This window comes from Rhinolophus hipposideros, assembly GCF_964194185.1.
Source record: "Rhinolophus hipposideros genome assembly, chromosome: 17".
Lineage (NCBI taxonomy): Eukaryota > Metazoa > Chordata > Mammalia > Chiroptera > Rhinolophidae > Rhinolophus > Rhinolophus hipposideros.
In genome coordinates this window covers 51,212,296-51,338,400 of record NC_138063.1, presented here as the reverse complement: position 1 = coordinate 51,338,400, position 126,105 = coordinate 51,212,296, and the positions used below count along the sequence as shown (strand labels likewise).

The 126,105-nt window shown below is 38.2% G+C and overlaps 1 protein-coding gene across 6 annotated transcripts; it reads right to left on the bottom strand.

Moving 5' to 3' along the window:
- Positions 1 to 5,651: 5,651 nt before the first annotated feature.
- On the bottom strand, positions 5,652 to 73,821 carry RALBP1 (ralA binding protein 1). Of its 6 annotated transcripts, none has more exons than XM_081079033.1 (11): positions 73,134 to 73,380; positions 50,625 to 50,762; positions 36,257 to 36,555; positions 33,844 to 34,302; positions 30,288 to 30,637; positions 28,702 to 28,863; positions 27,569 to 27,700; positions 23,414 to 23,521; positions 11,770 to 11,891; positions 11,407 to 11,530; positions 5,652 to 9,444 (listed from the first exon to the last, which is right to left on the bottom strand). In XM_081079033.1, exons 3-11 carry the CDS (start codon positions 36,498 to 36,500, stop codon positions 9,169 to 9,171), a joined length of 1,977 nt encoding a protein of 658 aa, XP_080935159.1. In that variant the 5' UTR covers positions 36,501 to 36,555; positions 50,625 to 50,762; positions 73,134 to 73,380; the 3' UTR covers positions 5,652 to 9,168. The 6 variants fall into 6 exon arrangements, with proteins under 6 accessions (XP_080935159.1, XP_080935160.1, XP_080935161.1 ...); XM_081079034.1 differs by lacking the exon at positions 73,134 to 73,380 and adding an exon at positions 61,060 to 61,151; XM_081079035.1 differs by lacking the exons at positions 50,625 to 50,762; positions 73,134 to 73,380 and adding an exon at positions 73,718 to 73,821.
- Positions 73,822 to 126,105: the final 52,284 nt, after the last annotated feature.

Here is a 126,105-nt window from a genome sequence, read left to right as displayed (position 1 = left end):
GTAGTTTCTGTTGTATTTTTTAATTTCTGCCTTAAGCCTTTATAAACTTATTATACTAGATGTAGAGTGTCTGGCACGGCCCCCTGGGAAGAGTTATCTCAGGAGGGAGGTCCAGTAGGAGGAAGGAGGATGGCTGGGCTCAGTACCCCCAACTACACCTTGCACTAGAACCCATGGGCAGATGGACTGGGGGGCAGATGGAGGGTAACCAGGCCCTTTGTGTTTTTTAAGTGACCCGAATAGGTCAGGGCCTACAGAGTTCGTACTATATCTCCTTCCCACTAGAAAACCAGATTGCCTTTTAGGTGAGGTGAGGAATGAGGCCCAGCTCTCAAATCGCTCCATAAGAAACTCCAAAACTGAAGTGATTTTTGTCATCCCTTGAATAGGAATGTTTTGACCCAGTGGAGGTTTTGGGTTTGAGAACTTCTTGACACACAGAAATGCCAACAGTGATTCATGTCTGATGAAGGAATTTTCTGTGGTGAACTCCTTTAAGCCAATTTAATTTCTGAGTCCATTTTCTATAGAGAATTTAAAAACTCATTTTACCTTTATCTTACAGAAATAATTTGTATAAGAATTCTTTGCCTAAAACTTGACAAATATTCCCATTCAGTCATCAGGTTTTAGTCCATGTGAGATTCTATAGCATGTTGTGGGTTAACTTCTACCAAGTCTTATTTATATTTTAAGTCAAATTTTGATGATTTAAATTTGGCAAAATTTGTTAGGTGGTGTTTTAGTAATTTTAGTATGTGAATCTTCTCACTGATCAGCTGTATTTATTTAATTTTTAATTAAGTTGTAGTAACATTGGTTAATAACAAATTTCAGTTGTAAAACTTTGTAGTATGTAGAATTGTTTATTGTGTGCTCACCACCCCAAGCTCAATCTTCCATCACTATGTATTTGATCCCCTTTACCCTCATCTTTACTCCCCCTCTGCCATTCTGTTGTATCTATGAGTTTTTGTTTGTTCAATTGTAGCTTTTTTATATTCCACATAATGAAATCATATGGTTCTTATCCTCTTCCATCTGACTTACGTCATTTAGCATGCTACTCTCGAGATCCATTCATGTCACAATGGGCAATATTTCATCTTTTTATATTCTGAGTAGTACTCCGTTGTATATGTGTACCACATCTTTTTATCCAGTCATCTGTCAGACACTTAGGTTATTTCCATGTCTTGGCTATTTTGAATAATGCTGCAGTGACCATAATGGTGCACACAAGTATATCTTTATAGATTGCCTATATTATATATTTTTATGAATAAGTGATTTTAAATTTTTTAGGTAGATACCCAGAATAGGGATTGCAGGTCATATGGTAGCCGCTAGTTTTTATTTTTTGAGGAAGCTCCATACTGTTTTCTATAGTGGCTAGATGACTTCACATTCCCACCAGCAGTGTGCAGGGTTTCCCTTTTCTCTACATCCTCTCCCAACCCTTATTTCTTTTTTTTTATTATTAGTTTCAGGTGTACAAAACTATGTAACATTTATATCCCTCACCAAGTGATAATCCCTCTCCCATTTACTACCCCTCTTACATTGTATGTAGCTGTTACGATTCCATTGACTCTATTCCCTATGCTGTTCTCCATATCCTGGGACTACCATAGGTCTTATATAAGACCCAGTCTTATTTTACTATGTAAGACCGGGTCTTACATTAATTTTTGCTCCAAAAGATGCATTAGAGCTGATTGTCCGGCTAGGTCTTATTTTCGGGGAAACACGGTGTGTGTGTGTGTGTGTGTGTGTGTGTGTGTGTGTGTGTGTGTGTGTATCAAGTTATAGTTGATATTCAATTCAATTCAGCTTCAGGTGTACAGTGCAGTGATCAGGCTTCTACATAATCCCTGAGGTGGTTTCCCTAATAAGACAAGTGCCCATCCGACACCCTACAAAATCTTTACAACATTATTGATTATATTCCCCAAACTGTCTTTCATATCCCCTGGCAGTATGTGGCTACCAATTTGTGCTTTCTAATCCCCTCCCATCTAGCAACCATCAGTTTTTTTCTCCATATCTGACAGTTTCTGTTTACTCATTTATTCTGTTCTTTAGATTCCACATATAAGTGAGATCATATGATATTTGTCTTTCTCCATCTCACATATTTCACTTAGCATAGTGTTCTTTAGGTCCATCCATATGGTTGCAAATGGTAAGATTTCATTCTTTTTCCAACCTTTATTTCTTGTTTAACAGGTGTGAAGTGGTAACTCATTGTGATTTTCATTTGCATTTCTTTGCTGATTAATGGTGCTGAGCATCTTTTCATGTGCCTGTTGACTACTTGTATGTCTTCTTGGAAAAAATGTTTATTCAGATCCTCTGCCCATTTTTAATTGTTTTTTTGTTGTTGTTGAATTGTATGAGTTCATATATTTTGGATATTAGCCCCTTATCCGATATATGTTAGTTTGATATATAGTCCCATTCATTTATTTTTGCTTTTACTTCCCTTGCCTTTGGAGTCAAGTTCACAAAAACCCCTCTGAGACCAAGGTCCATAAGTTTACTGCCTATGTTTCCTTTATGTATTTTGTTTCGGATCTTATATACAAGTTCTGACAATTAAGTTAGCAAACTCGCCACCATGTACACTTCCATTGGCAGCACTGGACAAACAGCTCAGTAAGGTTTCATAACCTTGGTATATCAGTGTCTCACAGCTGTGTACATGTCGACATGTGGTGGTGTCTTGCTGAGTGACATTCATTGTTGCATGTTTTTGTGTGCCGTCACGAGAATCTCTGAGCTTTAATTAGAGCAATGAACATTCAATTTCTTGTTAAACTTGGCAAGAGTGGAAGTGAAATCAGGGACATGTTAGTCCAAGTTTATGGGGATAATACCATGAAGAAAATGGCAGTGCACAAATGGATTAAATGTTTTTGAGGGGAGAGAACGCGTCACTGATGAAGAGAGGTCAGAGTGGCCAGTAATGAGCAGAACTGACGAAAACTGCAAATATTCATTGAATTGTGCGTCAAAATCGTCGGCTGATTGTGAGAAACATAGCAGACCAAGCAAATATCTACAGAGAAACAGGAAAATCTTAAGTGAAAATCTTGGCATGCGAAAGGTGTGTGCAAAAATGGTCTTGAAGGAGCTCACCAATGAACAAAAGCAAAGGAGAGTCGAAGTTTGCCAAGACCTTTTGGAGAGGCAAGACGATGTTTTGGGCCATGTTATCACTGGTGGTGAAATGTAGGTGTACCAATACAACCCTGAAACAAAGGGTCAAAGTGCACAATGGAAGTCAGCCAATTCTCCACGACCAAAAATGTTCCATCAGTCCAAATAAAGAGTCAAAACGATGTTGCTAACCTTTTTTGATATGAGAGGGATTATTCATTATGAATTTGTAGCAACTGGACAAATAGTTAACCAACTTTACTATTTGGAAGTGCTGAAAAGGTTGTATGAAAAAGTTAGATGAAAACAACCTGAACTTTTCACCAGCAATTCATGGCTCTTGCCTCACAACAGTGCACCAGCTCACACGGCACTGTCTGTGAGGGAGGTTTTAGCCAGTAAACAAATAACTGTATTGGAACACCCTCCCTACTCACCTGATCTGATCCCCAATGACTTCTTTCTTTACCCGAAGATAAAGACAGTATTGAAAGGAAGACATTTGGATGACATTCAAGACATCATGGGTAATATGATGACAGCTCTGATGGCCATTCCAGAAAGAGTTCCAAATTGCTTTGAAGGGTGGACTAGGCATTGGCATCGGTGCATAGCTTCCCAAGGGGAGTACTTCAAAAGTGACCATAGTGCTATTCAGCAATGAGGTATGTAGCACTTTTTCTGGGATGAGTTCACGAACTTAATTTCCAGACCTCTTGAGTGTCTTTAGTTGTGCTGTCGTAGCTGCCTCAATGTCCTGAATCGATTTAAACCATTTTCCCTTCATGGTTATTTCGACTTTGGGGAAGAGCCGGATCTGGTGAATAAGGTGGATGAGGACACACCGAAATGATTTTGACAGAAATTGCCGTAATCCAGAAGCGATGTGTGACACAGTGCATTGTCATGTTGGAGGATGAAGCAAAGACACTCCCAGAGGAATCCCAGAACTCCTAAAGAAACTGGCAAGCACAAAGGGAAAAGTGTGTTCGAAGCGAGGGGGAGTATTTTGAGGGAGACTAATGGGAATGTGTCTTTTACTATAATACATTTTTTAAAAACATTCGCCGTATCTTTTGACCTCATCTCGTATATCGGAATGCAGCAAAATTTTGTCCATTGATTTTATATCCTGCAACTTTGCTGTTTTTGTTTCTAACAGTCTTTGGGTGGTCATTTATTCTGAGATTTTCCTGGGTTTGTTTTGGCTTTTCAATATCTCTAGTAAAATATTGGTAATTCAGAATAGTGCCTCTCAAATATTAATGTGCATCTCAGTCACCTTGGATCTTGTTTAAATACAAATTATAATCCTGTGGGTCCAGGGTGGAGCCTGAGACCCAGCACTGCTAAGAAGAATCAAGGTGCTTTTTTTTTAATAACAAAGCTCTAGTAGAATCAGTTGCTGTGGGATCTTATCTTTTCCAGATCAACACTCTTCCCATAATTTTGATATCTGAACTCCAATAGCACACTAATCAAAAATATTAAACAATATTTGCATTTTATTTCCTTAGTTGCAAACGAGTGCTCTAAGATGCATTTGTTGTCGATGCCCACACGATTACTGGCCATTGTGACAGGTGGCCATGACAATGTCGGCTGTGATGGCAGCATCAAGCTGCTAAACCGGGTGCCAGCCTGAAGCCTAGGAATATCCAGGGGCAGCTTTCGTACAGGGGACCTAAAGGAGCAAGGGACAGCCAGGTCCAGGGTCATAGGACCAGTGTAGCTGCCGGCTCCAGCTGCCCAAACTGTTATGTTTAGGTTACCATCTTTTATTAGAGAGCTACTTCCTTTTGTGGGTGCACAGGTATCGGCATCAGAATATGTGCGTGTTGCTTACTGAGTGTCCCCACAATTTTACACCTGAGGCAAAGAGCCAAACCTGATCAATTCTAAATCCTTCCTTCTTCCCAGTTCTGCTTAATACTATCAGTATTAAGCTTTTTCATGCCTTTTGTCCTACAATCGATCCTCTTCTGTTTCTCTCAAGAAATGATAACTGAGTTCTCCAGTATTTAGGATCACTTTAACCTTTTGTAGTAGCCATTATCAGCCCCATTGCTAGTTGAGAATCTAGGGCAGGGTGGCCAGACTTAAAAATAACAATACAGGGGCCGGGCCGTGGCTCAGGCGGTTGGAGCTCCACGCTCCTAACTCCGAAAGCTGCTGGTTCAATTCCTACATAGGCCAGTGGGCTCTCAACCACAAGGTTGCCGCTTCGACTCCTCAAGCCCCACAAGGGCTGGTGGGCTGCGCCCCCTGCAACTAGAAAACAGCAACTGGACCTGGAGCTGAGCTGCGCCCTCCACAACTAAGATTGAAAGGACAACTTGAAGCTGAACGGCATCCTCCATAACTAAGATTGAAAGGACACCTTGAGTTGGAAAAAAGGCCTGGAAGTACACACTGTTCCCCAATAAATTCCTGTTCCCCTTCCCCAATAAAATCTTTAAAAAAAACAAAAATACAGAAAAAGAGAAAAGCCAGGAAATGGTATGTTATTAAGGTCACACTGCTTTAGGCAAAAGGGAAAAAAAACACCAAAAAACAATATTCAAATATGGATTGCATGGAACATCCTTGGACTCAAATATTAGTCACTGTGAATCTGAAGTTCAAATGTAAGTGTATTTCACATGGGAACACCCCCACGGTAAGGCCAACCTAAGTCAACAGATGGAACCCAGGTTGCTATGCAGGGCAGGTCCTTCTTAGGACTCTATTCCTTGAGGAGTTGCCCTCTGGTCACAGATGGGCATGGGTGGCCCCAGTGGGGCCAAGTTAATGTTTTATTCCAGACAACTTACCGTTCCTTCTCTACTACTACTTCCTGCTTGTGGAGGTTGCAGCCAGTTTCATTGGCAATCTTAACAGTAAATTCTATATATGTATCCCCATGTGAGAAACTCAAAAGTTAGTGGTGCAGCCTTTTCAGAATGACACAGACACCCTCCCAGAGACCGTGCCTGCTTTCTCTATAATTGTAGCTGGAATTTTCAGCAGTCTCTTGCCTTTTGTTGGAGCTGTGGCATTCTGCTTCAGATGAAGATCATCCTTGCTTACTCCTGCCCTATGTCTGCTTATTCTGAACCCGTCAGAACTTCCGGGCCCAGGGTGCCTACATAGACACCGTTTGATTCCCTGTCAGTCTTGGATATATGGTGACAGACAATAATCACCAAATCACCAACTGCGGGGCACACCACTGCTTTGAGTCTGTTTCCTGTTTGTTGTGAACAACAAGACAGTAGGCGCAAAATGGAGTTTGCTTATGCTAAGCCCCACATCACCAAAGTCTTCCATAAATTGAATCTTAAACCAACCACTTGGTGCAGGTAGGGCAGCTACCACTGACAAAACCACCTCCGCAGCCACTCTCCCTGCTTGGTCCCCCCAGCCCCCTGCCCCTCCTTCCCGCAGCACCGAGAGGCCATGGCCCTTCCTTGCATGAGGCAGAGCAAGATCAAAAGTGGTGTGTTGAAGTGATCGGGCCAAGAAAAAAATGGATGAAAAAGAAGCAAAGCAACAAAAAGATTGAAAAAATGAAAGCTAAAGAGGTGAAAATTACACCGTTAAAAAGCAGGCAGAGCTCCTGTGACAGTCCCACATGATGATCCCGGATTGCCAGTGCACGTGGGAAGCCACGCGTACTGATCTGCAGATATTAGAGAAAAAGAGGTGCAAGAAGCTGAGGAATATAAGGAAGCATGTTTAGTACTGGATCCAGTGAAGTTAGAAGCCTGACGTTTTCTGTACAGGGTGTTTTTTGTATTAATCCTGGAATTCACACCACAATTCATTATTTTTGACCACTGCTCAAATAGTAAGAAAATGTGATTCTTCTTATGCAGTTGCGTATCTTTTTATTTGCCTAATTTAATGTCAAATAAATGAACTTCATCTAAAAAAACAAATCAAAACAACTCACTCGGGAATCACCTGATCAGCACTAGTGAGGTAATCTGCCTGAAGACCCCTGCCGTCCCCTATAAGGAAAGCAACTTTGCAATAGCCAACACACTGTTTTGCCAGGTTGGGTCAGCTGACTTGTGCATCATGCTAGAAGGGCAAAACTCAACTTGCAGTTGGAAGCAGAAGCCACAGAGGAAGCTGCAGACGCAATCCCAGTAGCTCCTTCAGCAGCAAGCACTGCTGTGGGGAAGGACAGCTGTGCAAACCTTAGTAACCAGCGAGTGGGCATCAACTGCCTAGGTGAGGAACATAGAGTTAAACTGTGCTTTTCTCTCTTGGACCTTAAAGAAGTTGTAAGCCAACTCCTTGGCAGCCACAGGACACTCAATTATTTCAAAGGAAACGTACAAAAAATGAGAAGCATTTTTTTTTCTCAAATGGCTGTTGAATTTATTTGCTTGATCAATAATGGGTCCTGGCAAAAATTAGTTAGCCAACACTGAGACAATTGTAATGAAATACTAAATTTTAAAAATCCATGACACCTTGATAGAAATTAGAGTTTACACAAACAGAAAAGAAACCTCCAATATTGCCAGCAAATATAAAATGAATATAATATGACCGACAGAACAGCAAGAAGGCTTTTATACATTTATATTTGACACCTGACCATATTTTCAGTCACCATAATAACTTCTCTCCAGATTTAAAAAAATAGTATGCTGATTTCTATAACAAAGCTTTTTTTTCGTACAAAAATCAAATAATGGCCAACAAGTCACAACAGTGCAATAGGTAGAGGATAAAAAACCGCATCAAACAGGTGCTGAAAATAAATACTAACTAGGAGGAGGAGGAAGACAGAGCCCTCGGTGGGGGGGGGTTGTTTCCATCACCTTGACTGTGGTTTGTCTTCACAGCCATGAAAGCTGACCTACCTCATGGGTGCCATTAATTCGGACAGAGGATGACTGAACAAGGTGCCTGACAGCAGGGTCCCCAAGTGCCTCAGGTCACCAAAGAAGTGACTAAAGCAAGAAAACGGGCTGGGGATCACAGCTATCATTAAAAGGAAAAGTTACTTTTTCTATTGCTCAATCTTGTCAGTTGGGAGTCCATCAGCATGTTCACTGATGCAATACAGATAATTGAAACCTTTTGTTTAACAGTATACATATATGGCTTATTCAGGCAGAGACGTTTACCTTCTAGCCCAAGCAAGCAATCTAAGTCATTCTGTTTGTAATGGAAGCTCGGTCACATAGAAGCGTTCAGGTTCGAGACAGATCCTTTGTGTGGATTCCTGAGGTCAGGGTGGCTACTTTAACCAACCCACTGAAAAGCATGTGCTGATCACCAGCAGCAGAGCGGCAGGAGCCAGGATGAGGTGGCCCCTCCTGCACACGAGGCCACACTGCCCCAAGCTGGCAGGTGGGCTCCACGGCAGCTCTGTCTGCAACCAAGCAGGCCTTCCTGGTGACTCAGGCGCAAGGACTGGTTTAGGACGGTCAAAGGAGAGAGTGACATGGGTGCATAAAGGTAACCCCGGTAAGAGCCATTCTGGCCAGTCAGGAAATATGAGGCAGCTCCCCATGACATAATCTGCACCAAAAAGGTGTAAAAGGCACAAGCAAGAGTGACTAGGTAAGCAGTGACCCTGGAGGGTGAGACTGGGGCGAGCCACAAGGCAGGAACAGTATTTACCTTGTTTGCTTCCTCCCCTTGAACGAGAGAAAAAGATCCTGATTCTGCCATAATAAAAAAGCAAAGATGATTTTTGGTTTAAAAAGAAGCCACTCAAGGGTTAAAATAGTTATTTTAAGTTAACAAAGAAAATTAATCTTCAAAATAAGCTATCTGGAAAACTCATCTGTCCCCTACAAGCCTACAATGCGTCCACTGCTTTGTCCCCTGTAACCTGAGCCTGATGCGGAAAAGTCCTATGTGTGAAAGAAGGAAGAGTCTCTGAGAAGAAAAGACATCTTTACAGAATATACAGCAGGGAGCGTGCACTCTGACTCTCGGGACTACAGTAAGATGCACAGGTCTTGTTAGTTCTGGAGGATTCCATGGCCCACACGATGCTCAGATGGGCGTCTCCTTCCTGTCTCTGCTCGGCGACGGCTTAGCCTGCTCCTTGCCTGCCTTTGGCTGCTCTTTAGTTGCTTTTGTCTCTGGGGCGCCGTCTTTAGGCAGCTGGACGGCACCCGCTCGCTTCTCGGGCTTCTCGAGCTCGTCGTCCTCCTGTGCCGGTGGCTCAGGCTTGGCTCGCTGCAGCTGGAGCAGGCGGAGCTGCACGCGCAGTTCAATGATGGCCTCTCGCTCTTCATGAATTGCTTGATTCAAATGATTGTTCTTTATCTTGAGGAATGACAGAAAGAGCCATTGTCACTCAAGAAGGTGAAAATGACTGATTCAGGAGCAGAGTACAGTTAGCAAAGGTATCCTACGTAAGAATCTATTTTTGTCAATTTAGTTGCAACACAGAAGACATGAACACAAATGTGCAAGTGAGACACATAAACAACTTGACCCAGAATGGATATAATTCAAGATATAAAACTCTGCTTCTAAGTACAAGAGTAATAAGCACTCTGGAAAGCAAATATACCAACAGAAAATAATTATTTTACTAAATTAAGTTTTCGAATGTTTAAAATAGATTTATGTTTTTGAACTAGCTCCTCAGCAGTCCTTGAATGAGGGGAAGATAAAAGTGACTTTACTAGCAACCAGAGGGAGAATTTAGAGGCGGATAAAATCCTAGATTTGTCTCAAAAGTAAAACTTTTTTTGTCTTTTGTGAAAGGCATTATCTTATATCTGAACTGTGCTACTTAGTCAAACTACAGAAAACTATTAGTTCTAAATTATACTCAGCAAAGTTGAGGTAACGCAAACCAGTAGCTAACCTCAAACTCACACCAACCTCCCCTCCCTCCTCCAGGGACATTTCCGAGCAGCCTGTATTTCCCAGCCTCCCTTACTAGCTGTGGCCACATCACTGAGCCTTTGCTAATGGGGTACGAGCACAAGTGCTGAGTCCCACTTGTGCGTCTTGCCCTTGACAACTGGGAATTTCTTAATTCCTTTTCTCCTTTCTGCTGATAAGAGTGCACAAGACTTAGAGCATCCACTTTGGACCCCAAGTGGAAAAAAACCTGTATGAAGGATGGCTGACCTGAATGTCTGCTGGACGAGAGAGATAACTATCTTATTCAAACCACAAGGAAATGGGGACAACTGCACAGTGAAAAGAAAGCAGCAGATTTAAATGATAAGAATTTCCCTTACCCAAATAAAATATTGTTTCCAGATGTTTTACCTAACAGTTGAAAGAGAGAAGCCATTCTCTTACAAAGGAACCAAGAATAGTGGGATAGCTTTGTTTCCCTCATTCAGGTGCATTTAGCTGCTAGGACAAACCAGAGCTACCACCACATAGAGAATTAAAAAAACTCCACACAAAATCACCACCCACAAAATCCTCTCCATAGAACCTGTAGCCAGTTCAGAGAGGCTGCCCACAGAGGCTCAAGGAAAGACACTTGCCGTAGCCAGGGTTGTGCTGTGGGAGAAGCAGAGTAGTGGTTACAATCTAGGCCACCGGGAAGCTTCCATTCTTTAGAAAGGTCTTATGTTGGCACCTTATTTTGCTTTAACATTTTATAGATCGTATTAAAATCCTAAGTAGGAAAACTGTTCCAGAATTACAGTACTTGGGATGCAGGCTAAGCTGCTGTGACCAAGACAATACTCTCTTGGCTTGAACAAGATAGTTCCATCTCTCGTCCAGCAGACATTCAGGTCAGCCATCCTCCATACAGGTTTTTTCCACTTAGGGTCCAAAGTGGCTGCTCTAAGTCTTATGCACATTTACGTTTATTCTCACCTGCTGCTTTACAGGTGAAGGACTAAGGGAAAACTTTGTCCCTCATTTCTCCCAGGGGGAAATTCAGGAGGCTTTTCCTTCTTCCACTAGTATTTCTTTTTCTCTTCATCTTCTCTGGGAGCACAGTTAAGATCATTCAAAGGTGCTCAAACCAGCACAAGACAGACAAGTCTCTGTGGTACATACTACAGTGAGGAAAGCTCATCACACCTCAGAGACGCCCTGACGAGGCCACACCTGTGCCATTTGTCCAGCCAGCAGTCAGCTTGTGCCCTGCATGCTCTTTGGTGAGAAGTCCTCCTAAATTCCTCTCTTCTCAATCTCCCTAGTTGGTTACCAAGGAAAAGAAGAAAACTTCTAAGGGGAAACATGTAGTCGCTACCACTTTCTAGAAGTTAGTATGATTTTTGGTTATTTTCCCCCAAAACTCACCTCTAGTTCTTCATTCTGTCTCTGTAAATCTTCCAAGATGATCTGAAGCTCTTCTTCATCTTCACTCTCACTTTCACTTTCAGAGGAGTATTCCTCAGTTTCACTTCGGCCATGTTGCTGACGACTTTAAAGGTAAGAGATCAAGAAAAACTTTACAAGTAAATAAAGTAAATAAAGGTATGCTTCTTTTAGATTTACCAGGTTTTCATGAGTTTACTTACTATACTTAATATAATACCATTCTTAACACTTAAATAATAACTTACATGCCTAATTCTATCTGAAAGTCTGAGAGTTGAAACAATTGTGCTTACGTTTAAGTAAACATTCTGAGAAACTATAGAACCCTTGACTCTCCTTTACCTCTGAATTTCAGCAATCTCAGCTCTGAGGCGTTCAATCTCTTCTTTTTCTGAGGCAATCTGTCGGCGCAGAAACTGCTCCATGGCTAGAAGCTCCTCCTGTTCAGTCAGGATTTCATTCTCCTAAAATAATGATACTGGTGAACACTTTTCAGAATGTGAGTCTAAGGAAATGTCACTTTTTGGGTTCTCAAATGTTGCCCTAAATTCTTTAGTCCCGTACATAATTATACACAAATTCTGGCAAAGCTTGTTGTACTACACAAGCAAAAATCCTGTTTCCTTAATGTGGAGAAAAGGTAAATTAAGTTATTAGGGAGGAATGACGAGATTTTTCTCAAGACAAAAATGTCACTTAAGAGTCCCATGTCGATTACGTCATCAAAATGGCGGCGTGAGATGAGCCTCTGTAAAGCTACCCTGGAATTTACAACTAATGGAACAACAATAACTCCACAAATGACTCCCTGCACAGCAGACAGGCAAGACGAAGAGGCCGACTACTGAATTCACCTCCAGGTGGGCGAATCGCGTGAGCGGGGGAGGAGGGAGAGGAGAAGTGCGGAGACGGAGCCGCGCGGGCGCAGGACGCAGACCTAGCTCAGTGCTCCGAACTCGCTGCATCCCGGAACTACCGCAGCTGCGGGAGAGGGAAGAACTCGGACTGTTAGGGCTCCGCTCACGGCCCGCAGGGCTGAGGGGGCAGCATACAAAACCGCTGAACCCAACGCTCACGGCAGAGACCTCGGAGAAAAGACTGAGGAAAGGAGGCTGAAAACTGGTTTAAGCCCTCACTGCCGAGCGGAGAACGGAAGCCTTAGGCACGGAGACTAGCCGCCCCTCCCTACCCTCCCAGAGCTCACCCAGCCCCCACCTGCCCGGTGCTAGAAGCAGAACAGTAGCAGAGTCAGATCACAAGGACAGGATATTTGCTGTTCTGAGAACTGTGGACCACAGACACAGATTCGCAGCCCAACTAGTTCCGGCAAAGGGGAGGGAGCTGTGGAAGCAGGACTGGCTGTGGTGGTGGTCGCCGCCATTGCTCTGGGCCACCTCTCACAACTCACCCCACCCCCGGCCCCACTATCTGGGCGGATCCCTGCAGGAGTAAACAGAACTGCTAAAACCTACGGGCTCTGAATCTGGTGCAGAAAGAGCTTTGGCACTTCAAAAGCTCTCCGCATACCCACACGGACACTACACCCTGTGACCCAGGCGAACTATTAACAGAGGAGAAGCCCGTCTCCCAGGGAATACCCCCATTGTGTGAGAAGCTGGAATAGTGCAGAGAAAACATAGCACGACCATGTGAGAGAGAAAAAAAATACTGCAGTTGGAATGAAAATAAAACATTCTACCAACAAGAAATGGAAAACAAAAGAAAGACCTCTTCCTATCAACCTGTTGCTGAAGCCAATCCTGTAGATGTCTAGGAAGAGAAATAATAAATCAGTAATTGCCAGGAATAACCAAGGCAACAAGACAGCTCCGAAAGAAAGTGAAAAGTCTCCAGAAAAGAAACTTAAAGATACGGAAATATGTGACTTAAATGACAGAGAATTCAAGACTGCAGATCTGAAAAAACTCAACGAGATACAAGAAAACACAGAAAGTTTAATGAACTTAGAAACACAATCAAAGAACAACACGACCATTTTACGAAACACATTGAAATGTTAAAAAAGAACCAAATGGAATTTCTGGAGATTAAGAACTCAATGGAAGAAATTAAGAACGAAATAACCAGCTTAGGTAGTAGAGTTGACCAGATGGAGGAAAGAATCAGTGACATCGAAGATAGAAACCTGGAAATTGCACACATGGAGGAAGAAAGAGACTTGAGACTTAAAAGAAATGGAAGAACTCTACAAGAACTTTCTGACTCTATCAGAAAGAGCAATATAAGAATAATGGGCATACCAGAAGGAGAAGAAAGAGAGTAGGGAACAGAGAATATATTAAAACAATTTGTTGATGAGAACTTCCCAAACTTGTGGACAGAACTGGATCCTCGAATCCAAGAAGCAAATAGAACACCTAATTACCTCAATCCCAACAGGCTTTCTCCAAGGCACATTGTATTGAAGCTCTCTAAAATCAATGACAAAGAAAGAATCCTCAAGGCAGCCAGGGAAAAGAAGACGGTAACCTACAAAGGAAAGCCCATTAGATTTTTCAGCAGAAACTCTACAAGCCAGGAGGGAATGGAACCGAATATTCAAATTATTGAAAGAGAGAAATTATGAGCCAAGAATAATATATCCGGCCAAGACATCCTTTAGATATGAAGGAGGAATAAAGACCTTTCCAGACATACAGAAGCTGAGGGAATTTTCTAATGCACGACCTGCACTACAAGAAATACTAAAGGAGGCTATTCGACCACTATCAACAGGGACAATTTGTGGTAACCAAAACATAAAAAGAGGGAGAGTAAAGGCCTGAACCAGAAGATGGGAATGGAGAAAGTAAGCGTGCTGAAGAAAATGGAATACTCTAAACATCAAACTTTCTTTTACATAAACTTAAGGGTAACCACTCAAAAAAATCCAGAACTGAAATATATGCTGTAATAAAAGAAGAAACAGAGGGGAACATCATAGAATACCACCACACAGAAATAACAGACAACAACAAAAAGGCAAAGCAACAATGGAGACACAGCCTTACCAGAAAACTAAAGATAGAATGACAGGAAATCCTCACGTATCAATAATCACCCTAAATGTAAATGGACTGAACTCACCAATAAAAAGGCACAGAGTAGCAGACTGGATCAAAAAACTAAACCCAACCATATGCTGTCTCCAAGAGACACATCTCTGCTACAAGGACAAGCATAGACTCAAAGTGAAAGGGTGGAAATGGACACTCCAAGCAAATGGTACCCAGAGAAAATCAGGTGTAGCCATAATGATATCAGATGAAACAGACTTCAGGGTGAAAAAGATAACAAGAGACAAAGATGGACATTTCATAATGGTAAAGGGGACTATACAACAAGAAAACATAACAGTCATCAATATTTATGGCCCCAATCAGGGAGCACCAAAATATACCAAGCAACTACTGACAGAACTAAAGGGAGAAATTGACTAAAACACAATTATAGTAGGGGACTTAAATACATCATTGACAGCTATGGATAAATCATCCAAACAGAAGATAAATAACGAAATAGCAACCCTAAATGACACATTAGATGAAATGGACATAATTGACATATATAGAGCACTTCATCCTAAAACATCAGACGACACATTCTTTTCTAGTGTACATGGAACATTCTCAAGGATAGACCATATATTGGGACATAAAATCAGCCTCAGCAAATTAAAGAAGATTGAATATACCAACCATATTCTCTGATCACAAAGCTTTGAAATTGGATATCAACTACAAAAAGAAAGCGGGGAAAAACACAAAGACATGGAGATTAAACAACAAACTTTTAAAGAATGACTGGGTCAAAGAAGAAATTAGAGGAGAGATCAAAAGATACACAGAAACAAATGACAATGAAAATACATCCTACCAAAATTTTTGGGATGCAACAAAAGCAGTTTTAAGAGGGAAATTTATATAATTACAGGCTTATCTCAAGAAACAAAAAAAAATCCCAAATAAATAACCTCATGTTACACCTTAAAGAACTAGAAAAAGAAGAACAAGTGAAACCCAAGGTCAGCAGAAGAAGGGAAATATCAAAAATCAGAGCAGAACTAAATGAAATACAGAACAAAAAGACAACAGAAAAAATTAATGTGACAGAGCTGATTCTTTGAAAATATTAACAAAATTGACAAACCTATGGCTAGACTAAGATAAAAAGAGAGATGACACTAATTAACAAAATCAGAAATGAAAAAGGGGAAGTTATCACGAATACCACAGAAATATAAAGGATCATCCAAGAATACTATGAAGGACTACATGCCACCAAATTCAATAACCTAGAAGAAATGGACAAGTTCTTAGAAACACATTCAGAAACATATTCCAAGGCTGAACCATGAATAACTGGAAAATCTAAACAGACCGATCACCAGTAACGAAATTGAATCCATCATCCAAAACCTTCCCAAAAGCAAAAATCCGAGCACCAGATGGCTTCACTAGTGAATTCTACCAAACCTTTAAAGAGGATCTAATACCAATCCTGCTCAAACTCTTCCAAAAAATTGAAGAAGAGACAGTACTCCCTAACTCATTTTATGAAGCCAACATTACACTGATACAAAAACCTGGTAAGGACAACACAAAAAAAAAAAACTACAGACCAATGTATCTGATGAATATAGATGCAAAAATTCTAAACAAAATTCTAGCAAATCGAATACAACAATGCATTAAAAAGATTATTCATGACAACCAAGTGCGGTTCATCCCAGGGGCACAGGGATGGTACAACATCCACAAATCCATCAATGTGATACATCACATAAACAAAATAAAGGACAAAAATCGTCTGATGATATCAATTTATGCAGAGAAAGCATTTCACAAGATGCAACATCCATTTATGATTAAAACACTTAATAAAATAGGTATAGAAGGAAAATACCTTAACATAATAAAGGCCATATATGACAAGCCCTCAGCTAATCTCATAATTAATGGGGAAAAACTGAAGCCCTTTGCTCTACGTTCAGGAACACGACAGGGCTGTCCCCTATCACCTCTGCTTTTCAACATAGTGTTGGAAGTCCTTGCCAGAGCAATCAGGCAAGAGAAAGAAATAAAAGGCATCCAAATTGGGAATGAAGAAGTTAAATTATCACTCTTTGCAGATGACATGATGCTATATATAGAAAACCCTAAAGACTCCACCAAAAAGCTATTAGAAACAATCAGTGCCTCCAATAAGGGGCTAACATCCAAAATATACAAGGAACTCATAAAACTCAACAACAAAAAAACAAACAACCCAACTGAAAAATGGGCAGAGGACCTGAAGAGACATTTCTCCAAAGAGGACATACAAATGGCAAATAGACATATGAAAAAATGCTCAACATCACTAATCATCAGAGAAATGCAAATAAAAACCACAATGAGATATCACCTCACCCCAGTCAGAATGGCTATCATCAACAAGACAAATAGTAACAAGCGTTGGAGAGGCTGTGGAGAAAAAGGAACCCTTATTCACTGTTGGTGGGAATGCAGACTGGTGCAGCCGTTATGGAAGGCAGTGTGGAGATTTCTCAAAAAATTACGAATAGAATTACCATATGACCCAGCAATCCCTCTCCTGGGTATCTACCCCAAAAATTTGAAAACATTTATACATAAAGACACGTGTACTCCAATGTTCATTGCAGCTTTGTTTACAGTGGCCAAGACATGGAAACAACCAAAATGTCCTTCGATAGATGAATGGATAAAGAAGTTGTGGTATATATACACAATGGAATACTATTCAGCAGTAAGAAAAGATGAAATAGGACCATTTGTGACAACATGGATGGATCTTGAGAGTATAATGCTAAGCGAAATAAGTCAGACAGAAAAAGCAGAGAACCCTATGATTTCACTGATATGTGGTATATAAACCAAAAACAACAAAAGAACAAGACAAACAAATGAGAAACAAAAACTCATAGCACAGGCAATAGTTTAGTGGTTACCAGAGGGTAAGTGGGGTGAGGGGTGGGAGATGAGGGTAAGGGGGATCAAATATATGGTGATGGAAGGAGAACTGACTCTGGGTGGTGAACACACAATGGGATTTATAGATGATGTAATACATAATTGTACACCTGAAATCTGTGATTTTACTAACAATTGTCACCCCAATAAATTTAAAAAAAAAAAAAAGTCCCATGTCCTCGTTTTGCAAAAATTCCCTATGAGGCTAACATTGGGCACAAAGCCAAAGTTCAAGTTTTTGCTTCCCAGTGCTTTCCAAATGCCTTCCCACCTCTCAGTAAAGAGAGTGTCTATTTTAGGGCCAAAGTGGCCTCCAATAATGTCACCAAGAAAGAAAAAGACCCAGGAGATGAACAACTGGTGTTAGCATCACCTTAGAACAGATCTAGTGAAGGGAAGATGTTCACAGAAAGAAATCTTTTCTCTTCGCTACAAGCCATCATCCTCAACACATGTCTCCAGAGGAAATATTCTGCTTTAAAAGAATATGCATTTCTAAAAATGGATAGGATTATCAATTGATAGGGAGAAAATCCCTATGTGTCCAAGATTTAGCCTCTCCAACATAAAGAACCAATGCAGAGAAAAGTTATAGATGGTAACAGAGATGTAAGGCTATGGCAATTAGAAGTTGGAGGCAGACAAAGGTCTACAGCCTTTGTTTCCAAACTACCGTATTTTGCCGTGTATAATGCACACATTTTTGCCCACATTTGTGAGGGAAAAATAAGGATGCACATTATACATGGGTAGTACTAATTCCATATCTATATATATGTTTTTAATTCTTTTATTTATGCTTAAGAGTTAAAAGTCTGACTAGAAATCAGTAACAATACCCGTATGCAAAATAATAACCTGGAATTGGTTTTGTTGAACTTATGACAAACTTGCGATGAAGAAGAATTCTTGACCTTCTATGATGCGTAAATATCGTTAAATTTGTTACCGGTACAAAAAATTTCTTGTACCATAATATGTTAAAAAATAAATGCTAAAATTCCTTTATAATACAAAAAGCAAGTACCTAAATAAACAACTAAAAATTTGAATTAAAAAATTAAAACGAAAGACATTTTTCCCTGAAAATTTGGGCCAAAAACGTGGGCACTCATTATACACAGGAGTGCAGTAAAATATGGTAATAGGTGCCAAGAGTATAAGTACCTGTGATCAAACTAACTACTCAGAGCCCCCAATATGCATGAAGAATCTCTCAGAGACATAACTGTAATATTCCCCAGGCATTGCTAAATACAGACATGTTTATGTTCCAAGAAATACCAGATTGAAAAATTCTGAAGTAAAGGCATAATCTGGAACCTCATTCTCTCTTCAGGGGAAAAGAGTGATGTGTCCCTGCTAGGCAAAACAATATTTTTCAGAAGTGACAGAAAAGGACTTAAACTTGGTAGGCCTTTGGCATCCCACATACATGAGTTTCTGGAAGCACAGACAGACAATGTTGTCAAAGCCCAGACCTTCATTCTGGTTAAACTGGGAATTTCTAGAACAGAGCAAGGTTCACTTGAGAAACTCAGAAAGAAAGAAAAACTCATCTTCACCTCTATTCTTGGAATACAGTAGATACTCAAGAGCTATCTGTCAAACCAATGAGTGACAAATAAGACAACTGAACTCCAACAACTGACTTTCACCTGTGAAGAATAAAATCAAAGTATCTAAAAGGTGATATTAGCAACAACTACCCTGTTTCCCCAAAAATAAGACCTAGCCAGACAATCAGCTGTAATGCACCTTTTGGAACAAAAATGAATATAAGACCTGGTATTATATATATTATATTACATTATATTATATTGTATTACATTATATTTTATATTATATTAGACCAGGTCTGATAGTAAAATAATTCCAGGTCTTATATTAATTTTTGCTCCAAAAGACGCATTAGAGCTGATGGTCCAGCTAGGTCTTATTTTCATGAAAACATGGTATCAATTAAAATCTGTATCATTACATTTCAAGGATCCCAAACTTTGATGTCAGGAAGAACATGTTTTAAGTATTTATTAAAGTCCAATCTCACTAATATGGAACAAGTACCACTAATCTGTAACTTAGGGAAAATACCTATATCTCAGACCTCTGTGGATGAAATAAAATGTAAAGCATGCAGAACAGTGTCCAGTAAGAAGCCTTCATTCAGTAGAAGATAGTTTCTCCAGCTGAACATTTAAGCAAATACCATATAAAGGTAGGGCTGAACAGCAAGAAGTCCCTCTAAAACCTCAAAATCATCTTATAAGTTTGGTTAAAAGACTCACACCTCTGTAGATGACCTTCTCAAATTATAAGATGACCAAAAAGGATCTTGCAATATACTGCTGAACAACCAATGGGTCAAAGAAGAAATCAGTATCTTGAAACAAATTAAAAATGGAAATACAACATACCAAAACTTATCAGATGCAGCACAAGCAGTTCAAAAAGGGAAGTTTATAGTAATAAACGCCAACATTAAGAAAAACGAAGCTGGCTCAGGTGGTTGGAGCGTCGTGCTCCTAACGCCGAGGTCACTGATTCAATTCCCAATGGGCCAGTGAGCTGTGCCCTCTACAGCTAAGACTGTGAACAACGGCTCTCCCTGGAGCTGGGCTGCCGTGAGCAGCCGGAGGTTGGCATGAGCTGCCATAGGCTGCTGTGTGCTGCCAGGAGCGGCCGGCAGCCAGCGTGAGCAGCCATGGGCTACCGTGTGCTGCCATGAGCGGCCAGTAGCCAGCGTGAGCGGCCGGTAGCCAGCGTGAGCGGCCGGCAGCCAGCGAGAGCTGCCATGAGCTGCTGTGAGCAGCCGACCTACAACTGGCGACCGACTGCCTCAGCCCTAATACCAGCATGGGCCAGGGAGCTGTGTCCTACACACCTAGACTGAGAAACAGTGACTTGACCCAGAGTGGGGGTGGGGGAGGCGGAAGAAGGGGAAAGAGAAAGATCTCAAATAAACAACTTATCTTTATACCTCAATGAACTAGAAAAAGAACAAACTAAACTCAAAATTAGCAGAAGGAAGGCAATAAAGATCAGAGCAGAAACAGTTCAAATAGATTTGAAAAAAGATAAAAAAAGATCAATGAAACCAAGAGTTGGTTTTTTGAGAAAATAAAATTGACAAGCCTTTAGAGAGGATTCAAATAAAATTGTAAAAGAAAGAGGAAACATTACAATTGCTACCACAGAAATAGAGATTAAACCATTACAGAAAGGAGATTAAATCATTTGATCAAATCATTAATCAAATATCTCCAAACCAATAAAAGGCTTGGAAAAGATAGTTTCCCAAGTGAATTCTACCAAACGTTTAAAGAGGTAACATCAACCCTTCTCAAACTCTTCCAGAAAACTGAAAAGGAGGGAACATTCCCAAACTCATTTTACGAGGTCAGCATTATCCTTATACTAGAGCCAGACAAGGACCTTACAAGAAAATTACAAACCAATATCCCTGGTGAACATAGATACAAAAATCCTTAACACAACACTAGCAAACCAAATTCAACACATTAAAAAGATCATACACCATGATCAAGTGGGATTTATCTCTGGTATGCAAGGATGGTTCAACATACTCATATCAATAAACGTAACACATCACATTACAGAATGAAGGATAAAAATCATATGATCATCTTAATAGATGCAAAAAAGGATTTGACAAATTTCAACATCCTTTCATGTTAAAAAAAATCTCGCAACAAAGTGGGTATAGAAGGAACACTGTCAACATCATGAAGGCCATATATGTCAAGCCCACAGATAACATCATACTCAACAGTGAAAATGTAAAGGCGTTCACTCTAAGATCAGGAACAAGACACCGATGCCCACTCTCACCACTTCCACTCAATATACTGCTGGAAGTCCTAGCCAGAGTATTAGACAAGAAAAAGAAATAAAAGGTACCCAAATTGGAAAGAAGTAAAATTTTCTGTTTGCAGATGACATAATCCTATATATAGAAAACCTTAAAGACTCCACCAAATAACTGTTAGAACTAATAAACAAATTCAGTAAAGTGGCAGGATACAAAATCAACATTCAAAAATCAATTACATTTCTTATACACTAACAACAAACTATCTGAAAAAGCAATTAATAAAACAATTACATTTACAATAGCATCAAAAAAAAAAAACTTAGAAGAAATTTAACTAAAGAGGTGAAAGACCTATACACTGAAAACTATAAAATGCTGACGAAATTGAAGACACAGGTAAATGGAGAGAGGTCCCATGTTCATGGATCAGAAGATATAAAATGTGCATACTGCCCAAAGCAATCTACAGATTCAATGGAATCTCCATCAAAATTCCAATCGTGTTTTTCACAGAAAAAAACAATCCTAAATAAAGTTCATACAGAACCACAAAAAACTGATAATAGGCAAAGCAATCTTGAACAAAATGAACGACATTGGAGATATCACACTACCTGATTTCAATATATATACTACATAGCTATAATAATCAAAACATTATGGTACTGGCATATAAACAGACATATAGACTAATGGAGCAGAATAGATCGCCCAGAAATAAATCCACACATTTATGGTCAACTGATCTTTGACTAAGTTGCCAAGAACAGCAAATGGGAAAAGAGCAGTCTCTTCAATAAATGATGTTGGTAAACTGGTTTTCTGCATGCAAAAGAACAAAACTGGAACCTTATCTCACGCCACATAAATCAACTCAAGATGAATTAAAGATTTAAATGTAAAACCTGAAACCATAAAAACTGTCAAAAGAAAAGATAAAATTCCTTGACATTGGTCTGGGCAATAACTTTTTTAGATATGATCCCAACAATACAGGCAACAAAAGCAAAAATAACAATACAGGCAACAAAAGCAAAAGCAAAAAATTTTTTGTTTGCAGATGACATAATCCTTGATGCATTTAGCTTGATCAAGCTAAAAAGCTTCTGAACATCAAAGAAAACAACAGAGACAACCTACGGAATGGGAGAAGATATCTGCAAACCATATATCTGATAAAGGTTTAATACTCAAAATATGTAAAGAACTCAAACAACTCAATAGCAAGAAAACAAACAACCGAATTAAAAAATGGGCAAAGAAATAGACATTTCTCAAAAGACATACAAATGGCCGACAGACGTATGAAAAGATGTTCAATGTCACTAATCATCAGGGAAATGCAAATCAAAACCACAAGGAAATATCACTTCACACCTGTCAGAATGGCTATTATCAAAAAACAAAAGGTGTATTGGCAAGGATGTAGAGAAAAGGAACCCCTGTACACTCTTGGTGGGAATGTAAACTGATACAGCCATTATGGAAAACAGTTAAAAAGATTCCTCAAAAAATAAAAAATGTAACAGTAATAATCCAGCAATCTCATTTCTAAATATATATTCAAAGGAAATGAAAATGGGATATTGAATAAATATATGCACTCCCTGTTCACTGCAGCATTATTCATAAGACTCAAAATATGAAAATAACCCAATTACCAACAGATGATATGTGTGTACACACATACAATGGAATATTATTCAGCCATGAGAAATTCTCCTATTTATGATAACATCGATGAACATGGAAGACAATATGCTAAGTAAAAAAGCCAGACAGAGAAAGACAAACATGATCTCACTTATATGTGGAATCTTAAAAAAAAAGTCAAATGCATAGAAGCAGAGTAGAAAGATGCTGAGGGGTGGGGAAAGTGGGGAGATGATGTTCAAAAGATACAAAGTTGCAGTTATGTAGGATGAGTAAGTCTAGAGATCTAATGTACAGGCATGTTGACTACAGTCAATAATACTGTATGGAATACTGGAAATATACTACGATTTCAGCTTCTCTCATCACAAAAGAAAAAGGAAATAATGTCAATTAGTAATTATTTCACAATGTATAGTTATACCAAATCATCATGTATATAAATATATACAATTTTTGTTTTTTAAAAAAAGCTTGCAATATAGAGAAAAAGAATTTAGCTTACCTGAGCAAGGAGAATATTTATAACTTCTTCATTTTCATTCATTTCTTCTTTGGAAACATCCTCTTTTGAAAGACTGGCTATCTCTTGTGCAATCTTGGTTTCACATTCCTGTCAATTAAAACAAATGAAAGAGAACTGGTCAGCCTATATGCAACACATATTCAACAAATTCACACCATAACCATTCCAGAAGTTTCATTCTTTCCTAGATTTGAAAAAATAACACTAACAGTCAGATGAACCATCTGGATAGATGGGCATTTGTTACCTGGGTTTGGAAAATAACACATGGCTACACTGTGAAAAATGTGCAATCCTGTTGAACGTGCTCACCATTTCTGGAACCCTTCCACATAAATTACCTTCTGTGATACTTTTTTGGGGGTAGGGGGTCAATTTAAGCATACGATTCAAATAGTTTTGACAAATGTATACAATCAAGTAACCCCCATCTTGGTACAGAACATTTCCACCACACAAAATACCCTTGGGCTCTTCCACCATCTGCTGGCCCCCAGCAACCACTCACAAGCTTTCCATTGCTATACTTTTCCTTAAGTTTCATATAAATTGAATCTATTAGTAAGTAGTCTTTTTTCTTTGGCTTCTTTCACTCAACATAATGCTTTTACGATTCACCTGTTATTGTTTGTATCAGTAGTTTGCTGAGTAATATGCCATGATGTGAATGTACCCCAATTTGTTAATTCACTCACCAGCTGATAGATCCTTCCTAGTTTTGAGCTATTATAACTAGAATTATGAACATTTTGTTATGAACATTTTATGAACATTTTGTATACGCTGTATATGCTGTTATGAACATTTTCTATATGCTTTGTGTGGGTATATACTTTCTTAAATACATAAGTGTGGGATTGCTGAGTCATATGGTAATCATGTTTAACTTTACAAGAAACTGCCAAACTGTTTTCCAAAATTACTGTACTATTTCGCATTACCAAGAGTAGTATAAAAGTTATCAGTTGCTCTACATTCTTGTCAACACTTGGTATTTTTAATTTGGCCATTCTGGTGGGTGTGCAGTGGTATTTCATCGTGATTTTAATTTGTATTTCCTTAACGACTAATGATATTGCGCATCTTAGCACGTGCTCATTTATTTGTCATCTGCATATCATCTTTTGTAAATTGCCTGTCCACATTTTTGCCTTTTTAAAATTGAATTGTTACTGTAATAAATATACCACTTTGGTGAGGGATACTGATAACGGGAGAGGATTTACATGTGTTGTCAGGGAAGGAGGTATACAGGAACTCGGTACCTTCCTCTCAATTTTGCTCTGAACCTAAAAGTGCTCTAAGAAAATAAAGTCTAAAAAAATTGAATTGTTTTGTCTTCTTACTAAGTTGTAAGAGTTTTTATATACACAGGGTTGCCAAAAGAATGTATACAAGTGGACACTTTGGTCAACGTTGCTCAAGCAGTAGTTCGCCATTATCCGAAGTGTCTGGACACTGATGGTAACCACTTTGAGCACCTCTTGTAATTGCAGAAGTCAAACGTGACTTGTATTCATTTCTGCTATCGGTATATATTGAGTATATAATTTTAATAGTTTTCCTTTCTTAAAATGTATATACATTTTTAGGGGACCCTCTGTATATAGTCTAGTTCAAGTCCTCTATCAAATATGTGTTTTTTACAAGTATTTTGACACAGCTCTGGCTTGCATATTTTTTTTTAATAGTGTCTTTTGAAGAGCATGTTTTAAATATTTAATGAAATGTAATTTATCAAATGTTCCTTTTAACAGTCCTATTTAAGATACCACTGCCTAAACCAAAGTCAGTAAGATCTTTTGTGTTTTCTCCTGGAAGTTTTCTTTAGGTCTTGGTGTAAGATTCATTTTGAGTTAGTTTTAATATATGCTGTGTGGAGTCAAGGTATTTTACATATAGATATCCAATTGTTCCAGCACCATTTGTTGAAAAGAAAATCTCTCCCCACTGAATTGTCTTAGCATCTTTGTTGAAATTAATTGCATTTGTATGTGTGGGACTATTTCTGGATATTCTATTCTATATGTCTACCCATGAATACTGTAGCTTTACAGTCAGTCTTAAAATCAAATAGTATGAGTCCTCTAGCGTTGTTTGTTTTCAAAACTGTTCAGGCTCTTCTAGGTCATATGTAATTCCACATAAATTTCAGAAGAACTTGTTAATTTTTACAAAAATCACCAGTTTAGATTCTGATTGAAATTTAATCCACAGATCAATTTGAGAAAACCTAACATCTTCACAATTCTTCTTTTTTTAGGTTCAATATCCAATTGTTCATTGCTAATATATAGAAATGCAACAGACTTTTGCATACCTGATCTTATATCCTACAACCTTGCTAAATTCACTTATTCGTTTTATAGATTCCTTAGGATTTCATCTGTGGATAGACTTATTTCTGTCTAATCTGTATGCCTTTTGTTTCTTGCTTTATTGCACTGGCTAGAACAAATCTTCACTACAACGTTGAACAGAAATCCCTGCCTTGTACACCCAATCTCAGGAAAAGCATTCAGACTTTTACCATTAAGTATATTCATCGCAGATTTTTTTTTCCATGCAATCTTTACCATGCTGAGAAAGCTGTTTGATACGAACTTTTTTTAAATCATGATTAAGTGTTGAATTCTGCCAAATACTTTTCTGTATCTATTGATGTTATCTTGTGGTTTTTTTCATATTTTCAGTCTGTCAATATAATTTTTTACTTCTATCTTTAAAAGTAATTTATTCCTCTAAATTGAAAACAACTTGACAGAACATTTTGAATATTTTGTGAATTAATGAGCAGGCATGACAATACAACATCAATAAAATTGGTAAAGTAAAGGTAATCGTAATCCATCTCTTTCTGTTATTGGCTCCGGTTTGCTATGTCACAATTCCTTTATTCAAGAGAGATGTAGAAGCAAGAGAAATGAAAGCCAAGCCTACATTAACACTGTTCTAGGTCAGAGACCCTTCATTTAAAGACTGCTGGGCAGGGCAGCCAGTTAGCGCAGTTGGTTAGAGTGTGGCGCTCTTAACAAGGTTGCCGGTTAGATCCCCACATGGGCCACTGTGAGCTGCGCCCTCCGCAACTAGATCGAAACAATTACTTGACTTGGAGCTGATGGGTCCAGGAAAAACACACTTAAAAAATAAACGTTTAAAAAAAAAAAAAAAGACTACTGGGCAATGCTATATGGTTAACAATTACAACCAGGAGGTCTGGTTGGTTAGTCTAAAACCCAATTATAGGCTGGATCATTGAAGGGAATTAATAATAATTATAATAATAATAATGGGTATAGAAAGCAAAATAAAAAGATAATGTAAATAGGAGAAAAGAAGGAAGAAAAATACAGAGGGGTTCTGTTAATCTGCTAGTGCTGGAGTGCAAAATGTGAAAACATCTTATGTTTCCTTTCTGACAACACTATCTTCTATATAAATCTCTAACCTCAGAGCAACAAAAGCACACGGGTTGACTTTGTCTTTTAGCATAACCACAGTGGCTCTCCCAGTCTGATAAATGCTAACTAATGTTCCTTGAAAGTACTATTTGGGTTCTGCCATTGAATCTGCATGCGGGCTATAAGAGGGTACAGAGATTTGGGATCTCACCCTTGGTGTGGCTGGGAAACTCACAGTTGCAGAGCCAAGCAACATACACTAAACTAGAAGGGAGATCAAAAGTCTGACTCATGTAGCCCAAACTAAACAGGAGACACGTGCCACTCTTCCTATTACTAGGTAAAGAAAAACTCCGATCTTCAGTACCTCCACGTGTTCCCAAAAAGCTGACTCAAATTCCCCAGCAGTCTCTGAAATGAATCACTCTCCAGCTGCTTCTCATGCTTGGAAAGCTCTATTAATAGGTACAACCAGGAAATGACAAAACATCTTTTAGTAAAATAATTTGTTTAAACGAAACATTTGCCTGATACCAAGCTGAAGGATCAATAGTCCAGAATTGGGAACATTCAGAATTGAGAACATGAATGAATAAATTTCAGGGACCTTCACTTAAAGAGACATTTGTATGTTGTATTTTTTAAAGAAATAAAAGAATATATAAAAGATTCTAGCACTTTTTTTTTGTATTTTATTATAAACATGATGTACCAAAGTAATAAATTCACTCACTTGTCTTTTAGCTTCTCTCAGCTTTCTTTTGAGGGCTGTCAAAATTCTTTGTACTTCCCATAATCTTTCTTCTTTAGATAAATCCTTTACTCCGCCCTGCAGATCTCGATGTAAACAATTCAAAAGAAACTCCTAGAAAACAATACAGCACCCTCAGTAGCAGTCCACGCCGTATCATCTTAATAGCACAAATTATTTTTTAACAATATGACTAAAAAATCATTCTTTCTTGTTTTGCCTGGGCATTGGGTTCTCATTAATTTACATTAATTAGTTCAATAGTAGTTAATTTACACTTCTTCCTCCATCATCAGCTAATCAGAAATGGGAGCTCAGAGCACATAAAAGGGAAGAGAAACAGGGATTTGATAACAGGTATGCAAATAAAAGATGTAATAATCCAATGTAAGTAAATTTCTTATTTAGTCCTGACTTTCTTATTCAGCTTGTGAAACACACACACACACACACACACACACACACACACACACACACACACACACACACACACACAACCAAATAGCAGTTCTCTTCTATCACGCGGGCTGTAAGAGGAAAATGTATAGTGGAAAAGTACAGGATTTGGGGTCAAATCTGGTTTTGTAGCTTAGTAACCATGTGACACAGAGTAAGTTATTTAAAATTTTGGTGTTCTTATCTGTGAGATATGGCCAATAATAGCAATCATGTGGACAAGCTAACATTTTTGGACTGCCCTGAAACTATGCTGAGCATCTTTAATGCATGATCTCATTTATTGTAATCTTCACATCAAAACTATGAGAGAGCCCATTTTAAAATGGGCTCACTGAGGCTTAAGGAGGTTAAGTGATTAGCCTAAAATCAGTCAGTTAATTAGAAGCAGAGCAAGAAGTTGAAGCCAGGTCTTTTTATTTCCAACCCTGTGCTCCCTCCACCATCATATCCTACTTAACTGGCATGTAACAGTCAGTGCCAGATGAAAATTTCTGGCTTGAGTGTGCTGTGAAGAATTGCCTAACATAGCTCCAGAAACAATTTACAAAGTACTCAGTGAACAAGAGTTCTTCTTCATCATCATCATTATCAGTCTCCAAAAGGGTCAGAGCAAAGGTAGGTTCTTTAGGGTTAAAGCACAGGCTGAGCTCACAAACCTGTCTTCTGATTTCCTCCTTGATGTTCTCCTGGGTCTCTGGCAGTGTGGGCATAGTGGCCATGTTAGACCAGCGGAGAGGTTTTGTCACTTGCTTTAGTATCACATTTCCAAAGAGCTCTTGCACATGTGTGAAAAACACATATAGGACACGATTGCTAATCTAAGAAAAAATAAAAAGATTTGCAAGAAAACCATTAAAATTATTATTTTATTTCATTTCATTTGTCTACCGCATAGTACGTCCTTTAATCCTGGACCCGTGAATGAAAGTTTTCCTCAGTAGTGACCAGACATGTTTTGCTAAGTAGCAATTTAAAGAAGACAAGGGGAAAATATGAGTTAAGTCATGTACTCAAGCACTCCAAGAAACTAAAAAGAAAAGTATACAGAAGCTGGTGACCATCAATTTGTTCTTTCTCAGCACTAAAAAAATCTTGTTCTTTTTTCAAGTTATCTTGAGACCTTTTAACACACACAACTGGACCTACTGAAAAATGTGAAGTAAGAGTTACTTCAGCAGTTGTAAAGCTAGGCTGAGAGTTTGCTCTCCAGAAACAAATGCCTTCCAGGTGAATTTGCATAGGCAGTGTTTTAATACCATGTTCATATGCTATGTCAGGATACTAAGTTGGCTGAAACTAGTAAAAAAAATTGCTTTCTACTCTTACAACACACCTGAATCTTCTGTGATATTATCATCCCTATTATAATAATATCAAGTAACATTTTTTACCAAAATTGTTTAACAACATTTACCAAATCCTGACTAATGTGAATGATTACACTAAAATCTGAGAAAGATTTTGCTTCCAAAATATAATCAATGAGCAATGAAAGAATCTTTAGTAAAAGAAAACACATTCTTACAAAGTGTGTTACCAATGACTAATAATAACACAGTATGCTGGCCAAAAGGAAAGCTTAAAATAAAAAAATATAACCATCTCATTTTTTTTGCTTTTTGTGTTTGGCCTGAGTAAAGTATCAGTAACTCTAACTAAAAGAAAACACATGCTCCGTGCCAGCACCAAGTGAGCAGTAATAAATTAAGGCAAGTATTTTTGTTATAAAGAGATACCAATTAACACAATACCCAATTCCCTGAAATGCCTCCTCAGATTAAAAGTCTATAAAAGATTTCTCTAGGATCCATTTTTATGAATGAAATCCTCAGGTTAAATCCCAGACCAAACAAATGTTAGGTTCCTTTGTGCCTGAGTCTGATATGTGTGTGTGATATAATTAAGCAATAAGACTATTTGAAGAAATAATTGGAATCTTTAAAATTCTAATGATGAATTCTGTAACTGCAGCTTCCATGGGCTCCTCCTCCAGTAATGACAGACCACGGTCATTAAGAATGGGTTTATAAGCCCACACCAAATACTGTACAATATTCATATTACATAGTTCAAGCCAAAGGGCAAACAAGCTCATTATCCTATATGTCGACGCTGTCCATATTGTGAAAGAAAAAAACCAATATTCAGGCTAAATAAATCATTATCTACTTTCGCCATATGCAACTCAGTAATGAAAATGTTCCCCCGACTCCCCAGGGCCAGCATCAGAGGGCACATGTACCTGAACAGTTGGGCTGAGCACTATAGAAATGTTCTGTATATTCATTTTTGTTTCCAGTTCCTTCGCAATAACATGGTCCATGTGCACGATCAGCCAGGAAATCAGAAGATAGTTACATTCTGGCAGTTCTTTCAGTAAGCGCTGGAATTCCTGCACTTTCTCACTCTCTGTGCTCCTCCCACAAGCCTCTTCAAAGCGAGGCATAAGCTCTTTGGTAAGCAGATTTTCCGGAAGGTCTCGCAAATACTGCTTCAGCAAACTGGCTACAGTATTAGGCTCATATTCTTCCAAATTTGGAGTCTCCTCTCTGTCATAGGCTGCTTTCAGCTCATCCACCTTTGATTTAATTCCTTAAAACATTCAAATTCAGAGAGAAAAAAAATCAAACAGCTTTCTTCACCACTGCACCCACCTGTGGTGGGGGATCTGAGAAAAGCTAATCTGACAATAACGAATCTCTAGCTATGAAGTATTTATCTGCACAAGGTTCACACAATTCCTCTGTAAACAAGATAATATAAATGACTACACATACTTGAAGGGTCAATTTAACCATAAGCTAAATGATAATGGAAAAACTCAACATTCAGAATAGTCATAGCAACCACGAATATATTAAGCAAATATGCCAACTGACTCAGGAAAAAAAATGGTTTTAATTTAAAGATAAGTGAAAATTCAGGCAAAAACTACAACCTAAGCATAAGTTATGCTCTACACAGACGGCCAAACTGCTTTTTTTAACTAGTCACAAGACTGACAACATAAAACTAACTCTGTGTATATAAACATGTTTCAAAAAAGTTGTGGGTACTTTTTTTTAAGTAAAAATTGTATCACAAATGCAAAAGATAAGTTTGCTATCTAAACAAACTTCTTGCAAATCATTCTCCATTAAATAATTCACATCTAATTTCTATTTTTTAAATTTGAGTTCTTTACATGTTTTCTTAATCTGGACCAAAAAAATGTGAAATCTGTGTTTCTAAAATAAAATTGTTTTGCTTTTCTTACTGGACAGAAAGAAACACTGACACACAAAAACAAACGTTTTTCAAAATTATATAACTTTTTAAGTCTCTAGTCCAATCTGCATTTAAGTGACACAATTTAGTGACACTTACAAAGTAGTCACTAAATTACAAAGTAGCTTTCTGTTGTTTTCAATATTAAAAACTTTAGGCCAATTATTTGAAAAAAGCCACAACTTAAGGCTGAGAGACTATAACAGTAAATGTGAATACTCAAATGTCATTTAATCTGAACAGTATTTTAGAATCAATGGTACTTATATCTGGGCTTTGGCATTATTTTATGTGAAAACCTTTTAATGGCATTACAATAAATCTACAATTTATTTATCCAGCACTGACAAAAGAAATCAGTAACTCCAAATTTGAAAATAATAATATGAATCTTATTTTTGTATAATCTTTATTTTGAGGCAGAAAAGTTAGAAAATAATTTCCATTTTCTTATTATGAAAATATGAGTGAAAACACAGTGAGTGCTAACTTTAGTTGAAATTCTTGGCAAAGAATGTATACTTTATACATATCTAATTTGCCTCGCAACAGTGCCTACCCAGAAAAATCACACAAGTGAACAATTGGAATATATCTGGTTTGTCATTACTCTGAAACTTATCAAAATGGACCCTTCAAATAAAGCATCCCAGGTAGAGAAAGAGCGTATGCAAAATGATATATTAGCTTTAAACTGGAACTTACATATGAATAAGTGAGAACCAAAAATTTCCAGGAGAAAATATTATTAGCATTCAAAATGAAAAGTCATAGCCATAAACTGTAGCCACTGGTGCGCTGAACGCAGCACACTGCCAGAGCTTAAAATAAAAAAACTGATCCCAGCAGGAGTTCAACCTCCGGGAGTCAACAATCAGGGAACAGCTCAGTTTGAATGCTCTGACACACAAAGAAGAGCTCTGCAACTTTAATTCTCCAAAAGAATACAAACATCAAAAATATAATATTGTATGTCAACTGTAGATGAAAAAATTTTTTAATTCAAAAAAAATATCAAAGACAAAAGAAGTTTTTGAAAAAAGCTATAGAAACTCTTCATAAACTTTTACCTAAAACAAAATTTCTTCATCCCTATGAAAATCACGTGAGAGAAATAGCCTATGTTAGTACTGTCTAAATCTTTAAAAACCAATTCATCATAAATTCTCAAAAGCAAAATTTTCAAACTCATGTAATTATGTTTACTTTTGTTACTAAGGAGTTATAGATTCAAATTCAATTTCTAATTTATTTTCTATAAAATAGTAGCATTTTAGCCAAAATACTCTTTAAGTGATAACTTGCTATCTATGGGGTTATGTAAAGGTTTCCCCGAGTATCATAAATGCCTGCCCTTTCTCAACAAAACTTAAATATCAAATCTACCTTGCAGAAACGTGTATGAACCAATTAAACGAAAAAACTAAGTCTCATTTCTTTATATATTCTAAATGTGTATGAATACCTCATCATGAAAATAGGTGTGACCGACAATAAATTGTATAAAATAAATCTCTAGTACCAAGACACTGAATTATGGAAATGTAACGACTTGGAACACGTTGCCACAGGTCAGGACTTCCATCCTACATCAACACAAGTCATGCTGCTTTGTAAGAAATGAAATCTTATCAAATATATGGTGAAGGAAGGATAACTGACTCTGGGTGGTGAACACACAATGGGATTTATAGACGATGTAATACAGAATTGTACACCTGAAATCTATGTAAATTTACTAACAATTGTCACCCCAATAAATTTAATAAAAAAAAATAAAAATAAAAATAAATGAAATCTTTTTACTTTACATAGCATACATTTTGCTTGATTTCAGACACCCAATATGAATTACATTCTTGCCAAATATGAAATTTAAGTTTTCATATATGTGGAATGCAGAAAAATGGAAAATCAATTTCACTAATATATGTAATAGCTGCACACGTCTGACAGAAGCATTCAGATTTGGGGCCTAAAGAGTCAGCAAATAACATTTCATGCCCCTTAGCTAACTCAAAAAATACATCTTTGATTGTGTCAATAAATGTATCTCTTGGCCAAGAAGCATCTTTAACCCGGATTTCCTGCCGTTTCCTGCGGAGCTCCCTCACAACACTGAGCCCTGGCTCCGAGATGGAAGAAGGTGAGAAGGAAAAGCAGTCGTTTCTTCTCACTCCACGCTGCTGCAAGTTGTGATCAGCTCATGCGTAAGTCCTCGGAGTGAAAAGGAAGGAACACCGGAAAAATATCAAACTGTCTCTCTCTCTGTCTCTCTCTCTGTCTCTCTCTCTCTGTCTGTCTGTCTCTCTCTCTCTCTCTCTCTGTCTGTCTCTCTCTCTGTCTCTCTTTGTCTCTCCCTCTCTCTCTCTCTCTCTCTCTCGGATTTTTGTTCAACTGGAAGAATCAAGGAAATGACAAAGGCTTAGGACCCATGGCACAATTTTCCTCACAAGTTAATATTTTTCCTTCCTTTGAAAAATGGTAATGAATTTAATTTTTAAAAACCACCAAGACCATAGCCCCAATACCTGAAACTCTGTAGATGCCTTCACACTTCATGCCATACTTCTCTACATAATCTATACATTCACGGAAAACTGCCGGCAGTCGAATGCCATCATACGTCATGGTCCTCTCTGCTGCATCAGCCAAAGGAATTCCAAAAATGGGTCTGAGATTCAGAACATCAATCTGAGGCACCTCTGGCTCCTGAATTGGCTTCTTCTTTTTCTTCTTTTCCTTCCACTGTTTAACAACATCAGCGGCTGTCAAGTCTTTTGACTTCTTCTCTTTATGTTTTTCTTCTTTGTGCTTTTCTTCTTTATGTTTTTCCTCTTTAGGTTTCTCTTTTATTTTAAAATCCTTCTCTTTCTTTTTAGAAAAGCTGGGCTTCTTGAAAACATGGATTCCTTTGGATCTCTTCATTTTGGAAGGACTTTCAGCTTCATCTCCAGAGCTATCTTCCTGAAAGGCAGCATAGCCTTCAGCTGCCAAAGAAATGCAGGGAGGGTATGTTATATGTCTGTTTAACATAAAATTGTCCATATGCTTTTTAAAAACAGGACCGAAAAAAAAAAAAGTGCCACCTGGTAACAGCTAACTAGTTTTTCATTTATGGGCAACCCCCTCTGGGAACTCCCAGCAAAATGAGATGCTGACGTGAAATCTCCTCACCACAAGAGGGCGACATACAGAGAGCCAGTTACCCTTGCAATAGCAGGTGGTGAAAACTGGGTTTACTTTATATAGGTGCTTAAGTGGAATTTTGGCAAGCCAAGTATTATAAACATACAAGAAAGGCTCTTCACAGAATTGCTAATGGAAAGAATCCACCTATAAAATAGAGCACTCTTTCATCATCCAAATCATCTCCTCTAACTTTAGCTCAGATTTTTTCATATTTGGTCTCTTTAATTTTAGAGTCCGTTTCAAACCATGACAAACTGTACTGCTGTTTAGATGCTCCAGTCATTCCCGTATTACACTTCGCTCTCCTTCACTAACTTTTAAGTTCCTTCCGGAGACTGCAGCAGGAACTGAAAGCTCATTTGGGTGAAGGACAGAACCAGGAAATTCCTTAATCTCCAGAGGTGGCCGAACAGGGCAGCCCACTTCCCTGCCTCAGAAGCCCTGGTTTTCACACACTGACAATTGCTTTCTATCATATCAGAGTTATCCTAGTTTTGTTTTTTTAACATCTATAACGATTTTATTTAGGCAGCTACTTTACTAGCTATTTTATAACAAAGATTAAAGATATTTCCTACGTACCTCTCTGATCAAAATATCACAAAACCCACACTAACCAGGATGGCAGAAATCTTAATACTACCATGACGTATAGTAACTGCAGTTCTCAGACACTCTTGGTGGAAGTGTAAACTGATATAACTACCATGGGAAATTGTTGTAGAATCTACTAACGCTGAAATAAGCAGGGCCTATGAGCAAGCAATTCCACTGCCAGGCATATACACAACAGAATGCATAAACATGTACAACAATGTTCACAGAAGCTCTATTCATGACAGTCAAAAACTGAAAACAACCCAAATGACTAGTAACAGTAGAATGGATAAATAAATTCTAGTGTTTCTATGTATTAATGTAATGAAACAAAATCCAGCAATAAAAACAAACAAATTACTGCCACATAAAATAACATGGATTAAGCTAACAAACACAACATTGGGCAAAGGAAATTAGACACAGAAGAAAATCTGCTTCTATTTACATGAGGACAAAACAGGCAGGACCTGGCTGTGCTAAAAGAAGTTTACCTTTGCGAGCGGTAGGGGATTCCCTTTGCAGGGGCAATGAAAGGGAATTTCGAGGGTGCTCATAATGCTTCATTTCCAGATCCCTGTCGTAGTTACATAGGAGTATCCATTTTGTGGTAACTCATCAAGCTGTACACAATTTATGCAATTCTATCTGAATATTAGCTTCAAACTAAGTTAACTTACAAATACTGTGAAACTCAAAATAAAGCAATACTTAAATCACTCGATTTGCTTTTAACATACTAAAGACCTATGCTTAAACAATTCATCCTCCCTATTGAACAGAACTATAAATGAATGCATCACGGCATTTGCTTAAGACAAATGAATAATTACTTTTTTCACAGTTCCAATAAAGTGTACCCCAACTGGCCTATACAACCAATCTAAGAAAACAAGATTCAATAAGGGCAAAATGCCAATATCTCCTTTTTATGTTATTTTAAATGACAACTTTAAGAAACTTCCACCAGAAAACTATACCATTTCTGGAAATTCGGCATTTTTGTGAAAGACCCTAAAATATAACTCTAGTATGCAAAAATTGAGACCTTGAAAAATAAAGAACAAAAAATACCAAGCAGGCGTCTTTGGACATATTTCCAGAAGATGGCAGGTACATTAGTTTATCTAAAGCACAGAGAAAAATGACACTTACTCCTTTTTTCCTTTTTCTTAAATTTTCCTTTTTTCTTCCCATAGTCTTTCTCATCATCAGACACTACGTCAGGAGGCTCATGGAGGCTGTCATGGGGAGGCGAGGGCTCACCAGTGCGGTACAATCCAGGAAATTTCGTAGGGCTGATCTCCTCAGAGCTGGGGGTTCGGGTGAGACCACTGCCATGTTCCACCCTGCGGTGTTCACTGGGGCTGCTGGTGGGGGGCAGGAAGCACTCGGTCATTCTGCCTCCCTGATGAGACAGTGAAGAGGGCTTCTCTGTTACCTATCCATTACACCTAGACAGACAGACGGAAAAAAGATCATCCAAGTCATCTAACACCAACCAAAGCAGAAAACCACCACAAACACACAACACGGCAATTAATCTTGCCCTTTACAAAATAGGTTTTCATTATCCTCCTTTAAAAAGATGCTTTTATTATCTCAAGTTACATTCCATGCAACATATATTTTAGTTCTCAAAGAGTTAAAAGCCCTGGGATCTTCAAGTATTAGAAAAATAAACCAAATGAAAATCAGAGCAGAGTACTCAAAGTAGAATACAGAGCTCCTTTTAAAAAGAACTCAAGGTTGTAAAGGACTTCATGTTGATTGCTATCCAATATAAAATCTTGCTGTTTTTCTTTAAGCTATGACCAATCAATTATAAATAAATTACAAAGACTATTTATATACTATATATGAATAGTTTTATATAAAAATTAAAATTTACAATACAGTTAAAATGACATATTTAATGATTCACAAAACTACAAATCATTACTACAGGTCTATGTTGCAAGCAATTAGTTCATGTGTTGATAAACGTTTATTTTGTATTACAGTTACCTCATTTGCTCAATTTAAAACATAAAGAAAATAGATTTCACTAGAATGACACTACAAACATTAAGAATTCAAGGTCTGTTCGCATTTTTTTCTTCTTTAGTTGGAGGGTACCTAGTCAAAGTACTGTGTCCATAAATTGCCTAGATTACTTCTTTCGATAGTCAATTGAAATACTATTGGAATCATTTGCTTCTCTTTGTACTCATTTTTAAGTTTATTTTGCAATTTAAAATACCCATAAGCTTTAAATAACAAGACTAATAAATCTGACCATAACAAAGTCAAAAGACAAGCAAGTGTAAAAAAAAATTGCTAATTGTAACCAAGAGCTAATTTCTTTAAAAAGCAGAGTTCTTACAAATCAATCAAAATATAAACAAATCAAGAGACCTGCACAAAGCATGTGAACAAGTGAACAAACAGTTCATAGAAAAATGACTCATATCTGTACGACAACAATGTTCAACTACAATTATAATCTTTAAAACACGTTACTATTTTTCTAACATCAGACTAGCGAAGAACAAAAAAGGTGTGTAACAGCCTGTGTTGGTAAAGACATGAACAGGGATTCGTATCTACTAACAGGGCAAGTATAAATTAGCACAATCTTTTTTGAAAAGCAAGTTGGTAATATCTATCAAAATTTTGAACGTATTTTTAACCCAGGAATTCCTTTCAGAAACTTTCAGATATACTTTTACAAGAATTCAAAAATGCACACATGAAAATATTCACTTCAGCACTGTAAACGCAAAAACAAAATAATCTAAATGGCTATCAATAGAAGATCAGTTACGTTACAGTCTATCCAAATAGAATACATAGAATTTCTGACAACATGTAAGAAATAGTTAACCACTGTTACAACGGAAGTGGTAAAAGGAGAGGAAGAGATATTTTTCAATTTTCCATTTTATCCCTTCTATATAGTTTGAACCTTACCATGTCCATATGTTACTTTTTATTATCATTTTTAAAAATGAACAGGCCATCATTTTTTAACCTTATAAAATACAGCTTTAAAAATCATGATTTGGGCCGGCCCGGTGGCTCAGGCAGTTAGAGCTCCATGCTCCTAACTCCAAAGGCTGCTGGTTCGATTCCCACATGGGCCAGTGGGCTCTCAACCACAAGGTTGGTGGTTCAACTCCTCGAGTCCCACAAGGGATGGTGGGCAGCACCCCCTGCAACTAAGATTGAACACCCCACCTTGAGCTGAGCTGTCTCTGAGCTCCCCGATGGCTCAGTTGGCTGGAGCGTGTCCTCTCAACCAGAAGGTTGCCAGTTCAACTCCCACAAGGGATGGTGGGCTGTGCCCCTGCAACTAGCATCGGCAACTGGACCTGGAGCTGAGCTGCGCCCTCCACAACTAAGACTGAAAGGACAACAACTTGAAGCTGAACGGCGCCCTCCACAACTAAGCTTGAAAGGACAACAACTTGACTTGGAAAAAAGTCCTGGAAGTACAGTTTTCCAATAAAGTCCTGTTCCAATTCCCCAATAAAATCTGGGGGGAAAAAATCACATTTTTTATATTTAATAACGTGGGGGGAAATTTTTATTTACAGAACATCAATTTTTTAAATATATACATATGCAAAAATTGTAATAAAAGAACATTAACAATGATTACCTCTGAAATCTAAGATTATGTGATCCAATTTTTTTTACTTTTCTGCATTTTATAAATTTTCTACCCAGTATGCATTATTATTTGTATAATCACGAAAAGCATTAAAAATAGGAGGAAGTTCTATTAAAGGATCTATAAGCATCACTATAATTCTTGGTTTTCTTGATGGGCCCTGACTTTTGCCTATCATTAAAAAAAAAAAACACATTTTATTTTTATTTTACTTGGAGGCATTCTAATTTTTTTACAGTTATGAGATTTGAAAGTTTAGAGGGAGCTAGAGTCCAACCAGCATTAAAAGTTATATGGTATGTTACAGATGAGGAAAGTAGAGCTCCAAAGACCAAAGAAGCCAAAACACAGCTGCCGACAAGGAGCACAGCTTTACACGCCAGATATACAACAGTTTGTAAGCATCGCATCCACACTGATCCAGTTTTATGCTTCTCCCACTTGGCACTGCTGTCTTCACTCCCTGGAATCCAGTACTTCCTCCATGGCTAATTCATACTCATCTTTTAATATTAAGCCTGCAAATGGGCACAAAACATCTTTCTGGAATGATAGAAATGTTCTAGACTTGGATTGTGGTGAAGGTTATGTAAACCTGTAAACTTACGGAAAAATCATTGAATTGTACAATTAAAGTGGTTCAACCTTATGGTACGTAAATTACACCACAATAAAGCTGTTCAAAAAAAAAAAAAAACAAGTACCAGCAACACTTTCTCCGGGAATCCTCCCTCATGACCCTCTCTGTCCAGTCTAAGCTATAGATACTCCTTTTCTGTCCACCCAGAATCTCCTGGACATAATCTCTACAATCATGATGGATGGATGTGTTTTAATTACCTATGCACGTATCTATCGTGCCCAGTAATTTGTAAGCTCCAGCATTAAACATAACACAAGGCATACAGGAAGTACTCAAATGTTTACTTAATGTTTAAGTAAATGTTTACTTTTACTTAATGTTTACTTAATAAACTAATTATAGTCTCTTCTATGTTCTCAACATGTTTCGTGTGTACTGCTGATGAGACAAAAATTAGAAGAAATCAATCTCACCCTTAGCCTTAAATTTTAATTAAAGAAACAAATAAAGGGTATCCAAATTTTACTTGCGTTCCTGTGACTTCAAGAACTTTCATATACGTTAAGAACCTTAGCACATTCTGAGAGAAAAGTAGTATTTCTGCATGTTTACAAACGGGAACTAAGGCTCAGAGAACTAAAGTAACTTACCCTAAGTCACACATCAAGTAAGTGGTAAAACTGCGATCTGTTTGACTCGAAACACACATTCTTTCCACTAAACTGCGATTAGCTACACATATACAAAAAGGAGTAAGCATATTTATGCCAGGAGGAACAGCGTGGTTATACACAGCAGAAACATGGGGCTTATCATGAGAATGGCAAGCAGGCTGGTCTGACCCGAACAATTTCTGCAAAAGAACAATGGCAAAGGAGGTGAAAGACAAGGTAGGCTCTCAACTGAACGCTGAGATGAGGAGTTCAGACTTGATATGGGAGTCATTTCCAATTCCAAAGCCAGAAATGACAAAATTAGGGCTAAAAGTAGTTAAGTGCAAGAATACAAACAAAATTTTTTTAATTATTAATTTACCCTTTCTTCCTCCTCCCCACCCCACCCCGCCCTGCCCCGCCACGTTCAAGCTGTTGTTTCTCAGTCTAGTTGTGTAGGACACAGCTACCTGGCCCATTCCGGTATTACAGCCTTGCGCTCCCCACGGCTCAGGTCGAAAGTCGGCGGTGGGCTGCTCACAGCAGCTCAGGGCAGCTCATGCCCAGGTCCAGGAAGAGCTGTTGTTCACAATCTTAACTGCAGAGGGCGCAGCTCACTGGCCCATGTGGGAATAGAACCAGCAACCTCAGCGTTAGGAGCACAGTGCTCCAACCACCAGGGCCACCTGGCCGGCCCCACCAGATAGATTTTGATCATTCCCTTCTCCATGTTCCTACAGCATTTGCAAGTTCTATGTATGTGCACATGTCCTCCTAGTTCACAATTACCATTATTCAGTTTCCATACTAGACTGGCGAAGTTTTACACAGAAAGCGCTTACTAAATTATCTTGCAAAAACTACTCAAAAGAAATATTGACTTGATTCACCTATAATTGGGAATGAATGGAAGAAGGGCAAGCAGCTAAAAGCAGATAGGAAGGAGTGAGAGGCTGAATGTAGGATTTATTAAGGAACAACGTGTTTGCATTAGAACACACTGTTTATATAGCAAGTCTGAACTTCACTGAATAAAAGTGCAGAAGAGAGAGGCCTGTATGGTCCAGGGTAAATTTAAGTATAAATAGCCAAAGGTAAGAAAATAAAACAAACCAAAAAAATTATAAATTCCTACTTCTGGCAAGAGAACAGCTATAAATTTACCTACATCTCAAGAAATACTTATCCCTATTCCTCCTAGTAAACAGAACGAAAACTCCTGGATAACAGATTTTAAAAGAAAAAAACAACAAACTGACAGGTAGAAGAAGACAGACAGGATAAGGACCTCAGAATCCAAGAATAACACATTCGTGCGTTCCCTGAATTTCCTTTTTGCCTCTACATCGCAGACTTGGACCTCAAGAAGCCAGAAACCCAAAAACACTAATGGGCACAGATAAAACAACCACAACAAAAGCCTGCTCCCTCTAGCCAAAGGGCCAGGAAAGAGACTGCTTTGCAAGACAGAAAACTTTTAGATAGTAATGATCTACTCCAGTCAAACAGCACAGTAAGGTTAAAAGTAAATGAATGGAAAAAATATACCATACAAACACATACAAGAAAGGAGAAGTGACTATGATGTCAGGCAAAGCAGACTTCGAAACAAGAAGTATTGTCAGAAATAAAGAAGGTATTCCCACAGTCACAACAGATATAATTCTACACATGTACATGCCTAATAACAGAGCTTCAAATACATGAAACAAAAACTGACAGAACTAAAGAAACAGATGAATCTCCAATTATTATTACAGAATTACTCTCAGTAAATGACAGAACAAACAGACAAATAGACAAATATCTGAGCTAGGACACAAAAAGCACACATCATCAAAGCTCAAGTTGATAAATTAGATGTCATCCCAATTTAAAACTTCTACTCTTTGAAAGAAAATCAAATTAGGAAAGTTAAATGGCAAGCCACATACTCAATGAAAATATTTGTACTACGTATAGCTGCCAAAGAACTCATTTTTTCAGAAAAAATGAGTGTGTGTGCGTATACATACTATATATAACTTATTTACAAGATCTTATATATCTGTAAGAAACATATCTTATAAATCAGTAAGACAAGTAATTCAAAAAATAATGAGCAAAATTATATGAACGGACATTTCACCCAAGAAAATGCACAAATAGTCAAAAAGCACATGAAAACAATGCTCCATATCACTACTCATTAGGAAAGTGCAAATTCCAACCATAATAAAATACCTTATACACTCACTACAATCACTACAATCAAAAGCACTGACGATACTAAGTGTTGGTGTGAATGTGGAACAACTATTACTCTTATCTGTTGTTGGTGGGAATCTAAAATTGCATGACCACTTTAGAAAAGTGCTTACCAGTTTCTTATAAAATTCATACATACTTATATCACCTAACAATTCCTCTCTCAGGTATTTACTCAAGAGTAATGAAAATGTAAGTCTACACAAAGTCTTGTCAATGAAAGTTCATAGTACCTTTATTCACAGTAGACTGGAAATAACTCAAATATCTGTCAACAAGCAAACAATTAACACAAATTATAGTATATCCTTATAACAGAACATTACTCAGCAAAAAAAGGGAACAAATTGCCGATAGACACAACACAGATGAGTATCAAAAGCAATGAGCAAAAGAATCCAGACACACAAGAACACACATTGTATTAGTTCATGTATATGGAATTCCAGAACAGCAAAACTAATCTATAGTGACAGAAAGCCAATCAGTGGTGCTGTTGGGCCAGATGTGGCCAGCCAGGACGTGCATGCAAAGGGGCATGAGAGAATGTTTGGAGTGATAAAATGTACCATATCATGATTATAGTGGTGGTTTCACAGTTATCAAAACCCAAAGAACTGTACACTTTCAACTGGGTGAGTTTTACAGTATGTGAATTATACATCAGTAAGGTAGAAAAAAGCTTTTTGAAAGAAATTGATGACTGATTCTAAAATTTTTAGAAATGAAAAGAACTTAGAATAGTCATACCATCTAGAAAAAGAATAGTTACTAAAGCAAAAGTAATGAAGACAGTATGGCATTAGAGTAAGGACAGACAGATTAGTGGAACAAACCAGAAAATTCGGAAAGAGACCCACATGTATACAGTCAATTGATTTTCAACACTTCCTGGCTGGCCACATCTGGCCCAACAGCACCACTGGTTTTCTGTCACTACAGATTAGTTTTGCTTGTTCTGGAATTTCATATACTGGGACTTATAACAATGTGTATTCTTTTGTGTCTGGATTCTTTTGCTCATTGTTTTTGATACTCATCTGTGTTGCTGTGTCTATCTAATTTGTTTCAACAAAGGTTTCAATGGAATTCAGGAAAGTTCTCAACAAAAGGTGCTGGATGAACCATGTGGAAAACAAGAGAAGTTTAGCCCACCCCTCTATCACATCATACACAAAATGTAATTCATGATAAATCACAGGCCTAAAATGTTAAAGCTAAACACTGCAAAACTTCTAAAATAAAACATTTTTTTTGACACCTTGGGGTAAGAATTTCCCATACAGGACCAGAAAGCATTAATTACAAAATTAAAAACTGACAAATTGGACTTTATCGAAAGTAAAAACTTCTGCTCATCAAAAGACACTATTAAGAAAATGACTAGTCAAACAAAATGATTTTGTTCTCCAAAGGCCTGGAGGTCACATTACAAGACATACAGAAGGTGCCAAAAAAAACGTATACATAGTTTAAGAAAGGAAAACTGGATTAAAATTGTAATACTCACTGTATACCAATAACAAAAGATGAATACAAGTTTAACTTTTGCAATTACAAGAGGTGCTCAAAATGGTTACCATGAGCGTCCAGACACTTCTGATTACGGCGAACTACTGCTTGAGCAACACTCACCAAAATGTCCACTTGTGTACCTTTTTTTTTTACACCCCCGCTATATATATATCTGACAAAGGACTTATATCTGGAACATATGAAGAACTCCTATAATTCAATAATAAAAAAACTAACAATCAAAAACAAAAATGGGCAAAAGAGTGAACAATTAACAAAAGAATACATACAACTGGTCAGTAAGCCTATGAAAAAAGCTCCACATTACTAAACATTAAAGAAATTCAAATTAAAACCACAATGAGCTATCAATAGCCACCAACTAGAACGGCTAAAATTTAAACAGAAAGATAATTCCTAAAACCGATGAAGATGTGAGACATCAGGAAGTTTAATGTGTGTGATGTCAGTGGATTGGGGTTGTGGTTGTCACTGTGTGAGGGAAATAAATGATAAATGCCTAACTATTACATTGTTTTGTGCACCAGAAACTAAAAAATGTTATAAAAAACAAAAAAGAAAGAAAGATAAATGGATACCTATGAATCTCCATTAAGAAAAAAAAAATACATTGCTGGTGGGAAAGTAAAGCTTAACCACTTTGGAAAAGTGTTTGGCAGTATCTTTTAATTAAGCCCTGACACACATGACCTACAAATTCCACTCCTGAATATTTACCCGAGAGAAATAGAAACATATATTCACAAAAAGACAATGATCAGAGTAACTTTATTCATAACAGCTAAAAAGTAGAAACACCTACATGTCCTTCAACCAGAGACTCGATAAACAAGCTGAAATATATTCATACATTGTATTAGCATTTTTTTAAAGGAACAAACTACTGATACACACATCAAAATAAAAGAATTTCAAAAGACAACACACCCAGACACAATAGATTATACAACGTATGTTTCTATTTACGTGAAGTTCTAGACTAGGCAAACTCATCTATGAAAAAAAATTTTAACTGTGGTTGTGGGGGTGCGAGGAAGAGGCAGGGATTGAGTACAAAGTAGCAAGAGAGAACTTTCTGGTTGATAGCTATGTTCTATATCTTGACAGGCATGTGGGCTATATGTATGTAAACACTTGTTAAAACTTATTAAACTGTGCATTTCACTGAATATAAATTACATCTCAACAAAATTTCTCAGAGAAAATAAAACCTATGGGTGCCATATAGAGATGACCGATCATAAACCATTGAAAAAGCGACTTTCCCTTTCAAATGTTGCTACTCTCACTTTACCATCAACATCCCACCAACCCCCACACCCAAAATCAGTACAACAGGAATGTCTATTTCCAGTCCTTCCCAAATGAAAATCTAGGGTTAGTTCCTATGCTCAAGTTAACTTCTCTCCAGAAAGAAATGGAGGTAAAAAATATTACTTCTGCAACATCTAACAAAAAGTATTAAGTTAAAAGTATAGCAAAAAAACACACATCTAGAATTTTACTTTAGGACCAAAAACAAATTATAATTTTGAAATTGAGTAATATTTCAAGTCAAAAATAACAGTTATGACAGTCATAATTGAGGTAAAGCAAAAAAAAAATCATAAAACTAGACTCAAACAACTAAACAATGGTTTAAAAACATTCACTTCTCCAAAGAACTACAATATGCATTGTCCTTTATAGTCTTTTCTGCTCATGTACCACTATTAATCAGCACACATTAAGAATCACTTGGGGAAAAAAAAAAAAAAAGAATCACTTGCCCATGCAAGAGAACAAAGCAATATAAGTAGGGAAGAAAGATTGCTATATTAAAGTCTCCGAGATGAGCTTTGGAGAATAAGTCTAATGGTTTATTAAACTTGATTAGTATCTACACAGAAAAGGGCCTATTCCAGAAAACCAACAGCTTGCTTAACTAGCTTATAAGTTAAACAAATTCAATATTTTCTAAATGCTCTTTAATAAACACTCGGCTAAAATTCATTAGAAGCAGCTTTTCCTCATTTTTATGGTTTTTAAAATCCTCTGTAAATTAAAAGTCTCTAACATAAAACTACTAGGGAATCCAAATACTGGCTCATTAATACATTACATACTAAACAATAATATTAATCTACTATTTGGGAATGTCAAATTTTGTAAGCAGTATTTGCATGTACAGTACATTCTTGTGCTTCAAATGAAGTGGAAAGCAATGTTCTCATAATTAAAGGACAAGCGTGTCCAGATCATAAAGCACTAGGCACCCTGCACAGTAAATGAAGAGACCCACATCAAACATATCATGAGGTTTCCGAGGACAGGGAGATAGAAAGATGATATTGAAAAGATTCCTGCTAGGTAGGGGACAGGGTAAACAACTTATTTACAAAGGATCAGGACCAACTTGCCAACACTGGAAACTTAAATACAATAAAGGAGTATTTTCAAAACTTTGAAAGAAAATGAGTTTCAACAACCATTCAAATGCATAGGTGTAATAGAATAAAGACATTTTCAGACACACAGTGGCAAGGAATGTAGTTCCCACAAACTTTCTCAAGAATCCTGACGAATTGATATGCAACCCTGGAGAGCAACAAAGGAAGCCCCAGAAAAAGCAGGCTTATCACCAACATACGACAGAGTCCACAGCGATACCCAAGAAAGAAGAGCTCCCAAGGACAATGGGATTTACAGACACACCTGACCATATGGAAAAGAATAGTAAGATATGGTAAAAAGCCGCTAGAGGATTTGGAATAAATTTCTCGTAAGAACAGGAAAAAGAGCACATAAAAATGAGATAACCATTAAACTCAAAGAAAAGGGTAGATGAGAAAATGAAATTGTAGTCTACTGTCTGGCTCAACATTACACAGTATTGGTCCAATTATCACAATGAAAACAATGAATACTGATTTAATCAAACAATGCGAGCAACACAATTCTATCAGAAGACTGAGGCAGGGAACTAACTGGGGGATGGGTATGAGAGACCTAAATCCAAATTTACCAGAATCCCTGGTAACAGATAATGTCTAAAACAGTATCTTAAAAAATAGCAGCTTAAGTATATTATTTATAAATACAAAAATAAATACCCAAAGAAGTAGCTGAAAGAAAAAAACTAAGCTGCAATGGGTGCAAGAACGAGGCAGGGAATAGCACTTTCCATTGTGTGTCTTTTAGCACTGTGTTGGGGGTCCCCAAGACAACCCCCAGAATTGATTTTCTAGAAGGACTCAAATAACTCAGCATATAGTCATACTCATGGCTAAGATTTATTACAGTGAAAGGATACAAAGCAAAAAAACAAAAGAAAAGGTACAAGCTTCCAAGAGTGCTCTCACAGTGGAGTCACAGGGACAAGACGAATCTTTCCAATGACAGTAACAGAAGTGCTGTGTGTTGGGCAGCTGCTTAGACTCAGAGGCCAAAGTCTTTGTGGCACCTGATCGTGTAGGTACCACCCTCTGTTTAGCATGTACCAAAATTCCGGACTCCCAGAAAGAAAGCAGGTGTTCAGCATAAACCACCCTGTGGAACAGTTGAAGCACAGGGAGCCACTCACCATTTAGGAAGTTTGACATGATGTGAGGAACCTCAGGACCAAGTCCCCCGCTGCCAGCCCAGGGCCAACCTTACAAGCAGGCCTTTCTAAAGAGCAGTCTCAGGCCTACGGGGAGTAACTCTACACGAGTACTACTTGATTTGTTAAACTACGCTTATGAATTACTCTGATACAATTTTAAAAGATCATTGCAAATCTTATTTTAAATTCAAATAAGGGCAGCCGGTTGGCTCAGTTCATTAGAGCGCAGTGCTCGTAACACCCAGGTCGCCGGTTTGGTTCTCACGTGGGTCAGTGAGCTGCCCCACAACTAGACTGAAAGCAACCATGACTTGACTCGGAGCTGACGTCGCGTGTGGGGAAAAACACACTGTTCCCCAATTTTAAAAAAAAAGGAAAAAAGAATTGCTTCCCTTTCCCTTTCTCAGTTTGCAAAATGGAAGAAATGCAGAATAAAATAAAATTAAATGACCATATCTGCTTTAAATAAATAAAATCAACAAACCAAAAAAAATTCAAGTAAAAGAGAAAAACAGATTTTCTCTTAAAATATGAATATTACTATCCAAGAAAAAATTTTTTCAGTTGACAAACTGAAATGGGAGAGAAAAAATCCTTCAGAAGAAGCAGATTAGGTTTAAAGGACTTCGTATCATCAATAGTGATATTCTTCCCATGGTATTTCAGATTTATGACCTGTGTACACAGTAAATACAAACCAATATTCATTTATTAGTTTGACAATAATTTCTCATGCACATCCCCACAGACCAACTGTCATCCAATTTAACTGTTATATAAATAGTCCTTTCAAATCTACTAACACTGGTTTAGGGCTGTACTTTAATAGGGATTTTACTCTTCGGTTACTGTTTCTTTCTGTACCCTTCTTATATATCATCAGACTTAATCTTTATTTTAGCTTCTCCCCTGCCCCCAATGCTTATGCAAATGAACTTTTAATTAGAAGCCCATATACCACTCATAAACATGCACTAAATGACAGTGAATTAATATTTTCCACTCAGCTTCCCAACATTTTCAGTGTCACTGATTAAAATATGCCTGAGACGTGTGCAAAATCAATTGAAAGAATGTAAAATTCTAAAGTTCATTATAATGAATATGGATGCCTTTTTAATGCTGACAACTATTATACAACTAATAACAAAACAAAAAACATTAACAAATTATTTTGGTAGACTGACATGATGAATACGTAAAATCAACGTCTCGATGAGACTGAGATCTAAAGAGCACAGATTATGTCCATCATTTAAACTGAAAGTTCAAACGCTCAGGATTAGAATGTCAAATGTTGGAAAACAAGCAGCCTAACACACAGAGCACGGCAGACAGAAAGAATTCCAACGTCTGCCAACAAGGCGAAAGACTGGGAAGGACCCAAGTCAGTTCTACAAACAGCTGTTGGAATCAAAGAGTGTATATTTATGTGTATTAAGTATTGAAGAAAAACCCACACTGGACTCTTACCTATAAACACAATGAAAAGTACCATCACTAGCAGTAACTCTAATACAGAGGACAAAAAAGTTCTCTTATTAAAAATATCATAATTAATATCATTCAATACTTAACAGTGAAACAGAACATTTTAAAGGGATGGTATATATAGCCTTTTGTATGTGTGTGGGGGGGAGGACAGGCCTCTTTCCTGCCACATTTTATGATCACATGATCTATTCTCAAGTAAATCTTAAATTAGAACTCAACTGGTGGGGGTGGGGGGAACCAACAAACTTTATTTAGTAATACTTTTTTAAAAAACACACCACTGGCTACAATAGAAACTGGATAAAAGTATGTAGGCCATGGTTCCCAAACAACGCACTGAGACACCTGAGCTCCGTTAGCAACCTCACACGCAAGCCATGCAGCTATCCTAAATTTGGCCAAGACAGAGCAGTACAGCAGTGCTCCCCCTTATCCGCAGTTTTGCTTTCTGTGATTTCAGTTACCCACAGTCAGTGGTGGTCCAAAAATATTAAATGAAAAGTTCCAGAAATAAACAATTCATAAGTTTTAAATTGTGCACTGTTCTGAGTAGTGTGATGAGATCTCGTGCCACTCGGCTACATCCCATGCACAACATGAATCATCTCCACACTACACATGCCCCCCACCCATTAGTCATTCAGTAGCCTTCCCGGTTATCAGAGCAACTGTTGCAGTATCGCAATGCTTGTAAGTTCTGGTAACCCTCATTTTACTCAATAATGGCTCAAAGAGCACGAGTAGTGATGTTTGCAATCCGCATAGAGAAGCAGTAAAGTGTTTCCTTTAAGTGAAAAGGTAAAAGTTCTTGACTTAAAAGAAAAAGAAAAAAAAACATATGCTGAGGTTGCTAAGATCTACAGTAAGAAGGAATCTTCCATCCACGAAATTGTAAAGAAGGAAAAAGAAATTTGTGCCGGTTTTGCTATCACAACTCAAACTTTAAAAGCTACAGCCACAGTGAGTGATAAATGCTTAGTTAAGATGGAAAAGGCAGTGAATTTGTGGGTGGAAAACATGAACATAAAATGTGTTCTGGCTGACAGCAGCATGCTGTGCCAGAAAGCACTGAGCCTATACAGACTTCAGCAAGGAATCCTCTGAAATAAGTGACCACATTCACACGACTTTTATTACAATATATTGTTATAACTGTCCTATTTTATTATTAGTTATTCTTGTTAAACTCTTACTAATTTCTAAATTAAACTTTATCATAGGCACGTATGCAAAGGAAAAACAGTATATACATGGTTTGGTACTACAGGTGGTTTCAGGCATCCACTGGCGGTCTTGGAATGTATGCCCTGTGGATAAGGGAAGATTATCATACTCAACATCTGTCAGACACTGTACAAACTATTTGCTAAAAGTTCAGTTTCAACATTAGATTGCACTACATTCCTTTCGCTGACATACTTTATGAAACTGGTTTTTCTGTGGTAGCTAGGATAAAACAAAAAACAAACAAAAAAAGTACCATGCAAAAATCAACATGGAACAGGAAACAAGGGTGGTAATGTTCAATCTGACTGCAAAGCATTAGAAGTTGTGCAGTGTCCAGCAGGCACACACAAACCATTAATTTTAGTCATTTAAAAGTGAAATAAAACCATTATTATGTATATTGTTAATATGGTAATATACTAATATAACATTATACTAATAACTATGATTAGTATAATATTATATGATGAGTACAGTTGACCCTTCAGCAACACAAGTCTGAATTGCATGGGTCCACTTACATGCAGATTTTTTTCAATAAATACCTGTTCTATTTTCGATCCATGGTTGGGAGTCCGCAGATACAGAGGGCTGACTGTATACGCATTATCTATACTTTTTTATACTGGGGACTTGAGCATCTGCAGATTTTGGTATCTACTGGGAGTCCTGGAACAAATCGCCTGTGGATACCAAGAGACAATTTAAGTTTTGGGGAGTCAAAAGTTATATGCAGATTTTCGACTGTGTGGGGAGCTGGTGTCCATAACCGCTACACTGTTCAAGTTTCAACTGCATGATACATTAGAATATATGCGTATCTATTAAGATAATACATTATTAACATAAAAACATTATCTCTCTCAATTTACATGTATTAGTTTTTCAAATGGCTACTAAACTGTCAACATATAAATACATACTAAGTTTTGTGAACCTAACAAGATAAAATATGGAATTATTAGATATTTCCATTAGACTGATGCCAGGTCCAAAAGCAGGACATGTATAAGAGGAAGCTGAAATATCATGTCATAAATTAAAGTAAAAAGTTATGAAAGATGCCTGGAATAAAGTCAAAAGGACTCAGCAGTCAACTAGAAGACGCTCCCACTGACCAAAGATGGGACAGTATGAACGCCAATAATATTAATAACGGTCATAAACTAAATGTATCAAGTATGTTTAAATCTATAAGTTCATAAAGACACTCAAAAATAAAATTCGTTGGTCATTTTGGAGATTGTAAACAGAGACTATCACCACTTAATAAGCAATGTAAAAATGGAGACTGGCAATGATTATCTAGGCTGCTAATATCACATACAAAAAAAAAAGAGAAAATCACATCTTATTTGCTCTCTGATAGACGCACACACACCAGCCTTGCAAAAATAAAACAATCTGATTATGCTTCAAAATCTGTAAGACATACAATTTAGTTTCTGTAGTTAATACTCTGCAAGAAAAAGAGACAGGAAGGAGGGAGAGTGGGAAAAGGAACATAAAAATTAAAAGACTTAAGACCAGAAATGAGAAGATAAACTACAGACTGTGAAAAAATATTTGTAAAAGACTATTTGATAGAGAACTGTTATCCAAAATGTACAAAGAACTCTTAAGACTAAACAATTAAAAACAAACAAATTTAAAAACAGGCAGGGCCAGCCCGGTGGCTCAGGCGGTTGGAGCTCCGTGCTAACTCCGAAGGCTGCCGGTTCGATTCCCACATGGGCCAGTGGGCTCTCAACCACAAGGTTGCCAGTTCAATTCCTCGACTCCCACCAGGGATGGTGGGCAGCGCCCCCTGCAACTAAGATTGAACACGGCACCTTGAGCTGAGCAGCCGCTGAGCTCCCAATGGTTCAGTTGGTTGGAGCGCATCCTCTCAACCACAAGATTGCCGGTTCAATTCCCGCAAGGGATGGTGGGCTGTGCCCCCTGCAACTAACAAAGGCAACTGAACCTAGAGCTGAGCTGTGCCCTCCACAACTAAGACTGAAAGGACAACAACTTGACTTGGAAAAGAAATCCTGGAAGTACACGTTGTACCCCAATAAAATCCTGTTCCCCTTCCCCAATAAAATCTTTCCAAAAAAAATACTAAAAAAAAAAAAGGGCAAAAGGCCAGAACAGACACCACACTCCAAAAAGACACACAAAAGACAAATAAACACATAAAAAGGTGCTCCAGGGAGGTTCTGGTCAAGACAGCTGAGTAGGTAAACACTATGCTCAACTCCTCTAACAAACACATCAAAATTACAACTAAATTATAGAACAATCACCCTGGAAAACCAGCTAAAGACCAGCCGAGCAGAACTCCTGTAACTAAGTACACATATAAGAAGCCATGTGGAGACTGGCAGGTGGAGAGGAAACTTGAGATGGGCTGGTCCCACACCTATGTGTGGCAGCTTAAAATTGGGAGGGATACCTGCGCTACAGAGCTCCCCTCCCGAAGGGGTAAAGGGTCCCAGCCCCACACCAGGAAACACAGCCCAGAGCACCAGTGCCAGGAATAGGAGTCCCCACAACATTTGGCTGTGACAATCAGCAAGAAATCATCCAGGTGAGATGGAGGGTTGCTGGAAACCCAGGTGTCCCCTTAAAGGGCCAGCACACAGACTCACTCACACTCACACACCTTAAGCTCCAGCAAAGGGACAGCAGCTCTAAAGGCACCAAAAACATGTGGGGAAAAACTGAATTGTGTGGCTGCAGTGTGAGGACTGGAGGGAGCAGCCACCATTGCTCCTGGGTTATGCCCTCCTCCCACACAGCCTGCAGGTGCACACTATGTGAGTAGAGGGCTCCTGTATTGAGTGGAGGGCTCACACAGCATGCATATGCAGGCAGAATCCAAATGTGAATCTGCATTAACCTGGTAAACACTGCTCGCTCCCACCCTAGTGAATCCCTGAGACCCAGTACCACACAACTTATGCACAGCCCAAGCCACTTTTAAACGGTTGTATCTCACAGGCAGTTGGTGGCTGGCCTCGGCATGCCCTGTGACTCTTGCTAAGTGGCCCCAGGCCCTGCACTGGTGGCAGCAGGCCTTGGTTCAGTGTGTTCCCTCCCACGTCTCTGGAAAAGCACAGGCAGCTACCAACCCCAAATTGCTTTGTAGATCCTACTAGATGGCCCTGGGCTGGGTACAGGCAGCAGTTGACCTTGGCCTGCACTGGAGTCCTTCTCAAGAGGCCCCAGAACTGACACACCAAGTGGCCAGCTTCAGACCACAACAGCATCACCCCACTTGCTCCACAAACAGCACACTTAAAGGGTGATCTCGGCAGGCTCCAGAGCCCCACTGGGGCAAATCCTGCTCTGTGGGGTCAGCCCCCAAACAGCACACATCTGCTGTGTTCGTGGCCAGTCCTCACAGCCAGTCAGCCCGAGTGTCAATCCCACCCACTGACATGCCAACAGCAATCAAGGCTCAACGACAACAGCATGGGACACACCCACACAAGGGTCTCTGGAACACCTGGCTCAGGTGACCAGGAAGACTGCACCACTGGGACCCAAAGAACACCTACTACATAAAGCCACCATGCCAAGACAGGGAGATGTAGCAGAAACAAACATAGCGGGGCAACCAAAATGAGAAGACAAACATTTTCCAAATGAAAGAATAAAACAAAGCTCCAGAAAAAGAACTAAACAAAATGGAGACAAGCAATGTACCAGACAGAGAGTACAAAACACTGGTTGTAAGCATGCTCAATGAACTTAAGAATAAACTGAGTGAAAACTTCAACAAAGAGATAGTAAACATAAAAAAGGACACAAGAAACATAAAAAAGAACTACTAGTCAGAAATAAAGAACACATTAACTGACATAAATAAACTTGAAAGAATCAACAGCAGATTAGATGAAGCAGAGGATCGAATCAGCAATTTGGAAAACAAGTTAATACAAAACACCCAATAGGAACAGCAAAAAAGAAAAATAAATTTTAAAAAGTAAGGATAGTTCAAAGGACCCCTGGGACACATCAAGCATACCAATACCTGCATCATAGGGATACCAGAAGGAGAAGAGAGAGAAAGGAATTAAAACTTCATTTGAAGAAATGACTGAAAACTTCCCTAACCTGGCAAAGAAAATAGATACACAAGTCCAGAGAGCACAGTGTGTCAAAAAAGATGAACTCAAAGAGTCCCACACCAACACACATCATAATTAAAATGCCAAAGGTTAAAGACAAAGGGAATCTTAAAAGCAGCAAAAGAAAAGCAGTTATTACCTACAAGAGAGCTTCTGTAAGACTGTCAGCAGATTTCTCAACAGAAACTTTGCAGGCCAGAAGGAATTGGCAGGAAATAGTCAAAGTCATGACAAGCAAGGACCTACAACCAAGGCTATTCTACCCAGCAAAGCTATCATTTAGAATTGAAGAAGAGATAAAGAGCTTCCCAGATCAAAATAAAAAAGAAATGCTAAAGAAGTTCACCACCACCAAACCAGTATTACAAGAAATGTTAAAGGGACTTCTTTAAGAAGAAAAAACAAACATAAATAACTTATCAGATGACAATAACCACTTTAAATGTAAAATGGATTAAATCCTCCAATCAAAAGACATAGTGTGGGGGTGGTTAGAGCGCAGTGCTCTTAACGACAAGGTTGCCGGTTCAATCCCCGCATGGGCCACTGTGAGATGCGCCCTCCACAACTAGATTGAAACAATTACTTGACTTGGAGTTGACGGTCCTGGAAAAACACACTTAAAATAAATGAAAGTTAAAAAAAAAAAGACACAGGGTGGCTGAAGGGACAAAAAGAATGAATAGCAAGACCTATACATATGTTGTCTACTAGAGACCCATTTCAGACCAAAAGAGACTCAGAGACTGAAACTAAACGGATAGAAAAAGGTACTTCATGAGAACGGAAACAGAAAAAGAAAAAGAAAAAAGAGAGCCGGCTCTGTGGCTCTCTCTCTGGCTCAACCAGCTCTATAGGAGCACGGTTGGAGCGCCGTACTCCTACGGTCACCAGTTTGATTCCCACATGGGCCAGTGAGCTGATCCCTCTACAGCTAAGACTATGAACAACAGCTCTCCCTGGAGCTGGGCTGCCGTGAGCAGGTGGAGATTGGCGTGAGCTGCCACGAGCTACCGTGTGCCAACATGAGCAGCCGGCAGCCAGCATGGGCTGCCGTGGGCTGCTGTGGGCTACCGCATGCTGCCATGGGTGGCCGGTGGCCAGCGAGAGCTGCCATGAGCTGCTGTGAGCAGCCGACCGACAACTGGCGACTGACTGCCTCAGCTGGGGGGAGCGCAAGGCTCATAATACCAGCATGGGCCAGGGAGCTGTGTCCTACACAACTAGACTGAGAAACAAGGGCTTGAACCGGAGTGGGGAAGGGGAGAGGTGGAAGAAGGCAGGGAAAAAAAAGAGCTGGTGAAGCAATACTTACATCGGACAAAACAGACATTAAACCAACGTCCATAACACGAGACAAAGAAGTACATTACATAATGATAAAGGGATCAATTCAACAAGAGCTATAACTCTTATAAAAATTTACACACCCGATGTAGAAGCACCTAAATATATAAAGAAAATATTGACAAACATAAAGGGAGAGATCGACAGTAGTACAGTAATTGTAAGAGATTTTTAACTCCCCATTGACGTCAATGGATCCAGACAGAAAATCAACAAGGGATCAGCGGCCTTAATTGACACATTAGACCAGATGGATTTAATTGACATTATTTTAGAGCATTTCACCCCAAAGCAGCATAATATACATTCTTCTCAAGTGCATATGGAACACTTTCCAGGATGGACCACATGTTAGGCCACAAGGCAAGTCTCAATAAATTTAAGAAGACGGAAACCTTATCAAGCATCTTCTCTGACCACAAAGGTGTGAAACTAGAAATTAATTACAAGGAAAAAACTGAAAAATACAAGCACATGAAGGCTAAGTGGGTTAACAATGAGATCAAGGAATCAAAAATACCCTGAAACAAAAAAAATGAAAACACCATTCAAAATCTATCTGACACAGTGAAAGCAGTTCTAAGAGGGAAATTCATAGCAATACAGGCCTACTTCAAAAAACAAGTAAAATCTCAAATAAACAATCTAACCTCACACCTCAAGAAACTAGAAAAAAAAAAACAACAAACAATGCACCAAGGGAGAAGAAAGAAAATAATAAAGATCAGAGCAGAAATAAACGAAACAGAGGCTAAAAAAACACAATACAAAAGATCAATGAAACCAAAAACTGGTTCAGCTGCTTCTTTGAAAAAAAATAAACAAAACTGATAAACCTTTATCAAACTCATCAAGAAAAAAAGAGGACCCAAATAAATAAAATCAGAAATGAAAGAGAACACACCACAGAAATACACAAAATTTTAAGAAAATACTAAAAGCAATTATGTGACAGCAAATTGGACAATCTGGAAGAAATAGATAAATTTGTGGAAGCATACCATCTTTCAAGGCTGAATCAAGAAAAAACTGATTAGTACTAATGAAATCGAATCAATAATCAATAAGCTCCCAACAAACAAAAGTCCTGGACCAGACGGCTTCACAGGTGAATTTCAGCAAATATTCAAAGATTTGATGCCTATTCTTTTCAAACTATTCCCAAAAATCCAAGAGGAGGGAAGGCTCCCAAGCTCATTTTACAAGGCCCATTACCCTGAATCCAAAACCAGACAAAAACATTACCCCCCCAAAAAAAAAAATCTATTGGCTGATATTCCTGATGAACAGAGATGTAAAAACCTTCAAAAAATATTAGCAAACCAAATTCAGCAATAAATTAAAAAGATGATACACCATGATCAAGTGGGATTTATTCCTGGGATGCAGGTTGGTTCAATATCCTCAAACCAATTAACATGATACACCACATAAACAAACTGAGGGCTAAAAATCATATGATGATATCAATACAGAAAAAACATTTGAAAAAAATCTAGCATCCATTTCTGATAAAAACTTAGCAAAACAGGAATAGAGGGAACATACCTCAACAAAATAAAGGCCATATATGACAAATTCAGTTAGCATCACACTCAAAGGCAAAAACCTAAAAGTGTTTTCCTTAATATCAAGAACAAGACAAGAGTGTCTACTTTTACCACTTTTATTCAACACAGTATTGCAAGTTCTAGCCACAGCAATCACACAAGAAAAACAAATAAGAGGTATCCAAATTGGAAAAAGAAGTAAAACTGTCATTATTTACAGATAACATGATACTATATAGAGAGAGCCCTAAATAGTCTACCAAAAACTATCACAACTGATAAATGAATTCAGCAAAATAGCAAGGCACAAAATTAACCAGAAATTATTGTATTTTTATACACCAATAATGAACTACCATGTTTCCCCGCAAATAAGATCCAGCCAGACCATCAGCTCTAATGCATCTTTTGGAGCAAAAATTAACATAAGACCCAGTATATATATCATATCACATCATGTCATGTCATGTCATATCATATCATATCATATCATATCAGACCGGGTCTTATAATAAAATAAGACCCGGTTTTATATTAATTTTTGCTTCAAAAGACACATTAGAGCTGATTGTCCGGCTAGGTCTTATTTTCGGGGAAACACGGTATTAGAGAAATTAAGAAAACAATTCCACTTACAATTGCATCAAGAAAACTACTTAGGAACAAATTTAACCAAGGAGGTAAAAAAACCTGTATTTGGAAAATTATAAGTCATTGAAGGAAAAAATTGAAGAAAATACAAATAAATGGAAGCATAGACCATGCTCATGGATAGGAAGAATTAACAATGTTAAAATGTCCATACTACCCAAAGCAATCTAAAGATTCAATGCAATCCCTATCAAAATACCAATGGTATTTTTCACAGAGCTAGAATAATCCTAAAATTTACATGGAATCGTAAAAGACCACAAATTGCCACAGTGATCCTGAGAAAAAACAGTTGGAGGTATCACGCTACCTGATATCAAGCTACACTACAAGGGTATAGTAATCAAAACAGGATATTATTGGCATAAACCATGCCTATATAGTCAAATAATCTACGATAAATGAGGCAAAAATATACGATGGAATAAAATCAGTCTTTTCAATAAGCAGTATCAGGAAAACTGAGCAGATACATGCCAAAAGATGAAACTAGACCACTTTACTACACCACATGCAAGAAACTCAAAATGAGTTTATTAAAGACTTCAATGTAAGATCTGAATGGAGCCATAAAACTTCTAGAAGAAAAACACAGGCAATAAACTCTTTGACATTGCTCTTAGTAATATTTTTTACTGATGTATCTCCTCCAGGCAAGGGAAATAAAACAAAAATTAACAAATGGGACTACAGCACGTAAAAGTTTTGAACAGCACAAGCAACCATCGACAAAACAAAAATACAACCTACTTGATAGAAGAGGATATTCATCAATAACACCACTGATAAAGGGTTAATACCCAAAATATATGAAAAACTCATATAACTTAATACCAAAAAAACCCAAACAATTCAATTAAAAATGGGCAGAGGGCCTCAACAGACATTTCTCCAAAGAGAACATACACATGGCCAACAGACATATGAAAAGATGTTCAACATCACTAATCATCAGAGAAATGCAAATTAAAACCACAATGAGGTATCACCTCACACCTATCAGAATGGTCATCATCAATAATCAACAAACACGTGTTGGGGAAAATGTGAATAAAAGGAAACCATCCTGCTCTGTGGGTGGGATTGCAAATTGGTGCACCCATTATGGAAAACAGTATGGAGATTCCTCAAAAAATTAAAAGTAGAACTACCTTACGACCCACTAATGGCACTTCTGGATAGTTATCCAAAGAATTCCAAAACATTAATTCGAAAGATATGTGCATCCCTATGGCTCACTGCAGCATTATTTACAATAGCCAAGATATGGAAGCAACGTTTCTATCAATAGACAAATGGATAAAGATGTGGTACGTATATGCAATGAAACATTACTTGGCCATAAAAAGAATGAAATTTTACCATATTTGTGACAACATGGATGAACCTAGAGGTTTTTACGCTACATAAAATAAGTTAGACAGAGAAAGACAAATACCATAGGATGTCACTTGTATGTGGAATCTGAAAAAAAAAAAAGATAAATGAACAAACAAAACAGAAATAGATGAAGATACAGAGAACAAACTAATGGCTGCCAGATGGGATGTGGATTGGGGAGCTGGCTGAAAAAAGTGAAAAGATTAGGAAGTACAAATTGGCAGTTACAAAATAATCATAGTAAATACAGCATAGAGAATATAGCTAATAATATTGTAATAACTATGTATGGTGTCAGGTGGCGACTAGACTTATTGGAAGAATCACTCTGTAAATTATGTAAATGTCTAACCTCTATGTTGTACATCTAAAACTAATATTGAATGTCAAATGTAATTAAAAACTTAAAACATGGAATAAAATTAAAACGTTTTAAAAAATTATCCAAAGGAGGAAAAAAGATGCTCCACATTATGGAACTGCAAATTAAAACAATGAATGTGACAAAACAAATTTACATTTTTTTTAATTATTTTTCTTAAAAATAATTTTGTTACAATGTTTGGGTCACAGATATTAACTAGACTTACTATAGTGATTATTTCTCAATATATATAAATATCAAATCATTATATTGTACAGCCGAAACTGATATATGTCAATTATAGCTCCATTTTTTTAAATAGACCTAAAAAAACAAGCTACCATTACACATCTATTAGAAAGGCCAAAATCCAAAACACTAACAACATTAAACACTGGAGAGAACGTAGAGCAACAGGAACTCTCATTCAGTGCTGGTAGCAATGCAAAATGGTTGGAAGACAGTTTGGAGGTTTCTTGTAGAACTAAACATACACTTTCCACATGACCAGTTATCACACTCCTTGGTGTTTTGATATTTACCCAAATGAACTGAGAACTTATGTATAAACAAAAACCTGCACATGGAAGTCCACAGCAGCTAATTTACAGAATTATGTTTATTCATAATTGCCAAATCTTGGAAGCAACCAAGGTGTCCCCTGGTAGGTGAATATATACTGTGGTATTTCCAGACAATCGATTACTTAGCACTAAGTAGAAATGAGCTATCAAGTCATTAAAAGACATGGAGGAACTTTAAATGCATATTACTAAGTAAAGGAAATCGATCTAAAAAGCCTACATACTGTATGATTCCAGCTACATGACATTCTGGAAAAGGCAAAACTATGGAAACAGGTAAAAGATCAATGGTTCCTAGGGTTTGAGGGAAGAAGAAGGGATGAACAGGCAGAGAGCACAGAGGATCTCCAGGGCAGTGAAAACACTTTGTATGGTATCATAATGATGGATACATGTCATAATACATTTAACCAAACCCACAGAACGTACACCACCAAGAGTGAACTGTAATGTAAACTATGGTTTATACTTTGGGTGATAAGGACATGTCAATGTGGGTTCAATTGCAACAAATGTGGCGGAAGTAGATAATTGGGAAGCTATGCGTTGTGTGAGGACAGAGAGTAGTTGGGAATTCTCTGTACCTTCTGCTCAATTTTGCTGTGAAACTAAAAATGCTCTAAAAAATAATAAAGTCTTAATTTTTTTTAAAAAGTAATCTGAGAAAAACTTGAAAAAGCAAAATCTAGTATAATATGTTCATTTTCTTAAAATGCAAAACTTAGCTGAAAAACTTAGAACGTACCTGCTGCTTTCGATTGTTACCAGAACAGTTGAATAACTAAATGGACTTTAGTGAGCTTTTTCTTCAGTTTTATAGTCTTACTTTATTTTCCCATAATTTTCCTAAAGAGAACGTCAAAGTTCTTGATTCACTATCATTACTTTGGAAGTAACAACTAAATTGCTAACACCTTAAAATAAAGCTTCAATTTATGAATTTTCCTTAAAATGCTTTTTCCCAGTAAAGTGGGGGAAGCTCTTACCTCATCTTCCCCCTCCCTTTTTTCTCAAGAGAGCAGTTCGTTATCCAAATATATTTAATGGCACCTATCACTGACAGGTTGGTAAAAGATCTCGATCTATAAAAAGGAGAAAGTCCCAGTCACGCAAAAACATTGTTTTTATAACCGACAAACACACCCCATTTTTACACAATGGTGATGGTATAGTTTTATTCTCAACCAGTCACAATATCTGGCTCTCAAGTTTTACTGCTTTTGAATTCATTTAACCTTCAATTGATACACCATGCTTCATTCATTACATCATGAATGCAATTCCAAATGAGTTTTACTAGTAGTTTTGTTTTCAGAAACCTTTTATGCAAAAGCTTCATATTTAAGTATCTGTACAACCTTTCAAGGTGATCAATTTGAAAGACTTCACTCAAATATAAAGCAACAGGCCTACTAAAGTGCTCAACACATACTGGTTCCCTTACTGTTACATGACTGTTTACAATAGAATGTATACATGTTTACACATACATCTTTGCTCGTATGTATATAAAACATCTCTAGAATAGAAAATAGTTGTTAAACCTTCAGCAGTATCTTTAATGGCTAAGGAAAACACAATCACATTATTTCTGTCTAACCCAGGCCACCATCCCTCCGTAAGGAAACTCGGAAATATCCTGATGGAGAGACAATCTGGTAAACAAGAAGTATACAGGCTCGAGAGTGTGACAGATGGTCTGGGTTCCAATCATAGCTCTGTCTGTAACATAGCTGTAGGTTTTAACTAAGTGCCATCACCTTTCATCGAGTAGGTTTCCTAATCTGTAAAACAGAACATTGACATCTATGTGGCATTGCCAAGATTAAACAAAATGCTATTCCTGGCATACAGTAGATACTATGTCGTAATAATAATTATTAGTCAATATTTAACCATGCTATTAACTATACAATAACAAGACTATAAAAATATTTGGACAAAACTTGAGATTTTCTAAACTGTATCCCCCACCCCTTATAAGACTCCGGTTAAAGAAGTTTTACTGTTTTTTTTCCCTTGATTCTGCATTTGATAAAACTTTCAAAAGATCTTAAGTACATTTTTTAAAACACAATAAACGAAATTTTAAAATCAAGAAAAAAACTAGAAAAAAAATACCAGTACTAGACATGACAAATATTTTACCAATTAAAAAAAATGGTAGAGAATATGAACACAAAGTACACAAAGAAGACACTTTAAAAAATAAAAGAACAGATCATTAAAGATATGCTCTTTTTCACTCAATTTTCTAAAGATGAACAAGTTTGACAGCCAATATTGAGGAGGATGTGAAGAGACACCCTCATACACAACTGGTAAAAGTGTAAAGTCAGACATTTAAAGGGGCAAGTTAGCAATACCTATCAAATACTAATATTCTGACCTAACAATTATACTATTAAAACTTTATTCCCCATACCACTGCACTGTACACCTGAAACTAATATACAATAATACTGAATGGCAACTATAATTAAATATTTATATAGTCACGGAACGTAAAATACAGCACAGGGAATATAGTCAATGGTACTGTAATAGCCTGTACTATGTCAGACGGATAATAGACTTGGAGGGATTACCACTTTTTGAGGGGTGTGAATGTCTAATCATTATTATGTTGTTTTTGTACACCTGAAATTAATATAAATAATCAAAAATAAAAAGCTCCAAAAAAAAACAAAAAAAACTTTCTCCCCCAAATACACAAAACTGAGCAAAGATGTAAGTTAAAGGATGCTTATCGCAGCACTGTCTATAAGAGCCAACAAATGTTTATCCTATTCCATCTCTATAAGTACCTAAAGTCCCTTAGAAATAAAGCAAGGCACAGAGAAAGAGAAAATACTGACCCAGCTGTGTGCTGCCTACAAGAAATTCCCTAGAATTTTACTGATACATGTAGCCTAAAAATGAATGGAGTAATAAATAGGTAGATGAAGTGATGTTGGCAAAATGGTGGCATAAGGAACCACAAAAGTCCACCCCTCGATAAAAACAACTAAAAACTAAAAACAATCAACTTGTTTTTCAGAACACTGGAAACTACCCAAAAGCTTTCAGCAAGCCAGGAAGTACTTATTCAAGAAAATCACCTTAATCTTGGTAAGAACATAAGAGCTTTGTTTGTGACATTAAACTTTCTCCAGTGCAATCCCAGATCAGTCTTAAAAATAACACCCCCATTCCCAGTACTGGTACAGCAGAACAAACCTCAGATGCAAACAAATTAAAATTACTTGTTTCAGCCTGTCTAATGGCTCCCTAGAAGATCTGCTGAAAGCTTGCTTTATTGACCTTTGCTGCTAACTATCAACACCCCTAGAGCTAACGCTGCTAAGAACTCTGCCAGGGCTAAAGCCACTATGGGGCATGAAGAATGTTTGTCAAAAACATTTACAATGTTTTTTTCACTGCTGCCGCCTAAAGCAATAGCTAATAGTTGGGGAAAACACACTGACCAAAAATCTAGAGAGGAAAGGCTGAGCAATGAGATGTTTTTTGGGAATAAAGACTTTGAACAGCTTCAACAAATTCCCAGGAATCCAGGAGACAACGTTGAGTGCCCAGGTATGTGCTCAGGTATTTTGCCAGATAAAGAATTCTTGGTTGACAGTTTTTTCCTTTCAGTATTTTAACTTGTCATCCCACTGCCTTCTGGCCTCTAAGGTTTCTGATGAAGAAGTCATCTGTTAATGATACTGAGGATCCCTTGTATGCAATGAGCCTTTTCTCCCTTGCTTCTTTCACGATTTTCTATGTTTGTCTTTCAACTACAGTGGTACCTCAGTTTTCTAAGGTAATCCAGTCCAGAATACCATTCGAGGTCTGAAACATTCGAAAACCGAGGCACGGTTTCCCCACAGAAAGCAATGCAAAATAGATTAATCCATTCCAGACCTTTAAAATAAACCCCTAAAACTGCAAATTTAGCACGAATTTTACTATCTAATGATACCATGGATCCATAAAATTTACAGCGTTCGTAAACCGAAATGTTCGTCAACAGAGACGTTTGAAAACCAAGGTACCACTGTATTTGATTAAGATGTGCTTTGGTAGGGCCGGCTGGGTGGCTCAGGTGGTTGGAGTGCAGTGCTCCTAATGCCGAAGGTCACCAGTTCGATTCCCACATGGGCCAGTGAGCTGCGCCCTCTACAGCTAAGATTGTGAACAACGGCTCTCCCTGGGCTGCCGTGAGCAGCTGGAGGTTGGCATGAACTGCCGGTGAGCTGCTGTGTGCTGCTATGAACAGCTGGTGTCCAGCGTGAGTGGCCAGCAGCCAATGTGAGCTGCCGGCAGTCGGCGAGAGCTGCCATGAGCTGCCGACCGACGACTGGCAACCGACTGCCTCAGCCAAGGGGAGCGCAAGGCTCGTAACACCAGCACGGGCCAGGGAGCTGCGTCCTACACAACTAGACTGAGAAACAACAGCTTGAACCGGAGCGGGGGGGAAAAAGCTGGGGGGAGATGTGTTTTGGTGTGGATCCCACTGAGTTTATCTTACCCAAGAAGGCCCTACACACTCTCACCTCTGGATGATCTTGACCTCTGGACAAACAGGAAACGGAGCCAAGACAGACTTGTAAATTGGCTCAATACTGAAGGTAAACCCCAAAAGATGCACAGCACCACTCTGAAAATACTGGGAGATGTTTTTGGTACCAAATGTTTAAGAAAATCTCTGTCCAATCATTAGCTGACCAGTACAGAACAGAGACTTCAATAAGCACACGTGGTAAGAGTACATACTTTACAAAACTAGTTAAGAAAAGTCACCAAACAAACTAACAACAACAGCTACAACAAGAAGCAACGACACCACTAGGGACAGGGGAGAACTTGATTTCCAAAGGTGCCATATTATAATATTCGAAATGCCCAATTTCAACAACAAAAAGTTACATACATGCAAAGAAATAAGAAGGAACAGCCCATACACAGGAAAAAAACAATCACTATAAACTCTCCCTGAGGAATCCGGACATTAGAGAAGAAAGGGGAAGGAAGACTATTTGAAGAAATAATGGCCAATAACGTCTCAAATTTAATGAAAGAGACTATATATCCTAGAAGCTCAACAAAATCCAAGCAGAATAAACTCAGTGAGATCCACACCAAGGCACATCTTCATCAAACAGTTCAAAGACGGGGGCTGGCCCGGTGGCTCAGGCGGTTGGAGCTCCGTGCTCCTAACTCTGAAGGCTGCAGGTTCGATTCCCACATGGGCCAGTGGGCTCTCAACCACAAGGTTGCCGGCTCAATTCCTCGAGTCCCACAAGGGATGGTGGGCAGCGCCCCTGCAACTAAGATTGAACACCCCACCTTGAGCTGAGCTGCCGCTGAGCTCCCGGATGGCTCCATTGGTTGGAGCGCGTCCTCTCAACCACAAGGTTGCCCGTTCGACTCCCGCAAGGGATGGTGGGCTGCGCCCCTGCAACTAGCAACGGCAACTGGACCTGGAACTGAGCTGCACCCTCCATAACTAAGACTGGAAGGACAACAACTTGAAGCTGAACAGCACCCTCCACAACTAAGCTTGAAAGGACAACAACTTGACTTGGAAAAAAGTCCTGGAAGTACACACTGTTCCCCAATAAAGTCCTGTTCCCCTTCTCCCAATAAAATCTTTTTTAAAAAAACTATATTAAAAAGAAGTAGTTCAAAGACAAGAAGAACACCTTTAAAGAAGCAAGAGAGAAGTGGCTCATCACATACAAGGGATCCTCAATATCAATGGCTGACTTCTCAGCAGAAACCAGAGGCCAGAAGGCAATGGGATGACATAGCCAAGGTAATGAAAGGAAAACCGTCAACCAAGAATTCTTCATTTTGCAAAATTATCCCTCAAAAACGAAAGAGAATGTAATACATTCTCAGGTTAAGAAAAATCTAAGAGAATTCATTGTAGTAGATCTATCTTATGAGAAATGCTAAAGAGAGTCCTTTATGCTGAAATGAAAGGACACTAAACAGTAACCTGAATTCACATGAAGAAATAAAGAATACCAGTAAAAGTAACTACATAGGCAAATATAAAACACAGTATACATATATTTTTATTTGTATCTTTTCTTTCTCCTACCTGATTTAAACCACAATTGTATAAAGTGACAATTGTAAATCAGGCATACAATGTATATAGTTTGTAACAACAGCACCATAGAGGAGAATGAAGCTATATAGGAGTAGTTTTTGTACACTACTGAAATTAAATTGGTATTAATCTGTGGCAAATTAAAATGTTAATTGTAATCCCAGGGCAATCACTAAGAAATAACTCAAAAACATACAGTAAATGAAATTTCAGGGAATTAAAATGGTATGCTGGAAAGAAACCCAAAAGAAGGCAGTAACAGAGGAACTGAGGAACACAAAAAATGTAAGATATATAGAACATAAATAGCAACAGGGCAAAAGTAAGTTCTTCCTAATTAGTAATTATTTTAATATAAGTAGGTTAAATTCCCAAAATCGAAAGACAGACATTGGCAGAATGGATGGAACAATAACAAAAAAATAAGATCCAACTATATGCTGCCTACAAGAGTCACATTAGGTTCAAAGACAGAAGATAAAAGTAAAAAGATTAATATATACATATACATATACATTTATATTCTCCATGCAAACAGTAACTAAAAGAGAGAAGGGATGACTATCCTAAAATCAAACAAAATAAACTTTAAAACAAAAATTGTTAACAAGCATCTGTCAACGAGATATAACAATTATGAATATATAAGCACCTAATAACAAAACCCCAAAAGACATGGAACAAAAATTAAATTGAAAGGAGAAAAACAGTTCAACTTCAATAATGGATAGGCCAATAGACAGAATATCAATAAGGAAACAGCAGACTTGAACAACATTCTAAATCCACTAGACTTTACAGGCATCTACAGAACACTCCACCCAACAGCAGAATACATATTCATCTCATGTGCACTTGAAACATTCTCCCAGATAGATCACGTGTTAGGTCACAAAACAAATCTCAACAAATTTTGAAAGACTGAAAGCATGCAAAATACGTTTTCTGACCACAATGAAACGAAATTGGAAATCAGTAACAGAAAGCATTTTTTGAAAAGTTAAAAATATGTAAAAATTAAGAAACACTCAACAAAATTTCCACAAAGCATTTGACAAACTAGGAATAGAACTTCCTCAAACTGATAAAACGCAAAAATGAAAAACCCACAGTTGACATCATACTTAATGGTAAAAGACTGGAAGCTTTCCTCCTAAGATCAGGAAGAAGACAAGGAGGTTTGTTCTTGCCACTTCAATTCAACACTGTACTGGAAGTTCTAGCCAGGGCAATTAGGCAAGAAATAAATAAATGTTATTCATATTGGCAAGGAAGAAGTATAACAGGCTCTCTTCACAGATGACATGATCTTACCTATAAAACCTCAAAGAATACACAAGAAAACTACTGAAGCTAATAAATGATTTTAGCAAAGTTAGAGGATACAAGATGAAAACAGATTAAGATAGAAAGTAAGCTGTATAGCAGGTCCTTGCACAACGTAGTTTGAACTGCATGAGTCCACTTACACCCATGTTCAATGGTCAACTGTATATTCGATCCATGGTGGTCAGAGTCCCTAACTCCTGCGTTGTTCAAGGATCAACCGTGTATCTACATACCAGCAATGAGCATTCCAAAACTGAAATTTAAAAAAATTTCATTTGCAACGGTCAACTGTATATTCGATCCATGGTGGTCAGAGTCCCTAACTCCTGCGTTGTTCAAGGATCAACCGTGTATACCAGCAATGAGCATTCCAAAACTGAAATTTAAAAAAATTTCATTTGCAATAACGTCCAAAAGAATAAAATAAATAAAAGCAAAAAGGTGAAAGACTTATACTCTGATACCTCAAAACACTGCTGAGAGAAATTAAGGAGGACCTAATAAATGGGAAAACACCCTTTCTTTTTATTTTTTTATGAATAATATAGATTATTTAATGATATTAAAAAAAACACATCATGCTTCTGTGGCCAGCACTACTTTTAACCTTACAACAAGCCTTGAAAGATTATCCAACATTTATATATGAAGAGGTTTGAAACAAAGAATTTAACAAAGGTCACACAAGTAATGAAGCCAGGATTCAAAAGGCCAACTGAATCTTGAGCCCACGAGCCTTTCCACGCCCACACTGCCTTCTAGCCTTTGTGCAGAACGGGAGTAGATCTACCTTGTAGAGCTACTGTGAGAGTTAAATGAAATAATAAACAGAAAGTTCCTGGAATACAGTGGACATTCAATATTCGGAAGCTACTAAGTGACTCTCAAGGTCACCCAATCCGTGGTGAAACCAGGATTTAAACCGAGACTGGAACCTTGTATTCCCAGGAGAGCGAAGGCGGTCCAGAAGGTTTTCTTGGCTTCAACTCCTAACGCAGTCAGTATGGCCTTTCTCTCCGCCCCATAAAGCACATCTCAGAGGTCAGAGAACACATAACAGGTCTCTTCAGAAAGAAGGGAACGCTTTTGCAAGACTTCAGCTCTGTCAGCTTTTCTCACCTCCCAGCCTCCATACCTCCAAGGATGGTCTTCGCTCGCCACCCAATTTCTGGAGCGAAAGTGACGTCTCCATCAGGAAAACACCCTTTTTAATGGATGTAAGACTCAATATTGCTAAGACAGCAAAGTATTGCTGTAACTCAAAGTGATCTATAGATTCAATATAAACTGTATCAAAATATCAACAGCTTTTTTTCGAAGAAATGGGAAAAGCTGATCCTCCTGATGTTAAAGGATGTTTAGCGCTGGCCACCACGGAATGCAAATCAAACCCACAATGAGATACCAACTCACCCATTAGGATAGCTAAAATAAAAAAAATTAAAAATTAAGAAAAACCCAAAACAGAAAATAACAAGTGTTGGTGAGGATGTGGAGAAATGACAGTCCTTACACCAAAATTACAATCCTTACACCGAATTGTGAAATGGTTCAGCTCCTTTGGGAAACAGTTTGATAGTTCCTCAAAACATTAAACATAAGAGTTACTACATGATCCAGCAATTCCACTCCTAGGTATATATCCAAGGGCAATGAAAACATATATCCACACAAAAACTTGCAAATTTTCCTAACAGCCAAAACTTACATTATTCCTAACAGCCAAAAAGTAGAAACAACTTAAATGTTCTTCAACTGATGGGAAAATAAAATGTGGCATAATCAGACAACAGAATATTATTCAGCAATAAAAAGGAATTAAGTCCTGATATATGCTACAATATCGATGAACCTTGAAAACATGCTAAGTCAGTCAGTCACAAATGATCACATATGTGATTCCGTTTACATGTCCATAATAGGTAACTCCACAGAGACAGAAAGTAAATTAGTAGTTGTTAGTGGCTGAGAACAGGGGGGATGGTGACTGACTGATAATGAGTAAGAAGTTTCTCTTTTGGAGTAATGGAAATGTACTAAAATTGATTGTGGAAATGGCTGCTCAACTCTGAATATACTAAAAACCACTGAACTGTACACTTTAAAAGGGTAAACTTTGTTATATGAATTGCATCTCAATAAAGGTGTTTTAAGAAGAAAGCAGACTCCAGTCTTTGCCAGTTAAAAATCCCTCCCTTAACCTTTTATCCCCTCTGCTAACACCTCCTACTCTTCCTTTTATAGCTAAGACTTGTTTATTCTTGAAGTAATCTACATTTGCTTTCTCCTCTCTCTGACCACCAAATTACTTCTCAATTCAATGAAACCTAGCTTCTTTCCATTGTTAGCATTAAGTAGAATGCTACAAAGCTTCTCAGTTATCAAATTCATTATTCTTAATAATCCTTGCTTTACTCAAATTCTCAAAACATTTGAAGTATAGCTTCCTTTTTTTAATTTTTATTTTTTCTGGAGTCAGTTATGAAATATAGCTTCCTTTTCAAACAATCCCATTTGGGATTCTACAACATTTTCTCATGATTTCTCTACATCTCGAAACAGGAAATTTCCTTTTCCAGTTCTTCCTCTATCTGGCTTTCAATGTTATTCTCCATGTCCTATTTCCAGAACTACTGTCCATCAGTAAACTCTTCCTAGTTCGCGTAAATCAAAGGCTTCAGCTACCACCTGCAATAATATACAGCCTGAGGACTGTTATCAAGACCTCTCTCTCGTACTCCAAACCCACATACCCAACTCTGCAGATGTTACCACCTGGATGTTTCATATTAAAACTTCCACTCCGTATATCCAAAAGCTAAAATATTATTCCTCCCCAAATATGGACCTCTTCCAGAATTCCATCTCATTGTTTATTCCATTAGTATTGTTTATTCAATCACCCAAATTAAAATCCAAGTCATCTTTCCCTACTATTTCTCACTCCCCAAATCCAATTGTTACTGAATCCTATGAATTCTACCTTCTAAATATTTATGTTATTAACCTAATCCTCTGTATCTCCACTGACACTACCTTTGTTTAGGCCCTTATCTGTCACCTCAAGTATTACAAAAACTCCTAAGCAATCTTTCTGCATCCTGCCTTTATCGTTCCTCTATCTCTTCTGAAATTTATACAACAGCAGAATGACTTTTCTAAAATAAACCTTATTATGACTCTTTCTTGATTAAAATTCATATATTCTATTATTAACTACAGGAAAAAACGTCTAGCATCCTTAGAATAGCATGCAACACTTGAAGGACCTATCTGTGCAGCCTCATCTTCTGCTACTTACCAAAAACTCAGTATTTATAATTAACTCAATGCTATAGCTGTGGAGAACTTCCCATTCTTAAAAGTGTACCATGCACTCTCCAATTATGCCCCACTTTCCCTCTGCCTTAAGTTGCTTTCTCCCCATTTTCTTCCTCAGTCATGCCTAAGCTTTCCTTAAGTTAAAGGACACAAAGTATAAAGTACCTGATATAATACTTAACACATCAGGGAGTTAAAATGGATGGGACTGGCTTAGGCCTCTCTTGTTTATCCAGTCTCAGTGACTCCTATGTGCTTACAAGGTAAAGCTGAAATTACTTCTACTGTATACAAGACTATCCATAATTTGGTCTCTGCCTACCTCCCCAGTTGCATGTCTTGCCACCACCCTACACTCTTGCTAGTTATACTTGCAGATCCTACAACTCATTGTGTAAGTTTAGACTCCTGTGCTTTTGCTGGCACTGTTCCTTCTACGGAAATGGCCACCTTTCTATGCATATATACTGGTTGTTTTCATCCCCTCCTATATACACTGCGTCCTTACTACTGCCCCTTCCTCAGTCTCTCCTTCTCTTACTTAGAAACTGACCACTTCCTCATTTCTACACCCACCGTATCCGCATACTTTCTCCAATCAAAGCAATCTTAAAAACATATTTTACTTGTTGACATTTCAAGTAAGAGATAAAGTCTTACCACCCTGAAGGCAGGGCTACTTACTGCCTTATCCTTTTGTAAGTCCTCTTCTGGCACAGTACCTGCTACAAGTAATTCCTCTACACTAAATGATCTGCATATTTCCTTATTGTCTCCATGTAAACTAACGTAAGTTTCTATTGGAATTTTTCTTTCAAAAAAGAAAGAACATACTTTTGGGTTACGTTCGGGACCCAGCCTCTCCTGATCAAGCATACAACTGTGCAAATAGAAATTAAAGTTAATATGCGTTTTTTTTATATACCACTTCTGTTTTTCTAAATTAGGGGAGAAATGGTGCCTCAAATATCTAAAATGAGAAATACTATTTTGAAGAGATAGCATTTAAGTTATGTCACATTGCTTGAAGCTACTTTGTTTAAAGAATTCTCAACAGTTACTGTTAAACTGGCCTACCCTACTTCAATTTATGGGTCACTTATGAAAAGTGGGAACCACTCTACTTCCTTCCTACATCCAATACAGCTTATGGAATTTACTCATCTTCAACAAGATACTTAGAAAGTAATAATCAAATCACCATAACTCCAAAGGCTGAAAGTGAGGTTACCTTTCTCATCCACAGTCCCATTTAAAAGTGCTGCCTCGTGACCACCAAAGCAAAAGTGGGCCTGTTGCTTATCACCACTTAAATATTTTGTGACTAGCTGCCAAGCATGACGGAATGCTACTCCAAGTGCTCCAGCATCTGAACAGGACCACTCCACTAAACAAAAAATCCAGTGATAGCTTTTCTAATGAGGCTAGATGGTGTGTCAACTCAATGTCCAAACGACTGTACTTCTTTCACACCCACAAACTACCTCAAATTAACATTTTAATTATTATCTAGAACTCTTTTAGGCCCTACGGGAATCCTGATGCTTGCTCAAGAGGGAGGCTCTGTAGTAATGAATCCCCAAACTTGAAACAGCATAATCGCTTTAGATAAGACTGAGGTGTGAAATATTTTGCAAAACCTGTTTCACTCACACAACGATTGAAAAAAAAAAAAAAAACACCTGACCTCAATAACAGCATTTTGGTACCAGCACACTTGCAAGTGCGCTGTGAAAGGACTTCTCAACCCCAGACTGTCCGTCCGTTCCCACTGAAACCTGAACTAAGGACCGCAGCACCCAAAGGAGCCCCACTGCCTCCCTGCCAGCGGTGGGAAACATCAAAAGCCTGTTCCTAGTCCACCGGGCAAGCATTGGACTCGGGTCGACATCCCGGGTGCGATGAGAACTCACGGCGTGGTTACATAAAAGACAGCCAGTCCGCTCGCCTGCGTCCCGGAGTGCCCCAGAGCTGCCCGGAGGCCTGGAACCCCAAGGAGGAGGGGTTCTGCTCCTGACTCTCCTCCTCCAGACCCCAGGAGCACCACAGCACCAACGCGGCTGCCAGGAGGGAGGCCCGGCTGGCAAGTGGGAGGAACGCACAGCAAAGGGGGCGAGAACTGAGGAGAAGCCTGCGGGCGAAGAACCCGCAGTGGGGCAGCCACGCCCCCCACCCCCAACTCCAGCCCGGCGTGCGGCGCGCCCAGCCCAGCACGCTGCCACATACAGACGCGGCTGCGGAGAGGGCTCTCCGGACACGCGACGGGCAACGCTGCGACCCCGCACGCCACCGCTCACCGCTACGAACCTGAGCCCGCCGCCGCGCGACCGTCCGCCCCCGCCACAGCCACCTCCTCCTCGCGTTCACGCTGCCACCGCAGCCACCGTAGCCGCCTCCTGCGCTGCGCCCCACACCGGTCTTGGGAGCCCCATTCCCAACCCGCCCCAGCCTCCGCCTGTTTACAATGATTGGGACAGAACACGACGAGCCGGCCCAGCGCGCAAGCGCATTCCCTCCTCCCGCCGCAGCCGGCTTCCCGGGTCCTCTTCTCTGCGTTGACGGCTAAGGCCCACAAGGGTGAACGCCCTGTGCCGTCGCGCGGGGCACACTGGGAGGCGTAGTTCTCGAAAACCCAACCGCCCAACCTACGGGAGGGCACTTCGTCGAGGAAGTATACTACAACACCCAGGAAGATCCGCGCCTCCTTCGGCCCAGTAGCTCGCTGAGGAGACTGAGGGAGCGCGCGAGAGAACGCGCCGCGCTAGCGCTCGGCGGGAGCCTGCGCAGTTCCTGGTCTTGGGGGACTGGGTGGGACAGCCACCTACCCCAAGCAAATACTGTCCGCGTAGGTGGTTTGGGGGCACTACCTGTGATCTTGAAAAAGGAAATACCTTTCGTCTCCATGCGGTGGCCAGCCTGTTCCTCAGCTACTGAAGTTCAGACCTTTTGTGCCAGCGGGCTTCTGTTGTCCTAACCAGTTAAACCAGCCTAGGAGGCCGGCCCAGCCTGTGGCTGGGTGGGACATCTTCCCGGCCTTGGGCTGGGTGGGGCATCTTTTGCTTGGGGTGGGGACTCCTGCACTGGAGGAAGAGAGAGGTTGTTAAAGGAAGCGCTGTGGGTCTTTAAGGAGAGATTTACATAAAACTGTCCGGACCATCCTCAGAATTCCCAAAGTGGGTGCTAACAAGGAACAGTCCTTGGTTCTTGTGTAACAGCAGGACAGCTGTCTTCCACCGCCCTCTTTGGTTCACCATTTACAAAGGAACATCTGAATTAGCACTGCCCAGAGCGTGGTTAGCTTGCAAATAGAACTGAACCATGAGGAAGACTGGAAACCACTGGATTTCTGGAGGAAACCGTGCACAAAGGCTTGAAGAATTGTTCTATTAATGCACGGCTGGAAATCAGAGGTCTTTCGAAGTGTTCTTGTCTTATACAATTTAGCAGCTTATTAGGGGAAATACGATTGGGATCGTTGGTCCTTCCCAAGCCCTCCCATTCCTACCTGCAATCCTCTTTAGAACTTCATTCCATATTTAGATTGACCTGTAAGCCATCCTGCACTATACCTCCCAGATCAGCTACTCACAAAACTGACAGTAGCTCTCTCTCCGTTGTACTCTGCATGCCCTACCTCATAAAGTTCAGCCACTGAGCTTGACATTCAAGAGCCTCCCACAACTGGATACCAAGATGGTCTGTGGTAGCCACTGTTTTCTGATTGCTTGCTATGTGATATGGTCAACAATTCCTCTGCACCAAAACAAGTATAAAACTGGACAAAATTGTCAAAAACAACCATTTCAGGACACTAGACTATTAATAATAGACAACAATTTGAGAAACATCTGTTCTTGAAAAACTTCTAGAAATTCTAGTGGGAACAATAGATGTCTAGGACCTTCTGCCTGAGGCTGCTTTTTTACTGCCCTGCCGTCCGGAACTGTAGTTTTACCAGTGGGTAGGGCTAGCCAAGAAAACAAGCAGCTCTGCTGCCAGAGAAGACCGACTAGATTTGTGGTGGGAGGAAAAAAAACAAAACCATGGCTTTGCCAGCTGGCAGGAGTATAAAATGGTGCATCTGCTGTGAAAGACAGTAATGTTTTTCCTCAAAATATTAAATACAGAATTACTATTTGATCCAACAATTCCACTTCTGAGTATGTACCCAAAGTAATTGAAATCAGGGACCCAAAGAGATATTTGCATATCCACATTTGTAGTAGCATTATTTGCAATAACCAACAGGTAGAGGCAAACCTAGTGTCCACTGATGGGTACATAAAATGTGGTATACACGTTGTCGTGCCGGGTGTCAGGCGGGGTCTCTGCTCCCGCTCCCCACATAAGAACTCAGGACATGGTGAGGCCAAAAAGGAACACCCACGGAGCCATAAGTAGGGGAGTCATACCACTATATTCTCACCAGCAGCATCCGCCTCTCTGCAATCCATTCTTGCAGGCTGAGCCACCATTTTCTTACTAGCCCCCATTTTCTGCTAGCGTAGCCACAGCCGTTATATTAGTGGCCAATGGCTTACGGGTTACAGCTGACGGCCAACTAGCCACAGCTGCTGGCATCTGATCACAGTTGATGGCCATTTACTACCCGAGCCAGCACCTTTCTATGTGAGGCCGAGAGCCTGGAACCTGTTTTTGGGGGCTTTGTCCCCACACACATAGAGTGGAATATTATTTAGCCTTTAAAAGGAAAGAAGTTCTAACTCATGTAAAACAAAAGTCATGAGAACTGAAAGGAGAAATTGACAACTCAGTTATGGGTGGAGGTTTCAAATTCCTCTCTCAGTAAGTGATAGAATGAGACAGAAAATCACCAAGGATATTAAAAATCTATCAACCAACTTGAAGTATGTGTCATAAACAGAAAACTCCATCTAACAACAGCAGAATGCACATTCTTTTCAAATGCACATTCTTTTCAAATAAATATTGTCCAGGATAGATCATATGGTAGGCCACAAAACAAGTCTATAAATTTTAAAAGGATTGAAAACATGCAAAGTATGTTTTCCTTCCACAATGGCATTAAATTGGAAATCAACAACAGAAAGAAATCTGAGAAATTCCCCAAGTATTTGGATATTAAATAACCCACCGGCCAAAAAGAAAGCACAAGGAAAATTAGAAAATACCTGAAACCGAATGAAAACAAAAATACTGTAAGGATAAAACTGTGAAAATCAATAACATAGTTAGACTTAGCTAGTTTGCAGTTTGATCCACCCTGATATTCTGCTGTTTTCTCTTTTTGTTTCTCCCCCTCACTGCCCGATTCAATTGCTCTACTTTCCTAAGGCAACATGTATACCTTGTTAATCTAGCTCATCAGCAGAACACTAACTTGCCATAGACTGAGTCAGCCCTCAGCCTTCCAGACACTAGCAACCAGGGTTCAATTCTTGACTGTAATTCTCTGCCAGATGACAAATGAATCACCCATAAGACCGGGTTCGAGATAACCATCGCAAAACAAACTGGACCCCAGGAGATGTTCTACCAGAAGAGTCACATGACTAACTCTCCTTTCCTTTGTTCTACTTCTTCTTGTGTACCTATCAAACCTTCTGACCATTCTAGGAACAGGGAGATGTACTTTAGGCAGGAGTCCACCATCTCCCAGTATGCTGGCATTCTGAATAAGCCTGCTTTTCTTTCTACCAACCTTGTCTCTCGATTTTTAACTTTCTAAAGCGGCAGGCAACTGGACCTTAGCACGGTAACTATACAACTTATCAAATTTAAGAGAAGCAGCTAAAGCTATACTCAAAGGGAAATTAATTGTATCAAATGCTTATATTAGAAGGAAGACAATAAGCTTCCACCTCAAGAAGGTAGCAAAAGAGGAGTGAATCAAACCTGTTAAGATGAAGTAATGAAATAGTGAAGATCAGAATAAAAATCAATGAGTTAAAAACAAGAAGACAGAGAAAAGGACCCAAATGCTGGTTCTTTGAAAAGATAAAATTGATAAGCCTTTTGCTAGACTGAGTAAGAAAAAGAGAATATAAAAATTACCAAAATGAAAAGTGAAAAGAGAGACCCTATAAACCTAATAGATTTTTTCATTTGAAAAGGATATGAACATCACAATTCCAATAATTTTAAAAATAGATAAAAATGGAGCCACTCCTAGAGAGAAAAAAATCATGAAAACTAACTCAAGAAAAAAATAGAAAATCTGAATAGACATATATTGGGGTAAAAAACTTGAATAAGTAAATATAAATCTTCCCACAAAGAAAAGCCCAGGTCGTAATGTTTGCACTGGTGAATCCTACCAAATATTTTAATTTAAAAAAATACCAAACCTATTAATACCCTTTCAAAAAACAGAAGAGTAAGGAGCACTTCCCAATTCATTTTATGAGGCCAATACATATCATCCCAGTACCAAAATCAAGGACATAACAAGAAAAGAGAGGTATAGACTGACGTCCTTTATGAATTGTACACTTTAAAAGGGTTAATTTTTTGGTGTGTGAATTATATCTCAATAATGCTGTTATTTTTTTTTTAAAGAACATATGAGAGTTTGTAATGCAGGAGCTCAACTCCTGGCAGGTTCTTGGATTTGGTGAGGCCGAAAAAAGACAACGGAACAGTAGGTTACGGGTTGATACCACCGGTATATTCTCAAGGGCGGCCAGTTGAGACCAGGAACAGCAGCCTCAATGTCCGCTGGGGCAGCCCCGACAGTTAAATAGCATGCAGAACAAGGGTGGCTTGCAGCCAGCTGGTAACATAAGGGGGGGCATCCAGGTGGGCTGAGCAGGCATGGGAACAAGCCAGTGACCTTGTAAGCAGGGCCGAGAGCCTGGAAACTGCTCTCCTGGCCCTTTCCCTACAGAGGTGGATAAAATATTCTAAAGACAACCCCACTCTAGGATGAACAGAGTTGAAGAATCCAATGTCTGTTCCCTATATCCTTAAGAGTGGCACCTGAAGCTTGACCCCTAAACAATTCACTGGTTTATAGCACTATTACATAATTGAAACTTCCTATTTTTATATATTTAAAAGATAAGATATTTAGAATTTATTACAAAAACAAGTGTCAGAACTGTATGAGTTCACCTTTGCTTTTTGCAACTATTCACCCACAACTTAGTGGCTTTAAGCTATTTTGCTGCTCATGCAACTGTAGTCACTTGGTGGGTTGGTGGGAGTTTGGCTTACCTGGGGCGGTTGGGGTGGCTAAGCCTTTCTCTGCAATGGTCTTTCATCTTCCAAAGGCTAGCCTGCATTCTCAGAGCACAAGCACTTTTCAAGCATTTGAATGTCATTTACTAATGTCACATTGGCCATAGCCAATCACATGCCAAGCCCCAGGTTCAAGTGATGGAGAAATCTGCTCCACAGATGGGAGACACTGAAAAAATTTGTCGTTATTCATTTGCAATCTATGACAAGAACTCTTGAATCTCCTTGGCTCCATACAGATCTATGTCCTCCAAAGATCTGTAAATTGCTGTGAATTACACCTTTTGCTGAACCAGCTGTCTCTTAGGTAGTTAGCTACTAACACTGTGGAAATAAGTCCAAGAACAAAAATGGTAAGTGTATTCATCATTCTAACTCTGATGACTGATAGAATGCCTGGCACATAATAGATGCTTAATAAATTTTTGTGCAATAGGCTGTTAGAACTCTTTCAGTAGCAAGTGATGGAAATCCAATTCAATTTTGCTTAAATAAAAAAGGAGAATTTATTGGCACACATAACCAAAAAGTCCAAGATACTGACTTCAGGCACAGCTCATTCTTGGGCCTCAAATGCATCATCAGAACTTTTCCTTACCGTCTTTTGGTTCTTCTTTCTTTGTGTTTGGGATTATTTTCTGGTAGACTCTCTCTATGTGGTAACAAACGCACCACTAAGTTTATATTCTTGGATGGTGCACTCTGAAACTATACATGTCTTCTTCCTCTACTTGAAATAATAACACCTGCTATTTATGGACTGAATATTCTGTGTCAAGTACTGTATATTTAAGCTAAATATATATTTATTTTCAGTTAAATAAATATTTACATCACATAGTGGTTAAAATCATGGATTCTAGAACTAATCCACTTGGATTTAACCCTTTATTTATACAAATCCCAGATTTTATCAAATAATTTCTAGTTAATAATAGAATACAGTTAATACTTACATTTGAAATTAGGTAATGTTTGGATGTTCTTTGCATTCATTCAAATTAACAAGAAGCTACACTAAATGATGTGACTCAAAATTCAGTAGGGTGAGGGGGTGCTGGAAAATTATTTTGTGCTTCTATACTTCTGTCAGATTCTTCTTTTCTCTTTCTTGCTAAAGTTGAGATAGCATTATCTCTAAAAATATCCCCTTTCCTCCTGAGTTTTTGATATAGCTTGTCAAACCTCTTCCATAAAAGAAAGCATGGTAAGCCTTTTTGGTAGTTGTGTTCACTAAACTTGCAGACTTTTTTTCTAGCACCACCACTATAAACTAAATACAAAAGAAAAATAGAATGGATTATTATGCTGACTGATTTGTTGAAAGAAAATGAATACTGTCCTCCCTCCAGTCCACTCTAATCCTAAAGGTTTTCCCAGAAGTAAATAAACTACAAAGCTGATTCAGATTTTTTAAAAAAGTTACCTTACAAGCATCTATATGGTATAGCAAAGTGATTTCCATTTCTGTATGTTGTGAATACAATGCTTTGTTTAATCATTGCAGGGTGGCAGGGGAGATGGTAAAATTCATAAATTTAAGTAACATTTCTTTTTTAAAAGTTACTATTGATAACCATGAGATTATTTAGAATATTAATAATTTGGAACTTGAATTTACAGGTCAGTTTCAATGTTAGATAAGCCTCAACATCTGAAAATATGTGACTGTCTTCTATGACTTTTTTTAAAATTTCATCTTCACTCTTATCAGTTGTCCACATACATAGTTTAAAGAGTCATACAGTTCTTCAAGTCTTGTGATGAAAACACTAATCATCGCCTAACTCCCCTTCCTAATAATGCCACATGTCCACTCACCAGGAGTAACTAATTTCAACCTTTTTAACTAATTCTTTTGGTATTTACCTCTATATTGCTAATAGTCTCCTTATATTGTCATTCCTTGATGTTGGGAGATAATTCTGCATGAGTTTCCTGCATTTCTCATTGTGAATGTCTCACAAGTAGAGACACGGACAGTTTTTTCTGTTTTCCAGAGCTACTTTTCTCATGTCTGTCTATATAGCAAACATATGATATATTGGTTCCTGTATTTGTTTTCTCGGGCTGCCATAACAATGTACCACAGACTGAGTGGCTTTAGAAACAGAAATTAATTTTTTTCACAGTCCTGGAGGCTAAAAGTAGAGATCAAAGTAGTAGCAGGGTTGGTTTCTCCTGAGGCCTCTCTCCTTGGCTTATAGATGGTCATCTTCTCCCTGTGTCTTCACATGGCCGACCCTTTATGTGTGTCAGTATCTTAATCTCTTCTTATTATAAGGACACCAGTCATATTAGATTACAGCCCACCCATATGACCTCATTTTACTTTAATTATTAGGTTGGTGCAAAAGTAATTGTGGTTTAAAAGGTTAAAAATATTTGCAACAAATATAGTCATGTTCTGAAGTACTAGAGGTTAGGACTTCAACAGTAGATTTGGGGGAGGACACAATTCAGTACATAACAAATCCCTCTGTCCTGAACTATCTTACTCTTTCTTGGTTTATCTTTCACTTTGGCAGAGCACATCCTCTAGTAGCTTTCAAAGAATGGATGTGTAGAGATTCATTTTGTTTGAGACCTTGCGTATCTTAAAATATCTTTTTTCTATGCTGACAATTAGTTGACTTGGTTTGACGAGGTATAGATTAGAAATCATTCTACCGAGGGGTGGGTGATGAGGGTAAGGGGGATCAAATATATGGTGACGGAAGGAGAACTGACTCTGGGTGGTGAACACACAATGGGATTTATAGATGATGTAATACAGAATTGTACACCTGAAATCTATGTAAATTTACTAACAATTGTCACTCCAATAAATTTCGTAAAAAAAAAGAAATCATTCTACCTCAGAATATTGAAGACAGTTCCCTTGGCTTCTATTTGTTGCTGTGGAAAAACCAAATGCTATTCTGATTTTTAATGCTTTGTAAAAACAACAACAACAAAAAACAAACAATACTTGAATTTTTCCCTTTTTTAAGAAAAAAAAATTTTTTTTAATTCTCTATGTTGTCCCTGGTTTTATGAAATCTCATAATAATATGTCTTGAGCTGGGATTAATTTTATTCTTTGTGTGGGTTAGGCATTATATGAGCCCTTTCAATCTGGGGATTCCTATACTTCAGTTCTGGTGATATTTGCATGAATTATTTTATTAATGATTGTTCTCCCTTCTGCTTCTCTATTCCTGTAAGTCCTATCATTTGCTATTGAATCTTTGTACTGCTCCTCTATTGTCTTTTATCATCTATTTTATTTTTTTAATTAATTAATTATTTATTTATTTAAGTGTGTTTTTCCAGGACCCATAGCTCCAAGTCAAGTAGTTGTTTCAATCTAGTTATGGGGGGCACAGCTCACAGTGGCCCATGTGGGGATCGAACCAGCAACCTTGTTGCTAAGAGCACTGCGCTCTAACCAACTGAGCTAACTAGCTGCCCCTTATCATCTATTTTCTATCTCTGTCTTTTTACTTTAAATTTTGAAAAATTTCTTCAACTATATTTTCAACCTATTTATTGAGTTTTTTCATTTCTGGTTTCATACTTTTAATTTCCAAAGACTTCTTTTTGGATGCAATAACCTGTCTTTCTGAGGTTAGCAATTATATATTCATATATAATATATGTATATATTTTTTTTCTTGTTTTTTCTTCTCCTGGTATGATCGCTGATTCTTTTGAGGTTGTAGTTTTTATGTTTTTGTTTATGTTTTTGTGGTGTTTTTTTTTTAAGATTTTATTGAGGAAGGATAACAGGACTTTATTGGGGAACAGTGTGTATTTCCAGGACTTTACTGCAGAACAGTACTTTTTCCCAGGACCCATCAGCTCCAAGTCAAGTTGTTGTCCTTTCAGTCTTAGTTGTGGAGGGTGCAGCTCAGCTCCAGGTCCAGTTGCCATTGTTCAATCTTAGTTGCATGGGGCACAGCCCGCCATCCCTTGTGGGAGTGGACCAGGCACTCCCTGTGGTTGAGAGCATGTGCTCCAACCCACTGAGCCGTCTGGCTACCCAGGTGGGAGCTCAATGGCAGCTCAGGGAAGGGCACATGTGGCCCATGTGGGAATCGAACCGGCGACTAACCACTCACACCCTAACCAACTGAGTCACCCCATCCACCCTGCTTGTTGTTTGTGTTTGTTTTGGTCTCTTATTTTCATATTAGAGATTTCCCTCAAATGTTCGATGACCCTTGGCTGTCTAAATATATTTATGCATAAAAGTGAGGAATGTGTGGGTAAGGCTTGGGACTCGTGGACCTCATTTATTGCCAGGTGGTCTTCCTGGGCTGTTTTGCTGGGCATGTCAAACTGCTGGTTTCCTCTAAAAAATGTTTCCCCTGGAGGTGTTAATTAACCTTATTGTGGTAATCATTTTACCATATACACATGTATGAAATTATCACATTATACATCTTAAACTTACGTGTTCTATGTCAATAATGTCTCAATAAAATTGGAAATAAATTATTGTAAAAAACTGTTACCCCCTTCTTCCTTTGCCACATGAGGTCTGACAGCAAAAGAATGTACCTCTTAGCTATCTGACTATAGGGATCCTAAATGACTGATGGTCCCATATGCTCTGTTTCAAATGCATCACTACATTTTTTTCAAGGCCACATTTCCCACATTGGTTGCTTCTCAGTCAATGAGTAGGAGCAGCAGGAATATTAAAGCAAGCCCATTCGTATAAAACACAGGATTCCGCTCATGGGCCTCTTTGACTTGAAGACTCCTTATGGCCTTGCCAAAACTTTCTTAGAACTGCAATAACTGGGATTAAATCCCAGCATAACCTGGATGGGGACATGATGGATCTGAAAATGAAGAAAAGAGACTAGTGATAGGAGCCAAGAGAGTAACCTTAGGATTGGATTTTGAGGGGTCTTTTCAAGGGGGTCAGAATAAAAGACTAGATAAGCAATAAATTATTATGTTGGGATATTTTTTCAAGACATGAGATTTAACAACATGGCAAAACCCCCAAAGAATAGGGCAAACTTGATGCTTCAGTACCTCTTAAAAGAAAGTAATGATTAACACTCACTGAAGCTGAAATATCTGAGTTTCCCTGGCAGATGGTAAAGGAAAGAATAAAAAGGCTGAGGGAAGTGGGCATGTTGGTGTAATGATGAGCGGGGAAAGGAAGGAGGAGGAACACACGCTAGAGAGGGGAATTAATCAGTTTATTTAGCAATATCTAATCAATTAAGTTAGCACTATTCAATCAATCCAGTTAGCAGTATACAATAGTAAAAGTCAAAGGCAATCAAGGCAATCAAAGAATACAACCACAAGAATGTGCAATGACAGAAAGTAAAATGCAGTTAAAATTAAAGTGTACACACATTAATAACAATGTTATGCCAAAGAAGCTCACCGAACCATAGGAAATAACTCTGGAAAGATCAGGAACCAGCCAAACCTAACCAGGTCCGCAATTTGAGACTGGAGCGTCTCCCAATGCCGTTTTCAAGTTTCCAAGAAGGCCAGAATGATGATGAATTACCAAAGAATCTCTCTCTCCTATTGCAATCTCTCTTTTTCAACTGAAGTCTGTCTTATATAGCTTTTCAAATGTACCTTAGAGCCAAGCTCCTTGTCCCTGCCTCCTACTCCGGGATTAGCCAGTTCTGGGAGAGTTCGGCAGTTACTATGATAAAAATATTGCTTATTTGGCTGAAGGGCTCATTCATTCGGACAAGCAATATCTACTATTCCTGTTTGGGACCATCGACCCAAGGTCTTCCAAGCCTGGCAACATGTCTGTCCCATCATCCTGACATAACTTAGCTACTTCTTCACTTCATCTGCTGATGTGGGCGAAACAGACAGAAAGCAACATTATCCCATAACTCTTCTACTCGGGAGGATGAGACCACAGGGAGAATTTACTCAACCCCTAGTCAAAGCACAGACTTCTTTTAACCCTAAGTTAACCATCACCTCATGTGCAGTAACAGACAAAAGCTAATAGACAAAAGCTCACATCAACCAATGAAGGCAAATTTTCTTCAACATTTTCCCTACAATTGGATATATTATAGGTAGTTGGAAGACCCACCAGAGAATTACGTTTCATAGGAGGGTCCCAGGATGCACCATTCACTGAGGCCATCAGAAATGTGCTTGTTAGAGGGGTACCAAACAAGAGCTCAGTGGTCTCCTCTGCGTGTCAGGGATGAGGGTAGGAGAGCACAGAGCTGGACTTGTCAATACCCGTGGAGAAGATGGGGCCCCAAAGTAATAGAAACCTTGGGGCAGCACTTAACTTACAACATCCAGGAGACTCTAATTACTATAGTGAGCAGCCAGGGGGTTCAAGCAGCCAGGAGTGGTAGAGATGGTTAACAGAGCATGGTGTTCCTAAGAGAGAAATTAACAAGCGGCTAATAAGCTGCTGCTTGCAAAAGGGGAAAGAACGAACCAGCAGAGGCTGAAGGAAGTTGTCCCCAAAATGTCTCTTACTTAGTTCCCCCACCCAAGCCAATTGCATGGCTGACTGGTCAGGGACCTGGAAGGAAAAGACTGAAATATTGGAGACAAGAAAGTCTGGAGTGGAAGCATATGAATGAACATATAGAATGGGAGTAGAATGTGGAGTCTAACTCTTAAAAAGACTGTCAACCAATTCTCTTGGCTTTAGTTCCTGGGCCTTTAATTTCTGAGCTTTTGGGAAATTTGCAGTAAATTGGCTTGCTTTCTGGCTTTCCCATGGACAGCTTAGAATTCAACTTTCTTGGGTCTGCTAAGGCAGTTAATCTGTTTTCTATCTTCCAAATGTCATTATTTTTTAAATGTCTCTTCTCTTATTCTCTTTGCCCTGTGGGCTTATGGTTTTTATTCCTAAAACTCTCTTCATTGTCATTTTATTGGATTTTAGGAGAGATTAGAGGCTATTTCCTTTAATTGGAAGTTGACAAATTTCTTACCACATAGAATCCTATTCCCGCTTTCCCTGTCTTAATCTGTAACAAGAAAACTTGATTAAGTTATAGTGATTTTATGGGAAGGTTGAACTTGGCTAGCTTTTGACTGATAATCAAGAAAGAATTCCCTTCAGGATTTCTACCAGTCACTTAAGCAACCTCCCCTCAACTCCAAGAAACCACCAAAATAATGTATAGTTGTCCCTCCTTATCCATGGTTTCACTTTCCATGGTTTCAGTTACATGCAGTCAACTGTGGTCTGAAAATATTAAGTGCAAAATTCCAGAAATAAACAATTCATAAGTTTTAAATTGCATGTCATTCTGAGTAGTGTGATGAAATCTCGCTCCATCTCACCAAGGATGTGAATCATCCCTTCGTCTAGAGTATCCACACTGTATACACTACCTGCCTGTTAGTCACTTAATGGCCGTCTCAGTTATCAGATCAGCTATCATGGTATCACAGTGCTTGTGTTCAAGTAACCCTTATTTTATTTAGTAATGGCCACAAAGTCATTCACATAACTTATAGTATATTGTTATAATTGTTCTATTTTATTATCCATTTTTATTAATCTCTTACCGTGCCTAATTTATAAAGTTTACATAGGTATGTATGTATAGGAAAAAATATAGTACATATAAGGTTTGGTACCATCCCCAGTTTTAGGCATCCAGCTCTGGTCTTGGAATATCCCCTGCCAATAAGGAAGGACTACCATATATATAAAACCTACATGTGCCTGACGAGACAAGCTCAGTGGGGATAACTATGGGATGACCTTTGCCCAAAGATGTTAAATTAACATGTAATTGTATTATCATGCAGGCCACAGTACTATACCATGTGCAAAAGGAGAAGAGAAATGCTGTCAAACCCTTGGCAAAAATATGTATACATAATAACCAAGTATAATTAGACTAGGTAATGGGGCACAAATTATTTGGAATTTGACAGAACTGAGTTTGAATGTTGGCTCTAATTCCTACTGTATGTCAGCGTCAACAAACTTTTTATTAAAAGGCCTCAGAGTAAGTTTGTTAGGTTTTTTGGGGCCATATGGTCTTTGCTAAAACTACTTAAGTTTGCTGTTATAATACAAAAGCAGCCATAGACAACATGTAAACAAATGACTGTGGGTATGTCTCTAAAATATCTTATTTGGAAAACAAGTTAAGGTACTTTGCTGACCTCTGTTCTACAAAAATATTCTCTTTCTTTTTTTTTCTTTAAATTGAAGTTTATTGGGGTGACAATTGTTAGTAAGATTACATAGATTTCAGGTGTACAATTCTGTAATACATTATCTATATCTCACACTGTGTGTTCATCATCCAGAATCAGTTCTCTTTCCATCCCCACATATTAGACCCTGTTTACCCTCTTCTACAGCCCCGCGACCCTTGCCCCCTTACCCTCTGGTAACCCCTAAACTATTGTCTATGTCTATGAGTTTTTGTTCCTTCATTTGTTTGTCTTGTTCTTCTGTTGTTTTTGGTTTATACACCACATATCAGTGAAATCATATGGTTCTCTACTTTTACTGTCTGACTTATTTTGCTTAGCATTATACTCTCTAGATCCATCCATGTTATCATAAATGGTCCTATTTCATCTTTCCTTACTGCCGAATACTATTTCATTGTGTATATATACCACAACTTCTTTATCCATTCATCTTATCAAAGGGCATTTTGGTTGTTTCCATGTCTTGGCCACCGTAAACAAAGCTGCAATGAACATTGGAGCACACGTGTCTTTATGGATAAATGTTTTCAGATTTTTTGGGTAGATACCCAGCAGAGGGATTGCTGGGTCATATGGTAATTCTATTCGTAATTTTTTAAGGAACCTCCACACTGCATTCCATAACGGCTGCACCAGTCTGCATTCCCACCAACAGTGTATAAGGGTTCCTTTTTCTCCACAGCCTCTCCAACACTTGTTACTATTTGTCTTGTTGATGATAGCCATTCTGAATGGTGTGAGGTGATATCTCATTGTGGTTTTTATTTGCATTTCTCTGATGATTAGTGATGTTGAGCATTTTTTCATATGTCTATTTGTCATTTGTATGTCCTCTTGGAGAAATGTCTCTTCAGGTCCTCTGCCCATTTTTCAGTTGGGTTGTTTGTTCTTTTGTTGTTGAGTTTCATGAGTTCCTTATATATTCTGGACATTAGCCCCTTATCGGAGGCACTGTTTGCAAAAATCTTCTCCCATTCAGTTGGTTTCCTCTTTGTTTGTTGATGGTTTCTTTTGCTGTGCAGAAGCTTTTAAGTTTCATATAGTCCCATTCATTTCTTTTAGCTTTTACTTCCCTTGCTTTTGGAGTCAAATTCATTAAATGCTCTTTGAAGCCAAGATCCATAAGTTTAGTACCTATGTTTTCTTCAATGCAGTTTATTGTGTCAGGTCTTATGCTTAAGGTTTTGATCCATTTTCAATTAATTATGGTACATGGTGACAGATAGCAGACCAGTTTCATTCTTTTGCCCGTGGCTTTCCAATTCTGTTAGCATCATTTGTTGAAGAGGCTGTGTTTTCTCCATTGTATGTTTTTTTCTTCTTTGTCAAAAATCATCTGTCCATATTTATGTGGTTTTATTTCTGGGTTCTCAATTCTATTCCATTGGCCTGTGTGTCTGTTTTTCTGCCAATACCATGCTGTTTTGATTATTGTAGCCCTGTAGTACAAGCTAAAGTCAGGGAGTGCGATACCTCCAGCATTGTTCTTTTTTCTTAAGATGGCTTTGGCTATTCGGGGTCTTCTGTGATTCCAAACAAGTCTGATGACTTTTTGTTCTATTTCTTTAAAACATGTCATTGGGATTTTCATGGGGATCGCATTAAATCTGTATACCGCTTTGGGTAATATGGCCATTTTAACTATGTTGATTCTTCTAATCCATTGAACATGGAAAGACTTTCCATTCCTTTGTGTCTGCTTCAATTTCTTTTAAAAATGTCTTATAGTTTTCACTACATAAGTCTTTCACATCCTTGGTTAAGTTTATTTCCAGGTATTTTATTCTTTTTGTTGCAATTGCAAAAGGACTTGTTTTTTTAATGTCTTTTACTGAGATTTTATTGTTATTATATAGGAATGCAATGGACTTTTGTACGTTGATTTTGTAGCCAGCAACTTTACTGTATACATTGATTGTTTCTAATAGCTTTTTGGTGGAGTCTTCAGGGTTTTCTATATATAGCATCACGTCACCTGCAAAGAGTGCCAGTTTAACTTCTTCATTCCCAATTTGAATGCATTTTATTTCTTTCTCTTGCCTGATTGCTCTGGCGAGGACTTCCAACACTGTGTTGAAAACCAGAGGAGATAGGGGACAGCCCTGTTGTGTTCCTGAACATAGAGCAAAGGGCTTCAGTTTTTCACCATTAATTATGATATTAGTTGAGGGTTTGTCATATATGGACTTTATTATGTTGAGGTATTTTCCTTCTATACCTGTTTTACTAAGTGTTTTAATCGTAAATGGATGTTGTATCTTGTCAAATGCTTTTTCTGCATCAATTGATATAATCATATGATTTTTGTCCTTTCTTTTGTTTATGTGATGTATCACATTGATGGATTTGTGGATGTTGAACCATCCTTGTGCCCCTGAGATGAACCCCACTTGGTCGTGATGAATAATCTTTTTAATGTATTGTTGCATTCGATTTGCTAGAATTTTGTTTAGGATTTTTGCACCTGTATTCATCAGAAATATTGGTCTGTTGTTTTCTTTTTTTGTGTGTTATCAAGTTTTGGTATCAGGGTAATGTTGGCCTCATAAAATGAATTAGGGAATATTGTCTCTTCTTCAGTTTTTTGGAAGAGTTTGGGTAGGACCGGTATTAGACCCTCTTTGAAGGTTTGGTAGAATTCACTAGTGAAGCCACCTGGTCCCGGACTTTTGCTTTTGGGAAGGTTTTGAATGACTGATTCAATTTCCTTACTGGTAATCGGTCTATTTAGATTTTCCAGTTCTTCATGATTCAGCCTAGGAAGGCTATATGTTTCTAAGAACTTGTCCATTTCTTCTAGGTTATTGTATTTGGTGGGATATAGTCCTTCATAGTATTCTTGGATGATCTTTTGTATTTCTGTGGTGTTCGTGATAACTTCTCCTCTTTCATTTCTGATTTTGTTTATTAGTGTCTTCTCTCTTTTTATCTTAGTGAGTTTAGCCAAGGGTTTGTCAATTATATTAACCTTTTCAAAGAACCAGCTCTTTGTCACATTAATTTTTTCTATTGTTTTTTTGTTCTCTGTTTCATTTAGTTCTGCTCTGATTTTTATTATTTCCTTTCTTCTTCTGACCTTGGGTTTCACTTTTTCTTCTTTTTCTAGTTCTTTAAGGTGTGACATGAGTTGATTTATCTGGCGTTTTTCTTCTTTCTTGAGATAGCCTATAATGATACAAATTTCCCTCTTAAAACTGTTTTTGCTGCATCCCCAAAATTTTGGTAGGATGTGTTTTCGTTGTCATTTGTTTCTATGTATCTTTTGATCTCTCCTCTTATTTCTTCTTTGACCTGGTCATTCTTTAAAAGTATGTTGTTTAATCTCCACGTATTTGTGTTTTTTTCCTGCTTTCTTGTTTGCAGTTGATATCCAATTTCAAAGCCTTGCGATGAGAGTATGCTTGGTATGATTTCAGTTTTCTTAAATTTGTTAAGGCTAGTTTATGTCCCAATATATGGTCTATCCTCGAGAATGTTCCATGTACACTAGAAAAAAATGAATAGTCTGATGTTTTAGGTTGAAATGCTCTTTAAATATCATTTAAGGCTGATATTTCTTTATTTAGTTTCTGTTTGGATGATCTATCCATAGCTGTCAATGATGTATTTAGGTCCCCTAATATAATTGTGTTTGGGTCAATTTCTCCCTTTAATTGAGTTAGTAGTTGCTTGGTATATTTTGGTGCTCCCTGATTGGAGGCATAAATATTGATGACTGTTATGTCTTCTTGTTGTATAGAGCCCTTTATCATTATGAAATGTCCATCTTTGTCTCTTGTTACCTTTTTTATCCTGAAGTCTGTTTCATCAAAAGTATTTTCTTACTCAGTTAGGTCCCTTGCAAAAATGGTCCTAATGCTAGCTACTTTATAAAGTTGTCCTGGCACTTATGTAAAATAATAGGATGGATTTTAAAAGTTCTCATCACAAGAAAAAAAATTGTATCCTGACAGTAAGAGCCCTAATTTTGGCTTTTGTTGCAAAGACTGAGATCTGCCATCCAGAGCACCCACCAGCACTTCCTCTAATGACACTTTGTCAGCTCCCCCATGCTGCCTCCTTCCACACTTAACTATGTAACCTGCCCACCAAAACAGATCCCATCACCCCTTAATTTTCTGCAGAGACTCTCCTCCCCAACCTTCTCCCTAGCCCAGAGATGTCACCAGCCTCCTGGTCTGGGTCTGGAACAGGCTTGTCTGAGAGAAGTCACTAACACTTGGTGAAGCACTCAGAGCAGGGGAGAGGGGGCTTCCTCCTCACCTCACACCATCTCTTGTGGGTCTCTGAGCCCTTTTTTCTTTGTCCCTTCGTTCCTTACCCTGGCATCAGATGACAACAGTGGGGCTGCTTCTAAATGCGAGGGCTACCCTTTCCATGTCTTGTTAGTAGAATGAGAACTCTTTAAAACTACACGTGATTTTTGTAAGGTGGAACCTAAAAGGGATTACTTAGAGATAAAATTCCAAACTATCTGTAGCTTTTCCATGGAAATCTATCTAGGTAGATAAAAACCATCAAGTTCACTAATTTTTGTTTTCTTTTTCAATCGTTGTACTTTTGTGAACATTTTAATACATTTTTTTTCAATTACCGGAAAAAACTGTAACTATGAGTCATGATGAATGTTAACTAGACTTATTGTGGTGATCATTTTGCAATATATACAAATACCAAATTATGCTATATACCTGAAACTAATATAATATTATATGTCAAGCATATCTCCATAAAAATAAAGTAAAACAAAACTCCTATTTTAAACTGGAAAAAATATGAACCAAGGCAGTGAAATAGGTCTCAAAGTCAGATAGATTTTGGGCTGAGTCTGGGATTTGTCACTAATTATTCACAGGTGACCTTAGGCAAATTTCTAATCCTCTCTAAACTCTAAGGTCTAGCTGGATTAGACAACACCTGAAATAGTTTAATTTGCACAGGCTTATTTAATGGAGCATTAGAATTTTTGGTTCACTAATCTATCTATGGTTCTGGCTCTGGTTGTAGCTATGCTTGTGGAGACATGCCTTTAATGACTGAAAATTTAGTTCTCAAGAAAAGGGATCAGATATTTCATCTTTTTACTGAAATTGAAACAAAAAGAAAAGAGCCTTAACCAAAACAAGGCTTTGAAGTTTGCCATCAAAAGGATTTCCTTATAGTGGCTGTTGAAAGCTTTTAAAACTAGATAGGCTTTAAAAAATATGGTGAGTTACCATCTCCCTGGGATGTTTATGTATGGGTCTAATTACAACAAAGGAGTATCAATTGTAATAACCTTTACAGAGTCTTTAATTGAAATGGCTGGGAGTCTTTCTGGTAAATAAAGGATGAGAAATCTCCCTCTAGTGAATATTTAAGAGTTCCTTTATTAAATACTTCACACGATAGGAACTGCAGGTTTTTAGAAGTTGAGGTAGTAGCTAAAAAACTTTTACACTATTGGTGAAACTATAAATTGCTACAACCTTCCAAGAGAGAAATTTAGGATATCTAACAAAATTTAAAGTATACATAAACTGTAATCCAAACCTTATTCCAAGATTTTATACTAGGACAAGTGTGGCACACACAAGAATATTTATAATGTTATTTATTTTTTATTTTATTTTATTGGGGAATATTGGGGAACAGTGTGTTTCTCCAGGGCCCATCAGCTCCAAGTCATTGTCCTTCAATCTAGTTGTGGAGAGCACAGCTCAGCTCCAAGTCCAGTTGCCGTTTTCAATCTTTAGTTGCAGGGGCACAGCCCACCATCCTATGAGGGAATTGGACTTGCAACCCTGTTGTTAAGAGCTTGTGCTCTAACCAACTGAGCCATCCAGCTGCCCCTAAAATGTTATTTTTAATAATGAAAACATTGGGACCTAATGTTCCATCAACAAGGATTGATTAAATCAATTATGTATGATACATCCATTTCAGTAGAATATATACCTTGTACTATGTATTTTTATGTTTTGGCATGAAATATGTCCCTTATATACAACAAACAGCAAACTTAGTTATCTGGACAAAACACGTATGAAAAAGTGTTCAGTATCTCTGTATTGTGTAAATTATTTACTAAAATGATGTATTTTGAAGGAGGAAAATAACGATGCTTTCTATTTGGAAAAAAACAGCTGTAATTTGTATTTTCACTGTTAGGAGACAAAGCAAAGAGCAGAATATTGGGATGAAGAGATCGATCTCCAATTTAGTTTCTTCACACAGGATATAGATAGTAGATGTAGGGAGATGTAGGGTATAGATAGTAAGACACTTGAAGAAGCTCATCTGACATAATTCTTTACTTAAAAATACAAGCGTAGGGGTGGACGGGTGGCTCATTTGGTTAGAGCGCGAGCTCTGGGCAACAGGGCTGCCTGTGATTCCTACATGGGCCAGAGAGCTGAGCCAGCTCTCAAACACAAAATTGCCCGTTGGACTCCCTCAAGGGATGGTGGCTTGCCCACCCTGCAACTAACAATGGCGACTGGACCTAGAGCTGAGCTGTGATTGAAAGGACAACTAAGATTGAAAGGACAACAACTTGACTTGGATGGAGCTGATGAAACTCCTGGGAAAAACACACCACTGTTCCCCAATAACGTCCTGTCCCCCTTCTCCAATAGAATCTTTTAAAAAGGAAAAAAAAAACAACAAGTGTATTGTCTCTGGATACCCCTGTTCATTTGCAATGTGAAAGGATTCACAAGGCTCAGGATAGTGAGAAAACAAGGAGAGATTTTATTAAAGTCAGAAGAAAGGAACCAAGGGGCATTGGCTAGGGAAGATGGCTGCCCTATATTCTAGGCTAGCTTTTTCTTATTTAGAAAAGGGTAGGTAAATTTTCTTACAGCAGGAGATGCAGGGTCCCTCTGAGGTCATTTGACTGACATATGCAGGTTATATAACTAATTTCTTTCTGTGCATGTTCTTACCCATAATGCATACAGAAAACCCACCGTGGGGGGCAAGCTTTAATGTTAATTTTATTCTAATTGCATTGTAATGAGGCTTACTGTTTAGACTGCAGTCAGGATTCAGCAATCTGAGCAGGTGTCAGGAACTAGCTAAATCAAGTTGAGGTCTTAGCTCCCCTTTTTAGTAGTGTTTAACAGCTTAATTTATATCTAGGGGATGAGCCTAGGCAGTTCCTGTGGAGGGGATGCAGGTGTGGGCAGTCTCCCTTGGGCCCCACTGACATTAACCCTTTTTCTGCCTCATCAAAAAGTAGTAACTCTTTTTTTTTTGAAAATGTGTTACACAAAGTAAATTATATTTTTTCCAAAGGAAATAATATAATAATTTATTTCAACATTAAAAGCATTACAGATATGATCAAAAGTATGTCATAAATTCAAAAAGATATGAATAAAACATATAAAAATATAATACAACAGTCATAAATTTGACTCTGTTGTATTATAAATTTGTCATAAATTTATCTAAACTTGCCCAATTATAACATATAATAAATGTCAATTATTTAATAAGATTTTGATTCACTTATTAGAATTTTTATGGACTTAGGGGATGATGGGTATGGATCATGTTACTAATAAACTTGTGCATAATCATTTTAAAAGATACCTTCTTTATTAGTAAAGTGTTATGTAGCTAACGGACACATTTTAAAAATTGTATTAATGCTGAGCTAGAAACCTTCCCAACATCTTTCATTTCTCTGTGTCTCTCTTGTCTGAGAGACATTCTGGGTTTATAACTTATATGTAAGAACTGAAAAGACCAACATATCTGGCTTTGAGTAATATTTCCCAACATTATTTTCATTAACAAACTCTTTTCACAGTAAAATATAGAATCTCTAACCCCATTAGAATTTTAAGTGTATTTCCCCATTATTTTTAATGAAAAATATTGTGCATATAGAAAAGTTGGAAAAAAAAAGTTGAAAGAATTGTATAGTGATATACCCAACTATTAGATTCTACAATTACTAATATGTTGCTTTGATTGTTTTATCACATATCTACCAGTTCTCCATCCATATATCTATCCACCCATCAATCCATCTTATTTTTGTATGCATTTCAAAATAAGTTGCAGACATGAATACTCTTTATCCCTAAACATTTCAACTTGCATATACTTAACTAGATCTTAATATTTGTTCTGCAGTTTTCTTTTTATTTTAAGGTAAAATTTATATACAGTGAAATAGACAAATATCAAGTGTACCATTCTATCCATTTAGAAAAATGCAACACTCAACCCAACACCTATCTAGATAGAGAAATTTTCATCACCCAACAAAGTTCCTTTATGTCCTTTCCTAGTCAGTCTCCACCTTTACCCTCACCAAGAAACAACCGCTGTCCTCATTTTTTACACCATAGATTAATTGTGCCTATTCTAGAACTTCTGCTAAGTGCAATCAGACAGTTAGTACCATTTTGTGTAAGATTTCTTTCACTCAACCTGTTTTTAGTCATTCATGTTATGGGTTTCAGTAGTTCGTTCCTTTTTATTACAGACTGGTATTCCCTCATTAAGTATATCACAATTCATTTCATCCATTCTCCCAGTGATGGACATTGTGTTATTTCCACTTTGGGGAAATTAGGGGGGAACAGCTTCTATGAACAAGTTGAGAACTGTGCCGGGTCTAAAGTTTTACCCCACATTCAGGATAGCAAACTAGCCAAGCACAGTTTCATGGATGCTGGCAGAAGACACCAGACACTTAAGTCAGACACAGGGTTTTATTGCTCATAGCAATTATGGTAGCCAGAGTATCAATATTTGCACCAGTTCCCAAAGCCTCATTTCCACAGGGTGAAGTAACAGAGCCAAGTGACACCTGGTACACAAATTATGTCACAGGAGACCAACCCTGAGCTTAGGGAACTGAATCATTTGTGACTGCTCTGAAGAAAGACACATCTTGATTTTCCAAGGCTGTTCTCTATACAGACAGATAGCTCAGAACAAAGGCACCCAGTGCTTCTCCTCACAAGACATGCAAAAATGAGACCCATGAAGAATTGTCTCCAAATAAAACCTTGCACAAGTCTTTTTGTGAACATGTTTTTAATTACTATTAGGTAAAATCCTGAGTAGAAATGCTGACTCATAAGGTAGATGTTTGTCTAATATTAGATTTTTTTCCCAAAATGATGCACCATTTTACACACCCACCAACAATGTATGAGAGTTCTTGTTATTTCAGCTCTCACAATGGTAGTGTTGTCAGTGTTCTTAATTACAGCCATGCTGGTTGGTTGTAACTTAATTGTAGTTTAATTTGCATTTTCCTGATAACTAATGAATGATTTTTAACATTTTTTTCACTTGCGTATTGGCCCTTAGTACATTTTCCTTTGTAGGTATCTGCTAAAATCTTTTGTCTTTTTAAAAATAGGTTTTTTGTCTTTCTATGATGGAGTTGTAAGAGTTCTCTATATATTCTAAATACTCATCCTTTATTAAATGTATAATTTGCAAATATTTTCTTCTTGCTTGCTTATTTATTTTAGCAGTGCTTATCAAGGTATAGAATTTTTAAATTTCTGTTGAAATCTAATTTATCAACTTACTATTTTATGATAACTACTTTCTGGGTCCTGTCTAAGAAATCCTTGCTTACCTCACGGTCATAAAATTTGTTTTTAAGTTTTCTTCTTGAAGCTTTATATTTTTAGCTTTTAAATCTAGGTCTATGATACATTTTGAATCATTTATCAGGTAAGGATGAGGTACATGTGGAAATTCATTTATTTCCATATGAATATCCAGTTGTTCCAGAACCATTTATTGAAGAGCCTTTCTTTTTCTGCATGAATTGCTCTGGTCAAAAATTAAATGACTGTGTAAGTGTGGGTCTTTTTCTAGGCTCTCTATTCAGTTTCATTGATGTGTCTATCATTACATGAGTACCACACTGATTACTGTAGCTTAATAGTAATCTTAAAGTCAGATAGTGTAAATTCTTCAATTTTACTCTTTTTCAAGATACTTTGGATAATCCAGGTCACTTGCATTTTCATGTATGTTCTAAAATCAATCCTTGGAATATTAAGATAGATGATAGACAGATAGATAGATGATAGATAGATAGATAGATAGATAGATAGATAGATAGATAGATAGATATTTAGTTTTGTGAGGAACATAATAGGGAAATTATTTTAAGGGTAACAATAAGAAAAATATTTTAATAACTGTATTATAATTTTTATAATTATTTCCTATTTCTAAATCCATTATACAGAAAGCCAAATTGGATTTTGAAATTTAACAAGTGATATATGCCATGTAATTTGGTTAACATTAATTGGGTAAGAAAGACCTAACAATGTGACATGTTTGTTATGTTTTAATTCTTTAGAACAGAATATTCTGATTAGACTAATTAGATTAGCCTGATTACTCATTCTCCAGAATGAGTGAGTCAGTATGTTGTTGATGCTCATCTAATTATAATACGTATTTGAATCTCTTACCTAACGTCACATTTCTAATTAAATAATTTGTTCATTAGTAAACAAAAATAAAAAAGTAAAATTATGGAAATACTCTGAAGAATTATTAGGAGTTAAACATGTCCTTTTGAAAGTTTAACAATTGAAATATCTGAAAATGATGAGAGATTTAACTGGTTAATATTAGAAATCTACAATAAATATCAAGTATACAGACAATTAAGTTGATGTATCAAGAAGCTGATCTAGATACAAAAATTAGGATCTATAATGCCAATATAAAAAATTTCAATCATTTCATGCTGTTAATATTTGTTATTTTACTTAAGTTGCTTAACATACATTTTCTTCTTATCACTTCAAATTTCTATCATGAAAACAATAATTCATTTGCCTAATGTTTTGAAATAGCAGGCTTTTCAGTTATTATAATTATCTTCTTATTGAATAAAATTTATATCTTCATGAAATACTTTTCATTATCTTAAAAGTTTCTGGGGACTTGGATGCATTGACAATTTTATCATTTTTACTACCTACAGAACATTGTGACATGCATAGGTAAGAAGTTGTGACCTTTTAACTGCAAAACTTCCAGTACATTCGGTTTAGGTCTATCTTTTCTGTCAGAAAACCTTATTAATGAAACATTGACTTGACTATCCAAAAGTCTCTGCTGCTATCTTTTAGTCCATGGCAACCCTTCATGAAATCATGAACAGTAGTTTGCCAGAGACTAAAATAAGAAGTAAAAATCCACCCCCCCAAAAAAAGAAGTAAAAATCCCTAGATATATAAGAAAATAAGCACAAAAAAGAAAATGCCAAAGTAAACAAACTTATTTTGAAGCAAAAAGTGGTAAATCAAGGTATCCTGATTTATTAATTTAAAATAATTTTTAATTTAAAATGCCATATACAGTCAATCTGTCACCAATTAAATGAGAAAGCAAAATAAAGTTATTTGCACACGTACAAGAATTTTTTATATGTATCTCCCACATATTCTTTTTCAGGAAGTTTCAGTGAGATGAGTAGAAAGCCAAGAAAAAGGAAGACATGTAATACGAGAAAGACTGAAACTGACCCAGAAGCATATTAAGAAGAAAGCTTGTTTCTTTTTTCTTTTTTTTTTTGGCAAAAGAAAGGCACTTAGAAACTCCAGGAAAAACAGAAAGTTGTACAGGATAGTCATGGTTCAAATAGGAAGCAATCTAGAAGATAGCATGATTTTGAGCAATTGGTAGAGTATTAGAAAAAGAGAAACTTTTTTGCTTATGATTCTAGGAACGTTTCTTTCACGTGACACTGGAGTGCTGACATTGACCACGTATGGAAGTAAATAGAATCCTAGCATTTAAAAACAAATTTTAGAGTTAAAAATACTTGTAAAAATAGTGATAATATATATGCTGTTTAATGGCTTTCAATTTTGAAAAATAATCTACAGACAATCCACAGAAGATTTAGTTAAAAAAAAACCCTAAGTTTATAGGTGAAATTTGGAGAAATCTAACCTTACATCCTGGAGAGGCAAGGAATATTGTATAAAATTAATTAGACAAGCAATAGAGGTCTAAGTGTATTATTTCAAGTTGCAAAGGTTAAAAAAAGAATAACTACAAAATAACTACCAAAATAAAATAACTCAAAAACTGAAAAGAGAAGGGCAATAGCATGGGTTAAAACCCTCATCTTTTGAACAGATATGATAGTTTTCTCCACAAACCCTGTTGTACTCTGTGATTATTTTTTTTTGGAGAAGGGGAACAGACTTTATTGGGGAACAATGTGTTTTTCCCGAGAACCATCAGCTCCAATTCAAGTTGTTGTCCTTTCAATCTTAGTCGTGAAAGGCATAGCTCAGCTCCAAGTCCAGTCTCCTATTCTCCTATTTTAGTTGTGGGGGGGGGCACAGCCCACCATCCCTTGGTGGGGGGGAAGAGGGGAAGGGGGGAAAGGGGGAGTTGAACCAGCAACCTTGTTGTTGAGAGCATGCGCTCTTAACCAACTGAGCCATCCGGTTGCCTGAGAGCTCAGCGGCAGCTCATTGTCTTCACTCTAGTTGTAGAGGGAGCAGCTCACTGGCCCAGTTGGGAATCAAACTGGCGACTTTGGCATTAGGAGCATGGCACTCCAACCACCTGAGCCACCGGGCAGGCTCGATAAAATTTTAAATAAAAAAGAAATTTAGATTGAAATGTTCTGCATTATAACATCAAAAATATACCAAAGCAGCTGTCTTACATGCTTATAGTTTTTGGTTAGAAAACATCAATTGGCTTATTATTATAATTTTGCTGTTTAGTTTCTAAATGAGGAGATAGAGAAGATTTCAAACTGGTAATTTTTATTATTTGTTCATAAATCATGCATTGTGAATAGTAGACTTTTTTTCTCCACAAGTGAAAAGCCAAGCTGGATTTTTTTTTTAAACTATATTTTCTCGTTTAACATTGATTTTTGAAGAACCAAAAATAGTTTGATGTGCTATGTAAGAACTGTGCTCAAATAAATACACTTTATAGGTCTAGTGGAAAATATCTGAATATCTTCTTTGGAGAAATGTCTATTCAAGAACTTTGTCCACTTTAATTGGGTTGTTTATTTTTGTTATTGAGTTCTAGGAGTGATTTATAAATTCTGGATATTAATTGCTTATCAGATACAAAATTTACAAATATTTTTTCCCATTCAGTGTGTTTCCTTTTTACTCTGCATCCCCGCTTTGATCAGTAGTTTTATCCAGACTAGATTAAATGATACAGAATTAAGGATAAAATAATGAAAGCTACATAATGGTCCACCCCACCCAATGAGCCAACTGTGTCCACTGAGTAATATCAGTCCCCCAGTGAACTGATATATAAGCTGGTTTATCTGATCAGTTCATTGGATAGGCATTTTGGTGGCTCTCAAAATTTGTTTTAAGACTGAAAATTTTTAAAAGTAATTACAGCATTATTTGTAAAAATTGAAATGAAAACAATGACCATTCTATCTTCTAACAAAGTGAATTCCTTTAACCCATAGTTGGGAAATGTTGCCCTGCTACAATAAATCTGATTTATGAAGTCACTGCTTTGAGATCATCCAAGACTCATCAGAGGCCTCCCTGCTCCAGAATTTTCAGGCCTCTCATTTCCCCCTATCAGTTCCTCCTTCAGACTCTATGGGATGAGCCTTTGACACGAGTCATCTCTTACACCCATCCCGGTGAGAATTTGGAAATACAGTTTTACACCTTAAAATCAGCATTTTCGCCAAGAGAATTACTCTTTGTGAAATCCCCTCTGCACGAATTTGAGAAAAATTCAAGTCTCAGCTTTCAATCTCTGGCTCATAGGGTCTTTCCTGACTTCTCAGCAGTTGTTAAAACCAGTAAATTCTGAAGCCAGGAAAGCAGTACTGCCCTGGAGAGGATCCACGCCTGGAGGTGGGACCACAAAAGTCACATCTGCTTGGCTCCCAGCACTGATCCTGCCTCAGCCTTCACAGTGTTGTCCCATTTCATCAACTTACGCAAGCTATCTACTAAGCAGATTCAGTGCCATTCATATGAAAAACAAATCACCAGTTAACATTAAATTTGATGTTGTTTGAACATTCTGTGAAACAAAAGCCCACCAGTGATCTTGGGACAATTAATTTTAAGAAACATGATTTTCAAAGATGATAATTATATTTCAAGAATATTGCTGACCACGGACATTTGAAATAAGCTTTTCTTTTCCTTTCACAAAGATGATTTTAACGTTTGCTTCTGGGAATTTCTTTCTCCTTAACACATACAAAAGCTTAAAACCGGATGAAGTTGATGTTCTGAACATTTGAAGTTTTTCTTTAATTCTTTCAAAACAGAAGAAAAGAAATAAAGGGAAGGGAAGGCCATTTAATATCATTAAAATGTCTCTGAAGATTTGATAGGCTTGGGCTATAGGAATCTAAGATGAAATGGCAATACTTTCAAAAGGTTGGAATTTGGGGATTTTCTCCAACTTTCCCCACCCTCCCTTTGCAGAGCTGTCGAGACTGAGGCTCAGTAATATTCAGTGCTTCCCATCCCCACCTCCACCCCATCCCCTCAGGACATCGCCTGGCTAATAGCAAGTTTTCATCAGGACAAGTCACCACATGTCCAGGTAGCTGCTCTCATCTGATTCTCTCCAGCCCTCTCCAGGTCATTCTCTAATTGGCCTGCCTCCTAATCCTAAATCAACAACAACAAAACAAAAAAAAGCACAAACAAACAACCAGCTTTTAATTTAAAAAAATAAGCAGTATGTGTTCAAAAGAAAGATGCTCTATATACACTGACATGGAATACTGCAGCATAAGTGGAAAAAGCAGGTGACAAAAATTCAATGTGATTCCATTCATGTTTTTTAAAAAAATGTATGTGTGTGTGTGTATATATGATTAAAAAAATGTGGAATCTCTCTTTCACGCGCACACACATACACACACACTTAGGGCTTACATGGTGTGTGTGTGTGTGTGTCTGTGTGTGTGTGTGTGATTCCTCCCACCCCAAAGGAGAGCTGAGCTGCCCACACTATCCTCTGAGCGTGTCCTGTTTGAGAATGCTCTCAGATTTTCATGGTTCTCCTTGTGCTCCCAGGGAGCTTGCCATGGGGCTGCCTCCTGAAGCCTACTAGAGGACCCAGTGAGAGAGGGTTACCTTGGGTTCCCCAAACCTACCAACCAAGGTAGTGTAGGATGGATTCAGTTACCAAAGGAAATTGAAGCATGGAAGAGTTCAAGTTCGTCCTAACTTTTACTTTTTCCTGAATTTGAAAGGTTGATCATAAGAGGAGGCTGTTCCCTGGGAGGGTGTGATCCATGGATGTCCCCACCTTTCTCTAAGCAGACTCCCCTCAGATTCTCATCACCTGCCCAAAAGAGGGTGAACTCTTCTAGTTCCTCCATGAGAACCTCCTTCACCACACACCTTCTCTGCACAGCAGTGTTTAGGATTTTCCCCTTTTCTTCCTGAAATATCTACTAAACCTTTTACTTTGCAAAATCACACAATTTTTCTTTCTGACAGCTCATTATTAGTGTATAAAAATGCAACCAATTTCTGAATATTAATTTTGTATCCTGCTACTTTACTGAATTCATTTAGCAATTCTGATAGTTTTCTTGATGGAATCTTTTGTATACAGTATCATGTTATCTGCAAAAAATGACACTTTTACTTCTTCCTTCCCAATTTGGATGACTTTTGTTTATTTTTGTTGTCTGATTGCTGTAGTTAGAACTTTAAATAATATATTGAACAAAAGTGGTGCTAGTGGACATCCTTGTCTTCAGATCAGGACATCCTGATCTTAAGGAGAATGTTTTTAGCTTTTCCCTATTAAGTATGTTGTTAGCTGTAAATTTGTCATATATGACCTTTACTCTGTTGAGATATGTTCCCTCTATTCCCACTTTGCTGAGAGTTTTTATCATAAGTGGATGCTGGATTTTACCAAATGTTTTTTCTGCATCTATTGATATAATGACATGATTTTTATTTTTTATTTTGTTTATGTGTAGTATAACATTAATTGATTTGCAGATATTGAACCAACCGTGCATCCCAGAAATACATCCCACTCGATTGCCGTGTATGATCTTTTTAATATATTGCTGAACTTGGTTTACTAAATTTTTTTGAGGGTTTTTGTAACTATGTTCATCAGGGATATTGTCTTATAATTTTCTTTTTTTTGTAATATCTTTGTCTGGTTTTGAAATCAAGGGTAATCATGGCCTCATAAAATGAACTTGGGAGACTTCACTCCTGTTGGATTTTCTGGAATCTTTTCTTTCTTTGAAAAGAATAGGTGTTAATTCTTCTTTGAATGTTTGGTAAAATTCACCTGTGAAGACTTTTGGTCCAGGGCTTTTGTTTGTTGGGAGCTTATTGATTATTGATTTTATTTCATTAGTCGTAATCAGTATGGTCAGATTTTTTGTTTCTTCTTGATTCAGCCTTGAAAGATTGTATGCTTCTAGAAATTTATCCATTTCTTCCAAATTGTCCAATTTGTTGGCATATAATTACTTGTAGTATTTTCTTTAAATTTTATATGTTTCTCTGGTGTCCATTCTCACTTCTCTTTCATTTTTGATTTTATTTATTTGGGTCCCCTCTCTTTTTTTCTTGATGAGTCTGACAAAGTTTTATCAGTTTTGTTTATTTTTTCAAAGAACCAGCTGAACCAACTCTTGGTTTCATTGAACTTTTGTATTGTTTCTTTTAGCATTTATTTTGTTTATTGCCACTCTGATTTTTATTATTTCTTATCTTGCATTCACTTTGGGCTTTCTTTGTTGTTCTTTATTCAGTTCCTGTAAGTGTAAAGTTAGATTGTTTAGTTGACATTTTTCTTCCTTCTTGAAGTAGGCCTACATTGCTATGAATTTTCCTCTGAGGACTGCTTTCACTGTGCCCCATAGATTTTGGATCATTGTGTTTTCATTTTTGTTTGTCTCCTATATCTTTTGATTTCTTCCTTGATCTCATTGTTAACCCATTCATTGTTTAGACCATGTTGTTTAACTTCCATGTGTTTGTGTGTTTTGTAGGGATTTTTGTTTTTGTTTTTAATGACTGATTTCTGGTTTCATATCACTATGGTCTGGGAGGACACTTGTTATTATTTCAATCTTATTGAATTTATTGAAACTTGTTTTGTGGCCTAATATGTGGTCTATCTTAGAAAATATTCCATGTGCACTTGAAAAGAATATATATTCTGCTACTCTGGGGTGAAGTGCTCTAAAATTATCAGTTAAATTTATCTGCTCTGGTGTTATTTAAGACTGCCATTACCTTGTTAATAATATTTTCTTGAAGATCTATCCATTGGTTTCAATAAAGTGTTAAAGTCCTCTATTATGATTGTATTACTATCAATCTCTCACTTTATGCCCATCAATATTTGTTTTATATGTTTAAGTGCTCTTATGTTCGGTGCACAGATGTTTACTAGGGTTATCTCTTCTTCTTGGATTGGTCCCTTTATGATTATGCAATGTTCTTCTTTGTCTCTTAGTGTAGTCTTTGTTTTAAAGTCTATTTTGTCTGATATAAGTATTGCTACCCCAACTGTTTTTTCATTTTTATTTTCATGAAATATCTTTTTTCATCCCTTACTTTCAATTTGTCTCTACCTTTCTTTCTTTTTTCTTTAAATTTATTGGGGTGAAAATTGTTAGTAAAATTACATAGACTTCAGGTGTACAATTCTGTATTACATTATCTATAAATCCCATTGTGTGTTCACCACCCAGAGTCAGTTCTCCTTCCATCACCATATATTTGATCCCCCTTACCTTCATCTCCCACCCTCCACCCCCCTTACTCTCTGGTAACCACTAAACTGTTGTCTGTGTCTATGAGATTTTGTTTCTCATTTGTTAGTCTTGTTCTTATGTTGTTTTTGGTTTATATACCACATATCAGTGAAATCATATGATTTTCTGCTTTTTCTGTCTGACTTCTTTCACTTAGCATTATACTCTCAAAATCCATCCATGTTGTCACAAATGTTCCTATATCATCTTTTCTTACAGCCAAATAGTATTCCATTGTGTATATATACCACAACTTCTTTATCCATTCATCTATCGAAGGACATTTTGGTTGTTTCCATGTCTTGGCCACCGTAAACAAAGCTGCAATGAACATTGGAGCACACGTGTCTTTATGGATAAATGGTTTCAGATTTTTTGGGTAGATACCCAGGAGAGGGATTGCTGGGTCATATGGTAATTCTATTCATAATTTTTTGAGGAATCTGCACACTGCATTCCATAACGACTGCACCAGTCTGCATTCCCACCAACAGTGTATGAGTGTTCCTTTTTCTCCACAGCCTCTCCAACACTCGTTACTATTTGTCTTATTGATGATAGCCATTCTGACTGGGGTGAGGTGATATCTCATTGTGGTTTTTATTTGCATTTCTCTGATGATTAGTGATGTTGCGCATTTTTTCATATGTCTATTTGTCATTTGTATGTCCTCTGGAGAAATGTCTCTTCAGGTCCTCTGCTCATTTTTCAATTGGGTTGTTTGTTTTTTTGTTGTTGAGTTTCATGAGTTCCTTGTATATTTTGGATATTAGCCCGTTATCGGAGGTACTGTTTGCAAAAACCTTCTCCCATTCAGATGGTTGCCTCTTTATTTTGTCAACGGTTTCTTTTGCTGTGCAGAAGCTTTTAAGTTTCACATAGTCCCATTCGTTTATTTTAGCTTTTATCTCCATTGCCTTTGGAGTCAAATTCATAAAATGCTCTTTGAACCCAAGGTCCATAAGTTTAGTACCTATGTTTTCTTCTATGCAGTTTATTGTGTCAGGTCTTATGCTTAAGTCTTTGATCTATTTTGAATTAATTTTGGTACATGGTGACAGATAGCAGTCCAGTTTCATTCTTCTACACGTGGCTATCCAACTCTCCCAGCACCATTTATTGAAGAGACTGTCTTTCCTCCATTTTACGTTTTTAGTGTCTTTGTCAAAAATTAACTGTCCATATGTACATGGTTTTATTTCTGGGTTCTCAATTCTATTCCATTGGTCTATGTGTCTGTTTTTCTGCCAATACCATGCTGTTTTGATTATTGTAGCCCTGTAGTACAAGCTAAAGTCAGGGAGTATGATACCTCCAGTATTGTTCTTTTTTCTTAAGATTGCTTTGGCTATTCGGGGTCTTTTGTGGTTCCAAACAAATCTGATGATGTTTTTCTTCTATTTCTTTAAAAAATGCCATTGGGATATTGATGGGGATTGCATTAAATCTGTATATTACTTTGATTAATATGGCTATTTTAACTATGTTGATTCTTCCAATCCATGAGCACAGAATGTCTTTCCATTTCTTTGTGTCTTCTTCAATATCTTTCAAAAATGTCTTATAGTTTTCAGCATATATGTCCTTCACATCCTTGGTTAAGTTTATTCCTAGGTATTTTATTCTTTTTGCTGCAATTGCAAAAGGCATTGCTTTTTGTATTTCTTTTTCTAAGATTTCATTGTTAGTATACAGGAATGCAATGGACTTTTCTACATTGATTTTGTAGCCAGCAACTTGACTGTATTCGTTGATTGTTTCTAATAGCTTTTTGGTGGAGTCTTTAGGGTTTTCTATATACAGTATCATGTCATCTGCAAAGAGTGATAATTTAACTTCTTCATTCCCAATTTGCATGCCTTTTATTTCTTTCTCTTGCCTGATGGCTCTGACAAGGACTTCCAACACTATGTTGAAAAGCAGAGGTGATAGGGGACAGCCCTGTCGTGTTCCTGAACGTAGAGCAAAGGGCTTCAGTTTTTCCCCATTAATTATGAGATTAGCTGAGGGCTTGTCATATATGGCCTTTATTATGTTAAGGTATGTTCCTTCTATACCTATTTTATTAAGTGTTTTAATCATAAATGGATGTTGTATCTTGTCAAAAAAAATCATTTGCTTTTTCTACATCAATTGATATAATCATATGATTTTTGTCCTTTCTTTTGTTTATGTAATGTATCACATTGATGGATTTGCAGATGTTGAACCATCCTTGTGCCCCGGAGATGAACCCCACTTGGTCGTGGTGAATAATCTTTTTAATGCATTGTTGTATTCGATTTGCTAGAATTTTGTTTAGGATTTTTGCATCCGTATTCATCAGAGATATTGTCTGTAGTTTTCTTTTTTTGTGTTGTCTTTACAAGGTTTTGGTATCAGGATAGTGTTGGCCTCATAAAATGAGTTAGGGAGTATTGTCTCTTCTTCAATTTTTTGGAAGAGCTTGAGCAGGATTGGTATTAGATCCTCTTTGAAGGTTTGGTAGAATTCACTACTGAAGCCATCTGGTCCCGGACTTTTGCGTTTGGGAAGGTTTTGGATGATTGATTCAATTTCGTTACTGGTGATCGGTCTGTTTAGATTTTCTAGTTCTTCATGGTTCAGGCTTGGAAGGCTATATGTTTCTAAGAACTTGTCCATTTCTTCTAGATTATTGAATTTGGTGGCACATAGTCCTTCATAGTATTCTTGGATGATCCTTTGTATTTCTGTGGTGTCCGTGATAACTTCCCCTATTTCATTTCTGATTTTTTAAATTAGTGTCTTCTCTCTTCTTATCTTAGTGAGTCTTATCTTAGTGAGTCTAGCCGAGGGTTTGTCAATTTTGTTCATTTTTTCAAAGAACCACCTCTTTGTCACATTAATTTTTTCTATTGTGTTTTTGTTCTCTATTTCATTTAGTTCTGCTCTGATTTTTGTTATTTCCTTTCTTCTGCTGACCTTGGGTTTCACTTGTTCTTCTTTTTCTAGTTCTTTAAGCCATAACATGAGGTTATTTACTTGGGATTTTTCTTGTTTCTTGAGATAGGGCTGTAATAATATAAATTTCCCTCTTAAAACTGTTTTTGCTGCATCCCCAAAATTTTGTTAGGGTGTGTTTTCATTGTCATTTGTTTCTATGTATCTTTTGATCTCTCCTCTAATTTCTTCTTTGACCAAGTAGTTCTTTAAAAGTATGTTGTTTAATCTCCATGTATTTGTGCTCCTTCCCACTTTCTTTTTGCAGTTGATATCCAATTTCAAAGCCTTGTGATCAGAGAATATGCTTGGTATGATTTCAATCTTTTTAAATTTGCTGAGGCTAGTTTTATGTCCCAATATATGGTCTATCCTTGAGAATGTTCCATGTACACTCAAAAAGAATGTATAGTCTGATGTTTTAGAATGAAGTGCTCTATATATGTCAATTGTGTCCACTTCATCTAATGTGTCATTTAGGGCTGCTATTTCGTTATTTATTTTCTGTTTGGATGATCTATCCATAGCTGTCAATGATGTATTTAAGTTCCCTAATATAATTGTGTTTTGGTCAATTTCTCCCTTTAGTTCTATTAGTAGTTTCTCGGTATATTTTGGTGCTCCCTGATTGGGGGCATAAATATTGATGACTGTTATATCTTCTTGTTGTATAGTCCCCTTTACCATTATGAAATGTCCATCTTTGTCCCTTGTTATCTTTTTCACCCTGAAGTCTGTTTCATCTGATATCATTATGGCTGCACCTGATTTTCTCTGGGTACCATTTGCTTGGAGTGTCCATTTCTACCCTTTCACTTTGAGTCTATGCTTGTCCTTGTAGCTGAGATGTGTCTCTTAGAGACAGCATATGGTTGGGTTTAGTTTTTTGATCCAATCTGCTACTCTGTACATTTTTATTGGTGAGTTCAGTCCATTTACATTTAGGGTGATTATTGATATGTGAGGATTTCCTGTCATTCTATCTTTAGTTTTCTGGTAAGGCTGTGACTCCATTGTTTCTTTGCCTTTTTGTTGTTGTCTAATATTTCTGTGTGGTGGTATTCTATGATGTTTCCCTCTGTTTCTTCTTTTATTACATTATATATTTCAGTTCTGGATTTTTTTTTTTTGAGTGGTTACCCTTAAGTTTATGTAAAAGAAAGTGTGATATTTAAAGTAGTCCATTTTCTTCAGCACGTTTCCATTTTCCATTCCCATATTCCGGTTCAGGCCTTTACTCTCCCCCTTTTTGTGTTTTGGTTGCCACAAGTTGTCCCTGTTTTGGTCGAATAGCCTCCTTTAGTATTTCTTGTAGTGCAGGTCGTGTATTAGAAAATTCCCCCAGCTTCTGTATGTCTGGAAAGGTCTTTATTCCTCCTTCATATCTAAAGGATATCTTTGCTGGATATATTATTCTTGGCTCATAATTTCTCTCTTTCAATAGTTTGAATATTTGGTTCCACTCCCTCCTGGCTTGTAGAGTTTCTGCTGAAAAATCTGATGATAATTTAATGGGCTTTCCTTTGTAGGTTGCTGTCTTCTTTTCCCTGGCTGCCTTTAGGATTCTTTTTTTGGGGTTGATTTTAGACAGCTTCAATACAATGTACCTTGGAGAAGGCTTGTTGGGATTGAGGTAATTAGGTATTCTATTTGCTTCTTGGATTCGAGGATCCAGTTCTGTCCACAAGTTTGGGAAGTTCTCATCAACGATTTGTTTGAATATATTCTCTGTTCCCTTCTCTCTTTCTTCTCCTTCTTGTTGCCCATTGTTCTTATATTGCTCTTTCTGATGGAATCAGAAAGTTCTTGTAGAGTTCTTTCATTTCTTTTAAGTCTCAAGTCTCTTTCTTCTTCCATCTGTGTAATTTCCAGGTTTCTATCTTCGATGTCACTGATTCTTTCCTCCATCTGGTCAACTCTACTACCCAAGCTGGTTATTTCATTCTTAATTTCTTCTATTGAATTCTTAATCTCCAGAAATTCTATTTGGTTGGTTCTTTTTTTAATTTCAATCTCTTTCGTAAAATGCTCATGTTGTTCTTTGATTGTTGTTTCTGAGTTCATTAAACTGCCTTTCTGTGTTTTCTTGCATCTCATTCAGTTTTTTCAGAACTGCAATCTTGAATTCTCTGTCATTTAAGTCATAAGGATATTTCCATATCTTTAAGTTCCTTTTCTGGGGACTTTTCACTTTCTTTCTGAGCTGCCTGGTTGCCTTGGTTATTCATGGCAATTACTGATTTATTATTTCTCTTGGTAGACATCTGCAGGAGTGGCTTCAGCAACAGGTTGATAGGACAAAACCTGGAAAACAGGTTTTGTTTTCCAGTACTTGTTGGTAGAATGTTTTATTTTCTCTCCGACTGCAGCCTTTTTTCTCTCTCTCACACAGTAGTGCTACGTTTTCTCTGCACTATTCCAGCTTCTCACACAATGGGGGGATTCCCTGGAAGACAGGCTTCTCCTCTATTAATAGTTTGACTGGGTCACAGGGCGCAGTGTCCGTGTGGGTATGTAGAGAGCTTTTGAAGTTCCAAAGCTCTTCCTGCACCAGATTCAGAGCCCATATGTTTCAGCAGTCTGTTTACTCCTGCAGGGATCCGTCCAGATAGGTGGGGCAAGGGGCGGGGTGAGTTGTGAGAGGTGGCCCAGAGCAATGGCAGTGACAACCACCACAGCCGGTCCTGCTTCCTCCCCTTTGCCGGAACTAGTTGGGCTCCGAATCTGTGTCTGCGGTTTACAGTTCTCAGAAGAGCAAATATTCTGTTCTTTGATCTGACACTGCTACTGTTCCGCTTCTAGCACCAGGCAGGTGGGGGCGGGGCAAGCTCTGGGAGGGTAGGGAGGCGGCGGCTAGTCTCAGTGCCTAAGGCTTCCATTGTCTGCTGGGCAGTGAGGGCTTAAACCACCGTTTTCAGCCTTCTTCCCTCAGTCTTTTCTCCGAGGTCTCTGCCGTGAGCGTTGGGTTCAGCCGTGTTATATGCTGCCCCCTCAGCCCTGTGGGCCGTAAGCGGAGCCCTAGCAGTCCGAGTTCTTCCCTCTCCCGCAGCTGCAGTAGTTCCGCCATGCAGCGAGCTCGGAGCGCTGAGCTAGGTCTGTGCTCCGTGCCCGCGTGGCTCCGTCTCTGCACTTCTCCCTTCCTTCCTCCCCTGCTCCTGTGATTCTCCCACCTTTAGGTGAATTGAGTAGCGGACCTCTTCGTCTTGCTTGTCTGCTGTGCAGGGAGTCCTTTGTGGAGTTATTGTTGTTCGATTAGTTGTAAATTCCAGGGTAGCTTTAGAGAGGCTCACCTCACGCTGCCATTTTGATGACGTCTCCCTGTCTTTCTTTCAATGTGAAATGGGTCTGTTGTAGACATCATATGTATGGGTCTTATTTTCTTATCTATTCAGCTACCTTATGTCTTTTGGTTGGAGCATTTAATCCATTTACATTTAAAGTGATTATCCAATAGCTACATAGTTTGACATTTTATTATTCATAGTTTTTATTTGTTTGTTTGTTTTTCCCCTTCTTAAAGAAGTCCCTTTAACATTTCTTGTAACACTGGGTTGGTAGTAACAAATTCCTTTAGCTTTTTCTTGTCTTGGAAGCTCTTTATTTTTCCTTCCATTTTAAATGATAGTCTTGCTGGGTACAGTAGTCTTGGTTGTATGTCCTTGCTTTTCATCACTTTGAATATTTCCTGCCAATCCCTTCTGGCCTGCAAATTTCTGTTAAGTAATCAGCTAACAATCTTATGGGAGCTTTCTTGCGATTAGCTAGTTGCCTTCCTCTTGCTGCTTTTAGGATTCTCTCTTTGTCTTTAACCTTTGCCATTTTCCTTATGACATGTCTTGTTGTGGGCCTGTTTGGGTTCATCTTGTTTGGGACACTTTGCATTTGCTAGCGTTGTATGCCTATCTCCTTCGCTTGGTTAAAGATGTTTTCAGTCATTCTTTCTTCGGATATGTTCTTGATCCCATGCTCCCTCTCTTCTCCTTCTGATAGTCTATAAAGTGAATGTTGTTATGCTTGATGTTGTCCCAGTGGTCTCTTAAACTTTCTTATTGTTTTTTTTTAATTCTTTTTATCTTTTTGTTGTTCTGATTAGGTGTTTTCTGCTGCTTTGTCTTGCAAATCACTGTTTCCCAACCTCAGCTTCACCTAATCTGCTGTTGATTCCTTCTAGGGTATTCTGCATTTCAGTTATTGTACTCTTTATTTTGACTGTTTTTTCCCCAATGGTTTCTATGCCCTTCTTTCTGTTTATTATCTTTCTGTCAAAGTTCTCATTAAGTTCCTTAAGCATTTTTATAACCAGTGATTTGAACTCTATCTCTGGTAGGCTGGTTGACTCCATTTCATTTAGTTCTTTATCTGGAGTTTTCTTCTGCTTTTATTTGGAACATGTTTTGTTGCTTCCTCATTTTGTTTGCCTGTCTGCCTGCTTCTACATATTAGGTAGAACTCTTATATCTTTCAGTTTTCACTAGGTGGCCTTATGTAGTAGGTGTCCTGTGTGGTCCAATGGTGTCATCTTCTTGATCATCTGTTCTGTGTGTTCCAGGTATGTCCCTTGTCTTTGTTGTTGTCTGCTCTTCTGTTGTAGTAGAGCCTTAATTGTTTTTGGTGTGTCAGTGGGTGGAATTGACTCTCAAGCTGACTGGCTGTGAGGATTGGCTACGCCCACAGTGTATGAGCTACTCATGCTGGCTGGCCCCTAGAAAGGGATTCGGCCTAAAGACTCTTGTGCCAATTGAGACTACCCTTTGGGTGTGTCCTTTGCAGGGCTAATCAGGTAGTGTTCTGTTTTGGTCTAAAACTGGTCTCTGAATGATGTGTTGTATCTGGTGTCTCTTGGGAGGGTCTCCAGTGCAAACAAGTTTCAGCCTTGCCTGTCACCAGCTAAGGACTATGTGGTAGGAGCTACAAAGCTCTATGTGGTTGGTTGCTGTCTGTGCTGGACCTGGAAGCATGTGAAGGTGGCCTTGCTGTGAACCGAGGCCAACTGCCTGGGGCAGCTTAGCAAAAGGTCCAGGGCACCTCTAGGCCTGTTGCCATCTGCTGCTGTCCATGAGGCTCAGCAACTGGAAGAGCCTCCTTAGGTGCATGGGCTGGGCTAGTTGACCCGGTGTTGACAATGCCCCTGGAGATGCCACCTGAGTTGGGCAGAGCAGAGTCTCAGGGAATAAAAGGGTTGAGGGATGGTGGTTTTCACAATGTTAAAGCAGATTCAGTTCTTGTGCCAGTGCTGAACCTGTGGCCACTCTGCAAAACACCCAGAGAACACCATGTCCAGCTGCTGCTCACCTTGGGCCCTGAGAGCCATCCAAAAAAGGCTGCAGCATGAGCTGGGGCTGACCATCCACCACTGAGTTTCCCAAGCCATTGTGGGCCTCCTGCTGCTGTGAAATCCTCCTACTGCTTACAGGGTGGGGCTGGCTGCACAGGAGCTGAGAGTGCCCTGACAATGCCTCAGTAACTGGATGGGGTGGGGTCACAGGGAGTCACCAGGGTGGGGTGTGCACAAAGTTTACCAGGCCAATGCAGTCTGAGATTTGGCCCTGTGGGAGAGGTCTCAACACAGGAATGATGGCATCCACCTGTAGGTACATCTAAGGTGGGCTCCACTCAAGGATAATGGTGGCTATTCCTCTAGCCCTCACCCTGAAACCTCATAACTCAGTCTTTCCCTGTATGTCTCTGGTGCCTCTTGAGTTGCTGATCCTCCACCAGAGCCCAGGGTGTGTGCTTGCAAGTGATTGAGTCTGTGCATGGGCTTTTTAAGAGGACATCTATGTTTCCAGCTGCCATCTCTTTCACCAGGATAGACATAGTTCTTGCTGATTTTCATAGCTAGATGTTGTGGTGACTCCCCTTCCTGGTACAGGACCTGTGGGCTGGAGATCGTGGTGTGGGGCTGGACCCCTTCATTCTTCAGAGGGGACCTCCACCATTGAGGAGTACCTTCTGATGCTCAACCACTACCTGTGGGTTGGGGGTCAGCCTGTTTCACGTCTCTATGCCTCCTACCAGTCTCGACTGGTCTCTTCTTTATATCCTTAGTTACAGGGGTTCTGTTCAGCTAGTCTTCAGATGATTCTTGAGGTTATTCTGTAATGCAGTTTTAATGTTAATGTGGTCATGGGAGGTGGCAAGCACAGAAGTTACATATTCCACCATCTTGACTCTCCTCAATAAAATCAATTTATGGGGGGGAGAAAGACTGAAGCAGTGATTTGCAACGTGGTCACTTTTAATATTGTCCTAAATTGTATCAAACATTGCACAAAAACGTGACCGTTTATATGTTACTTATGCAAAGTACGGAAAGTATGTTACGCATGGAAAGTTAAGACAAATGAGGCCTGACACAAAATGCCATTTTAAGGATGTACTTGATGGCTCAGCTTCACACCCTGGCATGAGGGACTTCTGTTTCTAACAGTGGTCCATGGGAGGCTATAATATGGACAGCCAAATTCCCTGGGTTAGAAATGCAAAACGCACACAGTGAATTTAGAGGTTGAAGCATCTAAAAAAAGAAAGATTTGCTTTCTTGGAGTTGTTCACCATCTTGCCATTGGTCTCATTTGCTCTAATTACCCATGTTGTGAGGCATTCTTCGGTTTTCATTAAGTTCCAGGGACTGGCCTTGTTTAGAGCAATATTCCAGTGTTTGTCATGCAAATGTGGTTTTGCTTTGAACATGAGTTCCTGTGTTTGTTGCTTCACAGATGCTTTATTCATCATGCAAACCTAGTTTTGGGAACCTCATGAATTTTGAAATGGGTCATGCTGTTAAACAAGGGAGCTTGTCAAAACCTTTTTGTAGTTCTACTTCCAACATATTTGTTTCCCTGCAATTTGCCAGTATCCATGTTTTCAGTAATTTTCCAGCTGTTGAATGGCATTTCTTTCTCTTGATCCACATATTTGCAACCTGGAAGGATTTTTGACCCAATAGCTTCTCAAGCTTCCATGGTTTGAGACTGGCATAGAATGACAATTCGCTCCCCTCCCCATATTTTGGTACTAGGTCTTGGACATCTTTGGCTACCTATGATAACCAGAGTCATTGTTCTATGCGTGTCTTTCATTTGGCACACAAAATGATACAGGTCCTGCTCAGAGACATGTGGAGTCTCTTGAGTGAGTAAAATATTCCAAAGTGATAACAGTCAGAAGTTTACTAAAGTTAAACAAAGCCATAACATTCCAAGCCATGCAACAATGTGTGGCCAAGAAAAGCCCCGTGTGTGGACAGGCAAATTTAGTCTTAACTACCTACCTAAATGGAAACAGCTTACCCCTGCTCAATTCTCTGGTGCAAATAGTTCATTAAGGCACAGAGTTCTCTGGCCTTCACAACCCACTGGTGCTAGTCATGTTGGATTAAAAAATAAAAGTAGACAATAAATGCACCCAGGCAATCATGCACTGTGGGAAGTGGTCCATATTGGCTGAGGCTTGTTGGATTTATGTGATTTATGCTGATTTATGTGATTTATGCTATCGCAGTATGAGCTGCATTTTTACACGTTTATCTTTTTAAAAAATCGGACAGATCTCATTCCAAAATGAGAGTCACACTCCCCCGGATGAGGATCACTGTTTTAGAGAACAGCAAAGGAAATCTACAAACATCTGGAGAGGAGAGGGAAAGGAAGGAGGAGGAGGCCGGGAATGTGGATTTCCTTTCTTATCTGACTCAAATCCTGAAGGACATGGTCTTCCAAAGAAAAATCTGGTATTAGATTCAAACCTATTGTTTTCAAATAAGTATTACAAGTTACTTTTTCATGAATGCCTGTAAACATGTAATCTTTTGTCCCATTAGAATCCTCTTGGCTTAGTCAGCTTGGTTGGTCTGCTATCAAAATACCACAGACTGGTGGCTTAAACAACAAACATTTATCTCTCACAGTTCTGTATGCTGGACGTCCAAGGTCAAGGTGCCTGCAGGTTCTACGTCTGGTGAGTGTCCTCTTCCTGTCTTGTGGATGGCCACCGTCTTGCTGTATCTTCACATGGCCTAGAGAAAGAGCTCTGGTCTCTTCCTATTTTTATAAGGACACTATTTCCATTATAGAGACTCCACCCTCATGACCTCATCCAAATCTAATCACCTCCCAAAATGCCCACCTTCTAACACCAGTACATCAGGCGTTAGGATTTCAACACACGCATTTTGGGAAGACACAAACGCTCCATTTATAGCAAGCAGGTGCCAACCTCTGACTCCATTCTCCTTTCCTCTTGGAATTTCCTCTTGGAATAATTTCACTGATTCATCTTAGGGAAATTTATTTTTGTTTTTATTACAGTAACAAAATTTTCAAGAAAAAGGTGAAATAAAGCAAAATTTTGCAATATGTGGCTTTATTTTGTGTGTGCTTTTTAACAAATTGAAGTGTTTATTGTTTAAAATTTTTGTCATTATGGAACATTTCAAAAATATCCCACAGTAGAGAGAATAGTGTAAGGAACCCTCATGTAGCCATCACCCAGCTTCAACAATTGTCAGTACATGGCTCATCCTATTTCATCCCCTCCAACCACACTGGAATATTTGAAAGTGAGTTCCAAGACCATACCACTTTATCAGTAAATACTTAAGTGATTATTTTAAAGAATAGCTAATATAAACAAAAGCACAAAATTCTGAGGTAGAAAAGTTAAGAAGTTAGTCATGATCTTCCCTTGTTCCCCTCTAGTGAAGCCCAGCTCCCCACAGGCAATGATTATAACTAGTTTCTAACAAAAGTAGCCACCCCCCCACCCCTTACCTACAGGGAATACATTCTAAGATCACCAGCGGATGCCTGAAACTGAAGACGGTACTGAACCCTTTACCATATTTTTCCATGTATAATGTGCACCCACGTTTTTGGCCCAAATTTGCCGGAAAAAAAATCTTTTGTTTTAATTTTTTAATTCAAATTTTTATTTGTTTACATTTAGGTACTTGTTTTGTATTATACGGAATTTTAGCATTTATTTTTTAACATATTGTGGTACAAGAAATTTTATGTAACAAATAATTACAAAACACAAGAACAGATACAAGGTGCAAGAAATTTTAGGTACTGGTAACAAATTTAGAATATTTCATATCATAGAAGGCCAAGAATTCCTCATTGTTGCAAGTTTATTGTAACTTCGACAAAACCGATTATCGTATTTCCAGGGTATTATCTTGCATATGGATATTGTTATTTCTAGAGTTACACTTTTAACTCATATGCATAAATAAAATAATTAAAAACACTTGTATAGGTATGGAATTAGTACTACCCATGTATAATGTGTATCCTTATTTTTTCCCTCACAAATTTGAGCAAAACAGTGGGTATCATACATGACAAAATAGAGTATATAGTATGTTTATTCCTACACATACATACCTATGATAAAGTTTAATTTATGAATTAGGAACAGTAAGAGATTGAAAATAATAAAAAAGAATAATTATAACAATATACTGTAATAAAAGTTATGTGAATGTGGTCTCTCTCTCGCTCTCAAAATATACTTTTTTCCCCCCTTTCTTCTGCCTCCCTCCCCCTACTCTTTCAAGCCTTTGTTTCTCTGTCTAGTTGTGTAGGACAAACCTCTCTGGCCCATCCTGGTATTATGAGCCTTGCGCTCCCCCCCACCCCCACCCGCACCGCTACCCCCCCAAGCCCCCCCAACCCCCCCCACCCCCGGGCTGAGGCAGTTGGTCACCAGTCGTTAGTAGGCTGCTCACAGCAGCCCACAGCAGCTCCCGCCAACCTCTGGCTGCTCAGGTGAGCCCAGCTCCAGGGAGAGCTGTTGTTCACAATCTTCGCTGTAGAGGCGCAGCTCACTGATCCAGGTGGGAATCGGGCCAGCGAGCACTGGGCTCCAACCACCCGAGCCACCAGGCCGGCCCCTCAAAATATCTTATGGTCCTGTACTCACCCTCTTTTAGTAATGATGTGCACTGAAACGATGACTACATGATGAGATGAAGTGAGGTGAATGACGTAGGAATTGTGTGGTAGCATTAGGCTACTATTGACCTTTTGATGGTAGCAGGCACTTTATGGCTTCTCTTTGGCACATTTGAATCGCCAGCATAACTACTCTCATGCTTTGGGGCCATTATTAAGTAAAGTAAGGGTTACTTGAACACAAGCACTGCTATACCTCGATAGTCGATCTGATAACTGAGATGACTACCAAGTGACTAACAGGTAGGTGTGCTGTGTGGACACACTGGCTAAAGGGATGATTCATGTTCTGGGCAACAAGGAGCAGGACTTTCAAGATTTCACCACATTACTCAGAACAACGTGAAATTTACAACATATGAATTGTTTATTTCTGGAACTTTCCATTTAATATTTTTGGGCCATGGTTGATCATAGGTAACTGAAACCATGGAAAGTGAAACCTGGAGTAAGTGTGGGACGGGGACTACGGTAATTCTTTTAAACGGAGGCACCACTTAGTCCCACAAAAAGGAGATTTCTTCTAAGAAGTCAGCATCCAAATCGACTGAGCTATGACTCATGTTTCATTGATGACACCTCTACTGAGAATAGTCAGATTGGACTATCTACTGAGCTCATTGTAGATCAATATTTGTGGCTTGATTGATCCTGGAGCTACCTAAAGATGTAGGTTACTCATAATTCAGTTTTTTAGGGTACCCATTTTGCACCACTCTTTCTTGGCCATGCATAGAATGTAAGAACTAGCACTAATTTAGTCAAGCCCTGGGAGATGAGAGAACTGAGACAGGGAGGTCAGGCTGGTGATGGAAAACGAATTAGAATGTGGTTCTCCTGCATCCAGCAATCTGTCCACTGTGTCTCCTAAATTCCCCCCCCCACCCGCTCTCCCAGCCTGTCTGTGTTGGAGCACACCATGCCCATGTTAGAGGCATCAGCATTACCCATAATTGAGGGCAGAAGCTGCGTCTCTTAAACGTGGCCTTGGAGAAAGAATCCTTATGGTGTTTGATGGAGCAACCAACAGTGTGTTTTACATGCCAGGAACTGGCCATAGAAAGTTCTTCCCAGGGTTCAAGACATTCTCGAACAAAACTCATCCAGCAAAACATTGCCAAGTTCCCACAATGGACTCTAGTCCTCTCTGCTCACTACATGCAATTGCCTTAAGCTCAGAATGCATTTGTGTAGCACGGAAGAGTACATAACGCTCCCTTACATCAACAGTTTCTGTGCTCCTCCTCCTTTAAGGTGACTATTTGTACCCCTGGCTTTACATAAAACAACATGAGATTCATAATCCTCAGTGACCAGCCCACGCACATGATGAACTAGTGCTCCATATTCAAATCACCGCTGGCTCAAATACAAAACTGGAGATATATCCCTATTTAATGAGAATATGTAAAACTTGACCACTGTTTTGGAAACCCATAAACGCAGTATATTTGCCGTGGCATCAAATTTAATTTAGTAATTTTGGAAAGGGCATTTCCAGCAGGAGGAAAACTGGGTGTGTGGGGAATTATAAGCAGTTTATATTTCTGGAGCATAAAATGGGAATCAGGCAGTGGTGATAGCATAAGCTGGAGACGTGGGCAGTAGCCAACTCATGGAGGACAGCTTTGTGTATCCATGAAGAACTTGGATTTTTACCCCGTAACTAGCAGATGAGAAGTGGAGGAGATTTTAAGCAAGGAATAATATGGAAATATTTACATTTTACAAAGGTCATTTGAGGGGCCAAGAGGATGATGGATTGAAGGTGCCAGAACGAGAGGCAGAAGGCCCAGTTGGCAGGCTGCACATCAGCAAATGAGAGATGGTGAGAAGCAGGGGTGTGAGGGAAGGAATACATGGCCCCAAGGTCCAAGGCAGAGAGCCCAGGGGAAAGCCTAATTTATTTGCACCTTCTTCTAATGTTATAATGTAGGATGTGGCACTGTTCTCTGGTTTAATTTTTATTGAGAACAGTTAAGACATAACGAAATACAACCAAATGCATAAGTATTAATTGTTCAGCCAAATGAGTTCTGACAAACCTCTGTGACCACCAGGTGCGGACACTGTGAGAAGTGAGCAACTTTTTTACTTGCCATGCAAACTAAGATACGTTGCCATGGAAGAATGCAAACATCAGTCTTCTGATTTCTTTATTTTCTCCAGTCTTCTGGATGACCCAAGATAAATTACAAAGGAAGAAGGGACAGGAAAAAGCACTGGTTGGGCACCAGTGTAAACTGCATGCTGGGTGGTGACAAGTATCATGGCATTTAAGTCTCCCAGTGACACAGCCTCACAACCAAACGGTGAAACAGGAATCATGGAGAAGTTGTCCTTGAAGGCTGTGTGTGTTCTTAGACAAAGCAAAAGAAAGAGGCTTCTGAGGAACCCAGAGTGATCAGCTCGAGGTCAAGTACAACAGACGTTTCTTAGAAACTTCCAGTTCACAGTGCTCACGCATTAGCGCTCCTAGGTGCAATGCTCGTTACATCCCTTTAGCACAGAGATCAGGATGGAGCTTTGCCCAAGTCAGGTCAACAGTGGCCAGAGGAAGAGGCCACCAAGCGGCTTGTGCAAGGAACACCACTGGCGAGGAGGACTCAAGAGACAGATGTTTCTTCCATGAGACCCGAAAGGACATGGGGCTCCCTGCATAGGGTCCTTCTGTCGAAGGCTGCAGTGACTCTAATGCACCTCCTGGCTGCCGCTGCCATCAAAAATGCTTCAAGAGCAGATGCTTAAAGCCCTAGGAGCATGAAAGTTGTAGGCAGAAGCTGACTAAATGTTGTCTGAAAGGCTCATTTCTCTTGACAGCCGTATGAAATGGTTCAGTTGCGGGATCATCTTCACTTGAGTTATATCAGAGCGCTCAGAGTTTCCGTTTCAGTGTTTTATCTTGATGACAGATTTGCTATTTTTAAAATGTCACAGAACAAATAGTTATGCTTCATGCTTTTTTTTTTTGGCTCATTTTGTGTGTTTTTTTTTTTTTTTTTTTTTACAATTCCAATATGTTTCTGCTATTAAAAATTGGTTTAGGACTGAGAAAGTAAGATCTGTTGCTAGAACTCTCTGGAGACCTACTGGATAAGGCAATAAATACCCAAGGCTAGAGCTGGAAGAACTCCAAGGAAGGCAAACCTGGGAAGAATGTCACTCAACTTTGAAGTTGGTTTCCATGGCAGATGATTTTTTTTTTTTTTTTTTTTTTAGTAGGATGGTAGCAAATTCATCCTTGCTTTGTGATGACAGCTATCCAGAAGTTTAGGTAACTTGCAAGGAAATTCTGTAAAGTGTTAGTGATATTTAGGAGATTTGTCATAATACATTGTTTTAAATTGTAGTTCAGTCTGATCCAGTTTTGTAAGAAAAAGTACATAGATTTGCACAGAGGAAAAAAAACTGGTGGAACACTGTATTTTTGGGGGCTGTAAAAAATGGAGATTCATTGAAATTTCTCAAGAAAAAGAGAGGTTCATTGCAAGGAGACACCTACACATGGATTCGGGGAAATCTGGGAACCATCAAGATTGAGGATTATTCTGGAATCAAGGCAGTTGGAGGAATCTGTGCTACTGAGGGTTTGGGCTGCCATTTTTACTGGCCACCTTCCTCACAACCGCTTTTGCACCTTCTCTCTTTCTCACAGATTCTACTTAGATTTTCTGTCCCCTCACAGTTTCGGTTTGCAGAGGACCAATCACGGCTGCACTGGTCCTCCTAGTGTCCTTGTTTCAGCTGAGTCCCCACTGCTAGCCTCCATTTTCTCAGCAGCTCTGACATAGTTCTAGTACCCAGGAGAGAGTGTCCATGGCCCACCTTGTTTGTGCCCCGTCTCATTATGGGCCCAGCTGAGGGAAATCAGGCTGCTGTGGGATAACTGTGCTCCCTGGTCCAGTTAGCAAGGTGACATGGGTTACTGTCACTTAGCCCTTAGTGCCGTGGGCAATGGGACAACTTAAGAGGTACTCTACCTGAGTAATACAGAAATATGTACAACATGCTAACATAACTGAAATGGGAATGACAGAAAGGGATGAGGTTCCACACTGGTGACGTGGACCAACTTGGAGCGCATTCTTCAGGCTCTAGATCCTGGATGAGCCCTCGGGCATGCACATCTGGCAGAATCTGCAATGACACCACTTCCCACGTGTCCTGCTCCACATTAGTTTGGGCTTGAAATATGCAGAGAAGAGCCCCTACCCTGGCCTGCCAGGGCTGTCTGCTCAGTGTTCCTGTTTCCCAACAGACATATCTGAATTTGAAAATGATTGGATTATGGGTTGTTGCTTTTTCAATCTGTTTTATGAAAGCATTATTATCAGGAAAATCAATCATTAAATGAAAAATAGATTTCTTTCTCCCCTTACTTTCAGTGAATATTTATTTTTCTTTTTATCTAGATTTTAAAGAGGAAAAGAATGGGGGAGGGGGTTCTTTGACAGGAAGACACGATGTTAGGTGACCTGTGTGCAGAGGTGCCTGAGCACCCCTCATTTTGCTGACACGCACCTCTATACAGCGACAAGGGAAGGCATCTGCTGTTTCAATTTTGTCTCCAGAATTGCTTAACACCTGCACCTCTCTAATTTCATTCCAAATTCCTAACCAATAAGAGAATGTGTTCCTTCAGATCCATTTCCGGAGCGTGAGTACTCCTGGCACCCTGCCGCTGGCCCCAGGAATCCCTTGAGAGAACGGGCCCTTCTGGAATGAAGTTTTTGTTCTGAGTTCTGTACTTGTATAGAAAGGTCCCTCGGTAGAAATCTGGTATGTCTATTCAGAACAATTCACAAAAGGGGAGATCTATAAACATTCTGAAGACAAGGTTTGCTTTAATAAATTAGCAATTACCTTAAAATGATTACACTCTCGTGCTTCCTCCTCCTCCATACCCTGGGAGCACTAGATTCTGCCAAGTGTGCTGAGCTCTTTATAAAACTGGCAATAGCAAGGAAATTCCGTATCAAGAATGTAATGGAGGCCCCATTATTGGGGCAGGAGGAGGAACAGGGGAGGTACAAAAGGCAGTAGTTTCAAAGATTATAAACGCAGCAACAGATGGAGCCATTGGTTAGTGTATTTTATGTGATCATAAATACATTCTTCTTAAAGGTCATTTACGTGGAATTTTAAAATCAAGGTTTGCAGTTTCTTGCTGATGTTTTTATTGTTCTGATTAGTTTAAGGAAGTGGAATGCAGCTATTTAAATGAATGCTATGGACTGAATTTATTCTCTTGAACTCCTCTAACAAGGACAAAGAAGTAAATCCCATGGCAGTACAAGGCACAAACCACAGGACTACCTGTCCTAAAATCTTGTTGCTCAAATCTTAGATTCTATTTGGAAGCTATTAATCAGAATTCGATAACTGAATATATATGTCATTGTCCATCAAAGACAGGACCAGATCAACAGTGTAGGACTATCAGTTATGATCAAACTCCTTGGGTGCATTTTGTCTCCATCACGTGTCAACATTTTTTATTAGAGATTGTGGGTATCTGGTTACTCACAGGGACCCATTTTTGGGGGGATGCTGCAAAATTGATACTTTTAGGAAAAATATTTCCGTTCCTGTCTTTTTAAAATTTAAATTTTAGTTATTTATTTTTTGAAAAGTAATACATTCTCATGGTTCACAATTCAAAGGTACAAAAGGATAGAGCATGAAAGGCTCCTTCCTATACTGTCCCTCAGCCTGTTTCCCCTCCCTAGAGGTGGCCAGTGTTTTTGTGAAAGAGTTTGTGAATCTTTTCAGATATTTTACTTGTATACAAGCAAATATGAACATAACTGTTTTCTCTGTTTTAAACAAATTTAGAATATTATACATAGTCCTACTCCTTCCTTTTTTTCTGTTAACAACATATCTTAGAGATTCTATATTACTCTGCATAGTATTCCACTATAAGAATGTACTATAATTTATCAACTACCACTGTTGGACACTTAGATACAATATTTTGCATTACAATGCTGAGTGGATGCTCTGTACCACATGTGTGAGTAGTATTTGTAGGATAAACTCCTAGACATTGAATAGCTGGGTCAATACCTAGGTGCCAAACGCATCCCTCCTTTCCCAAGCGGTTGTGGAAAATTGCATTCTCATAAATGTTGTACGAGAATATGTATAGGAAGGTGTGAAGTATGACTTGTTTCCCACAACCTCCTCAATGTTATGTGTTATATGGCTTTTTAAACGCTATTGTAAAAAATAATGTAAATAGAACCACTTTAACATGGAGTCAGTTGGAGCTGCCATCCCAGGGGAACTGCCTTACATGCCTTTGGAATGTTAAAACTGGGCAAAATAATCTTTGGACTGGGCCTAAAGCAACACTGTATCCCAAACAACTGTTTACAAAGCAAACAAGAAAGCAGATATAATGGACTGAAAATTAAAAATATTCTTTAGAATCAACATCACTCTTAGCTTATCTGCTCTAATGGAAATGTCTTCCTTCCATTGATGTAACTTTTCCCCTTCATTGATATCAGTGCTTCTCTTCATTGATGTAATTTTTCCCCTTCCTTTTCTTATAAATGTCTCTTACTGTGGGCTCCCAACTGGAACACTATTTGGGTTTCTGCCTGAATCCATGCTTCAGCTATTCTTTGGATCTCAAATAAATGCTTGTTCCTTCTCACTTCTTTTAAGGTTAACAGTGTCAATTTCATAGATGAAAAATGTTGACCATTGTCAATTCGACAGAGGAAAATCATATTTCCATGTTTTATTTTATATGCTCATATTCTAATTTGCATTTCTTAAATTTTGACAGAGGCTGAGAATCTTTTATAGTCATTGGCATTTCCTGTTCTTTGAACAGTTTGTTTATATAATTCAACTACTTTTTTTTTTATCAGGTTGTCATTCTTTTTCTTACTGACTTATCAAAAAATATTTCCCATTTTATCATGTCTTTTTCATTGTTAATGATTTTTAGTTCCAAAATTCATAATTTGGCTTTGTAGTAAAATGTATCAATTTTCTCTTTACTGGCTTTAAAAATTTTAAATTGTAATTCAAAAAGTCTTCCCTATACTAAGATTAAAAACCAATTCTCTTTTTTTGGGTAATTTTGTGGTTTCATTTTTTTGTATTTAAATCTTTGATTGATATGGAATTTCGGTATAAAGTGTGAAGTATGATTCTAGTTTTGTTTTTTTTTAGATGTTTAACACTATAGATTGAATGTTTGTGTTCTCCCCAAAGTTCGTATGTTGAAACCCTAATCCTCAATGTGAAGGTATTTGGAAATGGGGTCTTTGGGAAGTCATTGGAGTTAGACAAGGTCATGAGAGTAGAGCCTCCATGATGAGTTACATGCTCTTCTTAAAGAAAGAGACAGAAGATTACTTCCTGTGTGTGTGCACAGCAAAGAAAGACCATGTGAGTACATACCCAGGAAGAGGGCCCTTGCCAAGGGCCCTGAACATATTGGCACACTGTTCTCAGACTTCCAGCCTCCAGAATTGTAAGAAAATAAGTGTTTGTTTTTTATGCCTTCCAGTCTATGGTATTTGTTATAGCCGTCCAAACTGACAAAGACAGTTATCCAGTTGTTTTCACATTTATTTAATAAAAATTCCCCACTGGTATAGAAACCACCTTTATCTTATACTTCACGTTTTATGCATTTGGAACTATTTCTGGACTTATTTATACCAGATATAGATTTATCTGTTTATATGCCAGTGCCACACTGTTTTAATTACTATACCATTCATGACATGTTTTAATATCCTTAACCTGATTTTATATGTACTTTGTAAGCAATTTAGTATTGGTGCAAACAACAAAAATAGATTCTTAAGCAAGACGAAGCATTTAACTGGAAGGTTGTTGGGGTAGTAGTAGCTCTCAGAATCAAAGGAATCAAATTGGAAAGGGCAGGGCGTAGGTCAACTCCAGAGAATTTCATTGGTAGAACTTCTCTCCAGAGTGGTGCCATCAGCGTGACTGAGTTGTGGGTCACTATCTTCAAGTTCCAAATTCTTAAGCTCGAGCTGGGCTAGCCTAGCTCAGGTCAGCTGTCTTGTTCACAGGATCAATCAGCTGTGATTGGAATACAGGGTAATTACAATGCAGAGGAGACCCCCGAGCGGTCACAGTGAGAAGTTAGCCCAGTTAATGTCTACTACACATTTGAATTTTTGACACTATCCTTCTCTGAATCCTCAACTTTGCTTATCTGTACATTTTTGTAATGAAAAGTAAATGTTCAGACCTCATTCCCCGGCAATTTTTCAGCTTGGAAAAAAACTCCAGATAAAAAAAATAACAAGAAATGCTGATAAAACATAACCAATCTTTTAAAAAATGTATAGCTGAGCTTAGGAAAAATTAAAGAAATTCCCCAGATCAAGAAAAGAAAAAGAAAAAAACCCGAAAACACCAAAAACCTGATGCTGAAGCTAAAAGCCAGGTGGCACAGCTGTTATTCCTGCCCTGGGGGTTTTAGCTAATCTCAGTAACCAAGAGACTTTTAACTTAAAGGAGGCAAGAAGAAGACAGAGGATAAGGTGTAGGCGCACACAAAGTAGGGATTATAGTTTAAAGGCCAGCCCCAACTGCCCAGGAAGCTAAGACCCTTTCAAGAGTCCCAAAAAAATATGGATTGGAAAAAACTCTCCCTCTGACAATGGGGGGAAAAAAGGAACATTGTTAGTGTTGGTCTGGGCTCTGAATGGGGCACATGTCTTTCTTAGAGTTCATGATCATGAGTGAACCTTCATATTGCTCTGGAGGTCAAATGTCTACTACTGTTGTTCTCGTATCCTTCCTCCTGTAAGCCAAGAATTTCACATCAGGGTTTCTGGGTTGGTAACACCCTGGAGCAGCTGCAGATGCAAATAAAAAGATTCCCAGGCAGTATATATCCACAATCCAGGTCCCTTAGGAATGGCACACAGTCCTGTTGAACACATGCTTACACTCCAAAAGTGTAAAATACGTGAAATAGACCATCATGAATGAACTAGACATAAAAGTTTAACCACTGAAATCAAATACATCACAATGCTACTCTGGCAAAATCCTTAGCTTATAGGAAGACCCCAAAGTTGTGTCACTAGTTAGTCAAAGCCATCTGAGATAACCCAAATCCTGTATGATATCATTTTAAAGAGTTGTATGATCTTTG

What these genes read in the sequence shown, in the direction of transcription:
- RALBP1 (XM_081079035.1), bottom strand. Translation starts at nt 36,500, where the DNA reads ATGACCGAGTGCTTCCTGCCCCCCACCAGCAGCCCCAGTGAACACCGC. An exon ending in AGGAGGAAATCAGAAGACAG is followed by an intron (nt 27,701 to 28,701) that starts GTTTGTGAGCTC and finishes ATTGTTTTCTAG; the next exon opens with GAGTTTCTTTTGAATTGTTT. An exon ending in GACAGAATGAAGAACTAGAG is followed by an intron (nt 9,445 to 11,406) that starts GTGAGTTTTGGG and finishes TCATTCCTCAAG; the next exon opens with ATAAAGAACAATCATTTGAA.